The sequence below is a fragment of the Pipistrellus kuhlii genome, unplaced genomic scaffold, assembly GCF_014108245.1.
Source record: "Pipistrellus kuhlii isolate mPipKuh1 unplaced genomic scaffold, mPipKuh1.p scaffold_m20_p_5, whole genome shotgun sequence".
In the NCBI taxonomy this organism is placed as follows: domain Eukaryota; kingdom Metazoa; phylum Chordata; class Mammalia; order Chiroptera; family Vespertilionidae; genus Pipistrellus; species Pipistrellus kuhlii.
Window position 1 is genome coordinate 6,060,519 of NW_023425551.1, and position 144,179 is coordinate 6,204,697.

At 40.4% G+C, this 144,179-nt stretch overlaps 2 protein-coding genes across 11 annotated transcripts in view; one reads left to right on the top strand and one right to left on the bottom strand.

The window, feature by feature from the left end:
- The window catches only part of ZC3H12D (zinc finger CCCH-type containing 12D), a 23,710-nt gene extending 17,392 nt beyond the window's left edge, over positions 1–6,318 (top strand). Inside the window, exons 5-7 of the mRNA XM_036413246.2 lie at positions 856–1,090; positions 4,168–4,274; positions 5,543–6,318. Coding sequence (XP_036269139.1) covers positions 856–1,090; positions 4,168–4,274; positions 5,543–6,270 — 1,070 coding nt within the window. The 3' untranslated portion in view covers positions 6,271–6,318. The remainder of the gene's footprint in view (positions 1–855; positions 1,091–4,167; positions 4,275–5,542) is intronic.
- Positions 6,319–29,511: 23,193 nt separating this feature from the next.
- Positions 29,512–92,576, bottom strand: TAB2 (TGF-beta activated kinase 1 (MAP3K7) binding protein 2). 10 transcript variants are annotated; one of them, XM_036413240.2, is made up of 9 exons: positions 92,158–92,224; positions 68,083–68,231; positions 61,837–61,924; positions 55,757–55,947; positions 49,685–51,182; positions 37,428–37,588; positions 37,128–37,221; positions 34,431–34,511; positions 29,512–31,552 (listed from the first exon to the last, which is right to left on the bottom strand). In XM_036413240.2, the coding sequence occupies exons 4-9, from the start codon at positions 55,856–55,858 to the stop codon at positions 31,410–31,412; spliced, it is 2,079 nt and encodes a 692-aa protein (XP_036269133.1). In that variant the 5' UTR covers positions 55,859–55,947; positions 61,837–61,924; positions 68,083–68,231; positions 92,158–92,224; the 3' UTR covers positions 29,512–31,409. The 10 variants fall into 10 exon arrangements, with proteins under 10 accessions (XP_036269133.1, XP_036269131.1, XP_045429041.1 ...); XM_036413238.2 differs by lacking the exon at positions 61,837–61,924 and having other exon boundaries at positions 92,158–92,576; XM_045573085.1 differs by lacking the exons at positions 55,757–55,947; positions 61,837–61,924.
- Between the last annotated feature and the right edge of the window lie 51,603 nt (positions 92,577–144,179).

Sequence of the window (144,179 nt, forward strand, 5' to 3'; positions counted from 1 at the left end):
CGACTCGCAGACCCGAAGGCAGGAGTTTATCTTCGTTTTACAAAGGCCGACACTGAGGCTCAAAGCGGGGAGAGGCGCCCAAGAGCTGGAGCTAAGACCAGAACCCAGGCTGTAGATTCTTTTTTTTTTTTTTTTAATATGTTTTATTGATTTTTTTACAGAGAGGAAGAGAGAAGGGTAGAGAGTTAGAAACATCGATGAGAGAGAATCATCGATCAGCTGCCTCTTGCACACCCCCTACTAGGGATGTGGCCGTAACCAAGGTACATGCCCTTGACTGGAATCGAATTGGGACCTTTTAGTCCGCAGGCCGATGCTCTATCCACTGAGTCAAACTGGTTTTGGCAGGCAGTAGATTCTTAACCCTGGACTCTTCCCTTGACATTCTTGTGGCCCTCGGAGCTGTCACGGATGCAGTGCTCCATCCTGAAGGTGCCCCAGCAGGTTCCCGTGTCCGCTCAGTGGCTCTCCGCTACTGGGCAGCAGCCTTTCCAGGGGGGGCGGGGGGCTCCGGAGGCGTGGCTAGGATTCCGGTTATAATGTGAATGTCTTTCTCCATAAAGGCCTCTGATGTCTAAGGGACTCTTTTCTGTTGGGCACTCTACTCTGACCTCCTCATGGCTCAGGCAGACAGAAGCCAAGAGCCCCTTGACCCTGGGCAGCTGCCTTATTCTGCTCACCATCTCCCCGATCTTCCTGCCGTGCTGGGCCGGAGGGAGGGGGAGGCGGGCGTTGGCTCAGAGGGGACCCCCCCAGTTGTCACGTGTGCTCCGTGAGCTCGGGATGATCTTGGGGGGAGGGGGTCATTCTGAGGGAGCCGCTCCATGCCGCCCCCCCCCCTCCCTGCGCCCCCAGAGCAGCACGTGCTGGAGGAGCTGGAGCGGCAGGCGGTGCTGGTGTGCACGCCGTCCCGCAAGGTGAACGGCAAGCGCGTGGTCTGCTACGACGACCGTTACATCGTGAAGGTGGCCTACGAGCGGGACGGCGTCATCGTCTCCAACGACAACTATCGCGACCTGCAGAGCGAGAACCCCGAGTGGAAGTGGTTCATCGAGCAGAGGCTGCTCATGTTCTCCTTCGTCAACGACCGGTACGCGGTGGCCGACGGGGGGGCCTCGCCGGGTGTGCTGGGGTGATGGGATGCAACCCGCTCCCGCCAGCCCGGGCCCAGCGGGGCGTGAGGTCACAGCAAGGACGCCAGGCCTGGCGACGGCTGGTGGGGGCACCGCTCCGCTCCTCCGCGGCACGGTCTGTCTGTGCTTCTGCCACTCCTCTCTTTTGGGCCTCGCTTTCTCCAACGGGGCTGCGTGCCCCCGACGCCCATGACCTTTTCGTTCCCGTGTCCACATCTAGCGAACCCGAAAGAGGGCCATCCGGCAGGTGGGCCAAGCGTGGTGGGCTCCGGGCACCATCCCGTTTTGTTTTTTCTCTTTAAAAGAATGTAGCACCTTTGGTAAGAGCACTGCTACAGTCACCGGGGATCTGGAACTTGGTTGTACTTCCTCCTGCTGCTTCCATCTTCTTGTTGCTGTGCTTTGGAAGCATACGGGGGAGCGGGCGGCATCGTCTTGAGGCTGCCACAGTCTTAGCACCAACTCTGTCTCCATTCCTCTTGGTTGAAGTTTTCCAGAGAATGTGCTTGGTTCATCTATCCCCCTAGGTTGGTTCCTCTGGGTCAGGTCCATCTTAGGTAACCGGCTACACGAGGGTCACAAGGCACAAACCCATAAGCAGGTGCTGGTTAGCAGGGCTCCAGGGCCCCCAGACTGAGCTAAATTGGGGCGGAATGTGCTCAGGCACACTGAGGGCAGGGCCAGGGGAAAGGGTGAGACTAGCCTAGGGCAAGACCCTGCGGGGAGGGTGCGGCAGGCTGGGACCTCACTCCCCCTCCTGCCTCTGTTCCAGGCAAGGACAGCGCAGTCCTCACTCTGGGCTCTCCGGCTGGCTGTTAGGAATGTGGTCAGAGACAAGCTCCCCAGCTCTGTGAAGGCAGCGCTGCCTCTCCCGGGCCTTGGCTCCCACCATCGGCGCCCAGGAGCTCGCTGCAGATGAGCGAGTGAGCGAGCGAGTGGCTGCAGCCTGGGGAGGGGGAATGGGGAGAGAGGAGGCAGCTGGCCGGGCCACTCGCACACGGCAGACCATCCCAGACCCTGAAGCCCGGGAGGCAGTGTGGGGTGGTGGAAAGATCTGGGGCTCTGGGAGGCAGGAGGTCTATTTTGAAAACATATTTGTATTGATTTCAGAGAGGAAGGGAAAGGGAGAGAGACACACCCACACACATTAAAGATGAGAGAGAATCATTGACTGGCTGCCTCTTGCACATCCCCAGTTGGGGGATTGAGCCTGCAACCCAGACATGAGCCCTTGACTGGAACTGGCCTGCAGACTGAAGGGTCCCAGGAGGTGAGGTTTCAAACGGAAGCTGTGCAACTTACAGAGCGTGTGTCCCGGGGAAATCACTCAATTCCATTCAGCTGAACGTCCTTTACCTTGAATCCATGTACTTGCATTGGTCAGATTTATGACTGAGATGGTTGTGGGGATGGGAGAGAATTGTACCCTGTTATTCCCAGGCCAGGACACAGTGCCACCAGGGGACACTGTTGCCCCCATCACCACCTGGCACAGCCATGGGGGGTGGGGAGGACCCTCCGGATCCCCAGGGCAGATGCCCGCAGCAGCTCCCTGCAGGAGCCCCCTGGTCACTTCCACAAATGCAAGGCCAGCGGCTCCTTTCTCAGCCCAGGCCTGGAGGAATCTGGCAAGTCTGGTCACTGTGGGTTCCAGAAAACCCTCCCTAAGGTCTGCCGGATCATGGCTGCCTCTGGCCCGGTGACAGCCTGGGGCCCGGGCCAAGTTTCTTTTGACACGCGGGCCTCTGCTGAGGGGCTGCCAGAAGGTTGCCTGGCTGCCAGAGGCAGGGCCTGCCCGCTGCCTGTGGGCGAGGGTGCCCACCCCAGTGCCCTGGGCACGTCCGTAGGGCCCTCTTGGTCCAGCCAGCAGCTGCCTTTGGGAACTTTTAATAACCGCAGCGGGCCGCTCCCCGGATTCTTGGTCGGGGCCCAGCTCCGGGAAGCCGGCTGTGCAGCGGGGATCTGAGCTGCCCGGGGATCGCCCGGCTCGGGGCCGGCCTGGTGGACGGGGTCTGCAGGATGGGACCTCAGCAGGACCCTTGACCCTTAGGGGACACAAACGGGTGCATACAGGCCCTCTGTGTAGAACCCACAGCCCCTCCAGCGGAGGCTCTGTGACTTGGAAGCATCTCCTGGGAACAAAAGTATTCGTAGGAAACACTGGATGGTGCTAAACCAGGGGAGTTTTCCTTCTCAGGAATGTTGTTTTTCCCTTTGAGCTGTTAGCACTCTGAGGGTGCGTTCCCTTCCTGCTTAGACTTAATGCCAGGGAGGGGGAGAGGGAGGGGGAGGGGCAGGGGCGGGTGCGGGGCCTGGCAGTCCCCGGAGCTGACCCCAAACCCACCCAGAAGCCGGCTTGGCAGAGGAGGGTTGGATCTGGCAGCGGGCGGTGTGCGGGGCCGCACTGGGGCCCGCAGCTTTGCTGACTCGCCCGAGGGGGTTCCACACTCGCTGTTGAAGTCAATGCCCGGGTGGTGGGGGTAGCTGCAGAAGTGGGATCTGAGCCCCAAGGACTCAGAGGACCAGGGCTGTGTGCAGCCCCACGGAGGTCTCTCACTTTCTCTGTGGAGGAGCGGGGACGGCAGCTCAGAGCCGCTTTCAGAGTGGACTGGAGCGGGTGGAGAGCAGTTGGCTTCCCTCTGAGTGGATAAGAATCACCGGGGCCGTGGTAAAAGGCAGGTTCCCCAGCAACCTGAGATCGGATTAAGCGCGTCTGGTGGGAAGCCCGGGGCCTGCGCTTGGAAGGGAGTGGCTGGGTGGTTCTGCCCGCTGGCGTGGACCTCAGCGGGAGAGGCTCCTGGCCGCGGCCCAGGGGCTGCTCTCCAGGGATCCGCTGGGCTCCGCACGCTGCAGGCGAGAGAGGCTGTGCTGCTTTCGCACCCTGTGCCGCCTGCGGGTGCAGGAAGGGTGCTGGCTGGGGAGCTGGCCCAGGCCATGCCCGGGGCCGCCATTCTCCCGCTGGGCGCTCGCCATGCAGGTGGAATCGCGGAGTCCCTGCTGGTGGTGCAGTGCCCCCTCTGTGCTTGCTTTCTAGGTTCATGCCTCCTGACGACCCCCTGGGCCGCCGAGGACCCACCCTGAGCAACTTCCTGAGCAGGAAGCCAAGGCCCCCGGAGCCCTCCTGGCAGCACTGCCCGTACGGTGGGTGACACCCCGCGCCCCTGGGCCCAGTTCAGGGCCTCGCGCCTCGATGGCAGTTTCAGACGTTAGGGGTTATTGTAGGAATGAGCTGACATCTGGGCTGCCTGTTGCATGGGAGTATTTGGGGGGGATGGGGGTGGATGCAGGGGTCACACACAGGGCAAAGCTGGTCCCGGAAGCAGGGAGGCTTTGTGCCCCCCAAGCTCCCCTAATAAATCAGTCCCTTCACCTGGCACCTGGCAGGCTGCGTCCCATCCTGTCCCCCACCCCCCACCCCTGGGCCCTTATGGGCAGTGGCCAATGCTGTCATCATTAAGAGCCAGAGATTCTGGCTCAGTGGTTGAGCTTCAACCCACGGACCAAGAGGCCCCTGGTTCAATTCCCCGTCAGGGCACAGGCGGCTTGATCCCCAGTGGAGCGTGTGCAGGACGCAGTGAATTGATGTTTCCCTCATGGATGATTCGATCTCTCCCTTCTCCTTCTCCCCTCCTCTCTCTAAAAATAAATTAAAAAAAAACTATTAAACAATAAGATTAAAAAAGAAGAGTTAGGGGTTTTACCCAGAGCCCTCCAGGGCACCAGGCTTCCGGGCAGCTTTCGCTAACTCGCTCGGAAAGTCATCCGATGTCCCCGGGCCTTGGTTTGTGTGCCCATCGAGGTCCCCAAAAGCCTTAGGTGACAGGGAGGGCCATTTCGTGTTGGCATGAAGGCGAAACACAGTCAGGCTGATGCATTCTGCTCCCTCTCACTCCCAGAGGGGCCCAGGCTGTGAGGATAAACCATTTCCTCACCTGGTAGGACAGTGTGCAGGGAGAGGGCAATGGCTAACACAGGAATGTGGGCAAATGGAGGAAACCGAGGCAGCCCCGGATGGAGGTGCAGTCCTACGCCCCAAGTACCCACTGCCCACCACTCCCGAGACCCCCTATCGGCAGGGTTCCTGGGAGAATGGAGATGGAGGTCCATGGGTGGAGAGGTTTGGTCTCTCTCCCTGGCCACAGGGAGTTCCCAGGCGGACACCCTCCTGGCTGACACCGAGGTTACTGTGCCCAGCGCCTGCACCCCAGGGAGGCGGGTGCTGCCCCCTGTGCATCCCTCCTGCGCCCCGGCCCCTTCACCCCACCTCGCCCTGCCCCACCCAGCTGCCTCCGCATCCCGGGCCCTTTGGGTTAGCGACATCCCAGGAGGGAGCCCGGGGCGGCACACAGCCTCTCCTCCCGCCCTCCCTCCCCAGGTCTCACCCCCGCCCTCTCCCCCGCCCCCTCCAGGCAAGAAGTGCACCTACGGCATCAAGTGCAAGTTCTACCACCCGGAGCGGCCGCACCGCGCGCAGCTGGCCGTGGCCGACGAGCTGCGCGCCCAGACGCGCGCCTGGCGGGAGGAGCGGCCGCGGCCCCGGGGGGAGCAGGGCGGCCCCCGGCCCGGCCCCCGCGAGCCCGGCCTGCCCCCGGCGCGGCGGGGCGCCGACGGGGCGGGCCTGGAGGGGGGCCTCGCCCGGCTCGCCCTCGGCGACGACCCGGGCCCCTTTGGGGCGCCCCCTGCCGGCCTCGCGCCCCGGCCACGCCGCCCCGATTGGGGGGCGCCCGCGGCTCCCCTGTCCCTGCCGGCTCCGCCCGGCCTCCCCCCGAACCCCCGGAGCCCGGCGGGCCCGCCGGCTCGGCCCCGGGCTGGGGACCGCCTCGGGGACCCGCAGGGTGATGACCCGGTACCCCCGGCCAGGCCGCCCGCCGCCGACCCGTGGTCCCGGGAGCCGGGGCGCCCGGCCTGGGCGGGGCTGGGCTGGGGGGACGGCGCCTTGTGGGGGCCCCCGGGGCCCGCGGCCGGCGAGGGCGAGGGGGACGCGCGCGCCCGGGCCCGCGCGGAGCTGTGCAGCCTCTTCCCGCCGCAGCAGGTGGACCGCGTCCTGGCGCTGTGCCCCGCGCTCTCCGACGTCACCGGGCTGCGGCTGCTCATCCAGAGGCTCCGGGGGGCCGGGGCGCCCGTGGGGAACCCCTGAGGGCGAGCCCCAGCCCCTGCCTGCCGGGGTGTCTCCCCTTGGCCCGTGGCTGCCCGCCTACACCTGGGGCTCCCTCCTGGATAAGGATGGGAAGCCGCTTCTCACCGCAGCAGCCGCAGCCACAGGAGCACCTGTGACTGGTACCCAAGAGGCAGGCTGCCCGGCTCCTGCCCAGGAAGGGGGCTACCTCCGTGCAGGGAGGACGTGACTGCTCTTGTCTGCAAGTCTGCGGCCCCTAGGCTCCCCGGGTGTCCGGAGCACTCCAAATTGCAGCTGGGATCCACAAATGGGTCACCAGGTCCACGTTAGGGGTCACACCAGCGATGGAGTGGAACCGGGAATGTGGGCGCACACCCCACACAATCATGCTAAGTGCACAGGAAACCCGCTTGTACGCTAGGCGTGTGTGTGCTTGTGTGGCCAGGCAAATCATGTGGGTCACGGGCACAGGTGTGAGAAGTCCGGGCAAACGGGCTTGGATTTCATCGAATCAAATCTTGTTTGAAACACGTGGTCAGTGGCCAGCGGAGGTGTTGGCAGCCGGGGGTTTTCCTAGGGGCTGTTTCTCTTACAGCCTCGTGAGGGCAACAGAGTTCTGGCCTGCATGGTGGGCTCGCCTGGCCACGCCGGAGCTGTGTGTGTGTGTGTGTGTGTGTGTGTGTGTGTGTGCTGGTCTGTGGGGGTGTGGCAGGGGCACGTTGTCCTGAGCCCCAGCCTGCAGGGCCTTCGCCCTCTCCACACAGCTCACCCATGCACACACAAGTACACACGCAGGTACACACACACTCTCACACACACACACCATTTGACTCAGAGATACCGGACCTCTACTTGCCGAGGCTTCTAAACCAGCCTCCCAGCCCAGGCCCTTCTGCTCAGAAACCGCCAGGCTGGCAGGAGGCGCTGGGATGAGCCTCGGTCACGGAGGCTCGCTGCCACCTTGCACGGTTATGCTTTTCCAGCCAGCCATGCTTTGAGTTTTGGGCACCAGTGCGCCACCTATTGGCAATGGACGAGAAGGGACGATGGCAAACGATGTTGCCCGAGCAGGGCCCGTGTCCTCCGGCACCTGTGGGCGGGGTCTGCCTGCTCATTCTGGGTTACAGGCCCAGCTCTGCGGGTCCCGGCCCATTGGTTCCCAAAGGGACCTGGTGGCGTGGCTCTGAGAGGAGGGAGGCGCCTCCAGGGAAAGCCAGCTGCCGGCCTCTGCAAGCTGCCCGCAGGCTGGCAAGGGCAGGGCACCCTCTTTTGGGTGCGGAACTGGTGCATGGTTGGCACAGCCCAAGGGCGCCCTGGGAGAATGTGCTCCTGGCCCTCTAACTCAGGGTCAGTGCCGCCCCTGGAGGTACCGTGACGTGCCTGCCTGTGATCCGTTTCGTCTTTTTTATTTTTAATTTTAATTTTATGTTTTTATTGATTTCAGAGAGGAAGGGAGGAGCAGGGATAGAAACATCAATGATGAGAGAGAATCACTGATGGCTCTCCCCTGGGGATCAAGCCCACAACCCGGGCAGGTGCCCTGACTGGGAATCAAACCTTGACCTTCTGGTTCATAGGTCGACACTCAACCACAGAGCCGCACCAGCCGGGCGGGCCCGTTTTGTTTTTAAGTTCTTTTTTTTTTTTTTTCTCTTTTGACAAGACGAGCTTTATGTTAGAGCTGCTTCTGTCTCCTGGGGCTGCGGCCTGGCGGGGCCTCACCGCACGGCTCATGTGTGGCCGGGAGTGTGTCAGCTTTGAGTGCTAGTAAGCTGTAAAGCTATTCCACTTGCCTCCCTGTGATTCCGACCAGCACAGGACTCAAGTGAAGAAACAGCACATTCCAATGTAATCCCCTTTGGAATTTTTTCCGAAGTCTTGGTATGTCTTTGTGACACAAAACACGGGTGGGACGGGTGTTCCCGGTTGCATAGCTGTTAACATGTCCCAAAAATAAATCACGTTTACCCACACCTGGGCTCTGCGCTGTCAGATCGAGGCCCCGTTTCTCCCGTGTCATTTCCCCCCCTGGCCTGTCTTTTATCACGTTCAACACTGCGGGTGTGAGACTGAGGCTGCTTTATGCTATTCCACCCTGGGGGGGGGGGGGGCGGGGGGGAGGCTGGAATCTGCCTTTTCCAGGAGAGGCGGCGAGGCCCCGGGCGAGGACATGCCTTGGCTGGCTGTGCAGCAGGCTGTTCCCAAGGACACGGGCTGCTTACCTGTTTGCCAGACTTTTAACTCCTCATCACGGAGCCACGCAGTGTCCTCGTAAAAGCTGCTCTGCATGTGCGGACCTGCAGCGGGTCCTCCACGGCTCAGATCTGTGCAGCCCGGGCTGGACCGCGGCCACGCTGATGCAGCTTTCCCAAGGCCCCGGGGGTGGGAGCCGGAGAGGCCACTGGCGCTGGCACCGCTCCAGACAGAATGAATCCCAGCTCTCCGGACTTCACAGAGAACCGGAGGGGAGCGGCGAGCCGGCTGCCAGCTGGCTCCCTGTGTGCAGCATGGCTCCCTGCCTCTGGGAGAGTGTCTCTCCCCCCGCCCCCCCCCCCCCCCCCCCCCCGTGGGGAAGAAGAGCATGGGGAGGGGGAGGAGGGAAGGGGGAGAGGTATTACAGAATGGGGGATGGGAAGGGCGACTCTGGGAACTGGAGCAATGAATTGGAATCCCAGATCCCACCCTGAGAGGATGCTCAGAGTCAGAGCCAGCCACATACCCTGTGGGCCCCGGGCAAAATGAGAATGCAGCGCCCCTTGTTCAAAAGGGACCAGGAATTTTAAGAGGGTGACAGCAGAGCATTCAACCAAGACAGGGTTTCTCCGAGGGCAGGATCCTGTGGGACCAACTGCACAGGTCGCTGCCCATGGAGCCGCCCTAAGTGTAGATACTGATAAGCAAGAGCATTCTCCGTACTGAGCGTGACCTAACAAAACAGTGGAAGGAGAGGGGCACACGCGTGCACACACAGGTACACACACAGGCACACACACACACAGGTGCACATAGACACACACAGGTACACACACAGACACAAACACACAGGTACACACACAGACACAAACACACACAGGTGTACACACACACACACACACATCATTTGACTTGGATAAGTGGCCCAGCATAGGACCTCGACTGGCCGAGGCTTCTAAAACCTCACACAGGAGGAGCCACATACTTTGTAGCTGGGAGAGGGCAGGTGCTGGGTCCCCTGGCCTCACCCTCAGGAACCACCCACTGTTACGTCTGATCAGATAGTTGAATCGATACCTATCCCCTGGGAACTGGCTTTTTGGGCCATTTCACAATGGCCATCCCATTTGCTGAGACCACATTCCATTATCTCCCCTTGGGGTCTGCCTAAAGAAGTCACCGCCTAGAAAAATCCGCCAAAAGTCCTTTAAAAGCCGCTGACTCCCGTCACTGGGGGCTGGAGCCACTCAGGCTCGGCCACCTGATATGCGGATGGTTGAATAACTTCGTAATCCCTCACCTTTCTGGCCTGATACCCACTGCATCCCCCAGGGCCCCGGGGGCCTCCCTGGTTTTTCCTGCCCATCTCTGATGCAAGAAGCTTGAAAGGAGAAGTCGAGGGGCTTGGGCAAACCACACACTGAGCCGGCCACTTCCAGTGGGTGTGAGCTGTGGGTGGGGGTGGCTCTGCCCGGGCAGCAGCAGGCACGCTGGTTTGTATTAGGTAAGGCTCTTCCGTTACAGGCCTGGCTCCCAAACCCAATGGCAGGAGGCCAGGGGTGAGGCGTGGAGGCAGCGGCGGGGCTGGCTGGAATAAGGGGCTTGAACTCTGTCAGGACTCTCGTCTGTTTTCTCCCGCGTGCGAGCTTGGGCTCTTTCTGAAGGTTTCCCTACACTAGGGGTGTCGAACTCAATCAGAGAAGGGGCCAAAATCTAAAATCCAGCCTAAATCGCGGGCCGAATGGTTTACTGAACAGTCATAAACTGTCATTGTGATGGAAACGCAGCGGAGTGCAGTGATGACAGCGCGGTGCTGGCCACATTGCAAGGCCTGGCGGGACAGATTTGGCCCGCGGGCCTTGTGTTTGACACATGTGCCCTACACAATGAGACACCTTCTGGTGGCAGACCTAGCACACGTGCTTCCAGCTAAAGGACTCAAGCAGCTGCCTCAGAAGGAAATCCTGGGGAGAATTCTTATTGGCTGGCTTGAGTCATGTGTCCGCCCCCCTGGACCAATCACTGTGAGGCACTACCCTTGGTCCAGCTGGGTCGGTGCCCAGGCCTCTGGCTAGGATGAGGGCTATACTGTGATTGTCTGCTCCCACCTGCACCACGTAGTTGGGGGTGAGGTGGTTCAGGGGTTGATAGGGATGGTGAGTAGTTCCCTCAAAGAAGTGGGGACAGTGTCCAGACAAAGTAAATGCCCACAATAATATTCAAAGCTGGGAACTGTGCCAGGGTTTAGGATGGCTCCACCAGCCCTATCCCCATCTCTGGACCTCCATGAGGAAGAAGTTGCTGTGTTTATTCCCTTTATCCCCGAGTCAGGAAGAGCTGTGCCTGCCCATCCACAGATGGCAGAGCTCTCTGGGAGAGGAAGTTGGAAGGGAAGGCTGCTATGGTGCCTGAGGTATCCTTGTGTTGATATTTTTTTAAAAAGAGATACATTTTATTGATTTTTTACAGAGAGGAGGGGAGAGGGATAGAGAGTTAGAAACATCGACCAGCTGCCTCCTGCACACCTCCTACTGGGGATGTGCCTGCAACCACGGTACATGCTCTTGACCAGAAATGAACCTGGGACTCCTCAGTCTGCAGGCCGATGCTCTATCCACTGAGCCAAACCGGTTAGGGCCCTTTTGTTGATCTTGCCCGCCCTGGGCCTGTGCCTAGCTGAGCACTGAGGCGGGAAACTGCGAAATCTCTGTAGGGAGGAGGTGTCTCTTCAGAGTCCAGCGGTGGCCATGTTTCCTGTGACTGGCTTCTGACCAGCATCCTCTGGACCCAGAAAGCTCTGAGGATCACAGCTCGGCCCAGCAGCCGACAGAGCGGCAGGAATGAGGGCCAAGGGCCTGACCCAACGTGGCCATCACCTTGTGCTGAGCTCCTGAGGCAGCACCTCCACTCTCTGTCCTCATGGAGGGGTGACATTCGCACGTCAGTGTGCAGATGGAGGAAAGGAGCTGGGTGAGCACATAGGAAGGGAAACGCAGGTCGCAGAGTCCGTGAATGCCCTGCGGACTGCCTGGCCGACAGGCTGACAGGCCCTGCTGACCATGGACAGTGACTGACGCACAGGCACTGACTCACTGGCTGCAGACACCATCGGACACTGACAGGCTGCCTGACTGACCGACCGACTGAGACACACTGGCCAGACTGACACATACCGACTGGAGGACTAATAGATCGAAAGAATGGTCGGCCAGCTCATTAGTCAACAGAGCCAAATATCAACAGGACAACGCTTGAATTTTCTTTTGAGAGCCAAATTTTTTAAACTTAAACGTCTTCTAACACCACTTCTTCAAAATAGACTGGCCCAGGCCGTGGTATTTTGTGGAAGAGCCACACTCAAGGGGCCAAAGAGCCGCATGTGGCTGGTGAGCCGCAGTTTGCCGACCACGGGCCTACACCTGTGGCTGTTGGGAGTCATGCTTAAATAGCATTGGCAAGCCACAGCAGTTTTTCACTCTATCTGAAGTCAAACTTACTCTCTTTTCTTAATTTCATAAAGTATTACATGTAGAGCCCTAACCGGTTTGGCTCTGTGGATAGAGCATCGGCCTTTGGACTGAAGGGTCCCGGATTCAATTCCGGTCAAGGGCATGTGCCTTGGTTGCAGGCACATCCCCAGTAGGGGGTGTGCAGGAGGCAGCTGATCCATGTTTCTCTCTCATCGATGTTTAACTCTATCCCTCTCCCTTCCTCTCTGTAAAAAATCAATAAAAATATATTTAAAATAAATTATTTCTAAAATAAAAATAATAGAAAATTAATACTTTAAAGTAGGGGTGTCGAACTCAATCAGAGAAGGGGCCAAAATCTAAAATCCAGCCTAAATCGCGGGCCGAATGGTTTACTGAACAGTCATAAACTGTCATTGTGATGGAAACGCAGCGGAGTGCAGTGATGACAGCGCGGTGCGGGCCACATTACAAGGCCTGGCGGGACGGATTTGGCCCGCGGGCCTTGTGTTTGACACATGTGCTTTAAAGTATGACATGTAGTATTAAAAATGTCCCATTTTTTCCCCATTGATCTCTCCCCAGCCACCCTCACTCCCCAACACCCACTCTTGGAAATAGCCCGCCCATGACTAAAACAAGGCCATGTCCGCCCTTCGAAGGCGGTTCAGCGCTGCCATTGCTGACCAGGCCGTTTGCAGGGGTGTGTTCCCCACAGGAAGGGTGGGGGGCCCAGGACAGAGCGAGCTTCCTCTCCTCAGCCATGGTTTCTCCCAGCCTGCCCCTTTCCCGCTCTTTGAGCCTGCCTCCAGCTCCCATATTCTCCACACCCCGCCCTTAACTGGCCCCAACCTTCAAAGACCTGCCCTTCAGTTCTCCACGAAGTCCGGTCAGACCCTGTGAGGCCCTCTTCCTCTCGATTGTCCTTCCCAACACTGTCCTGTCAGGACCGACCATGTCCGACTGCCCTGTGGCACCCTGGGTATGGCTTTGCTCTGAATGGCTAATTGCTGCCCATCATTGGACCCTTTCCTTATGTTTATCTTAGGCTTGTACTTAAAACCACAACTCTTGGAGGGCTGGGACTCTTGGAGCTCCTATCTCCATGAGCCTGAGGACTGGGAAGGTTATGTCACAGAAACAAAACAGTCCCCAATCCCAGTGGCCAAGACCAGAGTCTGCTGCCCCATTGTGCTCCATGCTTATTGGAGTTGGCTAAGGCTGCACATGCAGAGACCAGACTGAGGGAGGCCCTGTCTTCGTCTCTGTGCTGGGCTGAGGCAGGAAAAGAGGACATTGGCTTTTAAAGCTTCTGTGTGCATATCATCACTGCCCACGTTCCATCGGCCAAAGCTAGTGCCATGGCAACACCCAACTGTCAGGGTCAAGAAAGTGCAGTCCTACTGTGCGTCTGTACAGAGCAGGCATAATGGGAAAATGGTACTATGATAATTTGCCTGTGGTGGACTAGAGAGATATAGTTAAGCATAGTGCATCCCTTTAATGGAATACTGTAAACTACTAAAATGATATTGTAGGAGGATGTTAATGACATACAAACGTTGAGCATATATTATGAAGTATGAAAGTATGAAAGTAGATGATAAAAGAGAATTGTAGGGAAGTACGGGACACGTTTGAAAACGTCTGAAAGGAGGATTCTCTGAAAGGCCAGAGGTAGCTGACCTGGCCTTGACTTTTCCAAACAAGGATGAGCCCCCGGGTGTTTTACTAGAATCTTTATGTTTAGACTTCAAAATGTCTTTGTTTGAAAGACCCTGCAGGTGCAGCTGTTTGCTCAAGGATGCTTACCCTGGTGGTTGTATCTAGAGATTAATTTTAGTTTAAGTTGTTGTGACAATAAAAGCCAAAGGAGGCAGGGGAACAGGGCTATTTGCTCCTAAAGCAAAACAGCCCCTTAGCCTCTCTTTCACAGAAACTGTGTGTCAGAGTACTCATTCATCTGTCACTCAGGGTCTGCTGATCTCTTTTTTGTTTTAAAAAAATATTTTATATTTATAAAATATAACCAATGCAAGTTCTCTAAAAGATAACAGAATATATCTGGGTGCTGGGATTATATTTACAGGTGATTCTCCTTTTTGGTTTCTCTATATTTTTCTAAATATCCTATAGTTAATAATTTTGGTAACAAGAAAAGAATTCCTTGCTAAACAATGCCGCCTTTAAAAAAATAATTTATATATAATAAAAGTTTCATATACATCAGGACATCTGATAATATTAAAGGCTAGATCCTCCCACACCTCTTTGCATACATGTATGCATATTTAATTAAAAGATTCCGCACAGGCCTGCCCTGATTCAGTGGCATCACAGTCCAGGTGAGCATCCTGCTAGATATATATATAGAATACTCGGTCCAAGAGCATTCTTGCGCTGCTAGAATTTCCCAGGCAGGCGCCGGCTCCTGGGCAGGCTGGAGGATCTTGGGAGGCCCCAACCCCCACCTCTTCACCCTCCAAAAGACCCGTGTCTGTTGGTTCCATGGAAGATCCATCACCCCGTGGCATGCTGGGCCTTGGACACCCGCACTGAGGATCAGGACCCTGGGGGAAAGAGGCAGAGACCCCGTGGAGACCCCAGCCCTGCGGCCTCACAGCCTTACCTCCCGGGAAAGGAGGGAAATGGACATTTCCCCATTCTCTCTACTTGTGTTTTTAAGTTGATTCCGTTCCAGGGCATTTTTTTTTTTTTTTTTTTTTTTTTTTTTTTTGTCAAGTCATGTTCAAAATAACTCTTCTTGACCTGTTTGGGGCACATGCAACTGATTTATGACTCTGCTGCCTTCTGGTTGGTTGGCAAAGCACCGCCTGGCCCCGGGGAGGCTTCCTCTGCTGTTTACCCAGAGTGATTTAGGAGCAGCGGGGCCAAGGAGGTTTCCCTCTTCCTTCAGCCCCAGCGCCGACCTCCGGCCCCTGCCCTCAGGGCTCGCACCCTGGCTGGGGCTCAGCCTCACATTTTAGACAGAGTGGCAGTTGTCCTCTGGATGCCCTGGGATGCCCTGTCACTCACATCCTCTGGCCCGAGGCCCTGTAAGAAGCCCCCAGGGAGGCCCGTCCCATTGATGCTGCCCGCAGCCCAGCCTCCTCCCCGTCTCCTCGGGCCTGGGCCCCTCTCTCGCTGGGGGGCCTGAGGCAGAGACGGGTGAGTTATTAATACCGATTCCGATGGGTTCGCTCTTCACAGAGTCTGAGCACAGCCAGGGCCTGCGATACAAAGGAGGGAACTCGCCCAAACCGGTTTGGCTCAGTGGATAGAGCGTCGGCCTGCAGACTGAAGGATCCCAGGTTCGATTCCGGTCAGGGGCATGTACCTTGGTTGCGGGCACATCTCCAGTAGGGGGTGTGCAGGAGGCAGCTGATTGATGACTCTCTCTCGTCGATGTTTCTAACTCTCTATCCCTCTTTCTTCCTCTCTGTGAAAAATCAATAAAATATATTAAAAAAAGAAAAAAAGAAAAAAGCTGCTGGCGGATCTGGCCACCCTGCTTCCCAGCCCTTCAGCCCAGGAGCGCATGTAAGTACCTACACTGACCATGAGGTGTCACTGTTGCACACAACATGTGTGGACCCGGGCTCCTCTGTTGACTGCTCTCCAGGTTTATGTACCCTTGGCTTTCTGCAGCAGGAATTCTCTGAATGCTTTGTCTAGTCTCTGGCGATAACCACATCTCCCACTTTAATATAACTAATGTGCTTTTTAAAAAATTTTTTCTAATTTTTGAAAGGTGAGCCATCTTTGCAGATGGAAAAAGCCAGGTAATTTTCTCCATCAGTGCTAACTAGTGCAAGTTTCTGTGAGGATGGAAAAAAGCTCCCTGCACACATGTGGCCATGGAACCTTCGAAACGTGGCTAGTGTGACTGAGGCACTGAACGTTACATTTCACTTTATTGAATTGTGAATGTGGACAGCCACATGGGCCTCGTGGTTGCCGTCTGCACAGAGTCCGGTTGTGAGCCTGTGCTGGCCTGCCTGTGAGGTTTATATCCTCTCTCCTTTCCTCACGAAAGGGGCTCTTCAGGAAATGTAATAAAAGATGCAAGACTATAGCTTCCCCTGGGGAAATAGAAAAAGGCCACTGAAGCTGAACCCACAGATGATGCAGTGACTAAGTCACACATGGGATGACCGCCGTCCCAGGCTTTCCCGCCCCACACCCCTTCAGGGGAGTCATATCCACCTCATGGCACCCACACACGGCACACGCCTGCGTGGTGAGTGAGAGGCCCTCACATGACATTTTTTTATTTGAAAAAATAATGTGCATGTGCATTTCATTATTAAAGAAATACCCGTTATAGAAAACACAGGCAGTGCAGAAAGAAACGACAAGAAAATAAATCAAACGCAATATTTTGGTGTATTGCCTCTGATATGTTTTCAATATGTAAAGTTTTGTTGTTATTATTGTTGGTCTGCAGATGTAGGAGCGAGATCATCCCCCATATAGCTTAAAAATATCGTTTTTTAAATTCTAAGCGTTCTGTCATCTTATTACAAACTTTGTGAACGCCATCTGTTAGAGCTATGCAATGTTTTCCACAGCGGAGAGCTACAGTTTATTTAACGTATGGAACTTCATTTATTTATTGCTGTTGCAACTATAAGTATCGTTGGCATGAAGCGTTTTCCCTTTCAGAATTTACTCCAAGTGGAGTTTCTGGAAGCAAGCAAAGAAACTGACATTTTAAGGCCCCAGCAGCCGATTGCCAAATTGCTTTCCAAAAAGGCACGTACACTTATCCCCTGCACTTTATCACCAGCAAGAACTCATTAAAAACAAACCCCGCACCACCCTCAGCAGCGCCACACCCGTGGTTGGGTGGGAGGGCAGCTGAAACCTCACATCTTTGATGACCATTTTCTCCACGTGCTTGTTAACATGCCTGATTCTTCTTCGGAGAATTGTCTGTGCTAGCATTTTACCCGCTTGGTTAGCAAGGGCTTGGTGCTTAGTTATTCATTGTAAGCACCTTATACATGGTGAAAATAGCATCCTTTTGTCTTTTTTATTTGTTGTGAACATTCCCTCTGTTTTATAGCACGTGGCTGTTTTGATAGACACATATTTCAGACCCTCCCTGTCCTGCCCCCCCCGCCGGGCTCTGCCTGTCCGTGAAGCACGGGAGTGCTGGCTGGGCCACCTTCCTCCCTTTTCCCTCTCCCTGGGCCATGCTGCTCCTGGCCTGTCTCATCACTGACTGCAAGCTGCCTCTGCTGTGAGACACACCTCAGGGCAGCGCCCTCTGACAGCGCCCCTTGGTGACTCACTGGTGCCTGGGACTCAGCACGCGTCAACCTGGTGTCATGAATTTCCTCCCATCCCTTCTCTCAGAGGCTCCCCTCCATCCACCGGAAGCTGGGGGCACCTGCCCTGCCCTCTCCATGTGGATCTCAAACATCCATGTTGCTCCCCACCAGCCCTTCCTTCTCACCGGGATTCCCCTGAGGCGCTGTCTCCTGGGTTCCTCAGGTTTTCTCCCCTCACCCCCAAACCTTCCCAATAAAATATTTAAACACACACAAGTGCAGAGACTGCTATGACCTGAACCCAGGCATCCACCACACCGCTCTGGCTTTATAAATGCGAATGATGGCGGCTGAACGCTTCGGACTTTTCAAAGAATCAGAGGATAGAGTCGAATGCTCTTACGGCTAAATCCTGTGGTGCCCCCCTCTCCCCTCTCTTCCTTCCTGCTTTTATCCTTCTGCCACACGCATAGGAGTCTGAGCGCACATACTACTTTGCATTTAAAATGTTAATAAGTGGTACCAAATGCCACATAATCCTCCCGCCTGCAATGTGCTTTTTTTTCACTTTATATTTTGGGATGGAGCTCTGTTAGCACAGGTGGCTCCAGTTTATTTTAATTGCTGTATAGATTCCACGGTATAAAAGTACCCCAAGTCACCCATCGACGCCCCTATTGGGGGAGGACACTCGGGTTATTGCCCCCTCCTTTTCCCTCCCCTTCTCTCCTCCTCTTCTCTCATCAGAAGCCAGGCTAGCAGACGTTCTTTCACTCAGCACTGCGGTACTGAGGGCACCTTCCTAGGAGCAGACACATCCTCAGCCTCACTCGGTTCTGTAAATTCGTCCCCCTGCAGGGTTTCAGAGCTCATTTTCCCACATTTCCCCCCAAAAGGCCTGGGCAGTTTTCCCACTGCTGCGGGCTCGGAGGCTGACTGGCAGGTGGTGTGAGTGGTCACAGGTGAGGCTCAGCATCTCAGCCCACAGGCCTCAGCTGCGTCCCTCCGCGCTGCCTGCTGGGAGCGCAGTCCTGCTGGCTCCCGCTCCTCCTGCTCCCTGGCCACGATGGCTCCCCCGGCACCACTGGGAGCAGCCCTGGCAGCTCAGCCCCGCCCCCCCCCCATGGGTAAGTGGCTGCTCAGGGCCCCATCCCCGTGGGTAAGTGGCTGCTCAGGGCCCCATCCCCGTGGGTAAGTGGCTGCTCAGGGCCCCATCCCCTTGGGTAAGTGGCTGGACTTGCAGCTCTGCTGCCGCCTCCCAGCACAGGCCTCACTGCCTCCTCTCTGGGCTCCAGGCCGCAGGGACTTGGGCCGGCTCCTCGGGTGTCCAGGCTCCTTCCTGTCCAGCGGCTTTGAGGCTCAGCTCTCTCTGCCCCACGGTCCTCCCCACTCCTGGGATTCTCCTCTACCAGGACGCCCCCCGGGCCGGCCGGTGCCCAGCAGCTCCCAGGCCTGGCTCTGCCTGGACGGCAGCAGAGGAAGCAGCGGAGCCGGGAGGGGGTCAGTGACCTGCGGAAGGCCGCCTGCAGGGACAGGCTGCAGTCTCTCTCACCAGCCTGCTCCTCAGGAAGCGGCCTATGGGAACTGTGGCGTTCTCCCGGGACCCCTGTGGTCAGGGACACATCTGTGCAGTGATGGCTGGGCTGGGAGCGTGAGCTCGACCCCATCACATTTGTCCTGGGCACTTCCTGCAGGTCACTTACAGCGATGGCACAGGCTGGGTGGTAATTCAGGCCCATCTCCCGAAGACACAGGGTCCTCAGACAGCTCAACTACCACACCCCACTGATCTGGCTGGAACTTAGGCCTGTGATCCACCCACCCAATTTCCCACCCCTTCTTCCCAGGGTCAGAGCCGCAGCGCTGGTAGGCTCCCCCCCGCCCGCATGCTCCCCCTTATCTCCTGCCTCTGTAATTGGCCTTGGTGTCTGCTTCCTGGAGGGTATGAACTAACAGAGATGCTCTGGGATTTTAAAGCTCTACTGGGAATTTCTCCAAGAGGTGATGGTCCATAAAGGGCACATGCCCAGGTTGTGGGCTCAATCCCCAGTAGAGGGCATGCAGGAGGCAGCCAATTAATGATTCTCTCATCATTGATGTTTCTCTCTCTCTCTCCCCTCTCCCTTCCTCTCTGAAATCAATAGAAATATATATATTTTTTAAAAAATGAATGCACTGTTGATCGTGCTATAAAAGTAGATATCAAAATACGTGTACTAACCGAAACTGGTTTGGCTCTAAGGATAGAGTGTCGGTCTGCGGACTGAAAGGTCCCGGGTTCGATTCCGGTCAAGGGCATGTACCTGGGTTTCGGGCACATCCCCAGTAGGGGGCGTGCAAGAGGCAGCTGATCGAGAGAGCTCATCGATGTTTCTAACTCTCTATCCCTCTTTCTTCCTCTCTGTAAAAATCAATAAAATATATTTTAAAAAATACTTGTACTGAATGAAAAAGAAAAGTTTAACATGTTAGAATACAAGGCAGCCTTTAGAACAAAATCAGTTTTGCTTTATGAAAATTCAGCACATTGGTCTTTTTTTTTTTTTTTTTTTTTTGCCCCAATTAAGGATTGGGGTGGGTGTGAAGCTTGGTATTTTGGGGCCACGGAAGTCACCCCGCTGGGCTCCTCCACGAGGCCCCTGCGTGTTTCCAGGAGTGCTTTGTGAAGATGGGCAGTGGTGATCTCACTCAGTTTCAGTCCCTAGCAGAGCTCGCGTGGGGCGGCCACGGCCTGCTGGAAAGACCGTCCTCCTCACCCAGGTGGGGGCCTCTGGGGGACTTTCCGTCCCTCCTGGGGCGGAGCTGAGAGGTGAGGGTGGGGCGGTCTGGATGCTGACCGCTTCCTTTGACCCAGACCCCCACGGCCTGTCCTCTGCTTGGCATCAGCTTCCTGCCACCAGGTGGCCTGTGAAGCCTGCTGGCCACGGACCACACTGTGTCATCCTTTAGAGTCCATCAGAACTTTCATCCTGGTGAAAGTTGTGGATGGATGGTGTCCTGTGAATGAAGGAAATACGAACTCTGTAAGAACATCCGTCTGATGAGAGAACGGAAAACAGCTTGAACTTTTCTCTGTCAAGTTCTTTCCGGGTGAGCCATATTTTCGCCCTGAGCACGTCCCTTGTAATTATGCCTGTGTGTGCGTCCCTGCGTTCCCTGTGCTCAGCTCCCATCCCGCTGACTCAGCAGCGAGGGGCCGAGCCGCACAGGCTCAGGATGTGCTTAGAAAGCAGGAACGCGGAGCCCGAGGGGAGAAGGCACACGTGTGCGGCTCCCTCCCCAGCCCAGCCTGTAAGGCGGAGGGGACCGCTCCGGAGATCCCTGTCTTCCTCATCGGAGAGGACATGGAGGGAAAGACGGCGGGAAGGAAAGGAGAAAGGATGGCAGGCAGGCGTGGAAACCCTTCCAACTCAGAGAAAAGCCGAGGCCGCTGAGCACAGCACGCGGGAGACGCACCGGGTGCAGTGTCCGGAGCAAAGGCCATCAGCCTTGGGTAACCCCAAACGTCCTTAACTCCATTCCCCTTCCCGCCCCGTGTCCCAGCTTCACAACGCAAACCAGTTCTGAAGCGCCGGGAAGCTAGGTTTTTGAGCATTTAGCAACACTCCTGCCTAATGAGGTCCTCCGCAGCATCGCAGAGGCAGAGAAGCAGTACAGTTTGTTGTCTTTTAGCAAAGGCGACAAAAAGATGTTTTATCTTTTATAAGATAAAAGATGAGTGCTCCCATTTAGAAATATATTCTTCTGGATTTGAACATCAGCATCTGAAGCCAAGATGCTGTGCAACAAGCCCACCCTCAAAGCAATCAGGCACCTTCACAGAAGGGACATGACAAGACCCATGGTGTGACAGTCCAAACCATGGGGCCTGGGGGCAGACGGGCTCAGGGGTGGCCCTGGGTATTCTCTGAGGTTGTGTCCCCAGAGTCCAGAGAGCACTTGGCACATAGGATGCATTTTTTTAAAACATATATTTTATTGATTTTTTTTTTTTTTTTACAGAGAGGAAGGGAGAGGGATAGAAAGTTAGAAACATCGATGAGAGAGAAACATCCATCAGCTGCCTCCTGCACAACCTCTACTGAGGATGTGCCTGCAACCAGGGTACATGCCCTTGACCGGAATCGAACCTGGGACCTTTCAGTCCGCAGACCGACGCTCTATCCACTGAGCCAAACCGGTTTCGGCCATAGGATGCATAAAAAAACACACAAAAACACACACAAAAAACCCAATTTAACTCTAGGCAGTAGAAACATCTGATTGCTGTTTGGGACTTGTCAGTGCAAGATGCTCCATCTCTAACGTAACCAGAGAGATCAGTATGACATACAGGAGAATTACGAGAATGAAACGTAAACTTTGATGAAAAGGCACTCAGAACCGGTGACCACTAAAGACAGGTTGCTCTCCTGAGCGCGTCTATGCGGGTGCGAGGCCAGAGGCGGTGCCCACAGGACGTCCACGCCTGACACTCTGGACCCGTTGTGGACCCCCTGGTGGCGGCTGCGCGGGAGCGTGAGCACCGCAGAGCCGGGCAGTCCTCTCTCCCTAAGGAGAAGGGTTCTTTGGAAGGACCAGAAGCCCCAGGGGCTGTGAGAGGGCTGATCCTGGGCCTATGGCACAGCTCACCCGGCCACTTTACAGAGGATAATGGGCACCGATGCCGCAGTGCTGGCTGGGAGGAAAGTGATGCCCTTAAAACACAGGATGGTCCCCACCAGTGAGCTTCCCTGGCTTTACTCATAGGGTTATGGTTTGAGAAGAACACTGGCCAGAAACGTTGACCACTGGCTATAAATGGTGGTATATTATAGAGGAATTTGTGTATATACGACAAATTAGAAATTGTAAATAAAACACAAGTCAGCAACAGTATAGAAGATGGATATTCTCAAATGGAATGATGTCTGTGAGTCTTTGGCTTTAGATATGGCAAGGTGTTACCTTATTTCTTTTTAAAAAAAAAATATTTTATTGATTTTTTACAGAGAGGAAGGGAGAGGAATAGAGAGTTAAAAACATTGACCAGCTGCCTCCTCTACACTCCCCACGAGGCATGTGCCCGCAACCAAGGTACATAACATGCCCTTGACCAGAATCAAACCTGGGACCCTTCAGTCTGCAGGCCAACGCTCTGTCCACTGAGCCAAACCAGTTAGGGCATCCTTATTTCTGATAATGACCAAGAGAGCATCCAGTTGGTAACTTGCTGTTTCTGCTTTTCTCTTTGCCTTTTTTCATGGGTGTCTGTTCATCAGGATGGGGTATGTATTGAATCGTATCAGATGTTTCCTCCCCTAGACCTCCTTTTGAAATAAAATTTTAAAAAAACATTTTTTACTAATTTCAGAGAGAAGGGAGAGAGAGAGAGAGAGAGAGAGAGAGAGAGAGAGAGAGAGAGAGAGAGAGAGAGAGAGAGAGAGAGAGGGAGAGAGAGAGAGAGAGGAGAAAGACCAATGATTAAAATCATCGATTGGCTGCCTCCTGCACACCCCCTATTGGGGCCCAAGCTCATAACTTGGGCATGTGCCCTGACCGGGAATCGAATTGTGACCTCCTGGTTCATGGGTCAATGCTCAACCACTGATTCACAATGACAGGGCTGGGGCCATTTTAAACAGCAAAATTACCTACAAAGAGTACAAAAATGCAACAAATGTGGCAGTATACAGGCGGAAGAAAGGACACTGTGTACAGTGGCAGCTGAAACCAGAGGGCAGTATGGTCAGCCACTTTGACCTCAGAGGGCACATGAGCAGAAGAGGACTCAAAATTGTCACCATGCTATGCATGTCCACGAACCCATGGATGATTACAGTGAGTAGGCAAATTCATAAACTACAAAATCCGAGGATGAGAATTGCTGGGGTGTGTGTACACGATTTCCCTTTTGTAAGCTCTAGAAGGTGGTTGCCTTATCTCTTGTGTTGTCTGCCACACTGACTATGGGAGGAATGATCAAACAAAGTTGCACTAGATTACAGTTTTATGTGGTAACCTCAAATTTGTTGTGAACCTACTGTGTGCCAGGCCCATACCGGGAGCAGGATATACAGTGGTGAACAAAATCAGAGACCCTGTCCTCACCCGTAAGAATACGAGTAGGAAGACTAGCAAAAGGAGGAAATAGCAAGGCTTGAGATGTAAAACTTCTCCTCAAATGGAGATGAATTTAGAGATTGAGAGTTGGTAACATACATGAGCTACCTGGAATTAATATAAATAAAAATCTATTTGCAGGCCCCAGGCGAGGCTGAAGGCAGATCCCAGTGGTTACAAGCACATCATACGGGAGACAGACCGCTCCACCTGGAATTCGGGTCCCGCGTCTGAGGAGCTCTGAGGCCCTGGGTGAGTGACTTCATCTCTCTTTGCTCCTCCTCCTCTTCTGTCAAACGGGGACAGCATACATGTACCTCTGGGCTGTGCTGGGGATTGCATGAGGATAATTGTAAAGCAGTAAGAGCAGTGCCTCGCATAGGAATAAGCGCCTGTCAACCATATTGTAAAGATCATGTCCAGTAGAACCCTTTATCTGAGGAAGCATATGCTGTCCGATCAGTTTGACTGGCTTCAGAGGAGTAGGAAGAGAAATGTGAGCCATTCTCACTGTCAGGGTGGAATGCAGGCCGAGCCTTCAGGTAGACAGCCTGGTGTGAACATGTGCTGAATAGCGATACCTGACACTTAGGCTCAGCATGGGCACTGCCATTCTGCTCAGGGTCTTGGTGAGTGGCACACAGACCTGCTGAGAAGGTGCTCAGATATGGGAGGAAGGAAAACTTAGAATAAACTGTAGTGGCTCAGTGGTTGAGCATCAACCTATGAACTAAGAGAGCACACGCCTGGGTGCGACTGGATCCCCAGTTTGGAGTATGCAGGAGGCAGCCGATCAATGTTTCTCTCTTATCATTGATGTCCCTCTCTCTCTCTCCTTCTCCCTTCCTCTCTGAAATCAATAATTTATATATATAAAGAATGGACTATAAACAATGAAAGAGAAAGTAAAGTTTACCAGTAAATAATCTAAACTATTAGGAAAAAAAAAATCTACAAAATTGCATAAAGTCAATAGCTCTGAAGTAAAACCACTGGAGGATTAGAAAACACACACAATAAAAGCGAACACCGGAAGGAGTGGCTGGATTGCACAATCTAAGGTCAGCTGGGGTCCGTGTAAAAGCGCAGGCACAGTCTGTGATGAACGCCAGCGTGGGAAACCTCCACTCCACCCCGACACATAATCAAAAGCACACGGCCTGCGCGGGCCAGGAGACATGCCTCCAGCCCCCTTTCTGAGGGAACCAGGATGTCAGAGGTCCAATGTCCAAGCATAATTCGTAAGACGTGGTGGAGGAAGCTGGCCCTAAGGGGAGGAAGATAGATGGTGTGAAGAAAGACTGAGGTAGTTATCCTGCTGGGGAAGAGAAAGCAGAAGTGTGACTTGCATTGAGAATGACGGTTGTTGTTTTGTCTCTCTGCATCATGGCTGGAGAAAACCGAGAAAACAGGATCAATGAGACTCATTACAGTGATAAAAGCTTTTACTTTGGATGGGTGGTTTGTCAAACTACTATGGAAATGAAAGCCATGTACAGCTCTCAGGAGGAATTAGTTGTCTTGAGATTTCTGCACTGCAGCCAGCAACTGTAGCCACCAGAGCATAGATGCACAGAGAGAAAAAATGACAGTGGGTTTAAGGCTTTCAGTGAGTAATTTATTCTTTATTTCACTTGTTTAGAATGTGGCACCATTTGTTTCATGTAATGTGAAGCCAGTGCACTTAATGGCAGCATCTTAAGTCATCAATAGAAAAGGCAGATAGTGCTTAATGAGGAGGCACTCAGGTAGCACTTTTTAAAACTTTGTTTTTGTCTGACATTAAATTATGCTTTGAGCCACTTCACAAAAACCACCCACTGTCATTCACTGAAATGAAATGGCTTCGCATTCAGTATCCTAGCAGAGTGTGGTTGCCTGGGTTGGTAAATAGTGTCCTTAGATGTGTGCACAGTCCTATTAGGAAAAGAACCTGGCACTTCAGCAAAAAGGGTCTGTGAAATCATTGCTAAAAACCCAAAAGTAGTAATTAAGACTCCCAACCAATTCATGTACTCACACACACACTTGTTTCATGGTATCCCTCGCAGAGTGTCTTGGTTATGTACAACCAACCTGCAAACATACCAATAACTCTTGCTTCCTGTCCCTCTCGTCAGAAGCCCACCTTTCCACATCTTTCTTAGGGAAGAGGAAAGGATTATTATACACTTTGCATTTCATTTTCTTCTTTCCTCTTTTCTGGCCAATTTTTCTCAGGACAAAGAGTCCTTCATCTCTCTGTGCTTCAAGCTCAAGGGGAAAAAATTGGTCCCCTTGTTAAAGAACAAGAAGCCACTCAAATATCTGTCTCCAAGAAAAGGCAAAATCTAAGCTTTTAAGTAAAATCGGATGTTAACAGAATCAGCATCCTCAATTTCAAATGCCAATTTTATTTATTTTCTGGAATATCTAGAGGTTTCTACTTTCCAATCCCTTGATGGGAGATAATAAACATTCTCAGTTAACTTCGCTATTACATTTACACACCCCCATAGTACTGTACCTTATTTCCATATTTCAAATGCAAAGCATTCCAGTTAACTATAGCAGGTTGGTCTGGAAACCTATTATCATATTGGTCTTATGAGAAAATATATACCAATTCAAAATGGCTGTACCCACTGATTAACTTGGAATTAAATGTTAGAAATAAATCTGACCTGCAAGAATCATTATCACTGTCAACCATTACCTCTTACTAGGCATAAAGGTATTTACTGTGGGGGACACAGAGAGTATGTCATAACACCTAGCGTATCAGCACATGAATGGGGAGGTCAAAGTAGCAGCAATGAATGCCAAGTGGGCAGGAAACACATCAAGTGCAAAGAAGAGGTGCAGTTTGGAAGGCTCTCATAGTCTTGACCCCTAAGAGTTAAACTGGAGAGATGAGAAATGAGATGGACAAGAGTACATTAATGGGAACGTGGGATGTCTATTAAGGGAAGTGACTAGGCCGGACTAACGTGAGAGCACTCCGTGGGACAATAACAAACTATCTAGAAGAGGGAGGCAAGGACCAGACTACAGAATCTTAGATTTCTCATCAGCAGTGCGCCGACTCCCTTGGGTGTTCTCTATCTAACTGCACTGTGCTGAGGTTTAAGAGCTGGAGGCAGTGGGCTTAGACCAGACCAAAACCATGGTCGGCAAACTGCGGCTCACGAGCCACATGGGGCTCTTCCGCAAAATACCATGGCCTGGGCAAGTCTATTTTGAAGTGGTGTTAGAAGTTTAAAAAATTTGGCTCTCAAAAGAAATGTCAGTCGTTGTACTGTTGATATTTGGCTCTGTTGGCTAATGAGTTTGCCGATTGCTGGACCAAACTGTGAAAAGGCACTAAGCCTACCAGAACTGATGAGCGGGATTTAGTCTTTTTCTTCTTTTAATATCTCTGGGAAGCACTTCCACGGTGAAGCTGCTGCAGTATTTGTCCACTGTGCTATGAGGATTATTAAGTCTCAGAATGCAGACCTGTAAGTTGAAATGGTTCTCCCGTGTAGTTGAGATCAGAGGAAGAATGGATCCCTGCCCTCAGAAAAGGAAGAGATAAAGATCTGTAAAGAAAGAAGCTAGAATAAAGTGTACCGTGGGTCCATTTTAGTAAGCTTAAAAGGAATATGCAGTTGCACCAACATTGGTGTTAGTTCTTTGAAGAAAGTGTTTAATTTCCTGAAAAAAATAATCAGTTATGTTCCATGAAATGTGCATTTTTAAGATAGCTGGACAAGTAACAGAAATATAAAAACACACTTGATCTTTAGGTCAGCATAATTTTATCTCTGCAAAGCAACCAAACTTTTGATAAAGCAAAAAATTCAACCACAGTGACTTAACTATTCAATTCTGAGCCCCTGAAAGATCTCTAGACTAATTCAGAGAAATAGCATACTTACCCCTTTGTTCATTAACACTGTGGGAAAAATGCCTTAAACTCATTTGTGTAAGAACATGACCTACTACTTTAGGATAATTCAGCCCCTAGTGGGAGAAGGGATTGGTTCAGGAAGTTTCACATTAGTCCCCTAACACCTTCGGAGGTGGGTTTCACATTAATATAAAAAACAAATAAGTATCCCAAGGTTATGGAGTAAATCTGGGAAGATGGCATAATTTAACTGTCTCAAATCTTGAGATTTTGGCGGTCTACTTGGGGAACAATGTGTCAGTGTTAAAATGCAATTGCTGCCGAAACCGGTTTGGCTCAGTGGTAGAGCGTAGGTCTACGGACTGAAAGGTCCCAGGTTCGATTCCGGTCAAGGGCATGTACCTGGGTTGTGGGCACATCCCCAGTAGGGGGTGTGCAAGAGGCAGCTGGTCAATGTTTCCCTCTCTCCCTTCCTCTCTGTAAAAAATCAATAAAATATATTAATAAAATAAAATAAAATGCAATTGCTTTCATAATCATTCCAAGCAACTAGGTAAATCAGTATTAACTTTTACACTACATAGCACTTCTATTTTTAAACCAATAATACAAGAAGAAATGCATAGTTACAAACACAATGCATTACCAAACGTTTTTGTATGATTAACTACACTCCCTTAGATAAAAAATCCAAACAGCTTGCTACATAGAGGGGAAAAACCCAACCCAAGAAATAAAAAGCTACAAAACTGTTTTCTTTAGAAAAAGTCCCCCCCTTTTTTTTTTCTGTTGCCTGATTATATTTTCAGATGAAAGCAATAAAAATTAAAATGCAGCCCAGAGCGATTTTATCTCCAAGTAAAATGGATATAATTGTAGCTTCTGAAAACTGAAGCCAGAAATGTGTTCACTTGTCATAGAGAAATAGAAGGTTTTTGTAATACTATATGGAAAACTATGCTAATACCCAGCAGGCAGATATTAAATTTGGAATGTCCTTTGTTGTCACTACAGATTTATATTTTCTAAGGCAATGCAGCCAACTTTACATGTGGACTGAATATTGTATCTAACACCATTCACTTCTTAAACCTATCCCTGCTCACGAAAAACCTCCCATCGACATTAAATTGGGGTAGAGAAAACTTAGAAATGTGTTAACTTTGCTATTTATGAATGCTTTGATTAAAATATGTTTAAAGTTAATAGCTAAGCCCTGGTCAGAGTGGCTCAGTTGGCTGGATTGTCGTCCCGTGCAACAAAAGGTTGCGGTGTGATTGCTGGTCAGTGCACATATGTAGGTTACAGGTTTGATTCCTTGGTTGGGGCATGTACTGGAGGCAGCCCATTGATGTTTTTTGATTTTTTTCTCTCTTCCTTCCTCTCTAAAATAAAAACATATCCTCTGGCGAGGATTAAAAAAAAAGTTAATAACTAATATTAGACTAGCTATGGTTTTCTGCATAAGACTGTATAAATTGATCCAACTTATTTTTAAAAATAAAAAATTTAACAGCAAAATAAATTTTTATTTCCCCCCAAATTTGCAATACAACATGCATCTTCACATAATGTATTTGTTATGACAGTAGGTACCGGTCAACATTTTGTTAATGTAAGTTTTTCTGAGAAGTCCAGTTTGCATGCACTGCTTGCTATCTGGCCTCCTTAAAATAAAGAGAATGTCAGCATCCAGAGACAGTGATGAGAAACAGAAGTCCATCTTCGCATTTGCGGTTCTTAGTACCTGTAATTGTATCTTAGTGCAATGACTCCTGGAAGGTGGTCTCCAGACCACCACCATGTCTAGGCCTCATATTCCCTGATAAAGGATATTCCTGTCCCATCAGGTTTAAAAGACCAAGACAAGGCAGGGTTTTCTATGGTTACGTCATAAGGGGATCAGTAAGTGCTACTTTGCTCTTTTCAAGTTCAGAAAAACTGAGTCATAATTTGTAGAAAACTTAATACAAAGGGGCTCTTCAAGAGGAATACCATTCTCTGTACCTACACATTATTTGAGGCAAACATGAACTAAATGACTCCTCAGGCTAAATGACCCAAGAAATCACATTTTTCAGCAATGGGGTAAACTTTAAAAAATCCCAAAAGAAAGGAAAAGCTCTAACTATGAAAAAAGATGCTATATTCAATTTTTTTTTTCTTAGCTGAAACCTGGTTTCTCTCATCAGTTAAAAAGCCTGGGGAAATTAATAAAAATAATCCAAATAATGCAGTTGAATGCCATGATGTCATGAGAAGGCTACAGACAATGAGTTTTCTCTGGTTTCAATTAACTATAAATTATCTCCTGTCCCACAAACTTTAAAAACAAGTCACAAAATCCACATTAGAATATAAGTTTTTTAATTTTTATAAATAACTTATCTGTTACAAAGATAGTTTACCCAGCTAAATCACAAAACCATCAACTCAAGATATCCAAATTACATTTTATTAATAAAACAAGTAAAAACTGATTTATCAATCTTCACATAGAACTGCAGAGGAAGCTGAAAAACAAGGCCTATTTTAAAGCAAAATGCATCAAATGTAAAGGCTGTGGGTCTACTGTCTAATTAACTAGGATTGTCATATTTCTTCACATATACACAGTGCAAAACCTGGAATTCAAGGCTTTGACATTCATATAGATCACCTGTAATAATCCTGTTTATTTAAAAAATATCCATTTGCAAACATTTACAATGGGTGACAGTCTACATTATCTCCTATCTTTTGCTACATTTCAGCACTTCCATTAGCCCCATTCTAAGCACTGATATATAATTTCATAATTCTTTTTAAATGCATACTGTTATTTCTTTTCTTGATTTTATTTAGTTATATACATTCCTGATCATCTGAATATTTATTTTCCTTATAAAAATATATCATGAAAATAAAGAGATGCTTGAGGTTGCTTCAGTGTTCAAGTTTGCTTGTTTTTCTCTTTTCCAGCTTTTCTTCAGTTGTCCTAAATATGACTAGCCTTGTTTTATAAATACACATGATACTGCCACCAAGTCAGGTTTAGAAACAAATTGCCCCAACAGTAAAGCATCTAAACTTCTCTTTCAAAAAAACAGGGGCTGTAGGTACTGCTGCTGTTGCTGGTTTTGAAACTGTACTTTCCCAATAGTGATCTCTTGTGGAAGTTCTGTGGGACACCAGGCAGATGAAGCAAGTTTAACCTTGTTGCTCTTTCAGTGGGTTAAAAATATCTTGTTTTAAGCTTCCCCGTGGAAGACAGAACACTGTTGTGTCACCCACCACTAAAGTCAGTATATAGTGTGACCTGTAGACAAAGGTCTTGTAATATTTCTTGCAATTCATTGTGCAGCATCTGTATGTCTTCACAGAATATCGGCACTCATGAGGGTAAAGCACAGAGGAAGTAGAGGAAGTATTTTGTGCATAGTTTCATTTCATTAATGCTTTTTTATCTTAAGGCATTGCTTCTTTTGGGTAAGGCTTAAAAAGGGACATGATCGTGCTTAATCACTAAAAGGAAAAAAGAAAATTAGTTAACAAAAGACTATTACACTATACATATAGAAATATAAGGAAATAATAAAGGAGAAAAGAAATCACTTAAAGCAGACTTGAGAGATCTGTACAGTAGGAAAGCGTTGGGGTACTTCACTGCATATTTGTACAGACAATGCATGCTGCTTTCCTGTTCATCTTTAGACCCTAGATGCTGGCTTCATAGTGGAGACGTTTCAGGGAAGACAAAGACAAGGCCAAGAGTACCACAGATGTGTGACGTTCTCCCCTCTCCGCGGGCACTGTGCGGCAGCAAACAGTTTTTAAATAGTTAAACCTTGTTCTTTTTCTTCACGTTTGTAGTGTTTCACTGAAAGCTTTAAAAAAAAGCCATCGTTTTATTCCTTCCTCCTGTCAAAATTCAGTAGTGACATGAGGGGAAAAAGGAATTGGGAACACGTAGGCACTAATATTTTGAGAATTATCCGTAATGGGCTACTGGTAACACTGTACATGGTTAGGCAGCGGGCAACCAAGTCTTTCAGCAGATTACCTTTCATACGATGAATTTCAACTGCCCATGATATCAGACTGAGGTATTATTAGCTCCGTGGGCTGACACTGAACATTAGCACAACACCATCTTGTCACACCTTCAATTTGACAAAATCCTAAGTAGCAGTGAAACTTTCCCCCTGATGACAGACTTGTTTCTTGAACTTCAGATGTGGTTTTGGAGAAGATGTAAGGCCTACTGGCTCAGAAATGCCTTGGCATCTCACACTGTTCACAGCGGATTAAGGCTGGATGGTTCAAAAAAGTACAGGCAGTGCAATTCCACTGAGCCCCCTCATCATCTTCTGTATCTTGGGTCTTTGGTGTTTTGATGGTGGGCCTTTGATCTGTAAGGAAGCAAAATAGTTATTTTAGAAGGGAAAATCACCAAGTCATAAACTACTGGCAATCTTAAGCACTATTTGTACTACACGGCATGAAGTCAGCTGTTAACCAGATGAAGCATCTAACTGAAAATGACACACAAGCTTGGTCCTCACCAATCTCCATCAAGTTGTTACTTCTCCCCTGGGGAATAGCTACATAGACATTAGGTAGTCAGTCACCTCAATATCTTCATAAAGGGGAAGCCAGCGTCATTTCCCCCAATTTATAGCAGGAAAAAAGGAAAATCAAATCATATAGTACTGATAGCAAAGATTCCCATAATGTCACCCAAGATTGTGGAAAGGTGTCCTACAACACAACACAACACAACACTTACAGTGAATTTATATCTCATTAAAGTTAAGAGTTTCATTTCCCATTGAGCAATATTTCTATTTCTATTTTCTACCAGGAATGTAAGTTTTTGTTAAATGTTCTTTATCTGCTGAAAATGTAAGCTTTGAATACAAAATATAAAGATGAAATCATTTCTATAATCTTATTAACTGATAAGAGACCCTGGAGAAGTTAACAGGGTAAAAAATTTTCCATTTTTTATTTTATTTTAAAATCAAATTTAGTATGAAGCAGTAGAAAGAGCACTAGATTGAAGGTTGTGAGAATGGAGTTCTACACCTGGCTTTGCTAACTCCTGATTTCTTTGCTCTGTGATCTTAGATAAATCACATATCCTTTAGGTCTAATCTTTCTTACTGATAAGTATAAAGTCAGTGCAGCTTTAAGAGGCCAATGTTCTAGAGTTTTTAAATGAACAGAGATATCTTAAATATAAGGAATTATTGTATTTCTCCAAAGTTGTGACTAAAATGAAATTATACTTAGAGATCTTTTTTAGGGGGATCCCATTATAAATTTGGAACAGTATTCCTTCAAATTATTTTGGGAAAGTTTAAAGTAAAAGGAAAATGTATTATTAGATCTCTCCTGTCAGGTTTATAATTTAATGATTTAAACTATTAAAACAATGTGTATTAATTTGACAATTCTTCCTACTATCATTCAGTTACTGAGACAGTAACTAAATGGTATCTTTCCTGCTATTTTAAAAGGAAACTATTGTGTTAGGTGGAAATATAGAAAGCTTTTATAACAAATTAAAAATAATTAAGTGGTGTTCAGTACTGTGTGCCCCTTTTATTTACGGATCAGTTTTCAGGAGCACTTTATTGCAAAACTCCCACACTCAGGCACTGGTCACAATTTTCAGGCACATGCATGAGCAACTTGAAAATACTTAAAAAATCAAGGATCTGACAATACTAGTATCCCCTAAAACACCTTAAAATAAATTTCAGATTTACTCAGGTGTTAGAAAACATTCTTGGCACCTTTTTTTTGGAAAATGTCTACCCTTTTGGTTTAACTACAAAGGATTCTTAGGTAGGAGGGGCAACTAATCTAGAATAACAATTTCAATCTATAATTAAATACCAACATCTTAATTAATATCTAAGGTAATTAATAGAGGAGCTATACTTTTTAAAATGAAAAATCTCTATTGGTTTTCTTACATCTGCACAATCTCAGTACTTTGAATTACAAATCATTTTATTAAAGATTTTTGGAAACTAAACCATCAGAACTGAAAAAAGAAGTTACTTTGCACAAGATGGCCTGTAATTTCAGCTTAAAGAACTGCACAGTGAAGCAGATCTGATGTTAAGAACTAAATAAACCAGTGAAGCTAATAACTTCTCATTTTAGCCTGAAGGCAAAAATGACTCATTTGTTATTTCTTAAAAAAATAACCAGGTACAAATTTCTATATTTTGTGAAAAAGCTTTTAAGTAATGAATTAAAAAAAATTTTTTGCCATGCAAAATTTCAAACATATGTACAAAAGTAGAGAGAACAGTAAAATAAACCCTCATGCGCTTATCCCACTTCAATAATTATCAAGACCAGTCTTATTTTATATATATTCTACCTCTTTCCTTCACGCTCAACACACAAGTACTTTATGTTGAAGCAAAACAAAAAATTTTTCTTAGATTTTAGTTTGTGAAAGAGTAAAAAGATAATTTATAGGAACTCATTCGGAGTCTGAAACACCTTTTTTTTCTTTTTTTCTTTTTTAAGGAAACAGGCTACACCACCATTTATTCCTTAACATCAAGCAGCCCAGGGTCTGAACACTGTGCGCTGTGCCGAACGCCCTCGCCTCACCTTTGCTCTGCTATGGTAACAGTTCGTTACATTTCAGCTATGTTCAAAAACATTTAAGTAAAAAAAAAATCAAAAAAAAAAAAAAATCAAGATTAGGTAGGCCTACTTAAATTATACTTAATGCCTGGAGTAAAAATTCCACACACATATTTTGACATGTCCTAGTTTGGAGAGCATATATTCTATTAATGTCAATGCTGTAAAATGATAGTAGGTGATAGTTTTTAAAAATCATGTATCTGAAATGCAGAGTATTTGATTATACAGAATTATGCACAATTTTAATAAAACAGGCTACTCATGAAAAATAAACTTCCCTATTATATCTTCCTCATCATGTCAAAATTATAAAGAATACAAATTTTTTGCACCTGATGATTTTTTTTGGGGGGGGCCAAGATTGATATTTTGGGAGTGAATCTTAAGGACATCTTAAGGATATCTACTTTTTAAAGAGCTAAATACTTTATACTTTTGCATCCTCCCCAACCCTGAGCATATAAATAAAAATCAACAAATATGTTCCTAATGAATCCATCCAAAAATGTCTAAGTTTGAAGCACTTCTAGAGAGGAAGGTTGCTAAAAATAATGTTTTCTGAAATCTTGCTTTCAATATGTAACAGTTTTCACACTTAATGGATACACTAACCTTTGGGTTTTGGTGGCACAGGACCTACAAATCCAATATTGTCATAAAAGTTATGAATAGCGCTGGGATTAAAATGTGGTCCTGAAATATATAAAAAGTAAATATTTCAATGTTTATAGCTCCAAATATATTTTTTAAAAAACCAAATATTTTATTTCTAAAAAATAATCACAGAAATGCTTTTCATTTATTTTGTACCTCTAATCTCAAATTATATGTAAGGATTTCAAAACCGCTGAGATAGGCATAGTACAGTACTCATAAGAGAGGTTATAAGTGGTAAACTGGGGAAGAAGTCAAACTAATGCTAGTAATACAGTGATATAATTAGAACCAGACCCCTGTTCTATGGGACAAAATAAAATACCTAACAATTTAAAATATAATTTTAAATGATCAAACATGGCCTTAAGCAACTAAACAGCTTGGCCTCCAATACGTATAAAAACCTTGCACTGATGTAATATAATGGTTCAGATTTTAAACAAAAGGAACAAATTCAGAATTACAGTTTCTAGACCAGCCCTTTCTTTTTCTCTCCAAAGTTAAACTATGGCATTTGCTATGAATGTTTCAAGATAAACAGCTTACTAACGTTTTAAAAGAAAATAGAATGAATCATCTTTCAGTTTTAATGGCTTCTGGCACACATTCAAAAGTGTGATTAAGGACTTCTTTTTTTGTTGGCTTCCCTCCCTTTCCTATCTTTTCCATTTTATATATTTCTATTATTTCTCAAACTTAGAATTAGGTTTAAGTTATAAAATTTCATTCTAATTGTTTATGAAATTGAATTAAATTGTAAACTTTTTAAAAACTACAATAAGTATCGATTACTTGTTAATAATAGTTCAAAATAATAAACTATCATTGTCCTAAAAATGTACAAGCCATATTTTTATTCTCTTTCCTATTTGTCAATTAAGATAGTGTCATTAGTTGGGGATACTTTTTAAAATATGTTTTGCATGCATAGTTCTTGAAAGGTAAAAGGACAAATGGAAAATACTAAAAAGGTGTATAAGCACATACATTTTAATGTTAATAAATGTGATGTAGCACATTTCACTAATATGAAATAGCTAATAACACATTTCACTTAATACATAATAGCTAATATCGGGTCTAGTAATAATTAATGTCGTTTTTAAACAATTCGTTTAAAATCTTGTTTGGCGTTGACTTGTATTGACATAACCTTCAAACACGTGGTATCTACAGAACGTGTGAAGTGCAATTAAAAGTTTTGCTTGAAAAAGTTTGTGTTTGGTTTGGTTTTTGTTGCAAAACTAGGGCTAAGAAGATGGCGGATGAAGAGCATATTCGGCACTGCATGCTTTACGAGTTCCAATTAGGAAGAAAAGCAAGTGAGGCTGCAAAAAACATCTGTAGTGCTCTTGGTCAAGATGCAGTTAGCGCCAGAAAAATGCCAGCGTTGGTTTGAGAAATTTCGCGAGGGAAATTTTTCGTTAGATGACAAGAGTGGTCAAGGCCGTGTGTCCAATTTTGATCAAGAAGCTCTTCAAGCTCTTTTGGTGCAAAATCCTCAAATTACCCAACAAGAGCTTGCCACAACTTTAAATTGTTCACAAAAAACAATTTCCAACCAATTGCGTGCACTTGGCAAAGTCCAAAGGTTTGGAAAATGGGTTCCTCATGAGTTGACGGACAACAACCGTAATCTAAGAGTCACAATTTGCAGTTCGCTCCTCTCTCATCAAAACCGTTTGCCGTTTTTAGAGCAAATTGTTACCGGAGATGAAGAATGGGTGCTGTATGTTAATCTGAAAAGGCGGCCTCAATGGTTGGACAAAAATGAGGCTCCGCAGCCCACGCCAAAACCTGACTTGCATGCGAAAAAAGTGATGTTGTGTGTTTGGTGGAATTTTAAAGGAATTCTTCATTATGAACTTTTACCATCTAACCAAACCATTACAAGTGCAGTGTATAGTGCCCAATTGGAAAGGTTAGCCCAAGCTTTAAGAGAAAAAGAACCCGCGCTGATTAATCGGAAGGGCGTAATTCTTCACCATGATAACGCACGACCGCATACTGCAAGAATCACTGCTGAAAAACTGCGCCAGTTGGAATGGGAAGTTCTCCCTCAACCTGCATATTCTCCTGATATTGCCCCTTCCGATTACCATTTGTTTCATTCTTTGCAAAACTTTCTTCTTGGAAAAAAATTTAATAATGAAGAATGCCTCAAAAATGCATTGACCGAATTTTTTGCATCAAAATCACAAGAATTTTACAACAGAGGGATTAAAATGCTTCCTGAGCGTTGGGCACAAGTAGTAGAAAACAACGGCAACTATATTGTTGATTAAATTTTGTTGTATTGTTTAAATAAATTCGATTTTAAAAAGTATTAGAAAACGACAATAATGATTACTAGACCTAATACTTTTGCAATGCAGCCAGAGATACTAATCCTTGTCTTCCCTTTAACACATGACTGAAGCAGATTTGAAGGATATAAATGCATCAAATCATTCCTCAACCAAGTATATAATATTTTTTTAGGGGGGGTGCAAGGGGAAGAGAACATAAAAACCAATAGTTCTTTAGCACTATCTGGATCTAAAGTCAAATCTGAAACAATAAGATTATGATTGATAAATCTGTTTTCAGCCACAGGAAAATAGTTGGTATATTTATACATTGAATTTCTGCTGAATATGCACTGAACTTTACCTCGGGCTTGAAAAAGATCAATTTCTTTGGTTAAGCAGTCAATGTCAATCTGGAGTTGTCTATTACAACTTCTCAACTGCTGCATTTCTTCCAGCTGAAAGATAATTCCATGTGAGAAGGATCTACATTGAATTCTCGTGTCATTAGTTAGAAACAGTTGAGTTTGGCAGGGGAAGGTAAGAACAGAAGAACAAGTATGAATTAAGAGTTTTTAAAACTAGATCAAGCTTTTATACTTATGACAGATTGCCTATTCACACGTTCAAGCACAGAGGCCACAACAGTTATAGAAAGACTTACTGAAGGTATTTGGGATATGGAATTCGATCTTTTCAGGCGCCTTCGAGTTAGATTATTTTCCATTTCATTGACCTCAGATTTTAGTTTATCCAGCTTTTTCTTTTGAATCTCAAGTTCTCTTTGAAGTCGTTCCATTCTGGCCTTTTGGTGTACCAATAGAGCTGCAATACATATTAGTAAACATGAGGACTCACCCACTTTAGTCAATTAACCTTTCAGCAGCCTTGTGAAAACAAAACAAACGAATATTTCTGTGACAAGAGTTTGCCAAGAATGCCAAAGATACATTAAAATAAAATATTTTGAGTTTAAACATTTCAAAATATTGTGAGTTTAGAAATTTCAAAACTTCTTAACTTGAAAATTACCTTAGTTAAGTGGACAAATGTCACTCTTTAAAAAAAATTTTTTTTCAGAGTTTGGATAAACCCACTTTATGGCCAAACACAACATTTTTAGGCTATTAACTTCGCTAAAGGCTCTGGTCTAGTCAATTAACCTACTTACTAGGTACTACTTAATCTACATCTGACCTTCTGAAAGCCCTTTTACTCCCAAAAGTCTGATATGTCTTAACATGCAGAAGGTATTAATAAAAATATTTTATAAATATTTTATAAGGGGTGAATTAGGTTTAATTTATTTTGATGAATCAACAAATAAAACAGATTGATTTTAATCCACATAAATGTTAACATTAAGTTGTTGAAATTTCAGAGTAAAAACTATATATTGAGAGAAATCAAATATCTTCTTATATTACAATCACATTTTATAAAAATATTTTCCTAACGTATTTTTAAAAAGCACACAAGTAGCATGAATGATGAACTGCTTGGGAAATCTATTAAGTCATAAAAATTGATGTATGTTCTTGTGAGCCATCCCTGGACAGTATGAGGCTCATTTTTTTTTTTTAGGATACTGGATTGAAAGTGAAGACACCTGAATCCACTTCTATTAAAAGGCAGCTTGGGATGATCCTGTCATGAGAAAACAGGCAGATTTGGAAAAGCACAATAATGCTGAACGACTAGTCATCTTCAACTAAACTCAAACTTCCATGAATCTAAAAAGGAAAAGGCTATGGCGTATTAATACACATTCAGGTCATTTAATCTAGTAGTGTATTCTAGAACCAGAACTAGGGTATGGATTGGGGAAGGCTGTTAGGTTCAAGTACTTCAAAATGAACTTTAAACAGTTGACAATTTTCCCGAACAAAAATCAGACACTAATACAATCCACAGATGTTTCCCTCTGTAATTTTCCTTTCTTATTTACTGGAAGAAACAAATATGAGGGCATTATGTTTCAGTTTTAAAAACCATGGTTAATTCTGATAAGCACTAAAATCCTGGTATCTTCCCTGCCATTTTAATATATATTGCATAACACAGGGAGGTGTTTTTGAAGGTACACATATTCCTGGTTGAAAACCTGTCTACCCCAGCTTGTTTTGTCAAGCTTGTATAATTAATTTGATTTTATTTAAACTGCAGTTTTATCCCTCTATTATCAAAACATAGGAATTCTGCATTAGGGTTTATTTATTGTCCTAAAAGATGAGGACATGGGTTTTATTTTTTGAGTGAACAACAAAAGAGGGAGGCAGGAAGTGGAATGCAGGGAAAGGCAAAGGCAAACCAGAAGTAAGATACTTTCCTTCATTTCTAAACTCCAACCACCTACCAACATGTCCTAAGTGGCATTAGTTAATCATTTGTTCAAATTAATAATTATTTAAAAGTAGCATTTCTTAAAATGCTGAAGATTTTTTCCTAAGAAAGTCGCTATATATTTTTTAAAATGTGTAAAAGAATAATTAAAGACATTTACTTAGTGGTTCTAATGACTAAACAACGGTTTGATTATGCTGAAATTAGAAAATAAGATATACATCTGTGATGTCATTCAGTATTCTCTATGGAGAGGGGGATGAGAAAAGATTACCTGAGAAATGGAAATTCAGTTTATATCACACTTGAGTGGTCATAATTTAAACCACAGGGCAGACAGAGACTTCAGGGTTTGAAATTATTGTAACCACTAGTGGCCCTGCCGCACTGCAGTTCACTGCCCTGCCCTCCTATAGTTCTCCTCCTCGCTGCCATGCCCTCCTGCTGATGGGTTGTTACCATCACATGTAAAGACCATTTGCACATTACCTCTTCATTATGTAGGATTAGCCCCAGGCTGGTGATTTTCTTGGGGTGCCTGGAAGAAGCAAATGCAAACTGCTCCAGCAACCCACTTCCACCACCAGGGAGCTACTACAATGGGATTTACAGAGGAAAAATACTCAATGAAGAGAAGGTCTCAATAGAAAAATTGTGACCAAATATGAATATATTTATTCTTAAATGCAAGCCCTAAAATAATACTATGAATCTAACGTCTTAGAATTTAAGAGGCATTTATTTCTTGTAAAAATAAAACCTCAGAATGAGCTGAAACCGGTTTGGCTCAGCGGTAGAGCGTCGGTCTGCAGACTGAAAGGTCTCAGGTTCGATTCCGGTCAAGGGCATGTACATTGGTTGCGGGCACATCCCTTGTAGGGGGTGTGCAAAAGGCAGCTGGTCGATGTTTCTCTCTCATCAACGTTTCTAGCTCTCTCTCTCTCTCCCTTCCTCTCTGTAAGAAAAATCAATAAAATATATTAAAAAACAAACAAACAAAAACCTTAGAATGATTGTTAGAAATGACAAACCTATCACAGTTTGTAGACCACTCAGGATCTCTTAAATATGTCTATTAATTACAAACAAGCTTTAAATGCTCTGAAAACAGTAGGAAAGAGTTCTGATCTCTGTTTTTTAGCAATTCTTTCTTCTATGTGCCTGGATTTTTATATGTCTAGTTCCCTTTACATTTGTGATCTGAGATTTTTACATAGAAATTTCCAGGGTCTAAAAAAAGAGGAAAGCTTGGAAAGAGCCTCAGGAAAGCTTACAAAAATGAGGGCTAGTTATGGGAAGAGGCTAGAAAATTCTACCTCTTCTACGGGAAATTATTGAATAGGGATTTAAGGAATCCCTTAGACTGGCTTTTTACGTTTTTCTTTCTTTTGGCATAATAACTGATATCAAACAAAATTATACCAACCACACCTATACATGAATTAATAAGCTCATGCACATCCAATAACACATACTTATATAGGAGGGGTGATTTGTTACAGACTCCAGTGGGTTAGCTGAAGGAAAAAAAATCTCCCCATTTCTATTACTTACATACTAGAGTCTTGGTGCACGAATTTGTGCATGGGTGGGGTCCCTCGACCTGGCTGGCGATCATGGGGCTGGTTAGGGTCGTCTTGCCCAGTCCCGACTGGGGCCAATGGGGGTCAGCCAGTTGTGCGGGAGGGGGCTTCGGGAGGTTGGCTGACAGTGGGAGGTTGGCTGTGGGAGTAAACTCCTACATTGAGTGTCTGCCCCCTGTTGGTCAGGACGTGTCGGGTTATCTTCTGGTCATCTGGGTGTAAGAGTCGCTTAAGACTTTTATTAGATAGACAGACTAATATGGACTTAAAAAGCCAATCTATGAAGAATAAATTATATTAGGATTTTTGTTTAAGGATAATTTGAGCATTGTATTTATATATATTCTACTGCCTCTCAAAACTCCATGAAAATGAGATGAATAAAACTGGTACAATCCAATGGTACAACAGAAAGTAAGCAATTAATGGACAAGAGATCCCAGCCAGTTTCTGGAAGATTGAATGAGAGCAGATGAAATGGCATTGACTTATGAGAAGGGTGAAGAAAGCTAGTCTCATTAGATAAGGAGAGCACTTAGCACAGAGGCAGAACTTGCCCTGCAGAAATCTAGAGACTCCAGACTTTGGAGAAAAGAGGTAACAACAGGAGACAGAAGTGAGGAATGGGCCAGAAATCAGGAGCTTAATTGGATGTCTGTTTATAGAACAATCAACCTCTCCCATCCCACTGAAGGGAAGTACCTGTGAGCTTATTTGTAAGGCTCCCAAACACATTTCTCAAGCTGGTCCACAAACAGAGAATGCTAGGTGGTGATGATGGAGTGTTCTCTTGTAGCAGCTGGCTGCTGACTTATCAACACAATGCCGTGTGCCAAGTAACTAATCTCACTTTTTACAAAGGATTTTCAATTAGCCTTCATAGTCCTTAATTCTTAAAATGTATGAACCAATAGACAAGGACCACTACACATCTGAGGATCATTTGATAAGAAAAAGATCTAGATAAATAATGGGAAAGACCAAATCCAAGTTAAGTGAAGATAACTGAGGAGAGCCAAGAACTTAAATTCTAATAAGACAATAATGTACCCACAAAACACAAATCTGCTATGAAAAAGGAGTTAGAGAACTAGGTATCAGAAATTTAAAAACATCACTGCTGAAATGAAAATTTCATATATACAATAGATTGGAACAAAAATTGTAGAATGGAAAGACAAGGTGGTGGAATATATGAGGATATGTCAATGCAAAATAAATAAAAAGTTGGTCCAGAATGTTAAAACAGCTGAATAAGTGAAGTTCTAGTATAAAGAGACAACAGAGAAACTGGGAATCAGAATGGCTGAAGGGAGCTTTTAAACTGAGGGCGTCCACTGAAGGTGGGACAAGGGATTAAAAAAAATTTTTCATCCAGACACATCATTGTGTCTATGTACAGAAGCAATGTATATAATGTGCATATAGAACATATATATATGTATGTATACAAATATGTATACCTTGATAAAATGAAATATCCAATTATATTACAAATATTTAAACCATAAGACTATAACTGCAGTTTCATTTGTGATATTTGCACTGAACCACTATTTCAAGAGTTTACAGATCATCACACTGTATTTATAAATCATCATCAACAAAAATGGCAGCAAAGCAGGAGGATGCTGCACGGACATGCTCCCAGGAACAAGCTGGAATTGCAACTGAAATGCAGAAAGGCTTCCTGAATAATCAATGGAAAACTCACAGGAGAGAACCCTGATACCCAAGGACTGAAGGTGGGAGACTGCACAGAGACTGGTAGGAGGGCTGAAGGCTTGAAAGGACTGAGTCATTCCCTTAACCAGAGGAGGACATCTAGTTAAGTATACAATTTACCTATATGTTCCCAAAAATTCTAGTTTAGCACTTCTTAGTTGGGATTCAGGAATCTGTATTTTAACAACTCCACCAGGTGATTCTCAACATGAGAGAAGTTTGGGAAACACTAGTGTAGAGGATCTACCTAAAACATAGTCACAAACCCAAACAGACAACTAAAATGAGGAAACACTCCCCAAATGAAAGAACTAGTGAATTATCCAGAAGAAGAGATAAATGAAGCAGAGATAAGAATTAAAAATCCTGATGAACAATATTAACTGTTGAATATAATAGAATCAGAGGTATGGAAGGAGAGTGGACTGATGATTTTCAGGGAAAAGAGGAGTGGGGGGTGCGGGAAGAGACTGAACATAAACTGTGCACCTATGGATGAGGACAATGGGGGGTGGGAAAAGGGCAGAGGGTGGGGTAGGAACCTGGTGGAGGGGGAAAAAATGAGGAACTTTTGTAATAATATGAACAATAAAAGTTTATTTAAAAAAAAACCCACCAGAATAAATAATCACACTGAGAAGTTCATTTCATTTAACATTTGGAAAAATTCAGAACTTTAGATTTTTCATTATCAAGTATATTTCTCAAATAAACTTCAAGTTCGTTAAGGGTAAAAACTTAAGTTTTGTATTAAACCTTGAAAATTATAGTCACTTGATGGCTTCCTATTATATGTAAAATAATGAAACAATTTGACTTTTAATGAAGAGAGTAAAATTCTAATATTAAGTCCAAGAAATAGAAATATTTACAGAAAAGTTGAGATTTATATTAAAGTCTCCTTCTATATTTAGTCTTAATATTTTTCACTTAGTAAGACAATATGTTTTTGAGATATGGCAAGACTTTTTAGGTTGCTCACATTGCAGAAAAGTGGCTTTTATATGCTTGCATTGAAATAAGTGATTTATTTAACACCTCTACCATACATTGACTTCTTTGGTTTTCTAAACTTTCCTAGCCATTTTGTCCTCTGAAATAGACAAAAAAGGAGAAATAACAGGTATAAAAAATATTTAGTACCCTTTAAATCATCTTTCAAAATTAAAATGTAAAAGATAATTTAAGCATGCAACTCCCTCTTGTGGTTGTTAAAATAACCACTAATTAAAAAACTAGGGCTCTCAAAAAACTCCAATAAGTTTGTTAGATATTTTATATAGCAATTTTAGAAAATTTAGCCTTTACTAAACTTTTGTCAGTTTCTGATGAACAATGAAGACAATTTTAAACTTTATTTGTAATTAGAGAAACACACCTGAAGCTCTAGATGGTGAAAGCTTTACTAATTTTAGGCATTCGATAGTTTAATGTCTAATTTCTCTAGAACCTAAAAAAAGAAAAGAAATATGGGGGAGATAAGAGATCAAGAAGGACTTATATGCATGCATATAAGCATACCCAATGGACGCAAAACTCTGGGGAGGGAGAGCATGTATGGATGTGGGGGGGAGGGCAATGGTAAGATATGTACACATATAATAACAAGAAAAAAAAAATGAAATGTGCATATTAACAAAATACCTTTGCCATTGGATAATGTACCAGCTATTTATGGATAAAAGATCTTAGGCCTTTTTTTTTTTTTTTTTAAATTGATTTCAGAGAGGAAGGGAGAAGGGAGAGATAAAAAACATCAATGATGAGAATCATTGATCAGTCGCCTCCTGCATGCCCCTTACTGGGGATCGAACCCAGTATGTGCTCTTGACTGGAATCAAACCACAGACCAATGCTCTATCTACTGAGCAAAATCGGCTAGGGCTTAAGCCTTTTTTTTTTTTTTAATTTGCCACTGGAAATGTATTAGGTACTTATTTCTTTAAAATTTTTGCCTGTCACTGTAAGTTTTATATGCTTCAGTCAGGTACATATCTAAATCACTGTACCTAAGAAGGTACAATGTCAGCTTCTAAAATAAACCAAGATTTTTCTAGAGTGAAACTGTTGACAGCAGGAATATCTGTTTTATACAACACTGTCTAATTACGGTCATTTGGCGATTGAGCAAAGAATGTAGAGATGGCAATTATTCTAAAATAAAGCATCATGATGTTTCATCTATTTCGCCATTTTAAAGGTCAGTTTAAAATCAGATCTTGCAACAGTTCTGTAAGTAGGCCCATAATTTGGGCAACAAATATAGTAAGAAGACTATGAGAAATGATGTTTAATCTCTGTAATTATTTTTAAGCAATTTCAATTATTTGTGCATCATTATTAATAATAGGTGAACATAAAGCCTCTGATTGATAATACTTTGTTGGCATTCATTTGTATATCATTAAGATGCTGAAAGGTAGAGACATTGTCCAAAACTTTTGTTTGAGAGAAAAAGAAAAATGGGGTCTAAACACATCAAAGCTCAGAGCCTCAAAGGTGAACGGGATGAGCCACTACAGGAACTGGGAATGTTTATAGTTTAGAAAGGTTTATACTTTAAAAGGAAATATAGTAGCTATTTCAAGTTTTTGAAGAGATGCCATATGAAAGAGAATAAGGCCAGTTCAAGGTTTTAAGGGAGAAATATAATTAAAGAAAATATATACATAAAATTTTTGTTCTCCCTCCCCCCGCTAAAATCTTGGTACGGAGAAGAGCTTTATAAATAAGACATAAAATTAAACCCAGAAACCAGAAGAAAAAAAGGTTGATAAACATAAATATATAAAAGTAAAGTTTATAAAACAAAAAAATTTATTGAATAAGTTAAAATAACATTAGGAAAAATAGACAAGGCAGTCTACAAAAAAAGGCAAGTTCACAAAATAAGAACTACAAATGGCTTAAAAAAATTAATACTTGAAAAGATGCTCAATCTTACTCATATTTACATATTTTTTGTAATCTTCATTGGAGAACATGCTTTTTTATTGAGATTTTAGAGGAAGGGAGAGGGAGGGAGAGAGAAAAACATCAATGTGAGAAGTGTAACATCAATTAGCCACCTCCTGCACACACCCCAACCAGGGATCAAACCTGAAACTTGGCTATCTGCCCACTGGGAATCAAACTCTCAACGCTTTGGTGCATGGGATGATATTTAATCAACTGACCCACACCAACCAGGACTTACTCATATTTAAAGATGTAAATGAAAAATACCAAAACAGGACATTTTTACCAACAGAATGATAAAAATGTATTTTTTTCCAATCACATATGTGGGTGGGAGAGGGAAGAAAAGTACCTTCTTAAAAATGTTGCCAGAAGTTCCCCATTTATAAATATGAGAAAAATAAATATCCTACCAGTTTATACTCTAGTAGAAGAATCTCTTTGGAGAGTCTCAAAATTAAAATTGGCAACATGTTCTGTGGTAGTCATTCCCTTCACCAAATATTTTTGGGTCTCTGCCTTCTAGGTATAGTAATTCCCCCTAATCTGCAGTTTCACCTTCAGTTACCCTTGGTCAACAATGGCCTGAAAATATTAAATCACAAATTCGAGACGTGAACAATTCATAAGTTTTAAATGGCACACTGTATTGAGTAGCATAATGAAATCTTGTGCCATCTATAACATGACCTCCCCACTCCCGACCTTGTTTATCACTTCTGGGTTATCAGATAAAACTGTAGTATCTCAGTGCTTATGTTCAAAGAACCCTCATTTTACTTTTAATCCCTAAAGCACATGAGTGGTGATGCTGGCCATCGCGACACATTCATATGCTCCAAAGAGAAGCCATAATTGAAAAGGTGAGTACAGTAAATAAGACATTGAGAGAGAAAGAGAGGAAGAAAGACTGAGAGCACATTCATATAATTTTCATTACAGTATATTGCTATCATTACTCATTTATAATAATAAAAGCGTAATAGACTAATTAGACTAGACAGCCGAATGACCTTCTGGACACACTTCTGGACGAAGCCACAGTGGTGAGGGCCAAGCCCCTTGCACGAATTTCGTGCATCAGGCCTCTAGTTTTATTATAATTGTCGTTAATCACTTATTCTGTCTAATTTGTAAGTGTAACTTTATTACAGATATGTATGTGTAAGTAAAACATGTGTATGTGTACACACACACACACACACACACACACAAAAAAAAAAAATATATATATATGGTTTGGTAATATCTGCAGTTCCAGGCATTCACTGGGGATCTTAGAACACATTCTCCAGATAAGAGGGCACTACTGTATATAGAATTGAGCCTCTCCATTCTGTCTGAATTAAGTGTGGCTATGTGACGTGTCTTAGCTAAAGAGTAACATGTGTTTGGGCAGAAGCTTAAGGAAACAGTGTAGATTTGCTGTATTTCCTTTGTCTTGGAAACCTAGAGACTGAGTTTCCCTCATACTGGGTCCCTGAGTGAGGATGATATAGAACAGATCCCACCAGCTAATCTATAATGGCCAGTGAGCTAGAAATAAACCTTTGTTGTTTTGAAGACACAGTTTGTCACTGCAGTATAACCAAGCCTAAGTGATACATCTATCAAAATAAAAAAATACATATATCCTGTGACACAGCAGTTTCACTATGAGTAATATCTTCTGCCAACATACTTGGACAAGGACACAAATATGTATATACAGAATTTTTACTGCAGTTTGTAAAAGCAAGATTTTAAGGTCTATCAAGAAAGGACTAGTTAAGAGATTATGTCCAAAATACTATGTGGCCATTTTTAAAGAAAGCAGACCTACACTTATTGACCTGGAATAGTAAAGAAAAAAAAGAAAAAAAAGAAAAAGATCAAAATACTCTATTCCATTTTTTAAAAAAGATGTTTATATATATATATATATATATGCTTGATACATAATTTCAATTTCCAGCAGAATAGAAAATGAACTATTTATGAATAGCTATTAATTGTCTGTAATGAGGGTTAATTTTCATTATACAACCTTCTGTTCCTACATTAATTAAAATAAAATAAAAAACAGTATATGTAGGAAAATATTTGAGGGTAATGAAATTAAAATTGATTAATTCTAAAATTTATATGTAATAGTCAGAGATCCCAAACAGCCCAAATAATTTTGAAAAGGAACAAAGCATGACTTACACATCCCAATTTAAAAAAAAAAGTAAGTAATAATAATCAAGACAGTATAGTACCAGCATGGACATAATAGACATATAGATAAAAAATGAGATGAAAAAAAAAAAAAGTAAAATATCATTAAAAATGTTAATATAATTAAAAAAAAACACTGTTGTTTACCAGTTAGATCAATACCACAGGTGGATTTCTGTACACATATCAGAGAATAAGAAACCAGTTTGGGCAGCAGCGTCAGTTTTTTAAGAGCCTCTGGCTATTATAACAAAACACAGGAAGAAGGCCTTTCCACACCCTCCAAGAAAATTGGTTCGAATGAGTTGCCAATGTTACAAAAAGCATATTCTATGAATGAAAGAAAACACCAGAAGTTCTCAGAATACAGTGAATGATAAAGTAGTTATTAGTACTTTCCAGAAATTAATTAGAGTCAGGTGGTATGAGCGAAAGAGAAAAGTATAGATAGGTAACTGGCCAGTATCTACATTTCAATATGTGTTTTTAATAGGTAAAATAAGACTCTTCTTTATATCTATAGATTTTAAGCTGAAATTTCTAAAAAAATTATTTTCTCCCTATTCGGCACTCATTTTTGTCTGATTCCTGTAGTACTTTAAGGACTCAAATGTAATTTTATTCCTTTGGGCTAATGGTGGTGATGGTGGCAGACTTGGTGATGAGATGAGCAGGTTCCTGGTAGAAGTTCCATTAATTTACCTTTTTCTTCTGTTCATTCTACAGCAGAGGGCATATCAAACAATGTATTTCTTTTTTTTCCTTTTTCTTTTAAAAAAATATATTGATTTTTTACAGAGAGGAAGGGAGAGAGATAGAGAGCTAGAAACGTTGATGAGAGAGAAACATCGACCAGCTGCCTCTTGCACACCCCCTACTGGGGATGTGCCCGCAACCAATGTACATGCCCTTGACCGGAATCGAACCTGGGACCTTTCAGTCCGACGCTCTATTCACTGAGCCAAACCAGTTTTGGCAAACAATGTATTTCTTATGAACATAAATTAATATATATTTTAGTACTATGCCAATACCAACTAATCTATATCAGAAAAGGATACTGACATGAGAGAGATTTAAAGCTAACATTTCTATTAACAGTTCCAAATAAAAGGAAAGCTTGTTGCATTAACTTATTTAAAAAATATATTTTATTGATTTTTTTACAGAGAGGAAGAGAGAGGGATAGAGAGTTAGAAACATCAATGAGAGAGAAGCATTGATCAGCTGCTTCCTGCACACCTCTTACTGGGGATGTGCCCACAACCAAGGTACATGTCCTTGACTGAAATTGAACCTAAGACCTTTCAATCTGCAGGCTAATGCTCTATCTATTGAGCCAAACAGAATAGGGCACATTAACTTATTATTATTTTTTAAAACATATCTTATTGATTTTTTTACAGAGAGGAAGAGAGAGGGATAGAGAGTTAGAAACATCAATGAGAGAGAATCATCGATCAACTGCCTCTTCCACACCCCTCATTGGGGATGTGCCCGCAACCAAGGTACATGCCTTTGACGGGAATCGAACCTGGGACCTTTCAGTCCACAGACCAACGCTCTATCCACTGAGCCAAACCAGTTTTGGCCACATTAACTTATTTTTTAAAGTGAGGCTGAAAGAGACAAATATTAAGAATAGGATTCATTTTTTTTTCTTTAAGTTATTCCAGGACTTATAACAATATAGACTTTGATATAAAATAAGATAAGAGCATATATTAAAGAAATGAAAAAAATTCTGATCAAAGAAGACAGATTTACTATATTAGTCCACTACCTCTGATTTAAATGGTTTTATGAATTTTTATTTGCAGTAATTTTAAAGGGAAAGTAAGCATCATCACAGGTAAAACAGTAACTGAAAATGTGTTATAAACATTAAGAAAACAAATAAGAGTTGATTATTCTAAACATTTCACAACTCTATCATTCAAACTTCAAGTTACATACAATAACAAAATTGAAATTTAAAATTTATATGAATACTCGCAAAGGCTACTAAAAGATGAAGTAAAAATGCTGATGCTCATTTCTGCAGTGAAAATGTACAGCACTAAGCCTGGAATGGAAAATGATCCCCTTTCAGTATCATTATTATTATTATTACCTTGTGTGTAGGCAGCATCATCAGATCCCATACTCAACTTCCGTGCTTCACTTATTCTATCCACATGTGCTAACGTAGGGTCCGTGAGGTGTTGAACAGTCTCTGTTTCTACATAATGATCTGGATGATTTAGAAGATTTGTAAGTTCAAAGGTAGGGGATACAACCCCTGGTGAAACTGCAGGGGGTTTATTGGGAGAAACTGTAATTTTGAAAGTATATTTTGTATTGGGCTGAGTGACTACCACTCGGGGAGAAGTTGCAGAGTTATTGCCCATTGCTCGGCTTTTGGGAGGGTGGTGGTGAATGAAGGCAGGACCCATGCTCACTTGCCCAGACATGTTCCTGGAGGCGGCAGATGCTCCAGCGTTTGTGGATATGAAGAGGGTAGGCTGATTCCGGATGACCGGATCATCTCCTGTGCTGGCGTTAGCTGAAATATAGACCTTAGGTTGACTACGGGACATCGCCTCATCAGTATTTGGGGGACTGGCAGCTATGTAAACAGTGGGCTGATTTCTATTTAAGGTCTGACTGTTGACGGAAGAGGAACTGCTGGAAGTTCGAGGTCCAGAAGAACGCAATTTTGAAGAGCTGTTTCTTTGTGGAGGTTCAAGTTTGATTTCAATCTGATTTTTTCGAGGTCCTGTTGAAATATTCTGAATGTTATATTGGCTATGGGCAGAAGACTGTGAGCTACCAGATGAATGAATTGTTGGTGGTTGTGGGGTGGTAGGTGAACTGATGGGCATGTAGACATGAGAGGTCTGGTGGCCTTGCTGATTTGGCTGCTGGGCTGAGGTATGTGACAAAGGATTAGATGCGGGGTAAGTAGTCCAGGGGCCAGGTTGTGAAGGTTGATAGACTTGTTGAGAGTTCATGGGATTAAACTGAGATACCCAGCCAGAATGCTGTGTCTGTCGAGTTGTACCACTAGGAGTTGTAATGTAAGGCCTAATATAGATAGAATTTCCCTGTGGACTGTTAAGTACAGGTGGAGGTACACCATGTATGTGCAAAGATGTAGGAGTATTACGACCAGTCTGGATATTTGGGGCTAAAGTTACCATGATGGGATTAAATCTGGTAGTTGGTTGAGAGAAGTTAGATGTTCCTTTGCTGCCTAAGTGAAATCCAAGATGTGGTGCTGAGTTTGAAGCACCAGATGTACTGGATATTCCAAAAACATTAAAGCCTTGAGGAACGTGAGCTGGTGCTGTCTGTGGCTCCTGCTGAAATAGTTCATTATTGGACTGACCACCTTGAAGTTGTCCATCACTAATGCTGTGCGTTAGTGTCCTACTTCCATTCATTCTATTTCCTTCTCTTCCATGGTGGTAAACATTCTGTGACTGCAAGTCCAAATTGAGAGAAGTCATGTGATTGCGTAGACCAGAAATTCCAGAATCATCTGAAAAATTCAAGTCTCCTTCACCGTAAAGATACCGTGTACTCTCCTGAGAGAGAACTGCACAGCAGGCATCCAGGTTATTATTATTCTAGAAAAAAAATAAAAACAGCTTGATGTTAAGAACTGTAAGCTAATGTTTATGCTCTGTGATGGGCATAATCAACAAATGTTAATAAAATTAACTAATTTGAGAAGAAATATTTTGATGCAAATAGTTGAATTAAAAATTCTCATTACCAATATAATGGAAAAGTTCTCTAATCAGCAATAGCTAAGCGAACCAAGCCATTATTTTATTTTAGAAGCGATTTTATAGTAAAATGAACTCATGCAAATAAAATTACAACCTAATAAAAAGACAATTTAAGTGTTGAACATTCAACTTAAGCATATACTACTGTATGATTAAATATTTTATACCTTTAAGTGCTACACAAATACTTTTAAAATGGCCTTTAAAAAAATTTGTAGTATTTAAATAAATAAACAACCCCCAAACGCATATATAAATGAAATATCAGCTCCAGATAGCCTCCAGAGTAACTGAGTTGATTATCTATCTTTAGGTAGCACCATAGGAAAATCCACTCCTGAGAAGTAAGAAACAAAACAAAAAAACCAACCAGATTTTTTTCTAAAGAATCCTCAGAAGAGACTAATCACTATTCATAAATTATCCATAAATAAATTTATTAAACACCCACAATATGCACAAAATACTGTCTGAGATTGTAGAATGACATAAAAAAACTCAATTTTCCCCTAGAAGAATTTGCAGCTAGATTAGAGAGACAAACCAAGCATGGGCTTTTGAAAAGGTAACATTAAAATGTTAAATAATAAGTGGTCCTGAAGTTCAATGGAGATAAAATGTTGTAGATTACTGTAGAATATGTAGGCATGGTTAGTTTTTGTACAGAAGAGGCAGGATAAAAAAACTTCCCTGTACTGGTTTGTAGAGTAATGAATTGATAACCTAGCAACCTCCAAAGGTGACTAAGATTTTTTTGTATCATTATAAACTCCTGTATCTTTAACATTCTGTTGAGTGTAACTGATTATGGCCATTATATTCTATTTCTAGGCTAGCAGGAATAACTTCAAGTTGCTTCCTATGTACAATGACATGAACCTAGTGGTTTTCAAAGCTCCCATGCTTTCCGAAATGACAAGATGTTCAGATCACCTTGTACACTTCATATCTTAAACCTGGAATCAACTAGTATTCTCAAATAAGCCTTTACTACTTCTACAGTGGAGAGAGTTCCTTTTAAGTGTATCAAAACAGGTGGGATGAGTTTTTTAAAGGTTGAGCATCATTACTTTTTTGTATACTAGTACATACAAATCTGCAATCTCTTCAAAGCTAAGAAATTGAATCAAGCCATCTGAATCACAATTCCAGTTCCTCTTTCATTCTTCCCCAAGCTTCTTGTACAGGCATGGAGATAATAGGTAGTAATCAAAGTATACATTATGATCACCCTTCTCAAACTCTTATCCATTCACTCTTTAAACCAGTAGCTACTGAGCACCCATTAGGCAAGTAGAAAGGAATACAATCACTACTCTTAAAGAACTCACAGTCCAGTGGAGAAGATTAATGTGTACACAAATATAATACAGAATGGTAGGCGTTTTAACAGAAATATGGATAAAGACTACAGGTGGAGGTCATCTAAGAAGGCATCAACTAAGGATATACTATTCAAATACTAAGTTTAAAAAAAACAACAATACTTAATACATTACTTTGAAAATAAGTAGCAATTTTAAACATACAGATTCAATCATATTAAGAAAATTAGTGAAAAATTCAGTTAAAAAAATCAAACTACCAACTATGCTATATTTTCATCCTGTTCTGAGATTATCATTAAACATCAATCAATTATAAAGATATGAACTATACCTACAGATAATATAGCTATCTTAGAGACTCCAGAGCACAAGGAAGTGATGTGAGTAGTTCAGAAACAGGGATCTGAGCAGTAAATAAAGCCCAGAAGAGAACAGCGGGTAGAGCCTTATGTTCTCCTAAGAAGTGTGATGCTTAAGAAGAAAAGTGCCAGTGGGGCATGATCCTGTAATTACTCATTTTTTGTATTTTGTACACTACGTGTTTTTTTTCCATCTAGAAAAGTTCTAAACCAGTACATTATAAGAAAGGACAGATACAAACACAATTGAGTAAGGGAGAGCAGCTCCCAAAGAAAGGCTGACACTAAATAAGATTTATACTACATTTAGATGTAGCTTAATTTACCTTTATAATTTAAAATTATTTTTCCAAATTTGGGAAAAGTTACACCCTAGTTGTATCCCCTAGTTGCTCTCCCTATCTGCACACCCCCTACTGTGGATGTGCCCGCAACCAATGTACATGCCCTTGACCAGAATCAAACCTGGGACCCTTCAGTCTACAGACCAACGCTCTGCCACTGAGCCAAACTGGTTGTGGCATCTCCCTGTTTCTTTCTTGTTAAATTTCTTGTTATGTCAGCTAAATAGCACATTACTAGATGCCCAGAATAATTAATAACTGAATATAATAGAGTATATGGTGTACCTCATGGGTAACTGGCAAGCAAAACAGAGTTCATGTTGTAGGAAGGTTCGATTTGTAAAATCAGATTAACACGGGAAGCTGATAACTGACTTGTTTCCTCTTGTCCACTTTTGGTGACAGTCTTTTTATTGTGTTTTTCACTCTACCAGCATTTCTTCATGCAAACATGGGCAACCTATAGTATTTTTCTTTGACTGACGGAACATTCTCAGCATAGTCTTATTTTATCACAAAGTTCTATTTGAAAAGTTAGGAAGAAGTACCTGAGTTCTAGGGGAGACACCTTCTCCCACTATCTCTGCTCCTCCTCATACTTTCTTTAATCTCTGACTCCTTTCTTATTATGCCCCCTCCTAGTTGCTTTACCTGTATTATCATATTTAATTCTCTGTGAATTTTTTTTATTCCCATTGTATAGTTGAGAAAAATAAGGATCAAAGAAGTTAAATACTTTTAGTAACTGTCAAAACTTGAACTCAAACCTGTTTATCACCAAAACATATGCTATTTATTGTTTTTTAAATTTTGTTTTTTACTTATTTCCTCACAGCTTTACTGACATATGATTAACAAATAAAAATTGTATATATCCAGGTTGTACAATATGATTTTTTAAAGATATACAATGCAATGATTTAATGTATTTATATATTATGAAAGTACCACAACCAATTTAATTAACACATACACCACTTCAGAGAGTCAACTTTTGTGTGTGCGTGGTGAGAACATGCAAGATCTACTCTTTGGGCATTACAGTATTAAAACATTTTCAACACTATATTATTTAAAGAGCTAGGCATATTTGGAGAATTACAATCGAGAATGACTACAGCATAGGGTGCAAGGAGGAAAGACTGGGCTAGAGATCAGGCTGTAGAAGAAGCAAATTCCAGATTACAGACCTAGTTATTCCCCAGTCAAGATATGAACTTTATTCTGAAGGTTTAAGCAGGTACATATATGCTAAAATCAGCATTTAGAGAGACACTTGGCAAAAGTGAGGAAGACGGATGGGAGATATCAAACAAGGTTAGAGTTGGCACACACCAGTTACATGTACAAATAAAAGGTAAGAAGGGTGGCCCACTGCTTGTGGATCAGTGCTTGAGCATCAACCTATGAACCAGGAGGTCATAGTTCAATTCCCAGTCAGGGTACATGACTGGGTTTTGGGCTCAATCCCCAGTGTGGGGGGTGCAGGAGGCAGCTGATCAATGATTCTCTCTCATCATTGATACTCCCCCCTCCCTCTGCATCCCTCTCTCCCCCTTCCTTCCTCATATTTTTTAAAAAAGGTAATATGGGTATGAACAAAATGAAGTTAATATCAAATACAAATCGAAATCTTTAAAATTTTCATACAAACTGAAACTTTAAAATTGTCAAGAGTAAATATGTTTAAATCCAAATTACTCTTTTTCAACTCTATTTGAATAAACCGAAAAATAATTTTGACAGATTTTCAGTTTAATCAAATGAGAAGGCACAATATCACTGAATATTTAGAATTATAGATTTCTGAAATTGTGCATACTAATAAAAATATAAAAATTTATTAGCTGTTTAGTGATATTAATTGGAAAACTTAGATTGATTTAAAAATATAAACTTTTTTTCTTTAGAATTGGGTTGTTAGGGTTTGTCAAGTCAATTCCTTCATTTTTACAGATAACAAAACTCAAGTACAAAGAAGGCATAGTACTTGCCAAATATGCATAGGGTGCCTATTTAGGACTAGAGCCCAAGAGTCTTGACTCCTATTTAATGATTGTTCTCACTTTCACATGAAGACATGGTAAAATCGGAGGGGGGAAAGTAAAGCAAGCTCATAGTAAATATAAACCATATACCAATGCTTACTGGGATCTCATTTCATCCTCACATCTACTTTACAAGGTGGGTATTGTCCATCTTACAGATGGGATACAAAGACTAAATAACTTGTTAAAGGCCACATGACTATCAGACACCAAAGCTCATCTCTTTTCATCATAGCACATTAATGCCAACAAGAAGATAAGAGTTTTCTTCTAATGTTTAACAAAATACCAGGTTTGTATTAATAAATTCAGAAATCATTGAACACTGACCTGTAACATGCACCTGGATACAACAACTTCAGGTACTTCAGGGAATTTTTGTCGCAGGTCATGTAAAACCTGAAAATCAATTTGGTGGCTTCCTTGGGCCATTCGTATATTGCCCGATCAGGACTACTTATACAGTAGGCAGTTCTAGGCCTTAGTGGAAATAGTACTCATCTCTTCTGTCCAAGCATTTTCTGTGAAAGAAAGAAAAAATTTAATGAGAACTGATTATAGAATGAATATTGTTGTGGATTTAAAATTTTAATAAAAAGGGTATTGTGCTCTAGTACCTAACATTTAATATAAATTATAAAAATACTACTTAGTCCTATAATAAGTTATACTATCTTTTCAGTTTTTAACTCCTGATGGCAAGCTGCTGCGCCCATAGGTATTTAAATAAGAAATTATTGTCCAGGTAGTCTTCACTCATTCTTTTAAAAGGGGAAATTGACTAACTTTACTTATTTTTTTCTTAATGATTAAAGAATGGCCTGAGGAGAGTAATTCTCATTTACATAAAATTAAGAACCTGAAAAACTTTGGTTCTACAAATAACTTTGCATGCTTTGTTTAAAAATTACCTATAACCCAATACATTTGATATTTTCTGTTAATATTTAGATAGACTTAATCCTTAAATGTGTAATCAATTCATTCTCAGGGGCATAGTAGCACTTTATTCTGTGTTTCCATTAAATCAGTATTTAAAAAATATTAATGCCTGGGCTTAACTCCAGAGATTCTGATTTAATTGGTTGGGGAAGAGCTTGTGCATGTAAGTTTCTTAAAGTTCCTCAAGTGATTCTAAGGTGTGATCAAAGTTGAGAACTGTCTACCTTATTTTTATTCGTAATGTAAACCATGTTGATTTTTATTTAAGCCTCTTTGGGATATAAATAGTATATAAGTGTATTAAACTAAAATAGCATATTAAAATATTTTAAATCATAGCATTTGCTTAATAATTAAAATACATTTCATTTTAGGATAAATTTAACAAAAAGACAGTCTCTTTAAAAAATTTCTTATTTGTAGTATTTCTTTTAACCTCATTAACATAACCTTAAGAAAATACAGGTCTAATAAACTCCATGAATATAGAAATTAGGTCTCTTTGATTCATTATTGTAAATCTAGCACTTTGTAGGCAGTTCTCAGCATAACAGTAGATGTTAAACTATTTTTTAGTAAATTTAGTTACAACAGAATTCCTGAGTCCTCAACAGAATAAGTCACTTAGAGAGCATGCACAGTACAGCCGTTCAGATTTTTATTATCATTTGATTAAACTTTACTTAATTCTATGTGACTAGCTTCGTTACATATTAGGTGAAGGCACTGTCAAACCAAGGTATTTGCAATGTAGATTTCCAAAATCCATTTCTATATAAGATACATACACACACAATTTCAGCACTGAAAGTAAGTGCTTCTACAAAAGGGCTGCAGGAGAAAAATACTGAAAATTAGTAAACAGTATTTAAACATAATTTAAGGGGTGCTGCTCATCTTGAGAAAGCTACCCTTGACTTACTCTGCCCCTTCCCTCTTCTGGACTAAAACTCTTAGAAAGGGTATTTATACTTAATCATCTTCATTTTCTTCCTCCTAATCTCTTATAAATCTACCCCAATCATAGCTTTTCCTACTGAAACTATACTCATCAAAGCTGTCAACAGACCTCTGGATTTTCAAACTAAAGATCACAGTCCTCAGTCTTCATCTCAGAGACCTCTCCTCAGTCACTTCCACCTTTAAACAATTTCTTAACTTCTAAGATTTACACTCTTCTGATTTTCATCCTACCCACTGGCAGCTCCTTCTCAGTTTTTTTTCAGATTCTCTTCCTTTTTTTGACATCTAAATGTTGGTGGGCTAGGAAGTTCAGGTCTACGGTTTCTTTTCAACTATACCTACACTTCTCTTCAAGGTAATCTCATCCAAACACACTGCTTTAAAGAGGCTTTGCAAATTTTTATCTCCAACTCCAAGGGAGCTCTCGCCCTGTAGTCCCAGACTAATATGGCCTGCTGCCTGCCTGACATATCTCCTTTTCATCTCCAGCAAATAGTACCATCATTCATATAGTTGCTCCTTCTCTAACATCCCATATCTAATCCATCATCAAATCATGTTAGATGTATCTAAAAAAATAAATTCTGAATCTGAATTTCCCCATCGCTGTTATTGCTTTTGTCCAAGTCGCCATCATAATTCACCTGGATTGAAAGCCTCTACTCTTGTTCTACATGCACCCCCCTACTCTAATGAGGGGTGTGTCTTTGTAAAAATTAAGTCAATCATTCCTCCACACACAAAATCCTGCAACACACAACTCCTGGCTAACTACCACCCCTCAGACTTCATCTCCCACCATTCTCCTTGTTCCCTCAGTTCTGAACTGAGCCTTTGGCTCTGATTTCTCAAAGAAGCCAATCTCATTCCTCCCTTGGGCTTTTGGACTGGCTGTTCCTTGTGCCTGGGATACTTTCCCCTCGGATTGCTTGCATGGCTCCTTCTCTTACCTCATGAAGATCTCTAAGCAAATGTCACTTCCTCAGAAACAGCTTCCCTGACCAATCTATCTAAAATAATGCCACACTTGTCTACCAACTCATCACATTCTTATACCTGTTTTCTTCATAGCATTTATCGATACATGATATATACTTATTATCTATCTAGGTATCTCTAAAATGTTAGTTCCAAATGATTTAGGTCAAAGAAGCAACATTTTGATGAAATGAAGGTTTTACTGTTTGATTTCTTCAAATTATTTTGATTAAAGACATATCTAATGATCTAGATATTTCCTGCTCCCAGAAGCAAATATCTAGAGGGAGAAGCTTATCCAGAGGGTGAAGCAAATACATTTTCAGTCTAATTCAGGAACATTTTATTATTTAAAAGAGGATAAATCATAAAAATAAATGTTAACTTATTATTAAAACATATACAGAAAGTTCTGAAATTCTTTAAAAAACTATCACACTTGCTTTTCTCTATAAAGTACACAAACGAAGAAACTGTTCAAATGCACAAATGTATTTGGGGGTTCCACTTCCTGTAATGGCTAAGTAGTTCCTACTAGATCAACTCTCTCACCAAGAACAACTATAAACAATAGACAAAGTATAAAAAGCAACTACTTGAAGGCAGAAGCAGAAACAGCAATGGGGTGGTAGTGGTGGTGCTAGGGATGGGGAGAAGGGGAGTCAGTACTTAGAAGAGGGTACAGCATGGGGTGACTTTCCAGTTTTAAAAATAGTTTATAGCCAGAAAGCTGGCCCCAGTTGGTTCGGGTAGATAAATGCTAGGCAGAAAACATGCAATCTTTCTTACTTACTGAAACAAAGGACAGACTTTGACATACCCACAACAGTTGAAAACTAGTGAGTAAATCACAGAAAGAACAGAAGCACCAAATTCTACATATTCTATCTACCCACATCTCTGATCCCCAAACTACACATATGTCAGTGATTCCAAGCAGCCATGCTAAGGCTAAAATAACAAAACTGAGATTTCAGTCTATAGTTCGAGTTCAGCCAAGTTAACTAAAACTGACATGCAAACAAGCAAACAAACAAAACCACCAACCAAATAGCAAAACTACCTGGAGGAACACAACAGAATTCACAGTCTTTACTATGTGTCATTCATAATGCCCTGCTCTCCAGGCCACAGAAGTGCATGGATTAAATACATGTTCGTATTTAGATAACTATTTTAACTTGCTCACTATTTTATCTTTCGTCTATCTCCTTCTGCTACCAGATCTGATGCCTGCCATCTCAGTTTATCTTGCTATCAATTTTTTACTATTTGTTTTCACATCATTCAAAAACAGAACTTGAAAGGTGGTATGATACATTATGAAAAAATTGTAGAGAACAGAGCAAGAGAAAGGTAGGATCCAAATCATGAAGTGTTTTATAGGCCATTAAAATTTGGAAGTTTTACTTTTAGAGTAATGGGAAGCCACTTGAAGGACTTATGCTCAGAAGTAGGGAAAGTGACATGATCAAGAAATTATGTATATATTGGCAATCGCTGGCTATAACACAGAGAAAAGGGCAAAAGAATATGTGAGAAGACCAGTTAGGAAACTGCTTAGTCTAACCAGGAAATGTAATGGCTTGTAATCGCAGAGAAACCAATAAAGACTTGGAGTAGAAGGAAAAAACTTAAAAGTTATTTAGGAAGTAAATTATTTTGTTCTTTAGATTCTTTCTTTGACTGGCTTATTTTGCTTAGCATAATACTTTCCAGGTCCCTCCGTGCTGTCTCAAAGGGTAAAGATCCTTTTTTTTTTTTTTAAAAATCTACTCATCTACTGATGGTTACTTGGGATGTAACCTCTGGAGATAATATTTTTTTTTCTGTGAATATTGGAATCTTGAGTTACACAGGACCTAGGAAATCTAATTTGATAGGTTAGAGAAAAGTCTTGTTGCCCAGTAGACTCCTTGTAGACTTCTTCTTTCACACATCTGTCCAATTTTACCTCTTAAAACCAACTCTTGGCAACAAATTCTTTATACTAACATTGGTTTCAAAGTGGAGAAAGTATTCACTGCTGTATCCTAAATATTTAGTATATGACAACTAGAAGATGCTTAGTAAATATTTGTTGCAAGGAATCTCTAAATATGCATCAAAATTCATATATATCTTAAAGACTACTATAAAAAGTAGTAGTCTCTCCAAACTAAAGTGTTTTCCTTATCCTCAGCTATAAGTCAGTGCTGCTATAATAACTTACTTTGAAACTGTATATTTGTTCCAATATGATTGATATATTAAGGAACGATTTGAGCATTAGTAAATTTTGCTTTGATTTTTGTCTGTGAGAAATACTAGATGGATGCAGAAAATCATATTCACCTGAAATAAGTTAATACACAAAATATAAGTATGAACACACCTCAAACATCTGGTAGCTCCCTCACTCACTGCATCTATATGCTGTCAGTCACACCCATCCACATCTTATGTTACAACTTTCTGTCTGGTTTCAGAAAACCCTCCTTTAACCACTTCACAATAATAAGATACCACTTCCATAAGCAAACTTCAGGCTTTTTCAAAGCAAAGAACAATATTTATTTGTATAAATGCTGTATAAGTATTTATACATATTTCTAACGCTTAACATTTATACTACCATGCTTTTTTAATGTTCCTCTTTTTTTAATGTTCACTTAAATGTTCATTTAAGTATGAAATGTACTGTTTATTTCAGAGGGAAAGTAAGCAATACAACCAGTCTTCTTGTCTATTTTTGTGACTCAGTGCTTTAAGAGGTAAATTAAATTACATAGCACATTCAGAGAAGGCCTCATCCCCTGATGAGGAGGGGGGGTTAATGAGGTGCTATAGTACATAAGAATTAAGGCTCAAATTGCCTACAAGCCATGAACAGTTGTATTCCTTGCATGATGAATGTGCACTTCACATTTTTTAACTTTAAAATAATTTACAAATGTCATTAAACATGAAAAATTTCAAAATTATTTTTAATAGCAAACTAGTAGAATTATATTTCTTGGAACATGATGTTACAAATTTACGAGGGCAAAGCAAAATCCCCCCCCCCCCCAATCTATAATATCAAGCTATTTTTCTATAAGTTCAAGTATAAGAATTATAGCTATGTAATAAAAAATCTAAAATTCAAATACTAACACCATTCAAGATTAAAAACCAGATAAATATAACCTGTCTTTAGCATAAAATAGATGTCATATTCAATCATTTTACATAGTTACAGTTATTTGCAAAAATAAAATAGTAAATATCAAAATCAATCATCTGAATGCTACTTAATTTAGGTTAATAATTATGTTTAGAGTTCTTTATAAGCTAAAAGGGAACAAGGGATTATGTTAGCAAACAATAGATTTTTCAACTTTATAATCCTATACTAATTTACTTTCTAAAGAAAAATAATAAACATTAACAGATGAAGTAACTTAAGTAACCTCTTCTTAAAAATAATAAAGCTTCCCAATTTTCTCTTTTAATACACTGCCTCAAGTCTATGAATGTTGACCATTTCTTATGGCTAAAAGGCTTACCAGTAATACGTTCTTCTAAAAGGAATGTGCAATTCAGCCACAGTTGGCAATTTATGTACTGTGGTTTTGTGGTGAGTGCTACCATTTTCTAAGGATCAAAAAAGTGCAATAAATCTAAGGCAGAATGATCATAATTCATCAAAACATATTATATAACGACTTTTTGTGTATTTTCCAACTCATCTCTCATTATTTTCCAATACATTAAGATAAAAACAGAGTTACTGTTAGTGCCCCTCTTTTTACTTAATTTTTGGATAATCCATCCTGTGCATAAATATAATCTTTTAAGAAAAAGATGATATAAATCTGTGATATGATAATAAGATCCTATTTATTAGTAACAGGGGGAAAAGGAGAAAGGAAATGAAAGCCTTGAAAGAACCAATTTCCATGTCACATTAACCATAAACATTTGTAATGAACCAGTGAACTTAATGACATGTAGTAATTGTAACAATCTGGTTAAAATATTAATCTGAAATTGCATATTATGAAGATAAGGGAAAGTTATGAGAACTTTCACCAACTGATGCCCATGCAGTTTCAATCCCTTCTTGGCTCTGTTTTTCCTATTTTCAAATCACTTTGCTCAGCTTCTTTCTAATGTAATGGCTCTCAGTTGACTTTTCCCCAGAATGAACTGATAGCCAGATGCTAGGTACGTATGTGTTATGGCTCTGGGTTAACACTGGGAGTGTAATGAAGTTCACAAATGAGACATGTTATTATTGATGCCTTAAAACTTTTCATAACTAACCAAAGGTTAAACTGGCGCAAATTTTAAATTATAATATACATATACAACTGATTGGTAATCTGACAACTATGGTAAATCATGAGACCTCTAAGCCTACTAACAAAGATAAAATCTATTTGCCAAGGAAAAGATTTAAACCAGATTTCATCACTATAATAGTATTCAGAATCTTAAAAAGAGAATTCAACATAAGCAAAGTTAAAACTAATAAAACAATATTGAACTGAATCAAGTCTCTAAAATACAATATGTACAATGCAATAACTTTCTTAAGTATGTGCCTGTCTTTCAAATCCAACACTTGATTGTATAGTTAGATATTCCTCTTATTATGACTATGGTAAAAGAATTTTTTGTTAAATTGTCAAGAATCATCTCAGAACTGTATAGAAACTCCTATCTCAGCAGATTTATTATATATAAATGTTTCATATTTTTCCAAATAATTATAGGTACTCTTAGACAATATTCAATTATATTTTTAATTATATAACTAAATAAAAAAGAAATCAGAATTTCATCGTATATTTATCCATAAACATAGAAAGACTTCCCTAATGAAATATGAACTATAAAATATATGCAAGTGATAATTAGCATCTTTATGAAATATTTTGTTATTTTTTATATATATTTTTATATGTATCGTCTGTGTGTGTACATATATGCATATATGTACACATACATATACATATATAGCTTACTTAATAAACCTGTTGAGTACCTACAACTTAATATTATAATTGGTGCTAAAATATTAAAATTAATAAAAGCCCAGTTGCCTATGTTCAACAAATTTTAGAAGGAAAAGACAAACATCAAAGATATGTAATAATTGAGTAGTTACAGATATAATGTGTAGTATACAAGGGAAAAGGAGGGATCAGTTAATTCTGATATAAAGGGAGGATTTAGGAGAGGATTCATAAAAGAATGTGACAGCTAAGCTGGACCTTGGAAGTTGACAATATGTTTACTAGGTGGATAGGTGAGAAGAAAAGAATACTTCAGACATAAGTAGTTGACTGGGGAAAGACTTTAAGGAGTAAAATAGCACGGAAAGTTTGGGAAAAGATAAGTAGCTGGCTAATGTTGCAGTGCGGGGATTGAGACTAACAAGGAGAAATGGGATGACAGATGAGGCTGAAGAAGAGGAGTAGGCAGGGTTACATTATAGAAGAGATCTATATTGCCCTCCTTTGCACCATGTATGCTACATCCCATAAGTAAGCAAAAACAGCATGCCTCTCACTTTCTTGATTAAGATAACTTATCTCTGAAGCTCCATGCCCTGCCAGAGGTGTGCAAGCTGCAATGAAGTCAAGAGAAAGAAATGCCTAAACTCAGGAATTAAGGATAGGTAGGAGAAACTTCAGAGAATGTAGAGCTTGAGCTTAGCCATGACAAATAAATAATAAAAGTCTTGCAGGAGGATAGCACTGGTTATTGTATTGGGGGAAAAGCCATGACAGAACATGATAAATTTGAGGAATTATGGCTATAATGCAGCTAGGAAGTGAGATGAAGATGAAAACGTGGGAAATTTTCAGTGAGAAATATAGATTTCAGATAATGTAAAATATACATATAAGAAAATTCTAGTCTGAAATTTTCTCATAGATATGACCCACTTTTTAGTTCACCATTTTTGGGATCCATTCCACAAACATGCTTACTATATGCTACGCAATGTGCTCTTATTATGCAAAAATGAATAAAATAATCCATGCTTTTGAGATTATAATCTAGATTTCAGATTTATACTGGACTTCTCACAGCACATCTGTTATGTCATTTTATCCTCCCCACATATGAAGCAAAGAAGACAACTGTTATACCATGGTTTTTTAAACTGAAGAGAATCACGGAGAGACATATTAACAGATACATTTAGTTTCAACGGAGTCAGTAGCAGATCAACTGTGGTGTCACTACTCACTGTTACTATAATCAATTGTGAGATGGGCTGAATGAAATTAGTTGCGAGTAATAAAAGTATCAGAGTTCTACCTCTTCATGTAAATTAAAGCATCTAATCTAGAGACAAACACAGGCATTCAAAGAGGAGCATACAAGGATGACCACCTCAGTGTGTACTAACAATTTGAATGTTCAGTGAGGAATGATTAAGTAAATCATTGTAATAGCAATACTAAAAAGAATACCATGAAACTATTTTAAAAAGTGGAGTAAGACATCCAGATAATTATATGGAAAGATTTGTAAGACATTACCAAATGAAAAAAAGATGCAAAACCCATGTACTATAGATTGTGTAAAAAGAGATAAATTTTAAACAGTTATTTTTACATGTATGTATAGGAAGGGTTCTAAAATGATATCTAAAAGGGAGCTGGGCAAAGGGACTCATGATAGAAGATGGTCCAAGCAAGTTTAGTCATCTCTGCTATGTTTTTATTTTTTATAAGACTATATATGCATGTATTGTTTGTATAATTAGTCATAAACAATTGAGATACTTAGAGCAGTACATTTTCCTTATAAAATTATTTCCTATATATTTTCACATAACTTGTATTCTGATACATGGGTAGGAGAGTAATAGTAGGATGGAATGAGTTATTTGAAAGTACCTGTACTTAGCCAACTATATGTAATTTCAAATACTTAAATACTATGTTATCTATGCTGAATCTGTTACTAATATAGTTGTTAACACACAACAATTATCAATTTTCGGGATGCTTGACAGATGAGATCTATAGTTATGTTTCAATTCAATTAAATTAATTTATTCAAGACTGCCTCTATGTTTAGTCTTGTACCTTATAATCAATCCATTGTTAAAAAAAAAAAAAAAAAAAAAAGGTGTGCTCTGGCTCTCTTTTTTTACCCTAAGGCTAACTCCACATGAACTAATATGCAGCCCTCAAACTAAGTACCGTATTTTTCGGACCATAAGACGCTCCGGACCATAAGACGCACCAGTTTTTAGAGAAGGGAAATGAAGAAAAAAAGATTCTGAAACAAATAGTGTCCTAAAGTATTTTATGTGCATTAAAACCCAACATCACAGTCATAAACACATGTAATCAACCCTGTAAACAGCAGCATTTAGAACCATTTTAGAGCCGGGCAAGCACACAGAGACCACACAGAGCCGGGCAAGTAAAAAAACTTTTTTTTTAAAGTATATGTGTAGGCTATATTTGGACCATAAGACGCAGGGACTTTCCCCCCCCACTTCTGGGGGGAAAAAAGTGCGTCTTATGGTCCGAAAAATACGGTAATAGGGGTGAGGAATATCCAGTCCTGCAAAATCATTTGGTCTGACCCTGCCAAGGCATTAGGGTGAGTTAATTAAATGTTTGACCAAATATAAAAGGCTAATTTTTAAGTTGATAATTTTATATAGCCTTCGAATGATGTTATAAATATCCAAATGGCCCTTGTATAATATTATTTCTCACAACATTCCTGTAAGAAGGATTAAATGAGAAATTGCACATAAAACTCTTCATATACAATCCCTGACATATAATAATAAATGTTGCCCTTTATTAAGTATTACTACTGCCTAATCTTTAACTTTATCAAGCAACCCTCACTCTGCCACATTCAGTTTTTCAAAAGATTCATGGATTTAAATACTGAGGGCTAAAATGTCTTCAATGGATTCCATTATCTACTGAATGAAATCCAACTCCTTCACTTGACTTTTGAAAGCATGTATAGCATAGTTCCATCTCCCATCATATCATCCTGTACCCCACTCACTATTCTCTAGGCAAACTGGATTGCTCACAATTTTACTTTCATTTCCATAAATTAGAAATACTCTTTCCACTCTCCCTGAAGAATTCTATCTATCCTTCCAGGCTCAGTAGAAACATTACCTTCCCTAAAAAATTGATTCTCTCTGGTACTTTCAAGTACATTGTTTGTACCTCTATTATGATACTTAAAAAAAAAAAATTACTTGTCTGTAAACTCACTGAAAGTAAAGTTTATTCATTTTGACATCTTTACTATGTCTAGCACAGTGGTTTAAACACAACTTGCATTTAATAATATAGATTTTTTACCATTACTGATAGCCCCAGTGATAACTAATAAGACTTGAAATTCAGTGCAATTCCCTCTACAATTTCTCCTTTAATTGATTTAACAGTGGTAATGCTCCTATAATTCTAGTAGTGGTAATGCTCTTATAATACTTTCCAGTCCCAATTCAACACTCAGATTAACATTTTTCCAAAACAAATATTACCAAACAATGTGGCACATAATCAGTGACCTAATGCTAACAAAATTGGCTAAAATTAAATCCATTAAACATTAACAACGGAGGAATATAAAGAAAGCACAAGCTAGAATATTAGTATCATCTCTTAAGATAACAATTGGAATATATAATGAAATTCCTCTGTTCAATATTGGTAATCTCTAACCTATCTGAATTGAACTTTTAAAATCAAAAGATATGTATGGCCGAAACCAGTTTGGCTCAGTGGATAGAGTGTCGGCCTGGGGACTGAAGGGTCCCAGGTTCGATTCCGGTCAAGGGCATGTACCTTGGTTGCCGGCACATCCCCAGTGGGGGTGTGTGCAAGAGGCAGCTGATTGATGACTCTCTCTCATCAATGTTTCTAACTATCTCTTTCTCTTCCTCTCTGTAAAAAATCAATAAAATATATATTAAAAAAAAGATATGTATGGTTATCTTTTTTAGTAAATAAAATCACCTTTTATGAATTAATTTTTTCTAAATCTGTACAAATGGGTAAAAGCAATAAAGATCCTTAAAAGCTAACTGACCTCAACCCTCAAACTATTCATGAGTTTTCTCTTGGTTAAAATCTAAGGCAGCAGGAAACCTCAGTTTTAATTTTGTTGCTAAAATTCCAACTACTTTCTAGTCTGATTTCTTTTGAGCACTCAAAAAATACAGCAAGTATTAGTTATATACTTACATTTAAAATAATTAAATTCTTCAGGTAACAGTTCTATATAATACATTTACTTTTATCCAGAAATTTTACTTATGACTTCCAATTCCTAAAGAATATATTTACCCTTTACATGAAGACATTTGTAGTATAGAATGGTTGAGAAACTCAGGATGAAGAACCAGTTTCATTTACTTAATTCCCTATATTGCTTGTACTATATGTGAACCTCTGAAGAAAAGACAGTTCTATTGTGGTTATTGTTTACTTTTTAATGAAGACCAGATTACTTTTTGTACATTTATAGGGCTTAACTCAATAGGATTTCTAATTTATTTTTCTTAAATTGCTTCTGGATTAGTTTGCCACCACTAGCAAAGAGTTGAATTAGAAATATTCAGGCAAAAGGTATGTTAAGGTCAATATTAGCTGCAAGTTACCTAGATGTTAGGGAAGCTACTGTATTTTAAAGCAAGATGACTACAAATTTTGAAAGTAAAGTTTTGGTTATTATAGATTTCATTGTAAGGCAGTTACATAGGCTAAGCTTGACTGGTGCCATTGACTGTAGCATACCTGGAAATAGAAAAATTCAAATTGTAGCTGTTCTTGGTTGGCTCACTGCCATTTTTGCAGCTTACAAATTTTTAATTAAGTAACTGCAGTGAGCTCATCTCTACTGGATACTTCTTTTCCAGGGCAGGTCCAGGAACGGGGTCTGGAGCCTTAAAAGCAGAAGAAAAACTAGAGTAAACTAGAGGTAGGCAGAACAAGAAACGTGACCAGATAACATTATGAGATCTAACAGCAGTGAGGTAGTTCCCAATGTCTCTCACATAAAATATTTCAAAGTGGAAAGAGGGTCTCTTAAATTATAAGTTATCAGAAGATGCTATTTACATTAGCTGTCATTATTTTTATCTTCCCAGCACTATTCTGGACTCCCGATTCTAGAAATTGAAATAGTAGCTTTTATGACATCTCTAGTGGCTTTTAGCAATAGACTGTTCAACATCAGACCACAGAGTATAACAGAAAGAGAAAAACAATAAACCCAATTTCAATGGTAAAACTTTCCAAAGTCCTCATTTTCAGGTCACTTTGTTTTTCTCTTTTGCTTGCTATCTTATTTACAATGGTCTTCTAACTGTTCCCCTAATTTCCTAAAATAAATTCTCAGAGATTTCTTTAAAAAATGCTTTCGGTACATCCAAACAGTGAATTTAATTCCAAGTTCTAATAAGAAACAAACAAACTTGGTAATTCTTAAAGAGGAAGGCAAAGAATAGCTCTTGAGATGTGATTCTGCACCACATTAGAAATTCTTTTTTTTCCACTACCAAAATAGATTCAATGATTTAAATTTTTTTTTGTTTTGTTAAGTCCATATTAAAAACAATCACAACTACAAAGGTTACAGAAATGGTAGGATATTAAAAGTGTAGACTGGTGTAGTATTAATTAGATCACCAAGGCCTGCAAACAATGTCCTTATACTTGGCAGGCTAGCACCCTAAGGAGTTTCTCCAAGAAACCAATCCCACAGCAGTTAACATAAATTGAATTCTCTGCTGCCGCCAAATGATGGCTGCTTGTGAGAACTGTAACAGGACTAAAAAAAAAAAAAAGTGAAGACAAGGATTCAAATAACTTTTTGCATTCCTGGTGACTAGCAATATAACAAAGCAAAATAGCGTAAAAGTAGCTTTTAAGAAAAATGCAAAATTTCCATCACTGTGATGATGGCATATTGTTGGTAAAAAAAAAAAAAAAAAAAAAAAAAAAAAAAAAAAAAGTCTGGAAGGGTTAGATCTAGCCTTGGACTAAAACTCTGCAAAAGATTCCTTTCTATGAAATGGGACACCACTGCCCACCTCACTGGATTGCCATGAGAATTAGCTAAAGTCTATAAAGCACCTAAAAACTTGGCATATATTAGATATTCAATACATTTTTTGTTCTAAACATGGGTATGCTTAAGTGTTCGTTTTCATAAATAATAAAGCAACAGCTGTGTAACAAGCTTTAGTTTTAAATAAATCATCTGCATCACATCCTAAGAGATATAACTCATTTTTCATCATTGCTTGCAGAACTACAAGGTAAATGTGTGAGAGTTCAATTCTGAGAGTTAATGATGAATAAAAATATAAGAATTTACATCTAGGATATAAAGAGATTTAGTGGCAAACAAAAAGACATGTAATTCTTCTCCAAGTAGAAAATACTTTTGTTAATATCCCTCATTAAGGTTACCACAGTACTTTTTAAAAAACAAAAAAATCAATACATGATGCAACTTAGGTCTTTAAGTCAGAAAATGCCTTAAGGGCAAAGAAAACCCTTACATTTGTTCAATAATTTTCCTCTTACTGATAGAACAGTGGGTTCCACACAAAATTATTATTTACCAAATAAGGCTCCAAGATCAGATTACACCTTTCCTGGCATTACTAAGCAATAGAGCGAGTATCTCAGCCACAGGAATAAAAAAAACACACACAAAAAAAACACTTAAAGTCATTCTAAATTTACTGCTGCAACTCTATTTCAATGTAGTTTTTCTTTGTATATTTTTATTGATTTCAGAAATGAAGGAGGAGGGAGAGAGAGAGAGAAACATCAATGTTGAGAGACGATCATTGATTGGCTGTCTCCTCCTGCACGTCCCACACTGGGGATCTAGCTGCAACCCAGGCCTGTGCCCTGACCACCCCCTGGGCTCAAAGTAGTTTTTAGAAGTTAACTTAAAAGTGTCTTATTCAAAATAGGCTGCAATTTATTTAGAGATAAGATTAAATAATCTGTGCATTCCCCAAGGCAAAAAAAAAGTATTTTAAGAATGAGAATCCTCATTAACCCATATCGATAGACTTTCAGTTTAAAGGACATAAAAACAACAACAAAAATAAACACACACAAAAAACCCCACTTTAGATTAACTAGGTTTCATACTGAAATCTCATTACTCACAGTAATATTTCAGTTGATTCTCTTGGCTTTTCCACACATACAATGTCACTTATAAACAATGAATTTGCCTTCTCCTTTTCAAATAATTACACCTATTTTGTTTGTTTTTGTCTAATGACATTGGCCAGCATTCCCAAGACAATGTTACGTAATACTAATGCTGACCATTAGTATTTATGGCTTTTTAAAAGGAATTTTGTACTTCATTAAATAATAAAATAGGAATTCTAGTTTTTTACCATAAAAATTCCTGACTTTTGGTCTGAGATACATAAAATCTTAAGTATATCAATTTATTCTTATTTCACTAAGGATTCTTATCAGAAGTGAACATTCATTTCTTCCCTTTTTGGTTCCTTTAGCCATTTCCACCTCTCACCTACCAATATGACTTAATTTGATTTATCCTGATAATCTTATGGTGAATCCGATTACAGTATTATTCTGCTAATGTAATGCTAGATTCCATTTGATAGTTTTATTAAGCAATTTTTTTTTGCAACAACTTTTGTGAGATTGGTGTATAGTCTTTTGGGCGCATATTTTATCATGTCATGTGCTGTCTCTGTAAAAAGAACTGAGAAGCTGACCTTTTTGCCTTCTCTGTTCTAATATAGTTATCTGGTGCTTGATGTTTTAAGGAATTCAACAATATATATAATTTCTCCTGGGTCTTGTGCTTTTTTCGTGGGGAAATCTGCTACTAACTAGTAAGACTAGCGCTTTTTGTGGTTCCAGATCCTATCCCTTTCATATTTTCTTGATGAAACCAACCCCGCTCTTTTCAATCTCTCCCTTCAACCTATGAGCATGTTTAAGTCTTCACCATCTTACACATACATCCATGTACACATTCATATCACAAAAATTTTCTTTACCAGTTATGTCCTGTTTAGCAAGTATTTATTCAAAGCTATTTATTGACATTGCTATTTTCAAGGCACTGAGGAAACAAAGTGAGCTGCAATTCCTGTCCTCTACCTACTTCTAATCTTGTAAGAAACACAAATATGAATACAAAACCTGCAAAAGCAATGTAAGGAATGAATATGCTATGCCAGTCCATGCATTTCTTACCATTCATACCATGCCAAATTTATCTACTGAATACTTATACTTTGGCTTCAACTTGTTTTAATCTGCCTTCAAGTTTCTTCCCTTGATATTAGTTTTATTCAAATCACCAAATCCAACCTCTTAAGAATCCTTCACATTTTTGCAATAAGTTAGGTTCATAAATATTTTAAAGCTTTATTAGGCACTTCTAATTCATCATTATCATTTGATCCTTATGAAAACCACTAAGAAAGGCTGGGTAGTTATTACTCTCATTTTGCAAGGTTCAGAAAATTAAGTAACTTACTGATTACCAAAACTCCAATAAGCAGCAGAGTTAGGGACAGAAATGCATTCATGGCTTTCTAACTCCAGGTCCAGGGTTCCTTCTATACTTATTAACTTGATTGATTGATTACTAGCTTGAATGATTAGTGATTATTCTTTTCTTGAAAACTTTTCTGGTCAACACTGTTTTTCTAGTTTCCAAGGATCCTTATTTCTATGTTTGTTCTTAATGTTCATCAAAGTATGTGGGTGCAGTTATTCTCTACCTTCTTCCTCTGGCATCTCTATCTCATCTACACATAAGAGCATAATATAAGGAGAATCTCCTTTGAATTAAAGTTTAAGTTTTCTATTTCACTTGATGAAACTTAAATATTCAGAATCATAGAATTTGATACTGAAAGGAGTCTTACAGACTATCTAGTCCAACATCTTTATTTAATAGAAGAAAAACAAAATTCAAATAATACAAATTGGTAGCAGAATTTGAATAAAAGTTTACGACAAAATTTGTCTTTTATTATGTATGAATAACAAAATAAATGCATACATAGTAAATATAAAGCAATTAAATTAATTTTAAGTGTAATTACTGGACCTTATTTCATATTTGTTAAAGACTTATCCCTATTTCTAAGAGATTTTATATGACAGTATTAATGTATTAAGTCCAGTATTAAAATTAGATTTTTTTAAGTCACAGAACAGCAATACAGCGGAGACCGGTTTGGCTCAATGGATAGAGCGTCGGCTTGGGGAATCAAGGGTCCTGGGTTCGATTCTGGTCAAGGGCATGTACCTTGGTTGCAGGTATATTCCCAGTAGGGGGTGTGCAAGAGACAGCTGATCGATGACTCTCTCTCATCGATGTTTCTAACCATCTCTCTCCCTTTCTCTCTGTACAAAAATCAATAAAATATATTTTTTAAAAAATAGCAATACAGTTAAAACCTACTCAATTCTATATATTCATGCATTAATTATCTATATTTCAGATTTCTCAAGTGAACTGGGAATCAAAAAACCACTATCTATGCTCTGGGTTGATATTATACCCCAATCTGCTAGGCAGAAACAGATATCCCTGGACTGCTTGCTGTAAAGCACTTGGATCAATGCCTGGTACATACTAAGCATTCAAAACATGTCAGCTACCACTGCTGCTACAAAAATTACTCCTTTTGAATATATTTATATCATTATAAATATGGCCATATTGATGATTCAACTATACAGCAATGATACTGTTAGTGGACAAGTACCTCAACTCTACTCCTTCAGTCTATTTTCCAGCTGAGCAGGGCCCCAATTCTTAGTTAGCTAGGAACATCTTTCCAACCACTCTCAACCTACAAGTCTGAAGGCTCTCAAAACTCAGAACTTATTTTAAAAGGAAATTTTATACATCAGTACATCTGAACTTTTAAGTTCATTTACCCACGATATGGAATTCATGAAACATAAAAGGGAAACTAATGTAAAGCAAGTTAAAAATTAAACTCTTTTCTAAATTAGCTTCCCTCCTCAAGTTCTCATTTTAATAAGACGTAGCAATTCTTTTTTTAGCCTGATAACTGAAGTTACCTAAGCTCTTCTCTTGTCTTTTTTATCTCTTTTAAAGCTCATCCATTGAATAACTATGACTCCTTGAAACACAATTCCTAAGACTCTCCTCACTGATGTTAGTCAATACAGTCTACAATCACTTCCACAGTACTGAAATCTAAAAAGTACTGAAAAGACTTTTTCATGCTTTTTCCATCTGGTAGTGGCAAAAATCTGCTTTGAACTGATATGAGACTATTAATAGGCTATATTTGGCCTACTTACTGTGAATATTTCCACGTTTCATGACAGAAATATTAGTGTTTAATTACTGAGTGATGCCTCAGACCTCACTGAGGATGTTAAGGAATATATAATACTAGAGGCCCAGTGCACAAAATTCATGTATGAGCAGGATCCCTAGGCCTGGCTGGTGATCAGGGCCAATCAGGGCCTTCTGGCTGCCGATCTGGGCCTTCCTTTGTTTTGCACTGCCCCTTGGTAGTCAGCACATGTCATAGTGAGCGATCGATCTCCCAGATGAACTCCCAAGGGGACAATTTGCATATTAGGCCTTTGTACTATAGAATATACAATGTGTTAGCTTTCTAAAACTAAAAATTTTTAATTCTAAAACACAGTTGTCCTCTGGATTTTTGATAAGGTATTGTGGATTTGTGCATTGTTTCAAGAATCCTAGTTTAGGTACCCTATTCCTTTCTGATACTTTCCCTTACACTCCATGCATTTCAACCCCAGTATTTACCACGAAGTCCTGAAAGTCCTTCTTTCTAAACACCTCTTAGAATACTCAAGCCTACTCCACTCCTACTGCTACCACCCTATCCCTATCATCCAACCTCTAAATGACCCAACCCACTGCTTACCGCCCTGCCCCAGAGGACTTCCTACTTGACCTATCAAGTACTGTTTAGCAGAATAAGAAATGCCACTACATAACTGCTTTATATATTTTACTCCTTTGAACAAGAAATTAACAAACTGGAAGAGATACACAGTAAGAGGGTAACAAAAGTGATTTTGGGATTATAGGCAATTTCTTTTTATCCTTGAAATCTTAGCTTATCTATGGTTGTGAACTAAAAAGAAGTCTTCCCTCTTTTTAAAAACAATATAATTTAAAAATGTTCTAAAATGTCATTTATTTCATAATTAAAATAAACAAATGAAAAATTCACTAGGCTTCTCCTCTGCTTAGCACTTCAACTAAAACTTAGTGACGTGGTTTTACTAACCATCTCCAATTTGGTTCCACTGGATCTGATGTCATGGATCCCTAAGCCAGTCTGGAGAAAGCTACATATTTCCACTCAGAATGGTTTTAAATGTGTAACCCAAAACGCTAATTCAAATGAATATGTGTTCATTGCAGTGTTATTTACAATAGCCAAGATTTGGAAGCAGCCCAACTGTCCATCAGTAGATGAGTGGATAAAACAGCTATGGTACATTTACATAATAAAATACTACTTGTCCGTAAAAGGAACAATATTTTACCCTTTGTGACAGCATGGATGGACCTGGAGAATGTTATGCTAAGTGAAATAAACCAGTCAGAGAAAGGCAAGTACCATATGATTTCATTCATATGTGGAATCTAATGAACAAACAAGCAAAACAGAAACAGACTCATAAACACATAGGACAGGGAGCGGCCAGAATGAATCTTTAAGAAGAAAAGTTACCATCAGTTAACAGTTTAAAGAAAAGCCATATGATTACATTATCAATTAAAGCAGAAAAGGCATTTGACAAAATTCAGTACTCAATCATGATAACAATTCTTAAACTAGAAATAGCTTGTCAACCTAATAAACAGAATCTGCAAAAAACCTACAACTAACATATATTTAATGGTGAAAGACTAATGCATTACTGTAAGATAAGGAACAAGACAAGCTTGTTTGATTTCACAGCTCCTATGACACATAGTACTGGAAATACTAGCCAGAACAGTAAGGCAAGAAAAGGAAATAAAAGGAACATAGAAGGGAAAATACTGTCTCTATTCACAGACACATTAGAAAACATATGGAATCAATAAAACAAACAAACAAACAAACTCCTAGAATAGTTTAGCTTAGCAAGGTCTCAGGATACAGGGTCAACTCACAGAAATCAACCATACTGCCACAAACTGGCAATGAATAACTGAAACAAACAAACAAAAACCCAACACAAGAGCACTTACAATTGCTCCAAAAAAATGTTTTAGGTGTAAATCTTAAAAGATCTCATATATAAGGAAAGATATACTATCTTTTAGTCCATGGATTAAAAAACAAAATAAAAATGTCAATTTCCCAATTGAACTATGGTTCTAATGCAGTTCCTACCAAAATCCCAGCAGGATTATTTTGTAGACTCGAAACTTTACATGACAAGGAGTTGGAACAGCTAAAACAATTCTGAATAAGGAGAATTAAGTTAGACAAATTTACTACCTGACTGTTAGACTTACTATACAGCTACAGTAAGAAAGATAGTTACACTTCCTGATGGAGGGATAGCCTCAAAGATCACTGGAATAGAACAGAGAGTTCAGAAATAGATTCTCGCAAGTACAGTCATCTGATTTTTGACAAAAGTGCAAATGCAATTGAAAGGAGGAAAGATAATTTTTTAAAACTGACTATTAAAGAGGGTAAGAGGGAAAGGGGGAGAAGAAAAGAGGGAGGGAGAGAGAGAGGGAGAGAGAGACAGAAACATTGATGTGAAAACAAAACATTGATTGGGTGCTTCCTGCATAATGCCTACCAGGGATGGAACCTGCAACCTGGGCATGTACCCTGACTGGGAAACAAACCAGCAACTTTTTGGTACACAGGACGATGGCCAATTAACTGTGCCACACTGGCCAGGACATGGAGAAAGAATATTTTTTTCAACAGATGGTGTAGAAACAACTGGACATCCTTAGACAAAAAATAAACTTCAATCTAAACTTTGCATTTTTAAAAAATATATTTTTGATTTTTGTACAGAGAGGGAGAGAGAGGGATAGAGAGCTAGAAACATCGATGAGAAAGCATCATCGATCAGCTGCCTCTTGCACACCCCCTACTGGGGATGTGCCAGCAACCACAGTACATGCCCTTGACTAGGATCGCACCCGGGACCTTTCAGTCCATAGGCCGATGCTCTGTCCACTGAGCCAAGCCATGTAAAAACTCGAGGCCTGGTATATGAAATTTGTGCACAGATAGGGTCCCTAGGTCTAGCCAGCAATCAGGGCCAATCTGGGCCTGCCTTTCCCTGGCTGCCAACTGGAGCCTTTCTTCATTCTGCACCTCTCCTTGGTGGTCAGTGCAAGCCATCATAGTGAGTGGCCGAACTCCCAATTGGTCAACCCTCTGAGGGGACAATTGGCATATTAGCCTTTTATTATATAGAATTAAGTCAAATGGATTATAGGATTATGTATGCAAAATATAAAGCTTTTAGAAGAAAACAGTAGGAAGTTTTTTGGGATCTCAGATAAGCAAAGAATTCACAGACTTGACAACAAAGGCACAATCTATAAAAGCAAAAGTGGATAAATTATATTTCACCAAAATTATTATTTTTTATTTGCTCTGCAAAAGCCACTGTTAAGAGAAAGATAAACTGCAGACCATGAGAAAATACTTACAAATCACATACTCAAAAAAGGACTTGTATCCAGAATATGTAAAGAATTCACTAAATTCAACAATAAGTCAATAATCTCATTAGAATATGAGCAAAAGACTTGAACAGACATTCACCACAAAGGACATATAGATCAAAGCACACGAGTATATGCTCAACATCATTAGCCATTAGGGAAATGCAAATTAATGGTACAATGAGATGTCACTGCATACTCTTAGAATCACTGAAATAAAAAAATAAATAATACCAAATGCTGGCAAGGATGCAGAGAAACTGAATCTCATATATATTGGTGGGAATGTAAAATGATGCAGCTGCTCTGGATGGTAGCTTCTTATAAAGTTAAACATATACTTATCACACAACCCAGCAATGCACTCCTGAGAACTTATTCTAGAGAGATAAAAATGTATTTTCACATAAAAACCTGTACAAAACTATTCACAGCATTTTTATTTTTATCACTCCAAACTGGAAACCGAAAAGTCCTTCAGTAAGTCAATGATTAAACAAACTGTAGTACAGCCATCCAATGGTATACTTCTTAGCATTAAAATAAAGGAACTATTGATACACACAACATAGGATGGATTTTAAGGACATAATATTGAGTGAAATAAACCAACGATAACAATGTATAATTCCATTAATGTGAGTACTAAAATTATAGTGACAGATCAGTGCTTGACAGAGGTTAAGGTGTGGGAAAGGTCTGACTATATATAGATGGTCCCTGACTTACCATAGTTCAACTTATCCATGGTGCAAAAGCAATACGCATTCAGTAAAAAATGTACTTCAAATTTTGAATTTTGATCTTTTCTCAGGCTAGTGATATTCAGTAGGCACTCTCTCATGATGCTGGTCAGTGGCAGCGAGCTGCAGCTCCCCATCATCCTCAAGAACACTAGGTCAAGCAACCAATGTTCTAAGGTGTTACGTGTTGCCAGCAGCATTTTTTTTTTTAAATATATTTTTATTGATTTTACACAGAGAGGAATTGAGAGGGACAGAGAGTCAGAAACGTCGATGAGAGAGAGACATCAACCAGCTGCCTCCTGCACACCCCCCACCGGGGATGTGCCCGCAACCAAGGCACATGCCCCTGACCGGAATCGAACCCGGGACCCTTCAGTCCGCAGGCCGACGCTCTATCCACTGAACCAAACCGGTCCCGGCAACCAGCAGCATTTTGAACATTGTGTTTTTACTTCCCATCATGTCCACAAAATGCCCATATCTTTGACTCTTCCTTCTGATAAAAAGAGGAAGGCAATTACTCTTGAGATGAACTGCCCAACTGTAGGTTAACGTAATGTGTTCTAAGCACGTTCAAGATAGGCTAGGCTAAGCTTTGATGTTGGTACGTTTTCGACTTAATGGTATTTTCAACTTATGATGGGTTTATTGGGACAGAACCCGATTGTAAGCTGAGAAACATCTATATAGCGGTAACACAAAGAAATGTCTTTGTGGTGATGAATAGTTCTAGTTCTGTATCCTGACTGTGATGGTTACACGAATCTATACACACAATAAATGATATAAAACTATACATACACAATGACCAAAAAACAAATCATCATGTTATAAGGCTTAAAACTCTTCAGTGGCTTCCGATCTCATCTTGAATAAAATCTAAAGTCCTTACTACAATCTAAAGATGCCACATGAAAAGCACATATCCAAATGTCATCTTCCCTTCTCCCTGTCTCAGCTCCAACTACACTGGCCTTCTAGCTCTTGGAACTTTGCAAGCATGCTCCACCTACAGGCCTTTGCATTTGTTGTCGCCTCCATCTGGAAACCTTTCCTTGATTACTTCAAGTACTTGTTCAAATCTCACCTAATCAGAGAAGTTTTCCCCATCTCACACCATATGAAGTGATGTCTTCTTCCTCTTTTTCTCTCCAAAGAAATCTTAAAATCAGCAAACAGAACTCAAACATCTTCCTTACCTGTTACTCTTCCCTGGTATGCTTTTGTATTGGTGAATGGCAGCACTCAAGCCAGGGCATGTGAAATCCTTACCTTGTTTTACTTAATACTACTCATTATTGGCTTCTCAATTCATCACCTACTCTTGTACTTAATCACAGGCCTAATTCAGCTCCTTATCAACTTTCAAATATCTCTCTCTCTCCCACGACTAGTTTCTTCTAAAACTAGAGGCTCAGTGCATGGATTCATGCACCAGTTGGGTCCCTCGGCCTGGCATTGGCCTCTTGCAATCTGGGACCCCTCAGATGTTGGACTGCTGGTTTTGGCCTGATCCCTGTAGGCCAGGCTGAGGAACCCCACTGGTTCATGAATCTATGCACTGGGCCTCTAGCAGGCATGTAAGATCTTTGGTTAACCTCTTCTTGCCTGCTCCCTTCCCCCTAAGATTCATCAGTCTGTTCCATGTTTCCATGCCTGTGCTTTGAGGGTCTGCCCCACTGGTGGTCAGTGTGCGACATAGCTACTGATCAAATAGTCGTTTAGGCTTTTATTCATATATTAGAGGTCCGGTGCACAAAATTTATGCATGGGAGGAGGGTTACCCTCAGCCCAGCCCGCACCCTCTCCAATCTGGGATGCGTTGGGGGATGTCTGACTGCCGGTTTAGGCTTGATCCCAGGGATAGGGCCTAAAATGGCAGTCAGACATCCCTCTCAGAATCTGGGACTGTTAGCTCCTAACTGCTCACCTGCCTGCCTGCCTGATCACCCCTAACCTTCTCTGCTTGCACCTGATCACCCCTAACCTTCTCTGCTTGCTGGCCTGGTTGCCACTAACTGCATCCTCCCCCCCACCCCCCTCCACACACACGCTGGCCTGGTTGCCCCTCACTGCCCACCTCTGCCGATTTGGTCACCTCCAACTGCCCCCTGCCTGGCTGCCCCTCATGCCCCCCCCCCCCCCCCCCGACTCTGGCCAGTCTGGTCACCTCCAACTGCCCCCCCTCTCCCAGCCTGGTCACCCCTCACTGGCCCCCCTCCCCCAGCCTGATCACCCCACACAGCCTGCTGTTTGGTTGTTTGGTCATCCCTCACTAACCCCCCTGCAGCCTTGTTGCCCCATGCGGCCTGCTGTTCGGTTGTTACTGAGGGCGTCCTGGCAAATTTGCATATTACCCTTTTATTAGTATAGATTCTCTACAATGCAGCCAAGAAATCTTTCTAGTTAAGCACTTGCCTTCCATCAAATCTACTTTACAAAGCATGTAAGTATAATTTTTCACCTCACTTCCTATTTACCCAGTGCTAGTGCCTAATGTGCTGTGGAACTACTCAGTTATTGAATACACGTGGACTTTCCTTCATGTATGTTGTTCTCTCTAACTGAAAGGCTTTTCTTCTCCCAACTTGTACTTCTATTTGACACACATTCAGATTGCCACTTTCCTCTGAAGACTTCCTTCTCATCTCCCTTTATCCCTTCCTAAGCCAGACATTCCCTCCTATAGATTCCTGAAGTGTTCAATGTTTAACCCTGTCATTGCATTTGTTACAGCAAAGCATACTAGTTTGCAAGTCTGTTAAGGGCAAGAATTTTACTCATCTCTCTATCTTGTCACCTAGCAAAGTACCTGGCACACAGTAGGAACTCAAAACTACTGGATTAGTGAATTAGATGGACAAATAAAAACGCAGAGATGAAATATAGAGAAAGAATGAGTCAGGCAAGATTTCCTGAGTTAGCCACCTATTTTTCATAGGTGTGTCAAAGAAGGCGTATGAAACAAACTCTATGGAGTTTCTTGCTAGTCTTTTGATCATGTGATATCCTATAAAAGTTGAAGTACTAATCCTGTGGTTTGGCTTGGCTAAGATCACAAGTTCAATTTTCCCATGAACCAGTTACCTTCCCCCCAAAGTACTTATTGTTCCACTGGCAGAGCTTCAGCAACTGCTCTGAACAATCGTCCTATAAATTCATGCCATTGTTCATGAAGGAAAATCTCATGAAGAGAAGGAGGATGTCTCATTCAGCCCAACCAATCACCTCAGCTAGAAAAATCTCAAAGAAAAAACCTGAAAGAAAAAGCAAGGTCAACCAATACATGCCAATACATTTTTATATGTAAAAAATATTATCATCTATGTGGAAATAGGAATTTTTTGAAACCCGTTTCCATGTTTATTTTTCCATTTCTTCAGAAAATCATCATAAAGTGGCAAACAGTACTTAGTCAAGTACAGTTCAGGTACATGTTAGTCAAAAGGTAAAGAGCAAGTTACGTTCAATGCAATTAAGTAACAAATATTGGGGAATTTAGCACTATATCCCCTTTGAATGTAAACACAGAAATAGAAAAGAGTATTGTTGAAATAATAGAAAAAATATTAATTAGCAACTTAAAACAGAAAAAGTCCAAGGTTATTTTATACAGATAAAGTGCCACAAGTTTTATAGTACATTTAACTCATATTTGAAGTGTTTTCAAAATCTGATCTGTGCCAATTTTCAAGTGCTTAAAATACAAATAATTATGGTTGTAGACTACTTCCAAATTGAAAGTAGGTTTTTTCCCACAGGAATGGGTAAGAAAAATACAAAGAATTAATAATAATTTGCATGTTTACTTTGTGATTAAAAAAACAACAGTGATGTTTTATTTCACCCTTGGTCTAAATAGTTCCAGCAAATTAGACAGTATAGAAATTATTTCTTTTTCATTCTATCTGTTAAGGAAAAATGAATTGAATAAATATCCTGAGCAAAAACTGTCTAACAAAGCAAAATTCCAATGAAATTACTTCCTATTATTTAAGTTATATATGTCTAATATAACTAGACCTAGAATTCACCTTGTCCTATTTGAAAGACTGAACTTCTAAAAATTAAGCTTTACTAAATAGGTGCTAAAAAATGAAGCTAATATAAATTACAGTAAAGAAAAGCTGTAGCACAGGTTACCACAGAATATATTTTACATTTTGACTAGTACTTATTGATGTCTACCTATAGGTTCCAGATAAGTACGGTACTGTACTAGCTAACATATGAAATACAGACAATGTAGTTCAAACTACCAGGCAGAGTAGGTGTTACTGTACAAATGTATTTTTTCTAAAGGAAAGTCCTAGGTTCAAAAAGTTTGAATGATTAACCTATGACCTCATAGCTACTAGTATAGTTATTAATAGAATTCATTTGAACTTCGGTTCATCATACTTTAAAACCCTGATATGAATTATCACACCTCACTGACTCCCAACATGGTAAAATTAAGATATTTAAAGGAGTGGAGGTCGACAAGCTGACAGAGACCAACTCAAAAGCAGTATTTTCCTTAGTTGTTAAGAAAATTAAAATCAAGTAGGCTCCCTTCTACTCCTTCTCTCCAGTTCATATCAGAATTGTTGTTCTTGTTAATTTATCTGACTAAACAAAACTTGTGTGTGAGAACCATGTTTTGCAAGGTCAAGATGCTGATTTCAAATTTTTGTTTATATTAGCAAGTATTTTCTCTCATTGATAGGGAATGGAAAATCTTTCCATCAATTACTATTGGCTCTATACTGATGAAACAAGCAATATCCTTGGTCTGCCTGAATGGCAAATTGACAGGAACAAACTTGTGATGTGCTTAATTCTGCTAATACTAAAAAGGTTAACATTAAGATATTAAAGGTCAAAAAACATTTTCCTTAATATAAATGTTACAGTAAAACTTAAGGTAAAACTCAAAATAATAGTATTATTTAATAATTCAGATGAAAGTATAGTTAATATAGGGAATAAGTGGAACTAACTAACTGAATATTACTTTCACACACTTTGTTGTTGTTGCAATAATTCATTCTCCCAGAACCTATGTCTTCTGCGCTAAGCAGGCAAGTTAAATGGACAAAATTACCCCCCAGAAACTTTCAAGTTTTTAATGGTAGCACTAATTCCTGTAATATACCCAAAAATATGGCATTGCTTCTGACCTACTGTTTTGTTTTAGCAAGGTCGAATGTGGGGACTGGTTACAGGGATCACACATATTCTTTAATGTATTAGTTCTTTTGAATTATTTTATGAATAATAATCAGCATTTATATATTCCCACCATAATCTGTTAAGTTCTATAAATCTTATTACTCTTGCTTCTCCTGTCTCTCTCTACAGGACCTTTCCTAATTTATTACCCCGTTTCCCCGAAAATAAGACAGTGTCTTATATTAATTTTTGCTCCCAAAGTTGCGCTAGATCTTATTTTCAGGGGATGTCTTATTTTTCCATGCGCTAGGTCTTATTTTCGGGGAAACACGGGTATTTGGCTTCTGTGGCTTGTACTAGGACTGTTTTTGTTTTTCTTCTTAAGTGAAACAAGATTGCCATTTTCTTTAACAAAATACTACAAATTCTTAAAATGCCATCCGTTATCTATGCTGTACCTGTTTGTGGATAAATCAGACTCTCTTTCTGAAGCCATTCAAACTAATACTCAGCAGTAGTATACTTTTCTAGTGGACGGCTGTTATACAATAGTTCAAAACAAGCAAATAACTCACAAGAGCATCAAAATACTCAATTGTATGTTTTTCTGTCTCACTTTCAAAATAGTATTGTGTCACATCAAATTTGAATAAAAAACAATTTGTCCTATACATATTTGTGGATATTTCTTTAAAGCCAGGAAGTATCCTATATAATAAAAGCCCAGCGACCAAATGGTGGAACCACCAGAACGACTGGTTGACCAGTCGCTATGACGTAGCTGCCCCCTGGTGGTCAGTGCACTCCCACAGCTAGAGCACCGCTCAGCTGACTGGGCCCAGAGCTGCTCCACTGACCAGGATGTGACGCTCCCACAGTTGGCCAATCCCCACAGGCCACGCCCCCGACCAGTGCACAAATCCTGTGCACTAGACCTCTAGTTTTGTATAAATGACTAAAGGTCTTAGAACTTAGGGAAGCATTAAGTTTTAGAAAAGCTAAAATTATTCATTAGGCAGAGGATAATTTGCCACTAAACAAGAAAAGCTGACTGGTGCTAAGATTTAAACATCTAAAAAAATGGGTTACTGTTAAAAAGGGTGAGGTGGGATGTTTTCCTTTTTCTGTGAAAACACATCATAGCAATATAATAAAACTAGTGACCTGGGGCACAAATTCATGAACATAGAAAAGAAATTAATTACAAGGTGGCCAGAAGAGCGGGACTGGATGAGAAGGGCTGGACATGCCCTGGAGCCAACCTCCCTCGGCCCCTCCCCAGTGTCTACGGAGTGAGTGGGGTCACTCCAGCAGTGGGGTCCCTCGGCCTGGCCTGTGGGGATCGGCCTGAAACCGGCTCTCCTCTGATATCTCGCTAGTGGTCGGGAAGTGTGAAAGGGCACTCTGCAAAGCTGCCATCATTCAGGGTGTGGAAATCAAACGCAAATGTGCTATAAACCAGATTCGGGGCCGACAGTGCCCCAGCAACATCACCACCCAGGCTGAAGGTGGAATCACACAGCCCCGTGAGGAATCAGCCTCCCTCCTCTCTGGTTTTGGGGTGTGTCACCTGAGAACCGCTGCTGCCGTCATTGCAGCTCGGCAGCTCCTATGTGGAGTGTCTGCCCCCTGGTGGTCAGTGCACATCATAGAGACCGGTCAGAGAGTGGGAGGGACACTTGCAGAAAGATTACGTAAACGTTGCTCTGCAAACACTTTCCAATCGTTTACAAGCAAATAGATGACTGAACCTGGTTGGTGTGGCTGAGTGGTTGAGTGTCCACCCATGAACCAGGGTTTGATTCCTGGTTTTGGGCTCCATTCCTGGTGGGGGATATGAGGGAGGTAGCCAAGCCAATGATTCTTTCTCATCACTGATGTTTCTCTCTCTCTCTGAAAAAAAAAAAAAGAATTATATATAAACTGGTTAATAATGGAGTTACATGTATGTTGATATGTATGCAATTTGATATGTATGCTATTTTGTTGTATTGACAACAAGCTTCAAAACTTCATATGTCAAATTTGCTGAAGGTGTTAACATCATAGATATTTTTACACTTAAAAATGTCGAATTTCGTGCCAAAAAAAAAAAACATTTGCAGGAAGTTATAATTAATTACTTTATTTTGAAGAAAAGTGTTGCTGAATACTTTGGCAAGCTCATGGTGAACATGCTCCATCTCAAGATACTTGTGACCGCTGGTTTAAACGCTTAAGTGATGATTTTGATGTGAAAGACAAAGAATGTACAGGTCAATCAAGAAAGTTTGAAGACCAATAATTATAAGCATTATTGGAGGAAGTTGTGTGTCAAACTCAAACAAAAAACAAACAAAAAAAAACTTGCAGAAAGATTACGTAAACGTTGCTCTGCAAACACTTTCCAATCGTTTACAAGCAATGGGAAAGATTTTAAAGGAAGTAAAATAGGTGTCACATCAACTGAATGGAAGACAAATGGAAAATTGAAAAGTCATAAGTAAAATGTTGCTTAAACAGCAAGAAAGAATTTTTTGCATCCAATGTGATTGGCGATGAAAAGTTATTTTGAAAATCCCAAACGCACAAAATCATGAATTGATCCAGGTCAACCATTAACATCTACTGCAAGGCCAAATCGCTTTGGAAAGAAGATAATGCTCTGCGTTTGGTGGGATCAGGAAGGTGTGGTGCATTATGAGCTTTTAAAACCAGGTGACACCATTACTACTGACCGCTACCGACAACAAATAATCAATTTGAACCACGCTTTGATTGTGAAACAACCAGAATGGGCCAGAAGACACGCAAAGTAATTTTGCTTCATGATGATGCACCATCACACACTTCAAAACCAGTTAAAGACACGTTAAAAGATCTTGCCTGGGAAGTATTAACCCACCCGTTGTATTCACCAGACCTTGCTCCTTCAGATCACCACTTGTTCCGATCGATGGTACATGCACTTTCTGAGCAGCACTTCAAAGTTTACGAAGGAGTGAAAAACAGGGTCTCTGAATAGTTTGCCTCAAAACAAGAAAAGTTCTATTGGGAGGGTATCCACAAATTACCTGAAAGATGGGGAAAATGTGTAGCTAGCGTTGGATATTACTTTGAATAAAGCAATTTCGATGTTTCTCTTGAAATTGTCGTGTTTTCTTTGATTACAAAATCTGCTATTATAATCGGTACACCTAATATATATAGATAAAATTGTCTTTTAGCAACAAAGAGCACATAATTATACACGAATTTTTTTTCAACTTTCCTTTTTAAAACTGCTATTCACTTTAATTTCAACAACTTACAGAAAATAAATTAACAAATACTAATCTAGCTTCAAATAACTGATTTCTTCTTTTTAATTTCTAGGATAGTTTTCAAATTTTTGGCTAGATTAAAAAAACGGCATTCAGAAGATTTTGCATGACCTCTTAGCCTGTGCTTAAAATTTGAGATTCCAAGACATGTCTGTACCACACACTTTCAGACACAGAAGGTGCTTACTACCAAAGGAAAACTATCACACAGCTCTGGACTATATGCCAGGAGCTGAAGATATGGTGAAGTCATGATGGAAAGAAAATCAAACACGGTCTGTCCTGGAGAAATTCAATTTTGATTGCCCAATAAAAAAATGAAAATCAATTGCAGTTTGATTGCCTATTCCACTCTTTCCTCAAGAAACTCATTCACATTATTTTATCTTTATAAAAAAATTTTTTTTAATACTTTGTAAATTCTTTGCATTCTCTTTTCACACAATAAAGGACTAATAAATATGACAATAGCAAACATTTACTGAATATTTACAATATGCCAGGCACTGTATTAAACCTTTCACAAGTTTTTCCATGAATTAGAATCTTAGACAATATTTACACCTACTTGTTAAAATGCTGAGATGGCCTAACTCATCAACCTATGTATCACAATGTTTCTTCACCAGAAAAGGAAGACAGCAAGTTTACTCCTGATAACATGTTGACTAGCTAACTTGTATATATAGACTCCCCAGAAAGTACTAGTGACTATAAATTACAGTTGCATTTTAATAAACCTTATATACTATCAGGCATGACTGCTTTCATTGTTTAAATCAAATGCACATTAAACAATGTCCTATACAGTACTAAGAGAATTTGGAAGGGTCACCAACTTCAATTATTTTTATAGAACTCCAGATAGGCAGTATACAAAAAGTTGCAACTTACCGAACCCCTTCTATGTTATATAATTTACATAAAATGTATAATTTATCCTCACAACACCCTTATAGATATTGTAAGTCATTTTACAGAAAAGAAAATAAGCTCAGAGAAGCTAAGGAAGACATTGTTATTGGCCCCAAATCACAAAACTAATAGGTGGCTCCCTGGATAGTAGACTCCAAATTTTCTACTGAGTCAGAAAGCAGATTTCTGAAGTACTAACAATAGGAAATTGATATTAATTAAAACTGTAACTCTTAAGTACAAACATAATTGTGTTCCCAAGTTATAAAGTGCATTTTCAGTCAAAGATAAAATTTATGTATAGGATTGTTTTTGTTTTTGAAAGCAAGGATATCCATTACATAGGGTTTTAAAATATAAATATATACACAATATAAAATTATTGTTGAGTTCAGAGAGGAAGGGGAAGGAGAGAGAAGGGGAGAGAGAGAGAGAGAGAGAGAGAGAGAGAGAGAGGAGAGAAACATCAATGAGGAAGAAAGAATCATTGATCAGCTGCCTCCTGCACGTCCTCACTAGGGACTGAGCCTGCAATCCAGGCATGTGCCCTGACCAGAAATCCAACCCTGACCTCCTGGTTCATTGGTCCATGCTCAACCATTGAGAAATAAAGGCTGGGCCATTACACAATTTTTAAAAGAACAAATAGGCTATATCCATTCCCTAAACCCCTTTTCTGTTTTATTTTTCTCCACAGTATTTTTTTCTCCCAGACACACTTCCACTACTAAAATGTAAACTATATGACGACAGAAGTTTTGTCTATTAATATCCATTGCTGTATTTCCAGCATCTCAAAGGTCCTTGGCACATAGTAAGTGTTCAATAAATATTTGTGCAATAAATGAAAGCTGGATACTCAATAGGCATTCAATAGTTATTAATTTCTTTCTTTTATTATGTAGGAAACACTAAAAAGGTTAACATTAAGATAAAATTTCAAAAGAAATTTGCCACTCTTTTAATACCAAATTCTGAACTGGAATAGATAATTAAGAATAAAATCTTATTAAAGTTTTACATTAAGAAGGATAGGCAAGTCAGAAATACACATTCAGCAAAGCCTCATTTATCAAGCATTGTCAGGAGAGAAGAGGATCTACTAAAAAATATTTCAAACGAATGCACTTTTAAGTGCCAAGACTTTAATCAATTTTCATAGGGATAATCCTATATAATAAAGAGCTAATATGGTAATTAGTCCAAATAGCAGAATGACCATCGGGAAGATTTTCTGGATGAAGCTGGGGTTGCGAGGGCTGAGCCCCTTACACAAATTTTGTGCGTTGGGCCTCTAGTGTACGTGTGTATACACACACACACACACACACACACACACACACACGTATATACCTACAATTTCATTTTGTGGCAATTCTGACTTGGATATCCTTCTGAAACATTAAGTTGTTAGCAGTGCTTTTAACAGTAGCTCACTCATTTTCTGAGGATTAAAAAACTAGAATCTAAGCATATTCTGAAATATGAGTCAATAAAAATCCAAATGAAAAGTCTAAGAGAAAAGCATAACTTTAACGTAGCTGGCTAGAAGTAGTACTTACAACTAAAAATATTATTCTAAGGGATAGAATATTTTTCCAAAGAAATACAGCCATTCTTAATCTGACTATCAAGATAATCAAGTTTAGTGGCTAAAGAGGATGTAAAAAGTACATTCAATACATACTAGCCTAAGAGTAAATTTACTCAGGCTCATTAGCGCTTCCTGATAAAGCAAGTGTCCTTGATTTTTTAGGATCAAAGTCATAAGATGAAATGTTAAAACACAGTATTTTGGAAATATGAGCCAGAGGTAAATAAGTATGAATATACATATACTCAAATTTCACACAATTTATTGTCCCCAAATCCCTACCATCTTAATACAGAGGATTTAAAATAAATTATATAGTCAGAGTCTATCAAAAGATCACAGCAAATCTCCTTAGTACAGTTCAGTACAGTATGATCACTTTCCTATGCTTGGCAGCCACCACTACCTACATCTCCAAATTCCTAGCTGTTGGGAGCCATCAGAGTTGATACAAGCAACTCCGTCTTAGAAAATACAACTCCATCTTGGAATTAAGTTTCTAGTTCCTCCTAGCATTCGAGGCTTGATCAGAACCCTGTCTTGCCTCCATTTCTCCTGTCCTCCCTCATTCCCTTCCAGGTGTCTCCTCGCTCCCACGTTGCTGTCCCGCTGGCTGGGACACCTAGCTGCATAAAACTTTATCTAATCCTCTAGTACCTTACCCCCATCTTCTCCTTCTTACTATTTTGCCCCAATTATCACATTTGCCTCTGTTATTACCTCATTATCCTTCTATTTTAGAGAGTCCCAATTTTTGATGACTCAAAAAAAGAGAATATAAATGAAATAAGGGAAAAAGGCTACTATTGTACTTCTCTGGATCATGGGAGCCTAGACAGGTAGAGATATAATGGAAGTGAAGCCATTCTGAATTATACTTTTATTTATGAACTTTACATATTATAAAGTCATCAAGTACTTTTTTCCAAAATATCTTAAGGCAAAAATTTCCCTTTATAGTATGTTGATGATCATTAAAAAGATCAACTGTTTTAGAAAATTCAGACATTTCCACAGGTTTTTTTTTGCATGAAACTCACAGTCTACAATACACCTATTTTTCAAAGTGTAGTATGTTCATAGACATGTACATACATTTCATCCTAAAGAGTATTTTAAGAATTTTCCTTACAGAAAAAACTACAGAAGTTAGAATAAACTTTTACTTCTATCAAGACATGCAAGACCAATCATGTTAAGACACTTACCCAAGTATAATGTGCTACAAAGACAAGAAGCAATACTCAATAATGACATAATTGGGGGTCTGGGTAGTAATACCTACTTAACTCTACAGAGTTTAAAAGCCCCCTCATCTCATTAGGGGTAATAACTGGTATGCAAGTTTTAAACAATATCCTTAGCTGAAGGCAAGCACTTCTTTCCACTAAAAAGAGGACCAAACATAAGTACTATTTCAATCAAATGAGATTGAGCCAGGTTAAAATTATACTTCAGGAAATCTGTAATATATGAGAGTCTGACTCTTTCCCACTTCTTAATGAGTAACAAAAGCACAGGTTTTACTAAGTGACAATTCACTAAAGAGAGTTGTGTCTGTCTTTTCATAATACTTTAAAACTCAGGAAAAGTTATTCCATGCATCCAAGAGAAAACTGAAATAATGGAGTATATTCATTGGATGACTTATCTAATTAACACATTAAACTTTCAGTTGATTCTTTAAAGATTTAAATCTTAAGCACCTTCTATTAAAAACTGAGTAGATTTTAAGGGGGGAAAAACCCCAACAGAAGTTCTGAATCACTGGAATTTTTAGTCTATTTCCTGTTAACACACTGATAGTAACATCATTCAATATATTTGTCCCACACACGTTTTTTAAAAGCTTTAGGATCCTTTTAAAACTAGCTTGGCCCTAATTTAATTTGTAGCTCATTTATCTGACAATTCCATTGTTCCTCATTTATATGCTCAGCCAAGACATACAGTAAGATGAAAAGCATGTCTTCCTTTATTAAAGAATGCAAAATCTAAAGTCTCAAGCTGTCAACAGTTAAAATCAATCACGACTTCATTGTTATAAAAAAGTTTAAAGGTATTTTTTTTTTTAAAAGATGCCAATACTCTGCTACTGTCTGAGGAGGAGTAGTAGTATAAAAACTGAAAACAAAAATTCTATTCCATGCCCACCAAAATTCCCGGCCACATCTGAAACTGCATAATGAGCAACGTACTCTTCTGAGTGAGCTCAAGCACGAATGCATTCCTTTTGCAAAATATGAATCAACCTCATCCTAAGACTCGACACTTTGACAAACTTACCCGAAACAGACAAAATGGATGCAAAACGCCACTGCCCCTCTGCTGTCTCGAATATAACCTTAGTGTCCAAAAACTTTCCAATGAATAAAAGGCGATGGAAACAGCCTGGCCACCGGGGACCTGAATCTTATGAATGTGAGACCCCTGAGAAGCTGCACGCCACCCCCCCTACCCCTTCCCCAACAGCTCTCCTGGAAACCTCTCTTATCAGAAACATTTGAAGAATTTCTCCACAACAATTAAGCTGACTTGAAGAACGGGAACCTAACATCTCAAATAGACTATATATGGAGTGAAACGTGGCCAAACACACACATACATACACCGCGCGCCCGCTCTGACACTTGGGTCTGCCACTCTGCCCGGGCCACCCCGCAGCATCAGCAACCGAAAGATCCACCTGTCACCTGCCCTGCACTGCCCCCCCCACCCCCCTGCCTGCCTGCCTGCCGCGGGCACGAGGGGAGGGTCTGACTCTGATCGCACAGAAAACCAGGGTTATCTTGTGCAATCGAGGGGTGAGGGTGGGGGCATGATCCCAGCTGGGCTTGCTCCCCACCTCAAGGCTCGCAGGCAACCAGCCTTGCAAAGGGAACGACCTTCTCCCCGCAGACCCCCCACGGCACCCTCTCGGTCTCTCCCCGCAACCCCTGGCCTGTAGGTCATCTGTATCCGGGTGGCTCCCCCAAAAGCTTGCGGGCCCTACGGCTCACACTTGCCTGAGGGGGATGGGCTTGTGGAGGGGGGACCCTGGGGCGGCAGGGGCCCACCCCACCCCTGGCACCCTCCCCCACCCGGGCCCTCCCCGGCGACGACTCCAATGAGCCTCCCCCTCCCCCTCCGCTCAGACCGCCGAGGGCCCAGGCCCGGCCGATGCTCCCCACCCCCAGCCGGTCTAGGGACTTGGGGGGCGGAGGGGGGGCTCCCTCTCTGCCTCACCAACCCGGGGTTAGGAGGGAAGGAGGCGGAGGGAGGAAGAGCGAGAGGAAGGAGCGGGCGCCCGCCCGCAGGGGCCTTGCGAGTCCGCGGCGCCCCGGGGCCAGACGGAGGGGGGTTTGCAGGGAGCGGAGGGGGGAACCGAGCCGCGGGGACCCCGCCGAGGGCCCGGCAGCGCTGTCCGCTTACCCTTCGCCGCCGCTTCCCCCTCCTCCTCCTCCTCGGCCGCCGCCGCCGCCGCCTCTCCCACTAGGGCAGCCGTCTCCACCGCCGCCGCCGCCGCCGCCTCCACCACGGCCGCCGCCAGCGCCGCCGCCGCCGCCGATTCCGCCCGGCAGGGGGGACCCCGCAGCCCGCCCGCCCGCCCGCCCTCCCCGCTCAGCCGCTCCGATCGGCCGCCGCCGCCGCCGCCGCCAACTCTCTCCGGCCGCCGCCGCCGCCGCCGCCGCTCGTGGCTGAGGGGGAGGGGAGGGGGTCGGGCTGGGTCGCCCCGCCGGCGGCCGCCGCCGATCCGAGACGCTGGCTGGGTGGCGCCGCCGCCGCCGCTCCGGTCCCGGTGCCTCGGCTCGGCTCGCGCGGCCTCCCTACCTCCCGCTGCCCCCACCCCCTGCGCGCTCGCCGCCCTCCCCCCACCCCCCCAGCGCTCGCTCGCTCGCTCGCTCGCTCTCGCCGCGGTCCGGCCAGCCCAGCGCGAATCAAAATACTGCCACACAATATGGCGGCGCGGCCGGCGGCAAACACCGCGAGATCTGCGGCCGCGGCCGAGGCGGCGGCTGTGACGAGGCGCCCCCCCCCTCCCCCCGGCCCCGGCGGGCGGCGGCGGCGGGGCGCGGGGCGGGGAGCGGCGGGCGCGGCGGGCGGGCGGCGGCGGCGGCGCGGGGGATGCTCTCTCCCCGCCCCGGCCGCGAGGCTCCGCGCCCGCCCGGCGGAGGCTGCGGGGAGGACGCGGCCTCGCGGGCCGCCGCCGCCGCCGGGGCCGTGCGGGAGGAGGCCCGGGACCCCGGCGCGCTTCTTACACGTTTTCAGTGTCGGGGTCGCCGCCGCACGTCCTCGCGAGGAGGGTGTCCGTGTGGGGAGGACGTGCGGGGTTTCCCCGGCCGTTGGGGCGGGAAGGAGAGGGGAACCGGGGCTTCCGTCCGCGCGGGCCGTGCGGCGGCGGCCGGCGGGCCTGGCGCGCGGGGCGGTGGGCGATGCGGCCCGGGGCGGGGGCCGGGGTCGGGGCCGGGGCCGGGGCTGCGGGCGGCGGCAGGTGGGCCCGCGGCCGCGGCGGGCGGACACACCCCCTCGGAGCCCCGCGGCGGGGAAGCTGCGGGCGCGGGGTGGCGACCCGGCGGGAGGGGAACCTCGAAGCTCCTGGACTCCACAAAAGTGTCCCCGTTTTCTCCAGCGCCTGGGAGCAAACGCACAAAAGCGGGATGCTGCAGGCGTCGTGTTGTGTCCAGTGCCTTCTGATTGCACGTTCCTAGAAGTCCCGCAATCGGAGCCAAAGACACTTTACCTTGAGGGCGGGGGTTAAGGGGGGGGGGGGGGGAGGGAGCGTGGCAGACTTGGTTCTGTCTTCTTAAAGAAATATTTAATTTCATCTAGGAAAAAACACACAAAACAAACACACACACACACACACACACACACACACACACACACAAAACACCCACAACACCCACTCCGGCATTTCTCACAATCTAAAATATTTATTTAAACATGCTAGCTCTTTCATGGGGTCCAAAAGGGCAGTGGCCCTTTTCTGCCCCTGGCCAACATTTCTGCATCTGCCAGTTTCTTCTTTGGAACAATCCTCACTCCCCAGGAAAATCCTCATTTCTATTCTGCTTCCGATGTGAGCTGTTCCTACGGGGAGAGCCTCCCTCCGTCCCCCTTTAAAAGGACACCTTAAGTACAAGTGTCTCTAAAGGGATTTTTTTTTTTTTTTTTTTTTTTTTTTTTTTTTTACCAGCTCTTTTCACTTCACTCGTGTAAAAAATACCTAACATTTTGGGATATAGTACCACATTCAAAACCTTTTTACCGCTAAGAAAGTCAAAAGTATTTATTACCACTTATAAATCAGAATTTGAGTATTCTCTCTCCATAGTCGATTTCATTAAGAAAGATATAAAAAGTAAATTGTGACTTAAAAATGGAAAGGCTATTGTTTTAATTTATTCACTGGGAGTAGTAAGAAATCACTAAACGTTAATATTTTGCAGTAGTCCCTTGAGGAATTGTTTTCATACTCAATATTAAAATCATTGGTGAAATGAATGAGAGAAACAGAATCCCTTATTGAGTAAATGTCACTTGTCTTTGGAGCCAGTATAAGCACAGAGCCAACAGTTGGTTTTGAAATGGTAGAATATATATTTTATACAAAAATGTACTTAATGAAATGTATATGTACATATTTTAATAGAAATAAAATTCTTTATAAACTTAAGGATATTATAGGTGTGAGTAGGCCAAGCCTAAGAACCAGTGGGTGGCAGAGAAAGTGTGGATAACAATACGTCCTTGTACCTACACTGAAGAGCTTTAACCTGGATTTCCTCGTGAGGAAGCATCAGACAAACTCAAAGGGAAATTCTATAAAATAACTGGCCTGTTTTCTTAAAAAACTGTGAATGTCATAAAAGACAAAACAAAACTGCAGATTAAAGGAAACTAAATGCAATTTAATCCTGAAATGGATCCTTTACTAGGAGAAAAAAAATGCTATAAAGGATATAATTAGGATAACTGATGCACTATAGATAAAAGTAGTGTATTAGTGTTAAATTTTCTGAATATGTTATGCATAAGAATATCTTTACTCATAAGTAAACAATGAAATACTCAGAGGTAAATAGAATTATGCATGCAATTTTCTCCCAAATTGTTCAGAAAAATTATGTACACACACACACACACACACAACACACACAATCTCATGTCTTCCAGACACATATACAGGAAGAGATGAACAAAGTCTAAATATTGGTTAATCTAGGTTATTGTTTTTACTGAAAAACCAATTTGATTTGATTTGATTTTTGTTAAATAAATCTTTATTGTTCAGATTATTACGATTGTTCCTCCTTAATCCCCCCATAGCTCCCCTCCACCCAGTTCCCACCCCAACCTCTGCCCTTACCCTGCCCCCACTATCCTCATCCATAGGTGTGCAATTTTTGTCCAGTCTCTTCCTGCACCCCCCACACCCTTTTTCCCCCCGAGAATTGTCAGACCACTCCCTTTCTATATTAACCAGTTTATTCTATTCACTTGATTTTTAGATTCACTTGTTGATAGATATGTATTTGTTGTTCATAATTTTTATCTTTACCTTTTTCTTCTTCCTCTTCTGAAAGAATACCTTTTAGCATTTCATATAATACTGGTTCAGTGGTGATGAACTCCTTTAGCTTTTTCTTATCTGTGAAGCTCTTTATCTGACTTTCAATTCTGAATGATAGTTTTGCTGGGTAGAGTAGGTCTTGCTATTCATCACTTTGAATATTTCTTGCCACTCCCTTCTGGCCTACATAGTTTCTGTTGAGAAATCAGCTGACAGTCTTATGGGTGCTCCCTTGTACATAACTAACTGTTTTTATTGAGGTTGGAATATGATGAAAAGGGGATTATCGTATAAAATTTAAAATCAGCCATAAGGAAGAACTTGCAGAAAATGAGGTTTCCAAAATACAAGAACAGATTGATTCCTAGAAGAATAATTCACAAGACTAAAGAAAAGATATTTGCCTTTTTTTTTTTTTTTTTTTTGGTCTATAATAAATTATAGCTTTCCCCCCCAAAGATGGCTTAACTGTTCTCATGCTTGAAGATGGTGGTATGTTTTTGTTTTGTTTTTTATTGTGGTAAAAAAAAAACGTAACAGTAAGTTTACCATCTTAACCATTTTCAAACGTTAAGTAGTGTTAAGTATATTTAAGTTGTGCAGCAGATCTCTAGAGCGTCTTCAGCTTGCCACACAGAAACTCTATACCCACTAAACACGGATTCCCTCTCCCCAGTCCTTGGCAACCACATGGTATTTTTAAATTCCAAGAAATGTTTAAGTATTTTAAAAACTTGATGAATGTGGAAATTTCTGTACCATTCTTGCACTTTTTCACTAAGTTTGAAATCACTGCAAAAGTAAAAGTTTTTAAAAACAAAGAGCTTTGGACTGCAGAGTTTTCCTACTTGCCTAAGAGGAGGATTGTGAGATAGGAGAGAGAGAGAGAGAGAGAGAGAGAGAGCGAGGGAGAGAGAGATTCTTTTACAATGGAACTGGCCATCTGGCCATCTGTTTCTCAGTAACGGAAGTAGTTTTGGTCATTCAGCTTTCTTTCTTCTCTATTTAATCTGTTTAAATTTGGAACACAAATAATTAGGAAACACTCTATATTTGGTAAATGTGATTTCCATATTTAATGAATCAATAAATATTCAATGTCTATTATCTACAAGCTATGCAGATAAAATAAGAGGGGAAGAAAGCAATCTGTGCTTTCAGGTGATCTCTGTAGTAATTTCAGAAATAAAGTATCTTCTCTGTACTACATTCAGGAATCTTATAGTCTAGTACTGTGCCCTCTGAGACAGTGGCCACTAGCTTCCTGTAGCTATCTACACTTAAAATAACTGAACAAAAAGGAAAATTCAGGCCCTCAGTACACTAACTGAATTTCAAATGCTCATTAACCACCTTCACAGAAAATTCTACTGAACAGCACTGGTAGTAGGAGAGATTACACTATACACTATATACATTAGTACAAGGTATCGATATATGATAATAAATACTATAGAAGCTTAGGGGGAGGAAAGATTATTTTGTAGGATGTGGAAGTAGGAGAAACGTCATTGGGGATAGTTTCAAGAAGATTGACTATGGACAGGAGGAAGTGGAGCAAGAGAATTCCAGGGAGAGAAAACCCAAACTAGGCAGAAAAGGGAGGGACATATTTGAAAACACAACTTAATTCTGTGTATCCGTAACGTTAGGTATGTAAAGGAGGGAAGGGCTGTATGAAACTATGAATGCTAAGCTACTTACGGTGGAGTAGGCAATAAGAAGTTACTGATGGTTTTTGAACAGATAAAAAAACGTGACCTAACAGTTGTTTAAAAAAAGATAATCTGGTAGCATGTGTGTGAAATGGATTTGGTTTGAAGTTATAAAGACCATGTGGCATTGCAAGAGCCGAAATGAGAGATAATGAGTTTATCACTAAGGATGTTTTCAACAGCATTTAACAAAACCCAATTTAAAATGGCTTACGCAGTAAGGAAATTTACATCTCACAAATTTGGGAATTACGAGGTAGAATAGTCTTCAGGTTTGAAAGATGAAGAAAAGAAGTTTGATACTATCTTCGAAGTATAGGTTCTTTCCATATCTGCTCTGATGATTTGGGTGTTGGCATCATTTTATGACTAATAACAAGATGGTAATGACAGTTCCAGGTATCATATCCTGAAGTCATAACGTGCAGAGAAGAGATCTTAAGAAAGGGAAACTATTTCCCAGAATCACTTCCCTTACCCTCTGGCTGACTTCCCTTCCAGCTCCTAGACCATGGCTGAATCACATGTCCATTCATGAAGCAGTCCCAGGTTTATATGCTGGAACAAGTGTTGGGGAGTCAAAAACAGAGAGGTGAGCATTTAAGGGGACTCTAGGACTTAAGCCTAAATGACTATTGTGCACAGGAAGAGAACTTATGAAAGGAAATATGATTGTTGTGATAGTTCTAATTTGAGATGCTAAAGAAATATCTAGGTGCAGATGATCAGTATGCAAAAAAAGATGGGACCAGAGTTCAGAATAAAGAATCCAAGATGGGGATATACATTGAATATCATCTGCAGAGAGAAAATAAAGAAAAGCCATGCGATTGCCAAAGGACAGGAGGCATGTCTACAATACAACCTCGGAGGAAATGGAGGCAGAGAAAATGGCCAGAGAAGTAGGCGAACCCAGGCCATATATTGCACAAAAATAAAGAGGAATGGATGGAATTTCAAGGCCAACAGTGTTAAATGCTATGGAGAGACTCAGAATGATATCACCTTAAAGGATTGGGTTGCCAACTAGAAGGTCATTGTGACCTTTAAGAGAGTTGCTTCATAGTAAGGTAGGAGCGGGTAGGTTTCAGGTGACATGGTAGGTAGGAGCATGAAATCATGAAATATGGACTGTTCTTTCAAAAAGTTTGGTAGTCATGAAAGAGAAAACTATGAATAAAGATGTTTATAGCAATATTTATAAGACTAAAAATCAGAAGCAACTGAAATTTCTGAATATATTATTTAAAAATTAGAGTTTGAATAGTCAATTGTATATGTTGCAGTCATTTAAAATAATGGTTAAGATACTGAAACAATATGGAAAACTTTATAATATTTAATGAAGGAAAAAAAAACACTTAAAAACAAACAAACACATGAATTACAGCACCAAGAAGTGTATATACGATTCTAGAAAAATATATAAAATGATTATAATTGTCTTGGAGCTGTTGGACATTGGGATATTTTTCCTCTATTTTTCCAAATTTTGTGTAATGTTTTTTCCCAAGTTTGAAATCATTGCAAAATTAGAAGTTTTTAAAAACAAAGAGCTTTGAACTGCAGAGTGATAGACTCATTATCTCTCATTTGGGCTCTTGCAATGCTACATGGTCTTTATATCTTCAAACCAAATCCAGTTCATACACATGCTACCAGATTATCTTTCTTAAACAACTATTAGGTCATGCCTTTTATCTTGTTCAAAGACCATTAGTAATTTCCAATTGTCTAGAGAATACTCCACCTAAAATTTTATAACTAATGTATATGCATATATTTAAATATATTAACTGACAAAGACAGGATGGTAATGTGAGGGTACTGTAAGGTTGAAAACATTTGGTTTTGTTTGTTTTGATTTGGAAGGAAATAAGAGACATTTGGCTATGTTTATATGCTGAAGTAAAAATTCAAAGTAGTGTGAAAGACTGAAGATGCAAGAATAAGGTGATGGCTTTTGATCATCCAAGACAAGCATAGGGAAATAATATTGAAGACACAATAGGAGAGTTTAACTTCTTAGGGGAAGGGACATTTTCTGAGACAAAAAAAAGAAGAAAAAAAAGATAGAAAATCCCAATATATTTGTGTATGCATGTGTGTTTGTGTGTGTGTATAAATTGAAAGTTGATTCTAAAATGCGGAAATATAAGGATCTAGAATAACTCAGACAATTTTGAAGAAGAATAAAGTTAAAAGACTTACTCTACCAAATTTAAAGAGTTATTAAAAGGCCCAGTAATTAAGACAGTGTGGTATTGGCACAAGGATAGATGAATGCACCAAAGAAACATAATAGAGAATCCAGAAATAGAACTTGATTTATGACAAAGGCATTGCTGTAATTCAGTGAGGAAAGGATAATATTCCCAATAAATGGTGCTGGAGCAATTGGCTACTCATCACACCATACACAAAAAATTAATTCAAGATGGCTCAAAGACCTAAATGAGGAGTTAAAAAAATGAAAGCTTCCATTCATCAAAAGACACAATCAGAAGAGCGGGTAAGGTAGAGATAATCTATTTCACTACATACATCTGACAATAGACTCACTCAGAATATGTAAAAATCTTTACAAACCAAGAAGAAAAACTAAACAACTTAATTTTTTAAAATAGGGAAAAACTCTAGAAGAGGTACTCTATAAAGATGATTTCCAAATGACCAATACATTGATGGAAAAGTGTTCCAAACAATTTCATACCAGGGAAATGCAAATTACAAACACAATGACATATAACTACTTACTCAGCAGAATGGCAAAAAATTACGAACTCTGGCAGCTCCAAGTGTTAACAAAAAAAGATATGGAGCAACTTCAATGATCATACAATGCAAATGAAGTGTAAATTGGTTCAACCACATCGGAAATCTCTTTGGCAGTATTCAAATAAGGTAAATAATATACCTATTCTACAACCCAACTATGTTGGTGTATTTTATGTGTCAACTTGGCTGGGCCATGGTGCCCACACTATTGGTCAAACATCATTCAGGGCATTTCTGGGTGTTTTGTATTGTATATTTACATTTAACTTGGTGGACTTTCAGTAAAGCAGGTTGCCCTCCATAATCATTGAAGGTTTGACTTGAACAAAAGATCAACTTCCCCCAAGTAAGAGGGACTCTCCAGCAGATAGATGGTTTTATGGAGTGACTTTTAATTGGTACAGGGCTGCTTTTTGGGATAATTTAAATGCTCTGAAATTATATATTGGTGATAGTTTCATAACTCTGAATATACTAAAAACTCCTGAATTTTGCTATTTGAAAGAGTAAATTTTATGGTATGTATATTATCCTATATAATAAGTAGGTAATATGCAAATTAACCCTTACAACCAGGCCATCAGGGGGTTAGTGAGGGACAACCAAATGACTGAACAGCAGGCTGCATGAAACAACCACGCCAGTAGAGAGGTCATGAGGGGAGACCAGTCCGGCAGAGTGGGGCAGTTGGGGATGACCAGGCAGGGGGAGAGGGAAGTAAGAGGCAACCAGGCCAGTGGAGGGGGCAGTTAGGGGTGACCAGGCTAGCAGGGGGAGCAGTTGAGGGTGATTAGGCTGGCAGGGGGGGCACTGAGGGGCGGCTAGGCCATTGGGGGGGCAGTTGGGGCAACCAGGCTGGCAGGGACGGCGCAGTTAGGGGCGACCTGGCTGGTAGTAGGGGGCAGTTAGGGGCGATCAGGTTGGCACGCAGAGGCAGTGAAGGGTGAGCAGGCCAATGGGGGGAGAGGGAAACAGTTAGGGGTGACCAGGCAGGTAGGCAGGTGAGTGATTAGGAGCTAGCATTCCAGGATTGTGAGAGGGATGTCTGACTGCTGATTTAGGCCCAGGGATTGGATAGATATCCCCAGAGGAGTCCCGGATTGGAGAGAGTACAGGCTGGGCTGAGGGTACCCCTCTCAGTCCCGTGCACAGATTTCGTGCACTGGGCCTTTAGTATTTTAATAAAGTTATTATATATTTTTAAAAAATAAATTAATAATACATGTAACAAAATAAATATGTTCTATATCTTGATCTGGGTGATGGTTGTTTGGATTTAAACATATGCAAAAACTCATTGAGCTATATAAAAGTTAGGTGCTATTTAAGTACTTTACTAATTATACTTGTATTTCAATAAAAAGTAAAAAAAGGAGAATGATGAATGACGATGTAGGGAAACTTAATCTTAGAAAAAGAGGGATGTCAGAGAGGTTGTGGGGGCCTCTTCCCTTTCATACATATGTAAAGCAGAACCTTTTGCTCAGCATAAGAGTTTCAGAAGGGGGTTAAAAATTCATGGAAAGGAGTCAGTGGTATAAAGGAAGAGAGTCACTCATTCATTCTTTTATTTCTCTCTAGGATAGGCAAGGTCTTTTATTCACATGCTCTCATGTGTACAAAAGATGGTATTATGTGTTTTGTGGGTGGAGGTACCAGAAGTTGTTATGAGTAATTTAAAAACTTATTTTAGGAGAATAATAATAGTAGATTGAGCCATGAGAAATCAATAGTCCTCTTCACCTATTTAATTGCTCTACTTTAGGGCTAAACTTGAAAAAATCAGAATTACTAATCTTCTCTTCTTTGTCTCTGTCTTTCCTCGTTTATCATAGACTCTTTAATTAAAATACATTTCATTCAGAATGTTTTTTGTCAGCATCATTTGCAATTTTTTTTTTGCAATCTATAAAAATGTCACTTATCTATAAGCTGGACTTGCTCAATACTTTCAGGGCTCTTCATAACTTTTTTGTTTTTGTTTTTAAATATATTGTTATTGATTTCAGAGAGGATAGGAGAGGGAGGGAAAGATAGAAACATCAATGGTGAGAGAGAATCATCGATCGGCTACCTACTGTATGCTCTGAGCCCACAACCCAGGCATGTGCCTCTGACTGGAATCGAACCTGGGACCCTTCAGTCCACAGGCCAGTGCTCTATCCACTGAGGCAAACTGGCTAGAACTCTTCTTCACTTCTTAGTGACTGTAAAGCCATTGTTTAAAAAATCTGTTATTTTCCAGTAACAATGATTTTCATTTTTGAGACTAGATTATGGTGCCAAAACTTATCAGAAAATATTGTTAGCACCTGTTATAGAATATGGCACATGGATACATTGGTGTGATGCTCAAATGTGTAGGAACTCAAGGCATACAAAATTTCCCAATTATTAACCAATATTTATATATAATAATTTGCAAGTTGCAGAGTTTTTTTTTCACATACATGGTCTACTTTGTTCTTCACAGATTCCTTTGTTACATACATTATTACTACCACCGCCAATTCATAAGTAAAAATCTTAAGATTCAAGGGGTTAAATGACTCACCCAATCTAAAACAATTAGTAAGTGGACAGTGGGCTTTTGAACAGATCCTCTGATGCCATGTCCCAGGTCCTTTTCACCATCATGCAAGACTTATTCTTTTTGCTCAAACAATTTACAATGGTGGTAATAATAAGGTAGGCAGTTTAAGTATAACCTGGGGTTCAGAGGAGGAGGAGAGGAGAGGAGAGGAGATCACAGGAAAGATTCCTTAGAGATCATATTTCACATGAGCCTTGAAGAAGGGATGGGTTTGCAAGAAACCAAAAATTATAAATCAGCTAAAATCAGTAAATAAAAAGGAAGGCATTCCAGGTGCATGTGACGGCAGAAGCAAAGGCATAGAAAGTCAGAAAAAACGTAAAGCTTATTTTTGGAACATTAAGTAGTTTGGTTTTGCTGAACTGTAGGGAGAGTGTAGGATCGTGGTGAGAGACAGAAAAGCAATGTGAACTACATTTGGTATGCAGTGGTGTATCATTCAAGTTTTATGAATAATAGCATATAACTGCATTTGCACTTCATTTGTCCTCTGTTTAGGGAGAGAAGGAAGATAGCGGTGGGGAGATCATAAAGCCAGCTCTTATTAGGCAAAGGTATGAGAACCTGAACAAAGCTGTGGCAATAAAAAGAGAGCAAAAGAAATTTTGATGGCTGAGACTGGGTTGGCTCAGTGGATAGAGTCGACCTGCGGACTGAAAGGTCCCAGGTTCGATTCCGGTCAAGGGCATGTACCTTGGTTGCGGGCACATTACCAGTGGGGGGTGTGCAGGAGGTAGCTGATCAGTGTTTCTCTCTCATCAATGTTTCTAACTCTATCCCTCTCCCTTCCTCTCTGTAAAAATCAATAAAATATATATATATATATATATATATATATATATATATATATATATATATATATATATATATAAAGAAATTTTGATGATAGATATTTTAAAATCACTTTAGGCAAATGAAATAAAGTAGAGGATAAAGGAGAAAAAAGTTATCAAAGAAGACACTGTGAGTTTTGAGCCTGAATGAGGGAGAATTGTCATCCTATTCACTGAAACAAAGGAGTAAGGTGAAGAAATTGCTTTTGGTGGGAGTGATGAAGTAGATTTTTAAAGTGTTGAAATGATTTTTGTTGTTCTGCAACCTTCTCAAACCTTCTCTCTCATTCAAATATTTAGAAAAAGAAGTTGAATACACATGGCCAATAAGTGCATGAAAACGAGTTATCTCATTGGTAATAATGTAAATGCAAGTTAAAAAAAACATACAAAGTAGTTATTTTTTCCCAGCCTTTTAGATAAAGACTCAATAGACCATTTGTTCAGAAATAAATTTAAGAAATATATAGGATTGATAAGAAAAACTTAAAAAACCCTAATGAAGGACATGAAAACTAGAAAAATAGAAATATCTTTTTGAGTGGAAAGACAATATGTTAAAAATGAAAATTGGCCCCAACCTATAAATTTAACTCAGTCATAATCAAAAGTTGACAAAATGATTTTAAGAACAATGGATATTTTATTAAGTGAATCAAATAAGCAGGTTATACAACAGTGTGTATAAGCCTGCTACAATTATTGTAAAAAGGGGAAGGAATCACATACACGGGAGGAAAATGGGACGCACTGTGATGAAGGCGAGAGATTGGGATATCTCTTTTTATTCTCCTGATTTAGAAAATGTGATTGTATTACATATTTAAATTAATGAAATTACTTAAGGGGATATGGCTAGATTAATTTTTTAAAAGCAGAAATAATTGTGTGTGTGTGTGGGGGGGGGAAGGGATTGCATCAATATACTCTACAAGACAGAAGGCTTGTTGCAAAGATTAAATGAATGAACATATGTTGTGTTTGCAATAGTTCCGAGCACATGTTTGGCTATTATTTTATAATCTTGATATGGAAACTATGACTCAAATATCATCTATCATAAAGGAATATACTAATAGATGATTACTACATGACATTTAAATCCCTTGGATGTGTGTAATAAATAAAAAAAAGATTAATAAAAACATAAACTGGAAAAATATACTTACCACATATATGATGAACAAGGTCAGACAAACCACAGATATGTTTTGAGTATTAACCCTGGATCAGACATTACATTAGAGCAATGATTTTCAATCCTTGTGCCACAGAGTTTTTTAAAACATGCAATACCTGACAATTCAGTCAGGGGCACTGACCTCTTTTCCCTTACATTGTCAAATAAAAAAATGGCAACAGCCAACACAATAATCGCTGTCTGGTGTGAATGAATCAAAATCATCCCTATTTTTTTTTTGTCAGATTGGCAAAAAAGGTATTTTTTTTTTTTAGTGTGCTGCAAAATTTTAGTGATTCATTTATAATATGTGTGCCAGGACATGACAAAGGTTGAAAATCACCGCACTAGAGGCTGGCTATGTTATGATGGAGAGGATGGTCTCAGTCCTTAATGGAATTCATAATCCATGGAGACTTATATTACTACCTCTAATATACAAAGGGTTATTCAAAATTCTAAGGTTAAAATCCCGCAGGCTAACAGGAAATGGACAAAGGGCATAAATAGGTTTTCAAGTGTATTGTTACTAGTCAATAAATGTAGAAAAATAAATTCATTCTTAATAGCCAATCCCACTAAAAAACAATGACTTTAACTTTTGGAATGTATTTAATGGAAAAAATGAAAATAAAGCAAAGGACCAATGTTGGCATTGTGGAGACAGAGGCATTCTTTTTATTTTATTTTATTTAATTTTTTTAAATATTTTTATTGATTTTATACAGAGAGGAAGGGAGAGAGATAGAGAGTTAGAAACATCGATGAGAGAGTCATCGATCAGCTGCCTCTTGCACACCCCCTACTGGGGATATGCCCGCAACCAAGGTACATGCCCTTGACTGGAATCGAACCTGGGACCCTTCAGTCCCCAAGCCGACGCTCTATCCATTGAGCCAAACCGGCCCCGGCGAGACAGAGGCATTCTTATATGCTGGTATGGGAGTAGAATTAGTGTAAGCTTCCCACAAGGCTATTTAACAACATGTATTGGAATTTTAAATATGCAAGCTGTCTGACCTAGCAATTCCACTCCTAGGAAAGAATAATTGGACATTATTTGCAGGAGTATGTTCTAAGATGTTTTCTTCAACCTTCAATATAATAGAAATAAAATAGAAAACAACAACAACAACAACCACACAACAGAAAACAACCTGAATATAAGCAACAAGCTAAATTATGGTGCATTGATACAATATAATAGGAGGCAGTGATTTAAAAGGATCATGTAGATGCACATACATCGACATGAAAAAAAATGCCACAATATTATATTAAGTGAAGAAGATAGATAGAGTGTGTAACAGATTATAAGAAAATACTCATATCACATTTAACACAGTGTGTGTGGGTGTGTGGGTGTGAATGTGGGAATATATAGAAAAATAATTTACAGCATTGTAGAATTTTATAACTGGAAGGAAGGAATTTTTAAAAATCATTTCATTTGTACTTCCTCATTTCACCTGCATAGAAACTAAGCAATTTGCTCAAGGTCAGAGTTATTGGTAGATCCAGTTCTAGAATCAAGATTATCTGACTCCAGTCCATCTTGTACCCATGATTCAGTAACCATGTCTTATTGATCAAAGCTATTCTGTCTGATTTTCCTTTTATGTGTGAGAAATAGGACATTGTGGGTTTGTCAAGTCAAGCATACAAATAAGGGCTTACAATTTAATCAGAATAACTATTAACAATAGACATTTTGGATGCACTCCTTTACCTGGATTCACTCATTATTAGGATTACAAGGTCTATGGTCAGTTTATCATCTTCCTAATCCTAACAAGGTACTCTTCCTCTATTGTTAATACTTAGACACCAAAATTCTCTAATAAAAGTGAGAAAAAAAATCTTCTCTCCTCATCAAGAAACTTCATTTTGATCTAGCAAAAATATTATCTATTTTAATTTTTATCTAGCAAAAGTCTGAGTATAGAAAAAATAAATTTCCCTAGTTTGCACTGCACTGTCTGGCTTATTAACATTCTTTCTGATGTGAATTATAATGGCAGCTGACAATAGACACTAATGTAATTATTATAGCCTTTTGACCAGAATTAAATATTTCAAACCAATACTATATCTTTAGATGAAAATTTCCACTAAAATCAAACATAGTTTTTCTCTCCCACTGTAATACTTTTAATTTTCTGTTATGTATGGAATATGTAAAAGTGTTCGTAGTTAGCTCTCTGGTCAAGGAAAAAAATAAATCCCCATATTTACTTTTCATGAAAAGGATTCTTTAAGAAAATCCGCAATGAGAAGTTATGATTGATAGTAATAATGAAGCTAGGCATGTTTTTTTTTAAAAAAAAAAAATTCAAAAACAACATACCGTAAGCAGAAGGAATTATCTTCAACATTCTCAAACAGGTTCTGTTAGGTGGGAAAATATAATATCACTGTGTGGGATTTGCTCCTGAAATAAGAAAAATTACTGTTTCTGTGTTTGTGTTTGTTCTAGACTTTGTACAACATCTTCCATATTGTAATTATCCCTTAGAGTAATCTTAAAGAGTACATATTCTCTAATTTATAAATGAAAAACCCAAATTCAAAGAGCTTAAATGACAGATTCAAGGTTACACATGTAGATAGTAGTAGAATTGTGATTTAAAATATCTTCTGATTTTAAAACTACACATCCTCCCTCAAAAAAAAAAAAAAAAAAAAAAAAAAGCATTTCCAAGAAATAGCATGCATATTTTCAGAGATATCTAGAACAGAAGCCACCTGAACATAACATTTTAGAGTAACTATGAACATAATCTAAAATCCCCTAGAGTTGTTTAATTCTTTTTCTTCAACTAAATAGTTCCAATGGCTTCTTTGGGTGTTTTAAGTTGATGGCCCTATTTTTCAGGCAAAACAGAGTAAATTGATCATCATATTGTGAAAGATAAAATGATTATTTTTAGAATTTCCACAATTCAATGTATTGTCACATAAAACCATGCATATATATATATATATATATATATATATATATATATATATATATATATAAGCCTAAGCGACTGAATGACTGGTCGCTATGACATGCACTACCACCAGGGGACAGATGCCTCAATGCACAGGATCAGGCTCCCTTTGTCTGGATTGGGCCTGCAGGGACTGAACTCCCTCCTGTCTGGATTGGGCCTTCGGGGATTGGGCCCAAACTGGCTATCCAACATCCCCTGAGGGGTCCCAAATTGCGAGAGGGTGCAAGCCAAGCTGAGGGACCCCACTGGTGCATGAATCTGTGCAACAGGTTTTTAGTTTTTAAATAAATGGAGAACCTGCAGTATAGTAAGAAAAATACTATACTATTTTTTTTACATATAAAAAGTAAGCAGAGCCTGGCTGATGTGGCTCAGTAGTTGAGCATTTTTTTCCCCCAGAGAAAATAACTTTGTTATTGAGTGTTCTCTAGTCTCTGCCTATTTACCATTGAAACAATAGTTTTTATAATACTGTACTGGATTAATTAATGTTTTTAGTATTAAAGCATCACTATAGCAGAATAAACACTTTTATGAGTTTTTATATTATCAGATGGTATAACTGAAGTCATATTGTCTGTGAAGTGATCTGATAGCATTTTCAAAGCAATAAATTTATCTTTGACAGAACATGTCAAGCTTATATTTACAGCATAAAACTTTGCAGAGTTTACATCTATACTCCTAATATATTAACTATTTTAAAAGGCATTGGAGCCCTGTCATATCTGCCCTTTTCAACCCAGGCTGCATGTACCTGGAACATCTGTTTTTTTATTCATTAAATTCAACATTCCAGTGGAAAAGCTATTGGAATGTGCAAAGATTCAAACAACAAGCCAGGACAGCTGCATCAGAGACCAGTCTTATTTTGAGACTAGAAAACTCATGCAAATAAACAATAGCAACACATATTAAGAAGTGAATTAATGACAGCTTACTGAAGATGACTCAAAAAGAAGAAAATCTCAATTGTAGTTTACAGATTTCTCTGTAGGATTAAAAGAAGTGAGATACTGATCATCTTGAATGAGATGGTAGATTTCTTTAAAACAAATTTACACTGTCCTTACATATAAGAAAATATTTCAGACAGCATGAATAGACCTCGAGGGCATTATGCTAAGTGAAATAAACCAGACAGAGAAAGACAAAAATGAAATGATCTCACTTATATGTGGAATATGAAAAAACTGAACTCATAGAAACAGAGGTGAGACTGGTAGTTGAGGAGGTGGGGAGGAGATGGGTGAAGGTGGTCAAAAAGTACAAACTTCCAGTTATATGATAATGAAGTCCAGAGGATGTACAGCATGGTGACTATTGCCAATAATGCTGTATTGCATATGAAAGTTGCTAATATGCTTCAGTGCAGGCCTTGTTTGGCAATTTATCACAAACTCTAAAATAATGGGATTGAAATTTAAAGCTTTTCTTCTTTCTGGGCTTTTGTTCTGTTTTGTTAAAATCAAACACAATCCCTGAGTTCCTGCTTCATGCAGGATACCACATAGTAAATTCCTGTTTATTCAGAACAATTGGCGCTCACAGGCTCTGTGAACAGAGTGAATGAGAACCTTTTCATTCAGGAATTGTCAAGTAGAGCATAGAGCTCAGTTTAAACTTTCTTTGATTATCCAGAAACCTACTTCAGAATTTTACAGTGACTGGATGTGATCATTAGAAATATTACTTGAGTTTTCTAGGTGACTGAGCGTTCATCTCAGTGATGTTACTTGTCATATGAGCAACAGACCATGTCTATCCTCAAGGGTTTAGTCTAGCTCTGAGGACAGATCAAAAGAACTATATCGTTAGAAAACAAGTTATGTAGCAACATACCAGTGAATGTTCATTAAATTATGCAAATTAAGATAATAAAATTAACATAATTTACATACTAATTATACAAATGAACAAAAACACAAACATAAATGGGTAGGTAATCTTAGTGGCCTTCCTGGAAGAGGTAATTGACTACCAGATTTTGCAGGATTTAAGAGTGAAATGGCAAGAGGATTGACTCATGAGACAGAAGTATTGTGCTCCTGATGAGTACAAAGCTTTCTCTAAAGAGTGAGTAGTTCAGTGAAGTTTTGACATCAAAAACTGATTAACCTCATTTCCCAGTGCCTTGGACCACAGATTGAGCTCTATCAGTGTTGGCATCAGAAAACTGTTTCATAATCAGGAGTCCATGAGAACTGAAGAAGTCAAGATAAAAAGCACAATTTCAGAATGATTGATGCAATTAAAGTCATTAGGAAGGGCTTGGCTCTAAAGCAGCAAGTTTAAACAATAAGACTATGCCATGTAGCATTTTAGAGTTTTTGTTTACTTTAAGAAAGAGCATAAAATAAATTAATAGATTTTTTTTAAATAGAGGAAGGACCAAATTATTAAATTTATTTTTGAAAGAACACTATGTTATTGACAGTGCTCCAATAGGTAATTAAGAAGCATAAAAGTTACGTATTAAAATATCCAATGTATTTCCCATTTGGAACAAAAGCACCCCTGAAGTTTCTATAAATCAATATATCTTAATTAAGCAACAATGAGCTTATTCAAAAGTCGAAGTTATTTTATAGCTAATCATATGACCTATTTCCTTAACATTCTTAATCTTAATTAAATTCCTTTGTTTCCCTTTCATAAAAATATCATATAATCCAAAGCCCATTAAAAACCTTTTTATTGTCCTTCAGGATATGAGGATTGAGTTAAAACTTTTTTGATCAGATGAGTAAATTAATTTCTCTAGGCACTATCTTTATTAGTATCCCTGATTGAAAAGTTGGCAAGCTGGAAGTTTCCAAATGCATTGTACTTCTCAATATAAACATGTGAACTGCAGAAATTGCCTTCTCAAGCCAGGTATCCTGAATACAGGCCTCTGGTTAGGGGGCTGAAAATGACAATATAATAATTGGAAATTTTTTGAATTGTCTTTCTTCCTCTTAGTTTAGCATTGGAGACAGAGCAGTTGGGGGAAGGAGAAATTTTTGGTGAAGCATAAATGGAACTGCTTCATTAAAAATAATTGAGTATAAGATATTCTGAAGTATGTTTACAAGTAGTATTAGTACAGTGTAAATTTAATCCTAAATGTTTATGCAGCTTCTAACATACATAATTGTAAATGTGATAACATTGAAATAACATAAAATAACATAAAAAGTCTTACAATAAAAAATCCTAAATGAACATAATTCTAAACACTTATGTATCTTATGGTAAAGCAGAAACTGACAGAACTATGGGGAGAAATAGATAATCCATAACTAAAGCTGAAGCATTCAATAACCCCTCTCAATAACTGGTAGAACAAATAAAAAGTCAGTAAGAATATAAAAGAAGCAATATAGCCCCCCATTTGACCTAACTGACATTTATAAAAGAACACAAAATAAACATTCTTTTCTAGAACATTTACCAACTCAGCCATAAAACAAATCTCAAAAACTAAAGGGCCCAAGTCATACAAAGTATATTCTCTGACTATGATGGAATTAAATTAGAAATGAGGGAAATAGGGTGAAAAATAATTGTGATTATTAAAAATATGATTAAAAACATTACTCACTGCATTTTTAGACCATATTTTAGGACAATAATCAGAACAAACACAAATTCAGCAGGAATTGACTCTCGACTCAACAAAACCCAAGACTATGACTGAGTCACGTGAATTAGTCACACACGTAAGGAGCTCTGCTGGCTATCACTCTCAGGGAAAGCAGCTCTTGCCATGTACAGACAAAAAAATCTCTTCCCACCCATCCAAGGCATCACAGAGGAGCATTTTTTCATGGTTGGTTCATAATACATTGCAACTGACTGAGACAGCTCGGGCACCTGTAAGGGGGGGAAATACTAAAGGGAAAAAAGCCTTTTGTGAAGATTTTATTTCCTACCTTAATAAACAAAAGGTTGACAAGTCATCTAATAGGTATTTAATAAATCAAACATTTTTCCAATTAGTAGGCTTGGGTGGTTCTGTTGTGGTGCTCACCTTCCTGTCCCACTGAGCTGTGTTTGTACCCTTTGATTGCTGTGAAGGGGGTGGAGATAGTAGAAGCCATAGATTTTAGTTCATGACTGGTAACCAATAGAGGAGTGAAAAAGTGATGTAAGGCCCTAATCAGTTTGGCTCAGTGGATGGAGCTTTGGCCTGCGGACTGAAAGGTCCCAGGTTCGATTCTGGTCAAGGGCATGTACTTGGATTGCAGGCACATCCCCAGTAGGAGGTGAGCAGGAGGCAGCTGATTGATGTTTCTAAATCTCTATCTCTCTCCATTCCTTTCTTTAAAAATTCAATAAAATATATTTTAAAAAAGAAAAAAGAAAAAGTGATGTAAGTATAATGGGACTGTGGGAGGAAGGGAGAGGGTATGTTATATCTTTGTGTAAGGTGATTGGAAGGCCAGAATAATTAAATCACAAAGTGGGGCAGAAGAATATCATTTGGGAATGCAGAAGCAACAAAGAAGTGGTAGTTTTGTACAACAGGACGAGAGTTCGATGGAGGAGGGGAGGGGGCTGTAGGTTATAACTGCATGTGTGTGTTTGATTTAAAGAGCATTGTGAAAGTAAAATAAAAATCATTACAATGAATGAGGTGAAGAGTTCAACGTTTCAGAACTGAAATAATGACAGTCTTATAGGGGTGCTGTCACCAGGCTCTAACCACCAACCGGGAACTGTAACATCTCTTGCGTTTCTCCATCCTAACAGTCATTGGCCAGGTCATACACCTAAAATGCAACTGACCTATGTCATTTTTCTTCTGAGAGTTTTAAGAGCCTCCTGTGGACTATAGCAGAGAGACGAGGCTCCTAAACACAGTGTTTAAGAACTCCATGCCTCTCCTGTGAGTTCTCTCACCTCTCGCTGCAGCTGCATCTTCACTAGCTTCATGCCAAGCAATGCCAACATGCTTCATCTCCCGCTGAAACCGGTTTGGCTCAGTGGATAGAGCATCAGCCTGCAGACTGAAAGGTCCCAGGTTCAGTTCTGGTCAAGGGCATGTACATTGGTTGTGGGCCCATCCCCAGTGGGGGTGTGCTGATCCATGTTTCTCTCTCATCGATGTTTCTAACCCTCTCTCCCTCTCCTCTCTGTAAAGAGACCATAAAATATATTTTTAAAAAATGCTTCATCTCCCCAGGTCCCCAACTGAGTGCCTCCAGGCCTGCTGTCCACTCCGCCTTGTATCCCTCCTTCAAGAATAAGCAAGGCGGCACTTCAGCCGGGACCGGTTTGGCTCAGTGGATAGAGCGTCGGCCTGTGGACTGAAAGGTCCCGGGTTCGATTCCGGTCAAGGGCATGTACCTTGGTTGTGGGCACATCCCCAGTGGGGGTTATGCAGGAGGCAGCTGGTCGGTGTTTCTCTCTCATCGACGTTTCTAACTCTCTATCCCTCTCAATTCCTCTCTGTGTAAAATCAATAAAAAAATATTAAAAAAAAAAAAATAAGCAAGGCAGCACTTCTCCCAAGCTTGATTGGGTGCCTCCCTTCTTTTCCATGATTCTCTGTGAACATTTCCGTCACTGTTCTCACAGCAAGGTTATCGTTACACACTGTTACAACTGTGGTCCTCCGCCCGCCATGCCCAGATTGCTCTTGAAGTCAGTCTTTGTATTCCAATGCTTATGGCTGAGTGCATAGTAAATGCTCAGTAAGTGGGGTTTTTTTTGTTTGTTTTTTTAAAGTTTACTCTGAGAAGGCTAATCTCACTGAGACTCATAGGAGGAAATGTCTAACAAAGAATTTATATCTAATTTTCAATCTGGGCTGAAAAAGATCTCGTTACACACATATTCCAAAGCATATAAACAATCTGTCCTTACTCGTGGGCAGGATAGGCTGTTGCTGAATTCAAAAAAGTTTCTGGAAAGTTCCCCATTACCCACTCTCAAAGACCTTATTCATTAGCTGCTATACTGGTAGAGCGACCACCGAAATTGTTGAGATGTAAAGAACTGCTTTTTCAAGCTTCCCTTGTAGGCACAAGTCACCATGGAAGAGGTTGCCCTTGAATAGTGCTCACTCTCCTTGTGGAGGAATTTCCCCACCTCCCCCAGCAGCATCTAAGATCACAATCAGAGGGAGTGGAAGTTGGCTCCAGGGAGAAGTGAACTTCTCTGGAATCAGGGACACTGTGGTCAGAGTAAGAACATAGCCCTTGGAGTCAGGTAAGTCTGATTTGACTTGCCTCTGACTGTTCTGTCTGTGAGATATCCGACAGGTCATTTTCCCTCTCAGAGTCTTACTTGTTTTTAAGAGGCCACACCCTCCTGGTGTAGCTGCCAGGACCAAATGCTGCAGTGCCCACTGAGCTCTTCAAGAGAGTGCGTGATAGATAGGCTCAGAAAAACTCACCTGTCCCCCACGTCACCGTAATGGTAGACGGAAGGCACACCGCCCGGGAGAGAAAGCCAGGGGCTCTGAAGAGATTTCACAATCGGGCCTGGATCCTGTCTTGTACATTTCCTGGAATCTCTGCTCAGGGACGTAGCCTCCCACATCTCCTACGCCTGTCTTAACGTAATGGACCTCCTTCTCTGAACTGTTTCTGCATTCCCACCTATTCGCTCTATAAACCCTAAGAAGTCTGGGAGCCACAAAGGATCCTGTCTTGTTATAAAGTAAGAAATGGGGAGAAGGTTCTAAAATGTGTATTTTTAATATGCCCATCCACCTTCTTTAGCACATACAATCGTGTACTGAGCACACTGAGTGACTTCCCCATGCGTGTACATGAGCAAAACTGGTGAGGCACAGGTAACTTTGGAGATGACGGTGGCGTTTGGGTAGGAGGGCAAACTGATTTGCTTTTAAACTCTAAATCAGTTTTTCTCAAACTTGAGGATGCTTGAGAATCACTTGGATTAAATGTTACAATAAGACACATTGGATTAAATGTTAAAAGACATTGCTGGGAATTACTCTCATGTTTCCCAATTAATTAGGTCTTGGGGCCCGAGAAATTGTGTTTCTAGAAAGTTCCCAGGTGATGGTCCTGCTGTTGGGGCTTATACTTTGAGAATCAAGGCTTTGCATACTACAGTGTACAGGTTACAACCACTAAGTTTTAGTTTTGCTTTCAGGGAAAGAAAGGCACCAAAATATATTTTATAAACTCTTTTAATAGTCTCTTAAAATAATTCATTCATTAAAAAAATATATAAGGTATATATTACCCCCCCAAAATCTTTTTAATAGTCAAATAGTTCCAATCATATTTTTCAAACTTAATTACACACTGCTATTGAATTTTTCCCAATGCCTGGTCTTAAATCTTTGATTTGGAAAGATTTAAGTTACTATCAATAGAATTCCACATCTGACATACGCACAGAACATGAAAAATATTTTTCCCACTATTATTGTTACATGGTGCACATATCTTATGAATTATTTCTGTATATCCAAGGCAACAATTTGCTTTCTATGGGTATTTTCAGTTTTCCTAGGTCATTAATAATGTTTGATGTTACTCGACTTTGTCTTTTCAAAACAGGATGTGAATAGCATTTAAAAAATTCCTCTAAAAAGTTTTTTTCTATTAAAAAGAGTGCCAGCAAGCCCATCATGCCTTGAAGTCCCACCAAAGGCAACTGGTTCAATCTTTCTTAAAAGAACTTTGCCAGTCTGTATCACAACCCCTAGAAGTTTTTACACATTTTGACATTAATTCCTCCTTCAGAAACCAATCTTGAAGAAATAAGCTGACAAAAGCTTTATGAACAAAAATGTTTACCACTGCATTATTTATTTTAGCAAAAATCTGAGACTCAACTATCGCAGTAGGGGACTGACTAGCTGAGTAAACTATGATGCATTCATGTGTTGGACTATTTGGCACCCTTAAAAATGAAGAATTTTTCATAACCTACGAAAATGCTTTTGCTATGGTGTTAAGGGGACAAAGCATGTTTAAAAATTATATGTATTGTTTAACTTCAACTATGTAACCATAAAAGAATATATTTAAACAAAGACTGAAAACAAAATAAAATGCTAACATGGGTTATCTCTGAGTGAATAAGTGATTTTTCTCTTCTTCATTATGTTGAAGATGTATTAATTTTATAAATAGAAGAACAGTAAACATTGTTTTAAAAACAAGTAAATAAAGCAGGAGAGGACCTGAAACATGTGAATTTATGCCCCAAACTGGAAATGCTCCCAGAAATATTAAATGGGGAGAACTAATAAACCACCTCTACACATAGAGTGACGGGGAACTATAACAAGCAAACTTTGTTTTCTGGGTTTGTTTTTTAAAAGACTAGTAGGAAATTATGACTTTTTCAGATGGAAAATGAAATCTGCTTTTGAAAAGTTGATGGAAAGGCATTTCTTTTGATGCAAACTGCTGAGGTATACATTCACTTCCCAGCCAGCCCACAAGGCGCGGGGCCACTCTCGGTCAGCCTGTTACTGAATCGTTTTCAACGCCGTACTGTGCCTGGTTTTATTTTTTATATGTGTTAAAATAAAGACATTGTGCATGCTCTAACTGCCACATAACACTATTCCCTGCAGAGAGTTCAGGAAAAGGCAGGTTAGTACTGAACACTTTCTAAAGTGGATTAATAAATAAAGACCCGAAAACTTATGCATTGGGTGTATTACTTGTAAGGAGGTTGTAAGCATTAAGTTCAATTTAACAAAGCGCCACAAAATAGTTTCCCAGTGGATAATATTTGGAGCCTTGATACTTGCATAAAGATGTGTAACATTTCAATTCAGTCATCAAATTATTGTTAAGCCAAAGAATAAAATTGTGGTTAGGATGAATTAGTTAACATTTTAAACACATAAGCAACAAACACTTTGCACAATAGCAGTAAGTATTTTTAAGTCCTTGGTATGTTTCAGGCACTGTGCAAAGTATCTTATGTGGATAATCTCACTCATCTCCAAATCATTTTATTTTCTTTGTTTAAAAAATATATTTTACTGAGTTTTTTACAGAGAGGAATAGATAGTTAGAAACATCAATGAGAGAGAAACATCCATCAGCTGCCTCCTGCACACCCTCTACTGGGGATGTGCCTGCAACCAAGGTACATGCCCTTGACTGGGATCGAACCCGGGACCCTTCAGTCCATAGGCTGACACTCTATCCACTGAGCCAATCCAGTTAAGGTGCTCCAAACCATTTTATAAGGTGGGCACTGTTCTTTCCAAATGAGAAACCCGAGGCTCGGAGATGCTAAGACAGTGGTCCCTGTGTTGTTTCTGCTTCACACCACAGGCTGCTCGGCAGAGTGGATGTTTTTCTGGTTCCCTGTGCCTTTCCTCTCGCCTCTGCAAAACAGCAGAGAATAGACGGTGACAAACACACAGAGACTATTAGGCTCTGTGCACCTAATAGTCTCTGTGAGTTTGTCACCGTCTATTCTCACCCCAAAGAAACACAAGCTTCCTTCGTGGCCCCGTGACGGCACTGCCAGCAACTTCTCCTCTGGTCCTGTTCATCCCCAGTGCCCCTGAGACATGAGTGACGAGGATGCCAGTAGAGAAAGAAAAGGGCCTTTTTTTCCTTGCCCAGCAAAACCTCTCACACAAAAAGCATTGCAGAAATAGTTAACTGAACTAATGGAAATCTTGATTTCTAGGACACTTTTAAAACGGTCCAATTGTATTATACACGAAGGAGCTTTTAATAAATGTTATTAGTACTAAACAATATTTGATAGTGGAACTTACATGATGTCTGATAACAATGTTCTGATGAGAGTATCCTGAACTCACATGGGTTCTTTGTAAGATTGTACACAATAGCTTTTCTCAAGTCAATGGTTTGCCCTGCTTCTGCCCTTGCACCTCAACACAGTAAGCAAAGTGATTCTTTTTTCATTTTTAAACATTTCTTAAATTTCCAATTACAGTTGACTTATAATATTGTGGTTACTTTCACACTTATAGCATAGTAATTAGATATTTATGTACTTTAGGAAGTGATACGTTTAGTTTCCATCTGACACTTAGTTATTAACAATACTAAAGGCCCAGTGTACAGGTGCATGCGCTGGTGAGGTCCCTTGGCCTGGCCTATGCGGAATCAGGTTGAAACTGGCTTCCCGATATCCCCTGAAGGGTCCCAGACTGTGAGAGGGTGCAGGCCAGGTCAAGGGCCTCTAGTATGCATATAAGATCTTTAGTTAATCTCTTCCTGCCCTCTCCCTTCTCCCACTTCCCTCTAAGACTTATCAGTCTGTTCCATGTTTCCATGCCTGTGGTTTCCATTCCTGTGTTGAGTGTCTGCCTCCTGGTGGTCAGTGCACATCATAGCTACTGGTCAGTCAGTTGAATGGTCTGCTGATCAGCTGGTCGATTAGGCTTTTATGTATATAGATTATTGATTATATTCCCTATACTGCACTTCACATCCCTGTGACAGTTTTTATAATTGCCATTTTTTACTTCTTAATCCTTTCACCTTTTTTACCCATCTCCCCAACCCTTCCTACCTAGGGATCTCAGTTTGTTCTCTGTATCTATGAGTTTGTTTTTGTTTTGTTTGTTTGTTTATTATTAGTTTTAGATTCTAAATATAAGTAAAATCATATGATACCAAAGTGTTTTTTTTAAACAGAGATCACATCTTTCCTCTTCTCAGAAACATTAATGCCCCCGGGTCTCTCAAAAGGAAAGCCAAAGATAAGGGGAAGAAATGAGGAACCTTTGTAATAATATGAACAATAAAGATTGATAAAAAATAAATAAATAAAATAAAAAGGAAAGCCAAAGATAGAAACAACCTAATGTCCATTAAGAGGACACTTTTGTTGTGCAAAAGCCACCATTTCTCTTTTTGTTTCTTCTTGGAGTTACTTCTGCACTTCCAAATGATCTTCTTCTGTCTGTTTTTGTGATTTATTAATTCTAGATATTATCAATAAACTTCGATAACATTACACAAAGATATAACATACCCTCTCCCTTCCTCCATTAGTCCCATTATACTTATATCACTTTTTCATTCCTCTCTTGGTTACCAGTCCAATTACATAGACGACGAACTGAAATCCATGGCTTCTACTATCTCCACCCACTTCGCATCAACCAAGTGGTACAAACCGAGCTCAGTGGGATGGGAGTGGAGAGTTCCAATAATAGAACCAGCCAAACCCACTAATTGGAGAATTGTTTGATTTATTAAATAATTGTTAGATTACTTTCTCTAGGTGGTCACTTGTCAACCTTTTGTTTATTAAGGTAGGAAATAAAATCTTCACAAAAGACTTGCCCTCTTATCTCTCCCCTTCTACATGTCTCCTAAAGGACCAGTCAGTTGCAATGTATTAAGAACCAATAGTCAAAAATGCTTTTCTGGGATGTATTATGGCCTTGGGTGGATGGGAAGAGATTTTTTTAAATGCAGGCAATATTTTTTTGTTGTTGCTTGTACGTGGCAAGAGCTGTTTTCCTTCTGAGAGTGGTGGCAAGCAGAACTCCTTCAGTTTGTGACTAATCCATGTGATTCAGCCGTAATCTTGGGTTTTGTTGAGTTCAGAGAGTCAATTCCTGTTAAATTTGTACTTGTGCTGATTATTGCCCTAAAATATGGTCTGAAAAATGCAGTGAGTAACATTTTTAATCACACATTTAATAATCATATTTCTTTCTCTTTAAAAAAATATATTTTATTGATTTTTTACAGAGAGGAAGAGAGAGGGATAGAGAGTTAGAAACATCGATGACAGAGAATCATCGATCAGCTGCCTCTTGCACACCTCCTACTGGGGATGCACCCACAACCAAGGTACATGCCCTGGACCGGAATTGAACCTAGGACCCTTTAGTCCGCAGGCCGACACTCTAACCATTGAGCCAAACCGGTTTCGGCCATATTTATTTCTTGCTCCATTTTCTTAATTTCTAATTTAATTCCATTGTAGTTGGAGAATATACTTTGTATGACTTGAACCCTTTAGATTTTTTTGAGATTTGTTTTATGGCTCAGATTATAATCTAAGATGGTAAGTGTTCTGAAAAAGAATATTTTGTGATGTCCTATAAATGTCAACTAGGTCAAATTGGTGGATATATTTGAGTCTCTATGTTCTTACTGATTTTCTGTTTGTTCTACCAGTTACTGAGAGAGATTATTGAATACTTCAGCTACAATTATGTATTTGTCTATTTCTCTTTACAATTCTACCAGCAATTGCTTTGTATATTTTGACATTTTGTTATAAGGGGCATAAGCATTTATTATGTTCTCCTAACGAATTGACATCTTTAGATTATAAAATTACTTTTTTAAACCTTTGATTATTTTTTGTGTTTTGCAGTCTACTTTGTCAGATATTAGTATGCCTATTTCAGTTTTCTTTTGATTAGTGTTAACATGGTATATTTTCCCATCCTTTTACTTTTAATCCTTTTTTGTCTTTTTATATAAGTGTATTTCTTTTAGAAAATATACATTAGAGTTTCACTTTTTTACTCATTATGAACAATCTTTGCCTTTTAATTGGTATGTTTAGGTTCCATTAACATTAATATGATTACTGATAAGGTTAGGTTTAAATTGGTCATCTTATTATTTATTTTGATTGACCTAGCTGTTCTTTATTCCCTCTTTTTTCTTTTCTTGTCTTCTTTTGAATTAATAACTATTTTTTTTATTATTTTATTTTATCTCCTTTGCTGACTTATTAGTTCTAACTCTTTTCTTTATTATTTCAGTGGTTGCTTTAGGGTTTTGGTAAACATCTTTAATTTATCATAGTTTACCTTGAAGTCACATTTTATCATTTTACATAGAATCATAGAACCTTACAATAGTTACTTTCATTTCTACCTCTCCCCTTTTTTATGTTATTATATTTCTACATGGCTTTTTATATACTTTAAAATTTCATGTTATTGTTTTTACTTAAACAGTAAATCAATTTTCTTTTAAGGAAATTTAAATAATAATAGAAAAAATCTTATATATTTACCCAAGCAGTTATCATTTATAATGCTCTTTATTGCTCTATGTAGGTCTATATTTTTATCTGGTATCATTTAACTTCTGTATCCTTTAACTTACGATGCATTTGAGAGTGTTGTAATGTATTGCAAATCATGTCTCTAAAACTACCTTTAGGCTGCTTGCAAGTAAAAGCTGTAGCAAATACTAATTTCATGACTTTAATGCTGATGTTTCTGTTCTGACTCACTTAAAGGAAATAGAAAGTATAATAATTAACTTATGTAATATATGGTACGTGCATTTAGACTCTTATCTGAGTAAGAATGATGTGTCATAGATAGCGATCTTCTATGTCTTACGAGGTAGAGTTTTAAAACATTTGATTTTTTTTGAATAGGTACTATATTTATGTAGTTTTAACATCAAAAGTTATAAAAAGGTATTCAGCAAAAATCTCGTATATCTGTCTTCAATTTGCCCAGTTCAGGTAGGCAGAGAGAAAATCATTAATTTCACCACTTAGCGTGCTATTCATGACTTTTGTAGGTACCTCTAATCTAGTTTTTCAACCTTTTTGACATTTTGGGCTGAAGAATTCTTTGTTGGGAAGGACCTCTCTGTGTATTGTGGGATATTTAGCAGCACCCTTTGCCTCTATCCTCTAGATCAGTGTTTCCCAAAGTGTGGTATGCGTACCCCCAGAGATACGGGAAGAGTTTGGTGGGGGTATGCGTTGCACTGGAATTTGGTGGGGATATTCACTGCACCGTGCTTAGCTGTGCCTAATTCTACATTCTCATGAGTACGAGGGGTACTCAGCGTTATGAAAATTATAGAAGGGGTACACATATGTCAAAAGTTTGGGAAACACTGCTAGTTGTGACAAATAGAAACATACCCAAATATTGCCAAATGTCTCCCGGTGATCAATTTTCCCGAAAGCCCCCTGGCCTGGTATGGTACACAAAATAATGTCAACCCCAAAGTGATCTACGTGCAAATTCCACAAACTTATGAGTATGTTATTTCACTTGGCAAAAGAGACTTTGCAGATAAAGTCCCTTAGTGAAGTGTCTTGAGATGGGAAGATTATCCTGGATGACTGTAAATAACGAAGGGCCTTGTAAGAAAGAAGCAGGAGTGCTAGAGTCAGAGGAGGAGACGTGACTACAAGAACAGAGATCAGAGTGATGCAATTGGTGGCTTTGAAGATGGAAGGATACCACGAACCAAGAAAAGCAGTCAGCCTCCAGAAATTGGAAAAAGCAAGAAATGGAACACAATCCTATCAATACCTTGATTCTAGTAAAGAAAGATTATCTCCAGAACTGTATGATGATAAATTTTCATAGCGTAAGCCACCAAGTTTATGCTTGTTTGTTATAGCAGCAATAGGATACTAAGACATCTAGAAAACTCCTCAGTCCCAACTCAAACCAGCATTATAGGCCATCTTACCCGGGGGGCAAAATTTCCTCTGGATAAGACATTTTTAAGAGTGGTTTTCTTGAGCCTTGCTCACTTAGCTTTGAGAAGGGACACATTCTTTTCCCTTCTCCTAGGAAGAGGAAGAAATAATCTCTTACTACAGAAAATTGCATTCCCACAGGGCAATTACTCAACAACTTCCTCTAACCTCTTCACTAACTCAGCCTTTGGGAGGTTGGGGGGAGGGCTGGAGGTGTGCGGCATTGGTTTCCTGGGAGTGTCTGACACAATTGATGCTTGGCTCCTTTTCTGTCCTCAGTTTTTGCCAACTCCTTTTTTGAATTCCAAGGCAAAGGAAAATCACATTCCACTTTATATTTACCTTAAAAGTAGCTTTGGGCAAAGCATTTTTTAGCTCTTAAAAAGGAACCGCTTTCTGGTTGTCTGAGTATGAATAAGAAAATCTGATTTGAGGTACAATAGATCCATTTCTTATCTCTGGTGAACTGTGCTTGTCCTCCAATATATACTCTTCCATTGTAAAGAATTAAGGAGAGCACTTCACTGCCTTGATCATGGGTATGCTGTCAAGCCTTCCCAGCAGCTAGCTGGAATTAATGACTAAGGTCTAGTAACTTCCGGGTTATGTCCTGAAAAGGAAGTAGTTGCCCTCCACTTCCTCTTTTCCCTAGGGTAGGAATGCAATTAAAGGATGGTGAATTAGTGTCAATTAAATAGATGAAGACAGTATGCCAGAAGATGATGGAGCCACAAGATAGATAAAACTTGGGTCTCTGAAAGACCTACCCATCTAAAGTAAGGGTATGCGTGCACTAGCTCACAAACAAAATTATTCACATTATTGTCATTATTTTCTGTGTTCCACATAGTAAGGATTCCCAAACACTGTCATGCCAATGATATACTTGACAATATTTTCAACTGTTTAAGTTAAAATAAAAAAGGAGGAATAATGCAGCAGTTAAAAAAATAAAAAATAAAAACCACAGACTGGCAGATGACATTTGCAAAGTATATATCTGATAAAAGAATTATTCTCAGACTATATAAAGAACTCTCAAAAATCAAGAATAGGAAAACCAAACAAATCAATTAAAAAATGGGGAAAAGAATTCAATTGGCATTTCATCACAGAAGATACATAGATGGCAAATGAGCACATAAAAATATGTTTAACATCACTAATCATTAGGGAAATGCAAAAAACCACAATTACTATAAAATATTTATTAGCTAAAATAAACAAAAAATAGACATTATCAAGCATTGGATAGGATAGGAGCAATTAGAACTCTCATCTATTGCTGGTATGCTACAAAATGGAACTGCCATGTTGGAAAAACTGTATGGTAGTTTCTTGTAAAGTTAAATATACACTCACTGTAAGATCCAGCAATTCCTCTCCTAGGTATTTACCCAAGTTACATGAAACCCTATGTTCACACAAAAACCTGTATGTGAATGTTTACAGTGGCTTTATGCATAATCACCCCAAACCAGAAACAAACCAAATGTCTCCCAACTGAGTAACAGAGAAGTAAAATGCAATGCAATTATGTAATGGAATACTACACAGTTATAAAAAGTGAATTACTGATGCATATACCAGGATCAGTAATGGCTAAGTATCAGATACATTACAATAAGTGAAAGCAGTCATACTCAAAGTCTACACATATCATCACACTTATATACTAACTAGAGGCCCAGTGCACAAAATTCATGCATGGGGGTGTCCTCAGCCCAGCCTGTACCCTTTTGCAATCTGGGACCTCTGGGATCAGGCCTAAACTGGCAGTCAGATATCCCTCTCCCAGTCCAGGACCACTGGCTCCTAACCGCTTGCCTACTTGCCTGCCTGATCACCCCTAACCACTTGCCTGCCTGATCACCCCTAACTGCTCACCTGTCTGCCTGATCACTCCTAACTGTCTCTGCCTTGGACCCCACCATGGTGACTTGGTCCGGAAGGATGTCTGGAAGGTCGTTTGGCTGTCAGGTCTAATTAGCATATTACTCTTTTATTGTTATAGATCTTCCCATTCAAAACTATAATGATGAAAAATAGATCAATGGTTTCAAGGAGGTGAGGGTGGTGATAGGGGTGGATTGTAAAAGGGCGCATACAAATCTTTTAGGATAATGGAACTATTCTATTTAACTGTTCCATTGTGGTGGGATTATATGCATTTTTCAAAACTTGAAGAACTATACACTCCAAAGGGTGACATTTACTATATGCAATCTGTACTTTAATAAAAAATAGAAAAAAGAACATTGCAATGAGTTTTAAATAAAACTATTCAACTTTAAAATGTTATATGGTACACATACATTATAATTTATTGCACTGTGTTGATGATAGTACAATGTAACATTTCTTATTTCTTATTTGGCAGAATAAGAAGTTGGCAACTTTCTACTAGTTCCCGGATTTTGGTGGACTTTTTCCTGGTGAATGCAATTTTAGCTTAGGACTCACTGCCATGAAAGGCGAGGTTCTATAAATTTAATCAGGGGTTGTTGGTGCAATAAAATAGAACCCGCTCCAATCGTACTGAGAAAAGAGTTTACTGGAGAGCTCTTCCTGATCTGTGGAAACCACCCAGCCTCAGGCAGTTTTCTCTTCCCCACCCCCATTTCTTCTCTCCTTGGTTTCAAGGTCTCTCCACTCTACATGTTCCCCTGCCCTGGCTGCACCCATGCTCTTTTGCTAGTCCCTGGCCCACGATGGCAGCCACCCCAAATTCTAAGTGACCCCTGACTCCATCTTGGTCCACAGGAATCTGACCGGCTCAGTTCCTCATGGCCTGCTCTTCCCTTTAGTGAGTCCGCTGTGGTTGGAGAGAGCTTGTGTAATGAACGGAGACACCAGGGCTGTCTTTGGGCATACACTGGATTATTTAAGAAGAAACATGGGGGAGGCTACCTTTACTACAAGTGAGCTGTGTTCATAGACTGCTTTTAGTAAGTACTTGGCAAACGAGTAAAGTACACAAGCAATGTGTTCAATCTTCTTTCTCCGTGGCAACTAAAGCAGGTTTTGAATTGGGAGGCTTTGGCCTTACTGAAACACTTGATCTTTACAATATAATCAAAGGATGCATCATTTTTTTTTCACAGCACAGAGCTGATAAAAGCAGCTTTTATTTAGATGTTATGCCTCTGACTCAATTCTCAACTTATTCTAAGTAAAAAAGTTGTTGTGCCTTTATAGATATAGTGAACACTAACCAATTGTACTTTTCCATGTCCCTGAGTATCCCTATTTATTGCACAAGAAACCCAAGATTCAGAGAGGTCAAAGGAATCGCAAGGTCTGCACAGCAAGGGATTCTCCATGCTTTGACAAGAACTTGGAAGTTTCCATCTCCTAGACTCATGCTCCTTCTACTAGGTCACTCTCCAAAAGAAAGAGGGGGGGGGGGGGAAGACATTAAAAAGATTGACTCACTCTGTAACCATGAGAATTGGAAACAGCTACTGTACTGTGCTTTTTGAAAAAGTTTTTATTACATAAGAAATACATATTCATTATAAGGAAATTAGAAATTATAGATAACCAGATACAAGCAATTGCAGATGCATATCATTTATAGTGAATGCAGAAGGCAGATTTGCTTCTGTAATCACGGGGGCAAAGTAACCTGTCTACATTCAAAATAGCCCCAGCAAATTCTTTTCCGGAACTGAGAAGTGAACATTTTCCTCCTTTTGGCCCTACAGAAAGGGAGAATCACCCTCAGCTACCGTAATAGCAGCCAACATGCTTTTGGTCTTGAGCTTTCCAGTATCTACATGGAAATAAAGCAAAGCCTTGGCCAAAGTCCAACGGAAGCCTGTGCCATGAAAAATGCACTTTGTCCTTAGAAAAAAAACAAAACCCAATGCACATATTCAAGATTCAATAACCCATATGCTAGGAAATATTAATAACCACCTTATGAAGGGTATAACCAGTGCAGAAAGTAGTGACCAACCTAATCCTAACTAATGCACTGATTCTGAGGTATTTTGGAGGGCATATGTCACTATAGTCTTTGATTTTTTACTTTTTCTTTTGAGTGATGATACAAATTCACTTAGCTATTTGACGTGCATTTATTGAATTCTTGCTATTTGCCAGAGATGATTCTAGATGTTGGTGGCATAACAGTGAACAAAATAAAATCTCTACCCTGTGGAGCTCACTTCCGACTGGAGGAGAGAGATGATGACAAATATCTATAAATACAATATGATGTCAGTTATTAAGCTATTGTCTTAGTTTCAAACCATCCTTCTTCCTCTGCTTTACTATAATGGAGCTGGGACTCAGCAAACCACTTTTCTGCTTTGCCTGTTGGATCCTTGCTAGGTTCTTCCAATAGGGGGCACCACAGAGAACTTGGACTACAGGAAGTAGAAAAAGGGTATGTGCGCTCTTTCTGCTTGCCTGCATTCTCTCAGAAACGCCAATGCCAGCAGCTCATGCCTCCCTCTTGGTTTTCTGAGTTCCAGCTTTGCAGGGGTCCCCTCCCCTCTATTTGTGTTAGTTTTCTAACACAGTGCTGTATGCAGACTGGGTGGCTGAGACAGCAGAAACTTATTTTCTCATGGCTCTGCAGGCTACAAGTCCAAAAATAAGGTGTAGGTATCGTTGGCTCCTTCCGCGGCCTCTCTCCTGAGTGTGTAGATGTCTATCTTCTCCTTTGTCTTCACCTGGTCTTCCCTCTATGCCCATCTGTGTGCAAAGCTCCTCCTCTTATAAGGACACCAATCATACTGGACCAGGGCCCACCATAACGCCTTATTTTAACTTAGTTAGCTCTTTACCCATCTCCAAATATGGTTACCTTCTGGGTGCTGGGAATTATGACTTCAACATATGATTTTTGGCGGAGTGGGAGGAGACACAATTTAGCCCATACCATTATTCTAACTTTCTAGATTGTAATAATCCAAACCTCTTTCTTTGTTCCCCCAACCCCTAGGAGTGGGCACTACTTTCTGCACTGGTTAAAGCCATGACAACTTGGTGTTCCTTTTCTGCATTTTTGGTCACTACCTAGTGCCCAATTCTTTATATTAAGTTCTCTCTGTTAAGGTGCCTGGTGTGGGTTCCTCTTCTCCAGACCCTGACTGGTCAGGGGTGATTGTGAGGCAGGTATAGGGACAGTGGGGTGAGGCTGCAGGGATCAGACTGGCCTCCCATACAGGGCTTCCTGAAAGCCTTGCCTCCAGGAGTTACCACATTTGTGCTCAGGTTTTTCGCTTGCGAGGCTCACAGACTTGATTTGGTTGGTGTGCCTCACATTGGCTAGGTTCTCAGTGATGGCTGCCTGCGAAACGAACGCACAGAAGATGAAGGTGCGAAGTTCAAAACCAATGACATAGCTTTGGGATATTCATGCTCTCCAATTAGCCTTTCTCTTCTGTAAGGAAACCTGCATGGGAATATACAGCAAATGTGACCAAAGATTCCGGGTGAGCATGAAATCTGAGCAAAAGTAAGGAGTGAGGCCTTAGCTGGCTTGGTTCAGTGGATAGAGCCTAGGCCTGTAGACTGAAGGGTCCCAGGTTCCATTTCGGTCAAGGGCACATGCACGGGTTGCGGGCTCAATCCCCAGTAGGGGGCATGTGGGAGGCAGTGGATCAATGATTCTCTCTCATTATTGATGTTTTTAGCTCTCTCTCCCTTTCTCTCTGAAATCAATTAAAAAATATATGTTTTTAAAAAAAGTAAGGAGTCGGGGTGGTTTCAGCAGTGAGGTGACCGGATTATGAGATTTCAGCATATTCCTCCCTGCTAAAGGGCAGTCTGCCAGGTAGACAGACTGTCGGGTTTCCTTTTTCTAGATTTCACGCAGGCCGGTCCCTCTTTTGTTGACACATCCTTTCAGCACTGGGATTTGACTACTGCTCCCTTTTATATTCAAGTAACACCAGATGCTATTTTCGGTTCCTTTTATTCTTTTGACTTAACGATTTTTTAAGGTGACTTCACCGAAAGCTAATATCACCTAATACACTCTGCGTTTGACGGGAGGTATAACCTTATTTCAGCAGCTGAGCGTGGTGACCCATTGCGGGCGGGTTCCAGATCAATAAGAGCTGTGTGGGCAAGGATGTGGCTGGAGTCCTGGGCAAGTGGAGCCCTGAGCACAGCACAGACATCAGGGATGAGCATGCCTTGCTCAGGGGCGGCTTCCCAGCTGGCAGGAGAAGGGAATTCATGTGGGTACTGTGGTAGCACACTGATGCAGGTCAATGTCAAGTTGGGGAAAACATTGAATTCCAGGCGAAGGAGTTTGTACCTTTTATAGACATTAGGGAATCTTGCAGACTCGGTGTGGAGCTTGGGGATTAGCATGAAACCTTGGCCTTCTGGCTTCAAGTTCAGTGCTCCTCAGATGTCAGCCTCTAGGCACTAGCCCTCATTATAGTCCTTTTTATCTTACTCTTCATAAAACAGTTGCTTTCAGTAAAGATGCTTGAAGGGGTAAGTGGTTGGGGAGGAGGGGGTGCTGAGGAGGCTCAAGAAAGCAGGAGAAAAACACAAACAGAAACCGCAGAAGAGGAAAGTGAGCTATTGGTTATTATTTCCATTCCTGTGGATATGAAATACTATCCCAATTGTGGGAAGCTGAGAAAGGCCACAGTAAAATCTAAGAGAAGCAGTCGCAGTAACAGTGATGTTCAGATGTTGAAAAACAGCGAAGGTGTAGACTTACGTTATGGAAATATCCTTAACCTCAACCAAATTCCAAGAACGTTCTAAAAGAGAATGCTGGCAAAGCTGGCTTTGCTTTGTAGGGTCTTCGCCATTAGAGACCCACAAAATTGTAAACCTTGGAAACTACTGTGTTTTAAAACAGGGCTCTGAACCCTTGTCATTTAAGATGCATTTTTTCCAGCTTTATTTCAAATGAGTCAAAACTCTCCCTCCCCTTACACCCCCACCCCCTTTATTAAGGCTCCAACCTATTAACTTTGTCTAAATCAGACTTAGAAATGATACAATTCTAAAGACAGGTATATCCTAAATTCCCAAACTACTCCAGCTTGCACTGGAGCAACATATTTGGGTAAAAACAAGAAAATATTAACCCTTGGGGCTAACTCTCCCTCTACCAAGGAAATCAAGGGAAACATAGCCACGTCATGGCCTTCCCGTCATGGTTCACACTTTCTCTTTGGTCATGAAGTTCTTTTCTGAGGCCAGTGCCATACATACCTGACTCACTTTTTCACCTCTGCAGGTTTCTGCTATGGCTCACCTCACTACGTCATGGGATGTGATTGCCATACCAACATTGTTCTTGTCCCCATCTCTGCAGGTGCAATGATGGTCCCATGGCTTCCTTTCCCACTCTGCTTCCCAGTTCCCTGCATCTTCAGCAGTTACTGGATGGAATAAGAACTCCCTCCCGCAGTGTTGCAGGCTCCTGATGTAGATAGAAGACTGCTCCGGGCAGCCACAAATAACTAACGTGACAATCCTCAGCATTCATGTCAGAACTCTCATTTGACATAGTCTTTGTTTTCATAAAGTCCCTCTGTGGGGACACACTCCCTCAGGGAATGGACAGCTGTTGCCTCTTTACAGTGGAAGTTCTTTCTTGTCCACGGTCACCAACAGTCCCTGCACCAAGCCCATCCATTTCCACCTCCCTGTGAGGCCAGGAGGTTCCTTGGTCTCCAAACCCTACCAAAGAAGCTCCAGTGTAGCCTTCGTTCCTCTCCCTCGATTAACCGGCTCAGACCGGGTGCCATTTGCTCATTCTACTGGGTGCTTAGGCCAACACAACCCACAGCAGTCGCCTTCGCACCTCTGAACTCCTGTGATGGGCTTGCAGAACAGGTCCCTCTCTCAGTGCACACTGCACAGCGTTCACTTGACCCTCCCTGAAGTGGGCAAGAGGCAGGCTGGGACTATGCCATGGAAAGAAGAGGTCAACCCTGCCAGATTCGTTAGTGTCCAAAGTCAAGGAGAGGTCTGGTTGGTGCCCCAGAACTGACTGCCCACCTAACAGCCTGCAGAGATGGATCCACCTGAGAAGCGTGTCCATTTGGAACTTGGGGAGCTCCTTGTATGAACAACACTGCCTGCCCCATAGGGACTTTAGTAATTCCTTTTAGGGAAATTGTATGCTCTTTTAGGGGTTTGTAGAAATGAAGCTATTAAGTTACTCTGCATTTTCAGGGCCGTGGAGGGAGTATTTTCCAGCATTCGGAGGGAACTTTGTCATGACATTCATTTGGAAAATTCTGTCAATCTTCATATGTTGATATCCTACCAATCCTTTGGTTTGGCAAAAATGGCAGTTCTTCCCCCTGAACTTACCGCCTGCACCCAGCTTTCATGCTGTAAATTTCTGGAGGGTGGTGTCGGGTAAAAATCTTGGCTTCCACTCAGCATCAACATCATGTTTTGTGCATGGTAGGTGGCCAAATTAAATTCAGGTTTCTGTGTCTGGATAGTCATAGGAATTCGTTAAATTTAGGTAAAAAAAAAAAAAAAAAGTTTTGATATAGAAACTACCCATTTAATCCTAATTAAAAACATCTTTATCTTTTTTTTCTGTAACAATGATAGCATGACTCCTTTCTCCTAATGAGTAACAACATTTTAACAGCTCTGAGAAATAGACATCATTATCAAAACTTCTCAGTGTTTGTGCTTTGTCTAAAACCGGAGAAAAGCACATAATTAAACTTTGGTCAGTTGACTATTTCTTTCACAAAAGAATGTTGAACTCTTCGAAAGAGCTAAGAGAATATTGCCTTAAATATTTAATTCTTTTTTTTCTCTCTCTTGGGTTTCATTTTTACAAATGGGACCAGTTCACAGCGGGATCCTCCGGTTGATGCTGAAATGATGGATAGTGATGAAGGTTTGCTTCTTCTTGATATCCTGTTGTTTCCTCAAATGGCAGGATCTTTATTCAGCCAGGGAACACAGTCCTCTCAAGTTCCCTCCATTAGCTCCAAATATGTTTTGCCAGGTGACAAGTCTAGCATTTGCAATCGTTACCTAGAAAAGCAGACCTTATAATGTCTGACTTTGATGCTTGGCATATGAATGTGGCCATCAGTTAGCCTAATAATCTTCTCTGCTTATGCAAATATTAAGTTTCTCTATTAAAAGTGTAGACACCCTTAAACACTCACACCCTTCCACCAGACCCAGTCTACTTAGCTCACAATTTCCTGGTAAATATTACATTTCTAAGGAACAGGGATTTCGCTGAGCTTCAGCTGACACTCAATACCACATTTAAATTGCCTCTGACAAGCAAAGTTCCACCTGCTTAGAGACAAGAGTCCTGACCTGAACTGGTGTTTCTGGAATTTGGATCCAGACCTACTGTTGGGGTGCTAAATTTATTCCCCTCGGGCTGATAAAGTAGCCCGGGTTGTGCATGCAAGGGAGGGCCAGGCTTGATCCATGTACCTACTTGATTAGAATAGAAGTTATTTTACCCTGGAAGCTGCTGTGTCTCAGCTGGATTGGGTTAACTTAGCTGTTCTCTGGAGAAGACATGAGCCCTCATTTCTCTTTTTTCCTCTTTTCGTCAACAGTCAGACATCTATGGGCTCTCATACCCCCAGACATCAGCTAGCTATCATTAAATATAATTTGGAGCTCTAACAATGCTGTCAATATGCCGTGGTATTTTGTCATCACTGTACTATTGGTTACCATCCTTTTCACTTATGGAGACTTCTCCCCCCTTCCATCTTTGTGGTTGCCAAACTTGTAATTTGTTTTTCTGTTTAATAGAAACCTTAGAATCATTGGTATAAAGTATGCTATGAAAAACACATGCTTTTTTTTTTTAAATAGCTCTTTTCGTCTTTAAAAATTAAAATACTGTTTTCATCTGTTCCAATACCAGTAAATGCATATTTTATAACATCGCCTCTAAACTCTTCAACAAGATGATTAAAAAATTTTTGTATACCACAGTCACCTCTCTGCAATGACTTTTATATGCCTCTTCATTTCCTTTTTTATAAAAAGAGGTTTAGGGCATAAACTTTATGCAGCAAAGAGGACACAGTGAACAATCTCAAATGTTGGCAAACACTTTGGCTTTCTACAGATAAACCCAAATGTGGTAACTCTTTAAAATGTCTAATTCTTGCCTTGCCTTTCCTTAAACAAAAAAGGACCCTTTGGGGACACTGGATGATGTGGGGCCTCCCCACTGATCTTTCTCATTACAAAGAAAATTTAAGCTGAAAACTGCCATTTAACATGACTTAAATGAAAGACTTTTATACCGAACAGGAGTATATGTAGCTTCTATGTTTCTAATTTTAAGGATATCAGAGAGCTCTAAAGCTAGAAATGCACTTTCATTTACAGAACTATTTGAAAATTAGCATTTCAAGTGGAAAACAGAATTTTGTGTTAGTGTTCCCAACCCTTAGCCACAGGTCAACAAATATTTTTCATATATATATGCACCTGTGTGACTACCATTTAAATCAAAACACAGCATATTTTAAGCACACCGAATGCTCCCTTTAGGCTCTTCTTAGTATCATTCCACTCTCTCAACTCTCCTTGTAACCAACCACTCTTCTGACGTCATCCACCATAAATTAGTTTTGCCTGTTCTTGATCTTCATATACATGGAAACAGAACTATACATGTTCTTTTGTGTCTGGCGTCTTTCTGTCAACATAATGTCTGTAGGATGCTTTGTTTATGTGGTGTATAGCAGTAGTTCATTCTTTTTTCTTTTTTCCTCCTTGGCTTTCCTAAAGATGGCTTTCTGCAGTGCCTCTCCTCTTGAGAGGTGAAGGAAGCCATATGTATAAGGAGCCATAACAAACAAAAATCATGTTACTTTACTATTCATTGAACAAGTGCCCAGTAAGACCTCTTACCTCACATCTCCACTCAAAAGCAGAGCTCTGATAAGTCTGAGCTGGAGGTCATGGCAGGTCAGCCCTCTAGCTTACCTTTCTCCTCCCAACCCCAAACCACATCTTGGATGTACCATTATCCAACCAGCATGTGATACCAAGACTGGAATGCTCAGGAAAAGGAGAATGATGCCAGGATCTGTCCCAAGGAGGTGGATTCTGGGCTAGTTACCTCTTTGTCATGTGGAAATGAAAACATGATAGAAGGTAATGTGCCTGACATTTTAAAATCCAGTGATCCTTTCCCAGAACAAATGTGACCCAGTCAATATTTACATTCAAAAGCCATATTAGTGTTTCTTCATCTTGAGAAAGATTGAGAAAGAGGATAGGTAAGGAGGCCAAAATAAGGGGATAAGGGACTAGGAGCCCTTTCCTATCTTTTGTAATCCTATATAATTTCTGCTTATTCTCCCCACCCCCCCCCCCAAAAAAAAACAACAACAATCAATAGCTGTCCTTTGACTCCTGAGGATAAAATGAAGCTCTATGTCTTTGTCCTTCACAGAATCCAAATCATGAGCTGTTAAGTGGAGAAACCAAGGGTTTCAGGCTCTGAGTCTTGGCTCTGATGCCAGCGAACTCAAAGGGTGGCTTTGGGCCACTCGCTTCATCTCTCTTAGACCTCACTTGCAATATGTGTCATTTTGACCAATGAGTCCCTTAGCACTTAGAGAAAATGTAAAGGCAACAAATTAGAGATTTCTGCACTACAGGCAAAAGGGATCAGGATTTCCAGGGCCATTTATGGCTTTCTAGTTATATATTGTTCTTGAGTTAGTTTGCCTCATTCCTGAAAAACAGGCTGTATTAGTTTCCTATTGCTACTGTCAAAAATGACCACAAACATAGTGGCCGAACACAGCACAGATTTATTTTCTTGAGTAATAAATCATGGAAGTCAGGAGTCCAACATGGGTCTCACTGGGCTGAAATCTAGGTGTCGGCAGCATATATTTCTCTCTGAAGACTCCAGGGGAGCATCCATTGTCTTGCCTTTCCCAGCTTCTAGAGGAGGCCTATGCATGCTACTCAGCTCCTGGCTGCTTCCTCCACTTTCGAAACCAGCAATGGCCTTAAGTCTTTCTTGCATCCCGTCACCCTGACCCTGACTCTTCTGCCTCCTGCTTCCACATTTAAGGATTTTGGTGATAACACTGGGCCCATCTAGTAGTTAATCCAGGACAATCTACCTTAAAGTCAGATCATTAGCAAACTTAATTCCATCTTCTACTGTAATTTCCCTTTGCCATGTAATTTAGCTGAGTCACAGGTTTTAGAGATTAGGATGTGGACATTTTTGGTGTGGGGTCCTTATTCTGCTACCACACAGACACATGGTAATTTCTTTATTTGTTTCAAATGGATATGTTAGCTGTAGTAAATGTTTTCTGAATTCAGACTTTTTATTTAATTAGAGGAAAAATCTTTTGTATAGAAATGGATACCTTTTTAAACGCATTATTAGCAAAGAATAGTTATATATTCAATTATAGGACAGGATGGACACTTCTTTTAGATATAGGAATGTGAGAAGGTCAAAATGATATAAAAGTGGTGACTCTCCTTATGTGAGAAATATGTGGTATATGTGTATGTGGTATGTGTGCTGGCTTACATTGGCTTATGATATAATTATATAACTAGATTCCTAAGTGTATATTCATTAACATGTTAAATGGCTTGAAATTAGCCATTGTGGGAGAATTTATACCATGGAAATGGACAAATGCTGTAAGTTAGGGTTTCATTCTTCCCGGAGAACCCTTTGTGAAACATTAATCAGCACTCCATTGGGGGTAGAACCTCACTGTTTTCAGTTTATGCACACAACAACACTGTGTGGCAATACAGGCCTGGTGTTGGAGAAGGGGCAGATCCCACAATGCATCAGGACAAGCTGGTGGCTCTGTTAATACTGTCTGGACCTCTTTAGCCTCTATCATAGGTGTGGTCTAAATGAGGAGTTCAGCTTACTCTCCTGTGGGAAAAAGGTTGTTTCTTTGCTATTTATTACTATTTGAACCTCTCTCTGTCTAGCATGTGCTTAGGTGTTTTGCCTGGCCAATCCAATCCCTTTGTTTGTACTCCATTCTCGCTGGGCCCGGGCCCCTTTTTCTGAATTACATTAACTTACTCTTGCTTGGATTGATCTTACTCCTTCAGTAGCTAGGAGATTGGTGGCACTCAAAATTCATGGGAATCATCAGGGAGCTTGTTAAAATACATATTCCAAGGCTCTTCCTCAAGAGCTTCTGGTTCAGAAGGTCTGGGTGAGGCCCGAGGATCCGCATTATCGACAAGTACCAGGTGATTCAGAGGCAGGAAGTTCATGGCCACACCCAACTGCCCAGCTTGGAAGTGCCTGGAAGCCTGTGGTTGCATTCTTTCTGTCTGCACACCGTGGGTTCTCCGTGGGAAATTAACAAAGTCGTTTCAAAGAAACATAGATCCTAGTCTCTAAGAAGTGATTTCCCATCTGGCATGCAAAGTTTATGATTCTGACGCAGGCAGGTGGTGCAGAACAGCACATTCCCAGGTTCCCAGAGAGGAGGACACCTTCCTTGAGAACTTTATCAAGTAGAAATATGAATAATTCACACATCTGCCAAGATTGGGCCCAACTATTCTGATTTTTGAAACCATCTGAATGGTTTATTAAACTTTTCAATAAACACATCCACGGTGTGTTTACTGTTTGTCGTGCAGCCACAGTAAACATGGTCCAGGATCTTTTGTTGATTGTCTGAGAGCAGGTTTCGGTCTTCATCAAACCCAGCCCAAGTTGTTTCTTAGCAGCAAACCATTCTGACTGTGGCAATTTTCGTAGCAGGACCGATTTCGAAGGGTTGTGTGGTTCCTAAGTTTATTCTTTTTCATTTTACACATGAGCTATTTGAGATCAGATTGGTTTTCTTAAAAAGTATGATTCAAATTAATTTCTACTGAGTTGATTAAAAAAAAAAGGGAGAAATTGCTACCTTAAAAGACTGGTCTCAAGTCCTTTGATATTTGAGACAATTTTTTTTTTTATACCCCAGGATGCAATCTTTCAGTAGCATGTAGGCGATTTTCAAGTAGAGAAAAAAGTAATAAAAAAATGTGATACAAAGGCTATAATTTTCTAAAGAGGTCTGTTCCTTATTAAGATCAAGTGCATGTCAGTCATCTTATATTTTTGGAATAGCCACTGAAAGTGGGGACTGTACTGGGTGCCTCCATGTGTGGAAAATTTTACCCAGTGTGATCAATTTTTTTTTAGTTCAATACACATGTTAAAAAGAGAGAAGTGAAGTATTTTTTAATGTCTAATCAGCAGAACAAATATATTTGAGTTATTTAGCAGAAAAGATCCTGGACCATGTAAGACTTGGGCTTGAATCCTAGTCCTGTCTCTATGGTTCTCATTTGTGGGAAATAAAAAATAGGGAGAAGGATATTTATCTTAAGTCCTCCTTAGGGAGGCTGTGAGAATCAAATGTAATAACATCTGTGAAAGAGTTTTAAAAATCAATAAGAATAAGATAATGTATTTGTAATAATATAATTTTTGAATGTAGTTTATAAGTACTCAATTCTATATGCAAGTAAAGCATTCTAGCCTTGACAATTCAAATTTATCTTCCTTTATTCCAATTCCTTCTAGTAGTACAATAGCAGTATTGTATTATCATTTTGATAACACAATAAGTTATCCTAAAATATAATACAATAATGTATTATATTTTAGGATAACTTATTGTATTATCATTTTGACGTGAAATCATAAAAAGGTTTCATCTTCCTTTCTACTTCCCTTTCTTTTAAAAATGGTGTTTCCCTTCAATAGTAAGCAGGCTGGCCCTGGAAGTGTATCAGCAGAATGTGGGTTTTCCCCTCGCTGGTCCTCAGAGGGTGAAAGGTACTCAGTGCTTCCTGCTAACTGGGATGGAAGGAGTTAGTTGCACTGTCTCTGTAGCCCTCAGATTGCCGAGTCTCATGACACCCTCTCTATTTCTCCTTTAGAGGTGTACTCAGGCTTCTGAGGGGATCAGAGCAGAAAACATAGTCTGCAGCATCTGTCTGGTTCTTCTCCCCTTTTCCAAATTTCAAATCTGGCATGAAAAGAGACACAATTATAAAACTAAATATGACTCTTAGATTACTCAAAAATATTCCTTTCCTTTTTTCTGTCTCTAGTTTTGACACACAGCAACCCTGTGTAAGTATCTATTAAACATCAAGGCTCATTAAAAAAAGGAAAGAAATGTTAGCTAGTCTAGATAATAAACACTTCAAGATTTATTTAAAAATGTAGCGTAATCTTCTTTTGAGGGTACTTTTTCTGTTTACAGAAATAATAGAAGTTAATCATAAAAATATGATAAATAAATAAGGAAAAGCACAAAGAAGAAACAAGCTGTCCATTAATCCACTATTCAGAGATAATCCTTATTTTATTTTTAGGATACCTTTCCAGTCTTATTTTCTTTGTAGGTCTGTGTACATATGTGCACACACTCCTTTTTCACTTGCAGTATGTAAGACCATATTGTAAGTATGTATTATAGTCGATACTTAATACTCACTATATCATCAAGTATTCTTCCATAGTACAGTTCCTGGAACAGAGTAGATGTTGAATAAATATTTGCTGAGTTAAATTATTTTTAATGCATGCAAAATATTCTATCATATGAAAATATTATAATTGATTTAATAAGTTCCCTCTCTTTTCCATTTTAAAGTAGAAATAGCACGGGGAATGGTGAGAAATTATGGCCACATCAAAACAGGGAGAGACATGCTCTGCAATGAAGGCAGTTAAGCCATGTAAAGCTCTCTATGGAGGAAGGCCTGAGGGAAGGAACACGGAACTTTCAATAATTTATGGAATTTAGAAGCTTCATTTATTAAGCCTGGACTGATGTAAAGAAAGGTCCTAAAATGAGTCCAGTAGTCATACGATCTGAATTCTCTAGTAAGAATGCTTTCAGCTGCAAGAAACATAAGCCCAACTCAAACTGGCTTAAACAATAAGGACTGAATCACATGAGTGAAAATCCAGAGGTAGCTCAGACTTCAGGTGTGGTTTGATTAAGGTTTTGTTTTATTTTTCCTGTTATTGTCACAGCTCTGTATTCCTCTATTGCCTGATTCTGTTTTCAGGCTAGTTCCACTGGAGGTCTTTGGATGTGGATGACTGCTATTGGCCATCAGAGCTACAATGCTTTCTTATCCACAAAGAAGTAAGGAAGAGAATAAAGAGTGGACTTGATATGTCTCATAAAAGAAAGGAGTAATTTCTCCTGAAGGTTCCAGAAGTTTCTCCTATGTTTTGTTGTCTGCAATGAGCCTAGACATTTCCAATGTGAAGCCAATTACTGATAATGGTCAATAGGACTAACTCACACTAAACAGCCAGGGTGAAATAATTATTATGTGTACTGCATTTTGGTGTCACAAACAATCACAAAGGCTTAACAATGAACATTTGTTTAGCTCATAGGTCTGTGCATTGCCTGGAGGTTGTCCGGTATAGAATGGGCCCAGCTGATGAGACTTGGCTGGGTTGCCTCTGCTCACATATCTCTTCTTCGCTGCTCCATGTAGCCTCTTCTCCTGGGACCAGAGGCAACTTCATCTCACGGTGATGGCAGAAGAGAGAGAAGGCAAATGGAAGTGTGCAAGGCCTCTTCAGGCTCAGGTTTTGAAGGGACACACCATTGCTTCTGTCTCATTTTATTGGCCACAGCATGTCACCCAGCTGAACTTAAAGAGGAGAAGAAATACACTGTGTCTAGTAGGTGGAGGAACTTCAAAATCCCATGGCCCAGGCTGTGGGCAGTGCAAAGAGGAGGGAGAGGTGGCAAGTAAGCACTTGACTTCAGTGTAAAGTTCAACGTTGCTCCAAGATATTTAATCAAGATAAATGGTATCTTAATAAAATGAGTTTTAAAAAAAAATCCCACAAAAAACAATGCAAAAAATATCCATTATAAGCAAAATACAAAATTTCAAAGACAGGATCTGTATAGAGAAGGGTAAAGAATCAGGGCCAACAGCTTACTTTACCATAGACCACCACTCACAATGTTCCCTTTATAGGACTCTCAGGCTTCAGCCTTACGAGGCATAAAAATAACTCTGCCCTCTTGAGGTTTGTCTGCCTGTTTCCTTCTAGGTCTGCAGCTCAAGTACCCAGTTATCCTGGAAATCTTCAAGAAGTTTAATAGGAAAAATATCCATAAGAGATCTCGATGAATAAAATATTTCTTTAGATTTCTTTGTTAAAAAGAAAAAAGAAATAAGAAACAAAAATCAAGTTTCATTCAATGGCTCTTGTTCCATTTAATTTCTCTTTTGCTAGTCTGACAGTTGGTACAAGTTCCAGAAAAATTAAAAGTAATGGGGTAGCACGGGGAGTGTCTAGAGACCATGTCTGATAATGTTTTTTTGATGTGATTTGCACTACTTGTCTTGACAAAGTGCAGGGAAAGTCTTTTTGGATCAATCACAAGTTATGCCATGGGTGCTTAGCTTTTTATAAATGAGATTGGCTTAGGAATTCAAGACCGTATGTTGGTGCAGGAAAACCTTTCTCCTGTCTTGTGTGGTGAGTGATGTGCTGATCCGAGCACTGAGGATGCCAGCGGGAAGGGAAGACGTCCCAAGTTCATAGCGCTCATTGTGTGAGCAAAGACTGCCATGGGCCCGTGGGCTGCCACAGGATTATGCGGGAAATACTTTTCAGAGAAACCAGAAGGAAAAAAAGATTGGATCCAAAATTCTAGGATTGTTTTAGTTAAAAAGCAAATCTCTTCTCTAGCTTGAAATGCTAGAGCTGTAATTTATTTCTTCTTAAATGTATCCTAGTGGGTATCATATGCTGGGTCATATGGCGGTGACAATCACCTTGCCACCTCATCTGACACTACCTCCCCCAAATCCAGAAAGAAGGGGTTGGGTGGGGGCTGAAGCCAAACCAGGGAGAAATAAGAATTTTGTTATGTGGTGAGAACTGACCAATTGCTAAGTGAACTGTTAGCCTCCAAACATTTCCCATGATGGCCTGATATGGAGCTTAAAATATTCATTTACAGCTTTGTATGTAAGTACTTAAGGCATTGCATCTCCCAGAGGTTTGTCAAAAGGCCAACATGCTAACAGTTAACTCAGAGAGTGACAGATTTGTAGTGACAGAGCAGCCAAGGGGATTAAAAATGGAGACAGAGAGTGAGTGTAAATCCTTAAAAGCTGGATATTATGGAGGAAAGCAAGTATCATTTGAAAAAAGTGTGAACATGAGTGAGATTTTTAGAGAAAACTATTGGAAGGGGTGGAAACAAAATTGGTTCCAGGTAACTGTGTGGTGACAGACCTAAACATCAATGTTAAGAGACTAACACAGGGTGGTAAGTATGATTTCCCAAGAATAACCAAGATTTGGAATAAATACAGCAAAGGAAGGGATAAACTTTATACAAATCAATATAGGTGTTAAAAATAATTAGCTAGCATGATGCTTTATTCCCAACCCCCTAAATTCTCCCTTAGAAATCTATTTTATAAACAGACTTGAGTTACCCCGTTCTAAAAATCCAGATGTAATTATGCCATTTCCTTGATTTACAGTTAAACCGTTTTGTAAATTCTCACTGTCTATAAACTAAAATTTAGACTTCCCTGCATGGCACAAATATTCTTTAAAACTTTTGCTTCATTCTACTTCATCCAAAATCCTAGATAAATACTTACTGAGGGCCCACTGAGTGCTCTTCCAGGATCTCCATGACACTGGTGAACAAAGCATTGCCCACACATGCTTCCCACATTGTAGCACACAGGTCCCTGCTTATTCCCATATTGAGCCTTACCATGACCTTTGTCTCAGAACTCCTACCCATTCTTTAGGACCCAACTCACATGTAGCTCTTCTCCACAGTCTTCCCTCACAGGACAGGCAGGAATAGTTGCCTCCTTCTCTGTTGTCAAATAACTGATAGTTCGTATTTCAAGTATAGGACTTAGAATTTATTATCATTTTTTATCTATAGTTCGAATTGGTTTGTAAAATCAGTGATGGGGAGTGAGCTAGAAACAGAGAAGGCAGCTACTCATGGAAGTAAATGAGCAAAGAAATGAATGAAGGAGACACATCTGCATGGACAAACACAATCCTGAAAAGTGAGGGCACAGGGTGAATGGGATTGATGAGTGAAGGAGAGATAGATAGATAGATAGGTAGATAGATAGATAGATAGATAGATAGATAGATAGATAGATAGATAGATAGATAGATGATAGAGAGACTTCCAAACAGTTATAGCTCTGGGTGGAGTGTTTTGGAGGACTCAGTGCTGAAGAGGAGAATATGGAAGATAAACTAGGAGGTGATTTGAACCCCTCAGGAGCAGAGTACTATCTGCTTAGGACATCAGCCATGCCGTAGGCACCATGCTAAACTCTCAGATGTGACTGGCATTGTGTTTAGTAGAATAAGTGCTTTTGTGTGTGTGAATGTGAATATGTGTAAGCGACAGAGAACAGGGAGAAGAGGCTATAGCACAGCTAAGTTTGAAACTAGGTGAGCAAAGAGACAAAGAAAATACAGGGTGGAATCTGGCAAACGTGTCTGTGTCATTTGGCATTCCTCTTCTGTGAGATTAGGCATGTGTGAGTGCATGTGTGTGTGTGTGTGTGTGTGTGTGTGTGTGTGTACGCATGTGTGGTTGTGCGTGTATTTGGGAAGATGGGGTAAGGAACAGTGGAGGGTTGGCACATGTCCTTAAGGAGGCAGCACTATGGCAGAAAGTGAGAAGAAGTGATAGTGACGGGGTGGGAACAAGACAGAGGAAATGGCAGAAACTCCCAGGCACAGGTCAAGAAAAACAGTAGTCTCCTCTGGACATCTCATTCCTTTTAGAGCAGAGCTCCAGAAAAACTCCTGACTTAGCTTGTTGATAATTTCATTTCCCAGCTGATGCAGAAGGCGCTAGGGAGACTGTTGCCTTCAATAAACTTCACTGAACAAGGCAACACTTAAATTCACACAGAGCTACTTATGGGCACCTTGGGAGAAAGCGTGGCATAGCTGGCAAGGGAAACTCAGCTGTGTCTGGTGTTTATGTACTCTAAATTTTCAGAGTGCTGATTTCTTAAAATTCTGGGGAAAGATGGATAGAATCCATGGCCCAGGATTTGGAAGAGAGGGAGGCTCAAGAAAGCCTGACGACCTCATAACTGGGGCTCACATTGTATAATTACAACTGGTATAATTGAAAATAAAAGGGAGCCCATACTCCCATGCCACACCCAACAGAATGAATGTACTAGGAGCTCTCCAATGAGCTTTAGATCTCAAGGGACAGGTACAAACACTGGTGTGAAAAACATGTAATCAAGATAAAAATCAATAAGGAGCATGGTCAGCATAAGAATAGTGTCAGAAATCTCAAAATCCCAAATGAGCCAGCATAGGGGCTAGAGGGGAGAGGGAAGGCTGACCTGAGGAAGAGCTACTTAGACTAGGACTGGAAGAGGAGGATGGAGAGGGCAGAGAGCAGCAGGAGATGGAAGCCCACCCCGTTAAGGAACCGAAAGTTGGCCATGACCTTGGGACATGGAGAGCTGAGCAAGTGGTGTAGAGAAAGCAGAACCCTTGAACTTTCTGTTTTGTCTTAGTTTTTTTGGTCAATAAGGATACATTTAAGGTTGAAATATTGGAAAGGGGTGAAAAAAGAAGACCTAACTCTTCAGAATGAGAGCAAGGCCTTCCTCTTGAGCCATTGGCTCCTAACTTCTTCATTTCTGGGGGTCCCATGCCAAAGAGTTTAGGGTTAATGGCCCTTTCAGGAGCACCTACTGCTACCTTGTGACCTGTTTGACCCTTCAACTTTTATGTTTAAAAGCACAGGTATAGCAGAAAACAACATAAGAACATCCATTGAGTGGTTTTATAAAAAGTTTTGTTTGAATGGTGCAAATTAAGTAGATTGAAAAAAAATCTGAGTTTTCATTTACCGGAAATGGTTTGATGAAACCTGCTGGGAAAACAGTGTCCTACCTAGGCCAGTGGTCCGCAAACTCATTAGTCAACAGAGCCAAATATCAACAGTACAATGATTGAAATTTCTTTTGAGACCCAAATCTTTTAGACTTAAACTTCTTCTAACGCCACTTCTTCAAAATAGACTCACCCAGGCCGTGGTATTATAGTTTGTGGAAGAGCCACACTCAAGGGGCCAAAGAGTAGCATGTGGCTCGCGAGCTGCAGTTTGCAGACCACAGGACTAGAAGAACTAAGCTATTAATGATCCCAATTGAATTTTTGGGTCTGGACAGGCTATTTGATTTAGGAGCAAATTCTAGGCAGCCATTTTCCTCTGAGGTAGGAGTACATCTTAGGTTAAAAGTCCACTAACCACTGTTAAAATTTTTAAAGCCTAGTGTGTAGAAAAAGGGATGGATATAGAGAAATATTTATTTTAGCATTGTTTGGAGAGACACAAAAGTAGAAAGCAGGAATCAGTAGAGGAAGGGAGATGGTGTGGAATACTGTGTGACCAGCAAAAGAAGCTAGAGCACATGTGTCAAACACAAGGCCCGCGGGCCAAATCCGTCCCGCCAGGCCTTGCAATGTGGCCCGCACCGCGCTGTCATCACTGCACTCCGCTGCGTTTCCATCACAATGACAGTTTATGACTGTTCAGTAAACCATTCAGCCCGCGATTTAGGCTGGATTTTAGATTTTGGCCCCTTCTCTGATTGAGTTCGACACCCCTAAGGAGGATTGTCCATGACACATACTGAGTGAGCCAAGTAAGCAGTGGAATAAAGTGTGCACTGCTTTCATATTTGTAAAAAGAAACAACCAACACCCTAATTTCATGCATATGTATTATATCTAATTGTATAAGCATGGATAGGGATATTACCTCAGGAAAGGAAAATGGAGGGAGGTTAGGAAGAGAACTAATGTTTAATTTCATCATGGATTGTTTTACTTAGTTAAATAAGTCTGAATTACTTTTGAAACTTGAAATTTGATTTTTAAGTACGTTAGAGAAACAATTTGAACCAGGTCTCAAAAGGAAGAAGAAACAAGGAAAAATGTCATGGTGATTTGACATCCTATTCTAGAATATAAAACTTTTATAAAAAATATTTTTATGTCACTGTATATCTTAGTACAATAAGAATTTCTCTTAAAGCCATCTGAAGTGAGAAAAAAAGGATCCAAGCTCTCCACTCATGAATCTTTGGGAGAATTAAATAACAAATCATGTTCACCCAATGGCCATGAGTTCTCTGGCCATGGAGTGAGGACTAAATTGATATTGGAGAAATGCAAGGAACAAAGGATGAATAAATCCACTCCTGAGATGCTTCCTTATTTAGGCCATTTCCAAATACTCCCGAAAGCCTCAGTATTGGTGTTTGCATTTGGTAGCACCTGTGAGTGCTTATATCTTATTGGCGTGCATTGTCTA

What these genes read in the sequence shown, in the direction of transcription:
- TAB2 (XM_036413238.2), bottom strand. Translation starts at nt 55,858, where the DNA reads ATGGCCCAAGGAAGCCACCAAATTGATTTTCAGGTTTTACATGACCTG. An exon ending in TATCCAGGTGCATGTTACAG is followed by an intron (nt 51,183 to 55,756) that starts GTCAGTGTTCAA and finishes TTTTTTTTCTAG; the next exon opens with AATAATAATAACCTGGATGC. An exon ending in TGTGCCACCAAAACCCAAAG is followed by an intron (nt 31,553 to 34,430) that starts GTTAGTGTATCC and finishes GCTTCCTTACAG; the next exon opens with ATCAAAGGCCCACCATCAAA.